General features: G+C 46.3%; 1 protein-coding gene across 1 annotated transcript; it reads left to right on the top strand.

Moving 5' to 3' along the window:
- Window positions 1–58,288: 58,288 nt before the first annotated feature.
- LOC139229287 (transmembrane protein 88-like) lies at window positions 58,289–108,902 on the top strand. Its single transcript, XM_070860961.1, has 2 exons — window positions 58,289–58,564; window positions 108,564–108,902. The coding sequence occupies exons 1-2, from the start codon at window positions 58,289–58,291 to the stop codon at window positions 108,831–108,833; spliced, it is 546 nt and encodes a 181-aa protein (XP_070717062.1). The 3' UTR covers window positions 108,834–108,902.
- The last annotated feature ends 13,428 nt before the right edge of the window (window positions 108,903–122,330 follow it).

Below are 122,330 nucleotides of genomic sequence, written 5' to 3'. Positions count from 1 at the left end.
ATCTCGGTCCTAAATGGCTTACCCCTTATCCTTAGACTGTGTCCCCTGGTTCTGGACTTCCCCAACATCGGGAACATTCTTCCTGCATCTAACCTGTCCAGTCCCGTCAAAATTTTATATGTTTCTATGAGATCCCCTCTCATTCTTCTAAACTCCAGTGAATACAGGCCCAGTCGATTCAACCTCTCCTCATATGTCAGTCCTGCCATCCCGGGAATCAGTCTGTTGAACCTTCGCTGCACTCCCTCAATAGCAAGAACGTCCTTCCTCAGATTAGGAGACCAAAACTGAACATGGGGTTACATTACATGGGATATGCGGCACAGAAACATCCCAACCAGTCCACGCCGGCGTTTATGCTCCACTCGAGCCTCCTCCCTTCTTTCCTCATCCAAATATGTTGCGGGTTCCCATTCCAGGGACTTGAGCACCAAAAAAAATCCAGGCTGACACTCCCAGTGCAGTGCCATCTTTCAGATGAGATGTTAAACCGAGGCGCTGCTCTATCAAGTTGACATAAAAGATCCCATGGCACTATTTTGAAGAAGAGCAGGGGAGTTATTCCTGGTGTCCTGGCCAATATTTATCCCTCAATCAACATTTAAAAAAACATTATCTGGTCATTATCATATTGCTGTTTGTGAGCTTGCTGTGCACAAATTGGCTGTCACGTTTCTTACATTGCAACTGTACCTACACTCCAAAAGTACTTCATTTGCTGTAAATCGCTTTGAGAGGTCCGGTGATCGTGAACGGTGCTATATAAATCCATGTCTTTCTTTAAAATCTATCAGCATGACCCTCTATTCCCTTCTCACTCATATGCTTGTCTAGCCTCCCCTTAAATACAACAACAACTTGTATTTCTATAGCGCCTTTAACCTAGTAAAACATCCCAAGGTGCTTCACACAAGTGTTATAAGACAAATCAAATAAAATTGACACTGAGACACATAAGAAATTATGGCAGCTGACCGTTTTAGTAGGTTTTAGTAGGTTTAGTAGTTAGGTTTTAAGGAGCATCTTAAAGGAGGAAAGAGAGGTAGTGAGGCGGAGAGGTTTAGGGAGGGAGTTCCAGAGCTTAGGGCCCAGGCAACTGAAGGCATGGCCACCGATGGTTGAGCGATTATAATCAGGGATGCTCAAGAGTGCAGAATTTGAGGAGCGCAGACATCTCGTGAGACTGAAGGTCACATGAGGATGTCCCTGGAGATGGAGCAAGGGGTGTCTACCGGTACGCTCGCGGCCTTCTGCGAGAGGTAGGCACCAGAGAGACTGGAGTGCATCATTTCAACAGAAAACAGAATTTTAATTTGATTTGTTATAGTTCACTTTCACGTTTTATTGTTAATGTGTGGGTTGTAGTATCCCTTTAATAAGGGGGGCACTCAGCTTTATCTGTTTATTTTAAAATAGTTGTGAGTCTGAAGGAGATTACAGAGATAGGGAGGGGTGAGGCCATGGAAGGATTTGTAAACAAGGGTGAAAATTTTAAAATTGAGGCGTTGCTTAACCGGGAGCCAATGTAGGTCAGCGAGCACAGGGGTGATGAGTGAGCGGGACTTGGTGTGAGTTAGGACATGGGCTGCCGAGTTTTAGATGGCCTCAAGTTTACGTAGGGTAGAATGTGGGAGGCCAGCCAGGAATGCGTTGGAGTAGTCGAGTCTAGAAGTAACTAAGGCATGGATGAGGGTTTCAGCAGCAGATAAGCTGAGGCTAGGACGGATACGGGCAATGTTACGGAGGTGGAAATAGGCGGTCTTAGTTATGCTGCAGATATGTGGCCGGAAGCTCATTTCAGGGTCAAATATGACACCTAAGTTGCGGACAGGTTCAGCCTCAGACAGTTTCCAGGAAGAGGGATGGAATCAGTGGGTAGGGAATAGAGTTTGTGGCAGGGACCGAAGACAATGGCTTCGGTCTTCCCAATATTTAATTGGAGAAGATTTCTGTTCATCTAGTACTAGATGTCGGACAAATAGTCTGACAATTTAGAGACCATGGAGGGGTCGAGAGAAGTGGTGGTGAGGTAGAGCTGGGTCTTGTCAGCGTACATGTGGAAACTGATGCTGTGTTTTCCGATGATGTTGCTGAGTGGCAGCATGTAGATGGGAAATAGGAAAGGGCCAAGGTAATGGTGCGGGAGCGAGATTCAAATCGATTCAAATTCTAGGGACCTCTGGTAGGGCTCAACTGGCAAGGCCAAACACAATGAATGAATCTTATCTCTAATGTATTAACACATTCGAACCCAAGAAAGAGTTACATACTTTATTCAGTAGGTCATTAACAAGTGTAACTCTAAGAATTTGGTGCTTTAATCACTGGAAGGTTTCTGGTTGTAACCATGAAACAGAATATGCCCTGGAGAATAAACAAAAAATTACATTTTGTTCTCAGTTTACATTTAAAAATAAACAGCCTGCCACAAAAAATGGGCTTTCCAATCAAAAACACATGAACGTTAACCGCAGTGTTATCTCTACATTATTGTCTCACTTCTGATTACTAGATATAGTGTAAATTGTCTGGTCCCACTGCTAATGCTGCGAGTCAGGAGTGTGTCAGGTTTATGCACACTACAAGTGAACGTCACAGGATTTCTGGTAGCAACCAGATTTTGCTTATCGTCATTTATGCAGGCAACTTCCAGACTGGGAGTTGGGGTGGGGGGAGGGAGAATTACATATGACCACCCTTTGAAAAATGTTGTTAGCCTTTAAAAGGCTGCAATTATTTTAAATCGATAGTTCATCCTTTCCAAAGACTGTTTGGTGCAAAAAATGGCTGGCAAAATGCACAATGAATATGGAGTAGGAAATGGAGTCTGAAGGCAAGGGGTGAAGTTACAGCATTTGAGCGCCCCGTTTGATGGCTGGCGAACTGGAGGAGGAGGCAATAAGGACTGCCTTGTTTGCCACTCCAGGCCTCTCCAGGACAGCATGACTGGCAAGATGTGGCTCCAAGCTCAATGCTGTTGAGCACCCACCAGAGCTAAGAAAAGACATGGGAGAAGTTGGCACACCTTAACAAAGTGACTATGGGAGGGCAGCACACTGGACAGTCCAATTTGCGAGTTTCATGGCTCACCTAGCCATGCCACAATGTGCTGCCGGGCAGTCTGTTGAACATTTACTGCAGGCCTATGTCACTGCAAACTTGCAGCTCTTTTATTGTTGACCATGCATATCCATAGGGCACGTATTACAGTACAGGTATAATTTCATTTCAAATCAGAAGCTGTAGCACACTAAACACCTTAAAAGGCTTTCACGTATCAAAACGCTGTAAAACGACCTAGCTTTGTGATGCAGGCTTGCTTACTGACACTCATGATGGACTGCAGCTTCAGCACAGGTCTGTCACTGTGCACATGCTCCTCCAACTTATGACATGTCAAGACCTCATCTCTGCTTGCAAAAATGGCACCTAATACAAAGAAACAGACCTGATTTGGAGGAGGGGCATCCCAAAGCAATTGATTTGCACACACCGAGACCCCACAGAGAAGATGAAACTGCAAGTCTCCCTGAAGCAATGGGTTATAATTATAATCACAGTGATTTTTCTGTCACTGGAGGGCTGGAACTGCAGCTTTCCAACACTACCAGTGAGCAGGGCGAAACACTATCTCATCGCACACTGTAACTCTCTAACCTAGCATCAGCGCAGCTCCATATATCTCAGAGGATGCTGCTAATGTGTTTGAGGAAGTAGCACTGGGCGAGTTGAAGGACACAGCTGAAAAGGAACAAATGCTGAGGGCAGATGAGGTGCAGGAACTTGCAGGTTGCCATCAAGAAAGTTCGGAAATACAGTACAATGGCCACGGGTAGGCAAGGATTGTTCCTGCTGCTATTTAGTGAGAAAGGGTCATTGAGCTATGGAAGTTTACAGGGCAGAAGGAGGCTATTTTGACCATTGTGACTGTGCCAAGTCTCTCCTCATTCAATTAAAAAAGAATCCCACTGCTCTGCTTGACATGAGCTTACCGCCCACTTCCTCTCTGCCAGAATAGTGTCAGGTTGCATTGGAGTGGGATTTCCACTGCCTCTTTCTTTGTGTTTCTGACTCTACACCACATTCTGGGGTTGGAATATTTAGGACGAGGTACGGTGTTGTACAAGGTAAATGTGACAAGGTCCTGTAGTGTACAAGGTCGCCCATTTAAGACAGAGATGAGGAGGAATTTCTTTTCTCAGAGGATCGTGAATCTTTGGAGTTCTCTACCCCAGAGAGCTGTGGAGACTGAGTCATTGAATATATTAAAGACCGAGATGGACAGATTCTTGAACTATAGGGGAGTCAAGGGTTATTGGGAACAGGGAGGAAAGTGGAGTTGAGGCCAAGATCAGATAAGCCATGATCTTATTGAATGGCGGAGCAGGCTCGAAGGCCTACTCCTGCTCTTATTTCTTATGTTCTTGTGTTGCTGTACATGGTATAGTATTATACAAGATATATTGTTATGCAAGATATGCTACTGAGCAATGTACACAGTATGTTGCTACTCAAAGATGGGAGGAAAAGCAATGTGTGAGGAGGTCACAAAAAATCTGCAAAAGGACATAGACAGGCTAAGTGAGTGGGCAAAAATTTGGCAGATGGAGTATGATGTTAGAAAGTGTGAGGTCATGCACCTTGGCAAAAAAAAAATCAAAGAGCAAGTTATTATTTAAATGGAGAAAGATTGCAAAGTGCCACAGTACAGCGGGACCTGGGGGTACTTGTGCATGAAACACAAAGGGATAGTATGCAGATACAGCAAGTGATCAGGAAGGCCAATGGTACCTTGGCCTTTATTGCAAAGGGGATGGATTATAAAAGCGGGGAAGTCTTGCTACAGCTTTATAAGGTATTGGTGAGGCCACACCTGGAATACTGCGTGCAGTTTTGGTTTCCAAATTTACGAAAGGATATACTTGCTTTGGAGGCAGTTCAGAGCAGGTTCACTAGGTTGATTCCGGGGATGAGGGGGTTGACTTATGAGGAAAGGTTGAGTAGGTTGGGCCTCTACTCATTGGAATTCAGAAGAATGAGAGGTGATCTTATCGAAACGTACAAGATTATGAGGAGGCTTGACAAGGTGGATGCAGAGGGGATGTTTCCACTGATGGGGGAGACTAGAACTAGAGGGCATGATCTTAGAATAAGGGGTCGCCCATTTAAATCAGAGATGAGGAGAAATTTCTTCTCTCAGAGGGTTGTAAATCTGGAATTCGCTGCCTCAGAAAACTGTGGAAGCTGGGACATTGAATAAATTTAAGACAGAAATAGACAGTTTCTTAAACGATAAGGGGATAAGAGGTTATGGGGAGTGGGCGGGAGAGTGGAGCTGAGTCGATGATCAGAGCAGCCATGATCTTATTGAATGGCGGAGCAGGCTCGAGGGGCCGTATGGCCTACTCATGTTTTATATTCTTATGTTCAAGATATAGTTTTGTACAAACTACGGTGGTGTATATTTATGGTGCTGTACAGGATACGGTATTGTTTTCGGTTTAAAGACAGAATGTAGAGTCAACTCTGTATTTCAGAAAAGTTTTTTTTAAATAAGCATAAAGCATTTTCAAAGGCTCGTGCCGATGCTATGTCGAGAGGAGTTTCATCCCACTGGCTTGTGGCGTACACATTTGCACCTTTGTTCAGCAGTAAGTGGATGGTCTGCTCATGGCCCTTCTCCATGGCTAGGTGGAGTGGAGTCTTCTTGAGCCAGCCTCTTGCCTCTATGTCAGCTTCATGGTCTAGTAGGTATGTTGCAACTCTTGAGTCTCCTCTCTCTGCTGCTCGATGAAGTGCAGTCATGTTCAAGCTATCTCTGATGTCCACACTGGTCCCTCGTTGTATCAGAAGTTCCATTATTCTGATATGACCCATCATTGCTGCAGCCTGAAGAGCAGATGCTCTGTTACTGTCCGCAGCCCCGTGTGCCAGTAAATTTGTCACTACCTGTACGAAACAAAGAAACAAAATATTAGTTTTACACACTATCTCTGCTGTACTTCATTGAGAACATAAGCACATAAGAAATAGGAGCAGGAGTAGGCCATTTGGCCCCTCAAGCCAGCTCCATAATTTAATAAGATCATGGCTGATCTGATCATGGACTCAGCTCCACTTCCTTGCCCGCTCCCCATAACCCTTTATTCCCTTATCGCTCAAAAACCTGCTATCTCCACCTTAAATATATTAATTGACCCAGCCTCCACAGCTCTCTGCAGCAGAGAATTCCACAGATTTACAACCCTCTGAGAGAAGAAATTCCTCCTCATCTCAGTTTTAAATGGGCGTCCCCTTATTCTGAGACTATGCCCTTAGTTTTCGTGTCTCCTCTGCATCTACCTTGTCGAGCCCCTTCATTATCTTATATGTTTCGATAAGATCACCTATCATTCTTCTGAACTCCAATGAGTATAGGCCCAACCCACTCAACCTATTTTCATGTCAACCCCCTCATCTTCGGAATCAACCTAGTGAACCTTCTCTGAACAACCTCCAATGCAAGTATATCCTTCCTTAAATATGGAGACCAAAACTGTAAGCAGTACTCTAGCTGTGGCCTCACCAATATCCTGTACAGTTGTACCAGGACTTCTCTGCTTTTATACTCCATTCCCCTTGCAATAAAGGCCAACATTCCATTTGCCTTCCTGATTACTTGCTGTACCTGCATACTAACTTTGTGTTTCATGCACAAGGACCTCCAAGTCCCTCTGTACTGTAGCACTTTGCAATTTTTCTGCATTTAAAAGAATAATTGGCTTTTCTATTTTTTCTGCCAAAGTGGATAACCTTACACTTTCCCACATTATACTCCATCTGCCAAATGTTTGCCTACTCACTTAGTGTGTCTATATCCCTTTGCAGATTTCTTGTGTCCTCCTCACAAATTGTTCTCCCACCCATCTTTGTATCATCAGCAAACTTGGCTATGTTACACTCAGTCCTTTCATCAAAGTCATTAATATAGATTGTAAATAGTTGAGGCCCCAGCACCGATCCCTGCGGCACTCCACTAGTCACTGTTTGTCAACCGGAAAATGATCCATTTATCCCGACACTCTGTTTTCTGTTAGTTAGTCAATCCTCTATCCATGCTGATATATTACCCCCAACCCCGTGAACTTTTATCTTGTGCAGTAACCTTTCATGTGGCACCTTATCAAATGCCTCCTGGAAATCCAAATACACCACATCCGCTGGTTCCCCCTCATCCACGCTGCTCGTTACATCCTCAAAGAACTCCAGCAAATTTATCAAACATGATTTTCCTTTCATAAAACCATGTTGACTCTGCTTAATTGAATTATGCTTTTCCAAATGTCCTGCTACTGTTTCCTTAATAATGGACTCCAGCATTTTCCCAATGACAGATGTTAGGCTAACTGGTGTATAGTTTCCTGCTTTCTGTCTGCCTCCTTTTTTAAATAGGGGCATTACATTATGGTTTTCCAATCCGCTGGGACCTCCCCAGAATCCAGGGAAGTTTGGTTGATCACAACCAAAGCATCTATTATCTCTGTAGCTACTTCTTTTAAGACCCTTTGATGCAAGCCACCAGGTCCAGGGGGCTTGTCCACCTTTTGTTCCATTATTTTACCGAGTACTACTTCTTTAGTGACATTGATTGTATTAAGTTCCTCCCTCCCTATAGCCCCTTGATTATCCACTATTGGGATGTTTTTAAGGTCTTCCACCGTGAAGACCAATACAAACTATTTGTTCAAAGTCTCTGCCATTTAAGTTCCCTGTTCCTCATTATTAATTCCCCAGTCTCATCCTCTAGGGGACGAACATTTACTTTAGTCACTCTTTTCCTATTTATGTACCTGCAGAAATTCTTACTATCTGTTTTTATATTTCGTGCTAGTTTGATTTCATAATCTATCTTCCCTCTCTATTATTTTTTTAGTTGTTCTTTGCTGAAAGTTTCCCAATCCTCTGGCCTCCCACTAGTCTTGGCCACTTTGTATGCCCTTGTTTTCAATTTGATATTCTCCCTTATTTCCTTAGTTAGCCATGGATGGTTATCCATTCTCTTAGTCTTTCCTTCTCATTGGAATATATTTTTGTTGAGAATTATGAAATATCTCCTTAAATGTCTGCCATTGCTCATCAACCATCCCACTATTTTCCCAGTCCACTTTAGCCAACTCTGCTTTCATACCTTTTTAATATCCTTTGTTGAAGCTCAGGACACTGATTTCAGATCCAACTTTCTCACCCTCCGACTGAATTTGAAATTCAATCATGCTATGGTCACTAGAGGAATCTTTACTAGGAGATCATGTATTAATTCTGTCTCATTACACAGTACCAGATCTAAGATAGCCTGCTCCCTGGTTGGTTCCGCAATGTACTGTTCAAGGAAACTATCCCAGATACACTCTATGAACTCTTCCTCAAGGCTACCCTGGCCAATTTGCTTTGTCCAATCAATATGAAAATTAAAATTGCCCATGATTATTGCCGTTCCTTTTTTACATACCTCCTTGATCTATACTCCGTCCAACAGTGTAGCTACTGTAAGGGGGTCTATAGACTACGCCCACCAGCGACTTTTTCCCCTTATTATTTGTTATCTCCACCCAAACTGGTTCAACATCTTGATCTTCTGAGCCAATATCGTTTCTCATCCCTTATTAACAGAGCTACCCCACCTCCTTTTTCTTTCTGTCTGTCCTTCCAAATTGTCAAATACCCCTGAATATTTAGTTCCCACCCTTGGTCATCTTGCAACCACGTCTCTGTAATGGCTAACAGATCATACCCATACCCATTTGTATCTATTTGTGCCGTCAACTCATCTATTTTGTTTATTTTGGGCTTTTACCAATATTCTTTATTTGTGCTTCCAGCAACAAAGCAGTTACCATAGGCAGACCTCCAAAAGACTGAAACTTAAACATCTGATGCATGGAGTGAATGGGTTAATGTGCCAGAGGGTTAACAAGTACTTTTTTTCCTAAGTGCCGTATGGGAAAGATGTACGTGATGTCCACCACAGACTCCTGTTCTCTCCAATAGAACATACTGACTGACTATGTATTTATTATATGATCTAAAAGAACACAGAAGATAAATTGGCAGATAATAGAGTACCATTAGTTTCGTAGCTGTTACTGGAGTCAAGCTTTTAAAAAGTGAAATGAAGCGACTTAAAAGATAGTGTAGCTTTTGGAACAGCAGGATTGAAAGGACAGTCTGTCTTTTGTTAAATCAGATGCTCTTCACTGAGGTGAAGTGGTCACAAACATTGGAGGTTCTGCTAAAAGCAATGAGCTGGATTTTCGAACCTTTGTGCTCCGGGTTTTACCCCGGAGCGGTGTGAAATGGGGCGGCGGGTCTCCTGCTGGGAGCTCCGGGTCAGATTTCGCGACTGTGCTGAGCAGCACTGCCGGGAGGAGTCGCGCCCGGTGTACCGCCTCTCGTTGCGACACCGGTACTAGTTCCCGACACACACGCCCCGAAGCGCGTTCCGCGACGACTGCCAGGTAAACCAGAGCGGTCCAGCTCCCGGTCCCCCCTCAAGGCCTCTCTCGGAGCCCTCCCGGCCCGGCACTTTAGTTGGCGAGGTTCCCATTTTTGCGCTGCGAAAGTAGTACAATGTCTCCTTTTGCGCTGCGCCCCCTGGCACAGGGCCTAGATGGCAAAAATTTCTCACTAGAACGCAAATGTATTCCCAGCCGGTAATTTTCCTGCCCCACCTCTGTTTCCTCCCCTCCAAAACGGCAAAACTGAAAATCGAGCCACTTTTGTTTAAATATACAACCTACTGAGATGGGGGTAGTGATCGGTGTTCTTTATTTTGCTTTCTTATGGGAATATAAGTTGTACCAAATGAATGAAGTGACTCTGATCTTATCTATTGCTCTATAAGTTTATAATTTGAACCAAACTTCACTTCTTCTAGTGTTAACTCAACCCACCTTTGGAGAGCTTGAAGAAATACACATACAAATTACACATGTATACGGCCATTCAGCCCCTCAAGCCTGTTCCACCATTCAACATCGTGACTGATCTGCGACCTAACTCCATATCCCTTAATACCCTTGGTTAACAAACAGCTATCAATCTCCGATTTAAAATTAACAATTGATCTAGCTTTAATTGCCATTTGCGGACGAAAGTTCCAAACTTCCACCAACCTTTGTGTGTAGAAGTGTTTCCTAATTTCACTACTGAAAGGTCTGGCTCTAATCTTTAGATAATGTTCCCTCGTCCTAGAATCCCCTAAAATAAAACCTGTATCCAGTATCCAGATTGCAAGGAGATGCTATTGGTGCATCTCTGGGCTATGTTCTCGTAAGGGCAGTGTGAGCAAATTCCCATAAATGCAAGTGCACTGACCATTTACGGGATTGAATGATGTCACTGAAGATATCAATGACAGACCTGAATTTGTAACACATTCCCATTCCTAAAGTTCAAGAGAAATCTTTGTTCATGTGACCCGAGAGGGTCTAGAGATTTATATGTGGCACAGTCTCACTCTTTACTGATGTACAAATTATTGGTGAGCTTGGCTGTGGTATGTTAAACAGACTGTTATGTGTGTTTGAAGTTCTGGCACATCATACAGAGCGAGGCCAAGCTTGTGTGCGGTCTGTCTCTTTCAGTGTATCATGAACATTGCCTTCATGTATCGTTTGAAATGTTATTACTGGAATTCATTGTCTAGACATACCTCTTCATGGCCATTAGCAGCAGCAATTGATAATGCAGTCCTTCCCACGTCATCTTCAGTATTGATGCCGGCTCCGTTTTCCAGTAAGAGTTGAATGACCTCTCTGCTTCCAACCTCCACAGCTAAATGCAAGGCCGTCATGTTGCCACACGTGCTGCAATGAATTGAAGCTCCTTCAGCGAGCAAGAGCTGGATTATATGTGGCTGGTCACCCACAGCTGCCCAGTGCAGTGGGGTCCAGCTTCTTGTATCGGCCATTTCTGTGCTTGCACCAGAGCTCAGGAGCCGTTGCATGGTCAGGGTATGCCCGCGTGCAGCCGCGCAATGCAATGCTGCCATCCCACATCTGGTACACGCGGTGGCCGAAGCTCCACGGCTCAGTAAGAGCTCAGCCGTCTGGCTGTGTCCGTTCCACGCGGCCCGATGGAGAGCAGTCCAGCCGTGTTTGTCTGTGGCATCGATTGGTGCCCCACGGTGAGCAAGCAGTTTCACCAGCACTCGAAAGCCATTAAACGCTGCATGGTGCAGCGGGGTCCAGCCATATTCATCCCTGCAAATAACAGGACAACACTGTAAGACTCCTCCCACACACTGCATTCTGCCCCCTCATGGATTCGACCCAACATTTTCTGAGAACAAGATCGGCAAAATTTCTCTCCGCCATTACCAAAAGTAAATCGTGTAAGATTCGAGAATCTATCTCTTCTATACGAACATACAATAAAGGCCAGGGAAAGACTATCTAGTTATCAAGCCAGGATATACACCATCTGTATGCATGTCAATGATGTACGGTAACACTAGACCTGAATGTACCTTCATCCTGTATATACCATACCTGTACACCAGAGGGTGCTGCTGCTGGAGACCCAAGGGTCACCTGTACACTGCAGGTAACCAAGTATAAAAGGGAGCTCACCTCTTGGTGTCCTCACTCTAGGAGCTGCAATAAAGGACTACAGTCTGTACAGTTCAAGTACCATACCCCTGCCTCGTGGAGTCATTAACAGAGTGCTTGCATACACAATACCATCGATCCACTCCCACGGGTCACATTGGCCCAGAATTTGCAGTCGGAGGCTTCCCGTGGGGAAATGCCTCCCATTCGCAAATAAATTGTCCATGTACCTGGTAGTCCGGGAGGTACCGAGACTCGTGGTCCTGGGGCTCTCCAGGTAGAGGCCCACGTCTCTCAGCGGTGCAGGCGGTTTGCGACGCCCCTGGGATCACATGAACCAGCCCAACAAATGACACAAGGGGATCCCCATTCATACTTTAGGGGGATTCCGTATGTACGGGCCATTGTGCCAGCGCCGGCTGACAAAGAGCCGTACGGTCCTCGATCAGCAGCCCTGAAGGTTACATATAAACCTATGAACAATGGCGGAAAGGTAAAGAGCACCCAGTCCGCCCCACACAACTGCGACACCCCTTGCACCGAAACATTCTACATAGCATGAATTTAAAAAATTTTTTAAAAATCACATATTTAAAATTTATTAAAATGGCATTTAATTAAATATTTAAAACAAAAATTTTACTTTTATAAAAATAAATTTACATGTTTTAAGGGGGCTAAAAATAAACTTACCTTATTTCACAGGTTTTTAAATGTATAAATTATTGATAACATTTTATTTTTCTGTTTTTTTAAAACTCTCATGCTGGTAAAAACAGGCTTTATGCCTGCTTTTACCAGGTGTAAGAATTTCTTGGGCATTCACTGGGCAGTAGCCCAACTCTCCGCCTGCGGATGCTGTTTTCCTGGGGACGCGGACAGATCGCAAGTTCTGGGTTTTCGCGCATGCGTAGTACGTGCCTAAACCTGGATCTTGTGCAGCTCTTCGGGGTGTGCGCACCTCGTACGCACCCATAGAGGCCACAAATTACAGCCCATCATCTCCTGAAGGAGACAAAAAGAACGACGGCAAATTTAGGAAGAAAAACTCCCCTGTGTATCAAGGCTTTCAAGCAAACTACAGGAAGCCATGGTTAACCACTCCCATCTACCCCATAACCAACCTTTTGTAACTTGAAATGCCCTCCTCTCTCAGGAACTTGACCCACTCCCTCTGGACTGTAGGGAATCCATACTCAAAGCATGGTTTGCTAATGTGTTCTGGGAGTAATAGCTTTCTGCAAGAAAATAATTCCTCCTAACATCGAACCTAACTCCTTGATTAAGTTGCTTATACTCACGCCCACTAGTTTTTCCATCCCTGTCTACGTCAAATAACTTATCCAACTGAATGGAATTTAATCCTTTCTTCATTAATCTTATCTCCTCTTACACTGCATTTAAAAACAACGGCTCGAGCTTTTCTTGATTGCTAAGAGCTTCATCCGCAGTATTTTGCTTTTGCATCATTTTGGTTTGTCAGTTCTAATATCTCCTACATGGCTCGCTATCAAATTGTGTTTGATAATCACTCCTGTGAAGCGTTGTGGGATGTTTTACTACATTAAAGGTGCTATATAAATGCAAGCTGTGGTTGTTGCCTTCTCCAAACACTGGGGATCAAAAGTGGACATAATGCTCCAATTGCAAATGTTCTAAAGCCTTGTGTAACCTAATTATAATATTCTCTGTTTTCATCATCAAAGGCAGTCCCTCAAAACGAGGATGACTTGCTTCCACGCCGAAAAGGGATGAGTTCACAGGTGTTTCAATGTTCCAGGTCCCGAACTACATATTGAAGGGTGGAAGATGCCTGTGCGTGGATTTTTTTAACATGTGGTGGCCGTTGCACACTAGCCACCACACGGGCTTGACAGAGCTAGGTCCTGGTCCAGTGGCAAGGTTTAACCAAGACGACTGGAGACCAGCTCTGCTGCACGGACCAAGCGCACACACATATCGCAGTGTGGGCTGGCCTGTGCTGCCCCTGGGCCCTTGCCTCTCCTGGGCCCCGATCATATCACACTGCAATGTCTCGCCGCGACTTCGCCACTCCTGCTGTACCTGTACCTGTACCTGCCCGCACTGCAGTCAGCCGTCGCCCTCCTGCAGCAGCACACGCTGCTCCCTGCAACGGCACACCGCCACACGCTACTCCCTCTAATGGCCCCGGCCTGGTGGCATGCGATGGTCCGGTCCAGAAATCGGCACGGTCCCATCACCGTTTTATATTGCGCTGTGCTAGCAATGTCAAAGTCCTATCTGTTTTCCCAATGTCCTTCCCACATTGTTTGTGATCCTTCAGTATTATCGACTATAACCCCCCCCCCCAGTTCTCTCTCCTGCTCTATAACCTTTAGCAGCTACCCCTGCAATGTACACACATACCTGGAGTTTCCCAAATCCACTGCATTTATCCACATTGAAGGACACCTCTCACACATGTGTCCATTCCCCTATCAAATCCAAATCAGTCTGGATCGTACTAATTCGATCTAAACTCACATGCACATTTTTCTATAATCTATAAACGTGTGAATGATTCTTTTAATGCCCTCATTCAAATAATTTCTGAAGATGATGAACAGCAACGGTGCCAACATTGATCCCTGCGGGACTTCACTCATGACCAGCCACACGCAGATCTGCTCCCATTGGTGGTCACTCACTGTCTCCGAGGTGGCAACTAATTCCCTATCCAGCATCAAATATGACTGTTAGTCCCACACAATGAAAGCTTGCCCAAAGGCTTTCTGGAAGTCAAAGTGTATAACGTGGGAAAATGTGAGGTTATCCACTTTGGTCGGAAAAATAAAAAAGCAAATTAAATGGGGAGAGATTGCAAAAGGGGATCTGCGGGTTCTTGTGCATGAAACACAAAACGTTAGTATGCAGGTACAGCAAGAAATCAGGAAGGCAAATGGAATGTTGGCCTTTATTACAGGACGTTGGTAAGACCACACCTGGAGTACTGTATACAGTTTTAGTTTCCTTATTTGAGGAAGGATATTCTTGCATTAGAGGCCATTCGGAGAAGGTTCACAAGGTGAAGGGGCTGTCATATGAAGAAAGGTTGAGCAGGTTGGGCCTATACTCATTGGAGTTTAAAAGACTGAGAGGTGATCTTATTGAAACATAAGATTCTGAGGGGTCTTGACAGGGTAGATGCAGAGAGGATGTTCCCCCTTATGAGGAAATCTAGAACTAGGCGGCATAATTTCAGAATAAGGGGTCGCCCATTTAAGACAGAAATGAGGAGGAATTTCTTCTCTCAGGGTCGTGAATCTTTGGAACTCTCTGCCCCAGAGAACAGTGGAGGCTGGGTCTTTGAATATATTTAAGGTGGAGTTAAACAGATGTTTGAATGCTAAGGGTGTCAAGGGTTATGGGGAGCGGGTGGGGAAGTGGAGTTGAGGCCAGGATCAGATCAGCCATGATCTTACTGAATGGCGGAACAGGCTTGAGGGACCCATCGGCCTACTCCTGCTCCTATTTCTTATGTTCTTAGCACATTAACAGGAGAGCCATCATCCACTAACCTTGTCACCACTGCAAAGAATCCAATCAGGTTAGTGATGCAAGACCTCCATTTCTTAAAATCACACTGGGATTCTCTAATAACTCTCAATGTGATAATTGAACCCATTCCTTATAATGCCTCGCTGCATCTTTCCCACAACCAATGTCAAACTAACTGGACCTTAATTCTGCAGTGAGAACGGGTGTAAAGTATCCATTTACAGCTCGATCCGAACTGGTTACCTTATTCATCCCTGTCCCATTGACATTTCCAAGAGGTGCACGTGGAAATGGCAGAATCATCAATAGCTGTCACATGAGAAAAAAAAATATATATAGGCAGAGGTTTCGCTCTGAAATTGTTGAACTCAATATGGAGTCCAGAAGGCTACAAAGTGCCTCATCGAAAGAAGAGGTGCTGTTCCTCGAGCTATTAATGATTCTGCCATTCCCATTTACACCTCATCTCGTCTCATCTTTTGCTTCTTAACTTGTCCCATTACCATCTTCTTTCACCTTGCTCCATCATCCTTTTTGTCATTTAATCTCTCCTGCCTTCCACCCTATCACAGACCTTCCCTTTTGTTCTTTCCTCCCCCCCGTTTTCCCTACCCCTAAACTTGCTTAAAAACCTGTTACATCTCTCACTTTTTCCAGTTCTGACGAAGGGTCATCGACCTGGAACATTAACTCTGTTTCTCTCTCTGCACAGATGTTGCCTGATCTGCCGAGTATTTCCAGCATTTTTCTGTTTTTATTTACTAACAGCTTCTTACCTGGTATCTATGAGAGCACCACGCTGCAACAGTGTCTTGACCAGGGTGATGTTGCCGCTACAAGCTGCCTGATGAAGGCCAGTCCATTTGCCCAGCTTTATGTCACCTCCTGCCGTATGATGCTCCACCTCACTGACCTCTTCACCGATATCCACCAGCCTCCGCATCAACTCTGCTGCCATCCCGGGAACTTCTTCATGTGTCCAGAGTCACTGAGCTTAAAAAAGTTTAAAACATGGAAACTGAAAATAAAAATTATGCTTTTTGTGTTTTAAAAAATAAAAGACTACACGTAATCTCATTTCCAGAGCTTTAGGGATGCAAAAGGAGTAGAATTTGGGCAGGTAGAGGCAGAAATTGGGGTGGGATCTGATCTCTGCAGGTCCCCATTGGTAGTGCTTTTGCTTCATGGCTTTTTGCTTAAGAATTCACCGGTACACATTTACTGTAAAGAACCAGCTGGTTTATTAGCAAAGGTTTAACAATCAAACTGAACCTGACCAGTTCATCCACCAGGCTCACAACTGTACACCTCATTGTGGAGAGCCTGAACTCAATTAACTGGGGTTTTATTGAGTCTTATGAACATCACATGACTGGCTAAGCCACTCACAGGGCAACAGCTCCACAACTATTTTAAATAAACAGATAAAGCCACTCCCTTATTAAAGGAGAACTAAAACCCACAAATTATCAAATAAAACTTTAAAGGGAACTTAAAAGATCAAATTAAAATTTAGTTACTGGGAGTGATGATGCACTCCAGTCCCTCCGGTGCCCACCTCTCGCGAAAGGCCGCGAGCTTACCGGTAGACACCGCGTGCTCCATCTCCACCACCCCCCCACCCCACCCAACCTCACCTGGACCCAGCACTTACCTGTTGCTGCACTCCCCACCCAACTGGGAGCAAGTCTGTCAATCAGGCCAACCTCTGGGCCGGAAACCCAGCCATTACATTACACACACACTGTGGAGTTAAAACTCCGAGTTTCCTATTGGGCGGATGGGAAACGGGAAAATCCCAGCCCAGGCATCGTGGACCTCCGCTTTCACCTCCACACTTGCAATGAACTGCCAGTGGAAACCTTGCAATTAGTGTTGTCCCATCGTATTATATCATCCAGTCCTGAACATTGGATTGAAATAAAATGGTCTGTAAAAATGTTTTTAATACTGAAAGTGTTCTATATGCAGACTGTAGTTATCCTCTCTGTGTAGTCACTGTATAGTTGCATAAGATGGAGATTTGTTACCTGATAAGGTTTACACTGTTTATATACTATGCTGGCACCACTAGAGGGTGCAACTGGTGGAGACCGGGGTTTCCTGCCCCTGTGGCAGAGGCTGTCCACCAGAGGGCACTGCAGTGGGAGACCTGAGGGTCACCTGCATAGGTGTGCAGGGCTCAGTATAAAAGGCTGCCCACCATGCTTGTGCCTCACTCTGGAGTTATAAATAAAGGACCAAGGTCACTACAGTTTGAGTACAACACATTGACTCGTGGAGACATTCATAACTACATTACAGACATAATAGAAAGATGCAACAAATAATAAATGATTCATGGAAACATGAGGAAAGCTGCTCGATTCTGTGTGAACGATCAAAAGTAGACCAGTGGCGTTGCTGCGATGCTGAAAGCCCTAGAGTGGGAAACCCTTGAGAGGTTCTGCTTGATGTGTCAAATTATCGGTGGACACACTGGGACAAAAATGGAAAGTGTGGCGTCACCTGCATGGAAAAACAGATCAACAAGGGGGAATAGCCAGGAACCAACGAAACGTACACAGGCTCAGCTTTGTCCCACGAACAATTGCCGACTGTAGCCAGTTAGATAAGGAAATAGTATCTGCAACCTCGCCGGACACAGTTAAACATAAACGGAAGGGTTTGAATTAGTAACCTCACCGTTGCACTTGTCAGTGACCTCACCCCTTACAAAGTTGGCAGAGTACAGCTAGACTGCACATGCCGACTCAATGAAGACAGGACACGGCAATATACTATTAAATCGATCATAAGAAATAGGAGCAGGAGGAGGCCATTTGGCCCCTTGAGCCTGCTCCGCCATTCAATAAGATCATGGCTGATCTAATCTTGGTCTTAACTCCACTTCCCTGCCCGCTCCCCATAACCTTTGACTACCCTATCGTTCAAAAATGTGTCTATCTCCATCTTAAATATCATTGGTTCTAATCTGGTGTGAGGGAAGTGAATCTGACAGTTGCTAAAACAAAGCTTTTCGACAAATGAGTTTCATCTGGTAAATGCAAGGGAGCAGCATAAAAAGTAACTCTTTTCCAAATTGTGACACAAATCTTAAAAGAATGTTATGTAACATTAAAATATTGTTTAAGAATAAAATCATTAAATGCGTTTTAAAATGTTAGAATACCTGGAGAAGGATATAAAAGTGAAGAATTTATTCCGCTTCCATCATCTTCGACCTTGAGATGTGAAGAACTGCCACTGGTGTTTCTGCTGCACAGCCAGGCGAGTGTGTAAATCGTTCACTGTTTGTTTGAAGTGGCCTGATACGGTCTCGGAAACATTGCCTGTGATATACAAAGGGGCCATTGTGTAGTTCCTTTTGTCATGTATTCCCGACAAGTAGAAACTTGCTGAGAGTCTCTGTTAAGTGATACTCTTCACATGTGACTGAGATGGGATCATTTTGAGCTTACTGGACTTTGTTAACCCTTTCCGCATCTATTCAACTTTCAAACTGTGCACCTCCACCCATTCGCATCGTGGCTGCAAAGCCACTAAAAGGGAGCTCGGAAAGTAGAACTGGAAAGTGCACGATAAAGAACATTTAATTTATAATCAGTTGATCTCCCACAGCATGGCAACAACACTCAAGAAGCTCGACACCATCCAGGACAAAGCAGCCCGCTTTATTGGCACCCCATCCACCACCTTCAACATTCACTCCCTCCACCACCGGTGCACCGTGGCTGCAGTGTGTACCATCTACAAGATGCACTGCAGCAACTCGCCAAGGCTTCTTCAACAGCACCTCCCAAACCCACGACCTCGACCCCCTAGAAGGACAAGGGCAGCAGGCGCAGGGGAACACCACAAAGTTCTCCTCCAAGTCACACACCATCTTGACTTGAAAATATATCGCCGTTCCTTCATCATCGGTGGGTCAAAATCTTGGAACTCCCTCCCTAACTTAGATCTGGTCCTGTGTAATGAGACAGGAAAAATAAACGATCTCCTAGTAAAAGATCCTCTCGGAATGAGTGATCACAATATGGTTGAATTTGTAATACAGATTGAGGGTGAGGAAGTTGTGTCAGAAACGAGCGTACTATGCTTAAACAAAGGGGACTACAGTGGGATGAGGGCAGTGTTGGCTAAAGTAGACTGGAAACAAGGACTAAACGGTGGAACAATTGAGGAACAGTGGAGGACTTTTAAGGAGCTCTTTCATAGTGCGCAACAAAAATATATTCCAGTGAAAAAGAAGGACGGCGAGAGAAGGGATAACCAGCCGTGGATAACCAAGGAAATAAAGGAAAGTATCAAATCAAAGACCAATGCATATAAGGTGGCCAAGGTTAGTGGGAAACTAGAGGATTGGGAAAATTTTAAGCAACAGCAAAGAATGACTAAAAAAGCAATAAAGAAAGGGAAGATAGATTACAAAGGTAAACTTGCACAAAACATAAAAACAGATAGTAAAAGCTTTTACAGATATATAAAACGGAAAAGAGTAACTAAAGTAAATGTTGGTCCCTTAGAAGATGAAAAGGGTGATTTAATAATGGGAAATGTGGAAATGGCTGAGACCTTAAACAATTATTTTGCTTCGGTCTTCACAGTGGAAGACACAAAAACCATGCCAAAAATTGCAGGCCACAGGAATGTGGGAAGGGAGGACCTTGAGACAATCACTATCACTAGGGAGGTAGTGCTAGACAAGCTAATGGGACTGAAGGTAGACAAGTCCCCTGGTCCTGATGAAATACATCCCAGAGTATTAAAAGAGATGGCGGAAGTTATAGCAGATGCATTCGTTATAATCTACCAAAATTCTCTGGACTCTGGGGAGGTACCAGCGGATTGGAAAGCAGCTAATGTAACGCCTCTGTTTAAAAAAGGGGGCAGGCAAAAGGCAGGTAACTATAGGCTGGTTAGTTTAACATCTGTAGTGGGGAAAATGCTTGAAACTATCATTAAGGAAGAAATAGCGGGACATCTAGATAGGAATAGTGCAATCAAGCAGACGCAGCATGGATTCATGAAAGGGAAATCATGTTTAACTAACTTACTGGAATTCTTTGAGGATATAACGAGCATGGTGGATAGAGGTGTACCGATGGATGTGGTGTATTTAGATTTCCAAAAGGCATTCGATAAGGTGCCACACAAAAGGTTACTGCAGAAGATAAAGGTACGCGGAGTCAGAGGAAATGTATTAGCATGGATAGAGAATTGGCTGGCGAACAGAAAGCAGAGAGTCGGGATAAATGGGTCCTTTTCCGGTTGGAAATCAGTGGTTAGTGGTGTGCCACAGGGATCAGTGCTGGGACCACAACTGTTTACAATATACATAGATGACCTAGAAGAGGGGACAGAGTGTAGTGCAACAAAATTTGCAGATGACACTAAGATTAGTGGGAAAGCGGGTTGTGTAGAGGACTCAGAGAGGCTGCAAGGAGATTTGGATAGGTTAAGCAAATGGGCTAAGGTTTGGCAGATGGAATACAATGTTGGAAAGTGTGAGGTCATCCACCTTGGGAAAAAAAACAGTAAAAGGGAATATTATTTGAATGGGGAGAAATTACAACATGCTGTGGTGCAGAGGGACCTGGGGGTCCTTGTGCATGAAACTCTTTGGATCCCAAAAGGTTAGTTTGCAGGTGCAGCAGGTAATCAGGAAGGCGAACGGAATGTTGGCCTTCATTGCGAGAGGGATGGCCTACTCCTGTTCCTAATTCTTATGTTCTTATGTTCTAACAGCACTGTGAGAGTACCTTCACCACATGGACTGCATTGGTTCAAGAAGGTGGCTCACCACCACTTTTTCATGGGCAATCAGGGACGGGACAATCAGGGATGGACAATCAGGGATGGACAATCAGGGACGGGACAATCAGGGATGGACAATCAGGGATGGACAATCAGGGACGGGACAATCAGGGATGGACAATCAGGGATGGACAATCAGGGACGGGACAATCAGGGATGGACAATCAGGGACGGGACAATCAGGCATGGACAATCAGAGATGGACAGTCAGGGATGGACAATCAGCGACGGGACAATCAGGGATGGACAATCAGGGATGGACAATCAGCGACGGGACAATCAGGGATGGACAATCAGGGACGGGACAATCAGGGACAGGGCAATCAGGGACGGGACAATCAGGGATGGACAATCAGGCATGGACAATCAGGGACAGGGCAATCAGGGACGGGACAATCAGGGATGGACAATCAGGGATGGACAATCAGGGATGGACAATCAGGGACGGGACAATCAGTGATGGACAATCAGGGATGGACAATCAGGGATGGACAATCAGGGATGGACAATCAGGGACGGGACAATCAGGGATGGGGCAATCAGGGATGGACAATCAGGAACGGGACAATCAGGGACGGAGCAAACAGGGACGGGACAATCAGGGACGGGGACAATCAGGAATGGGACAATCGGGCAGGGACAATCAGGAATGGGACAATCAGGGACGGAGCAATCAGGGACGGAGCAATCAGGGATGGGACAATCAGGAATGGGACAATCAGGGATGGAACAATCAGGGATGGGACAATCAGGGATGGAACAATCAGGGATGGAGCAATCAGGGATGGGACAATCAGAGATGGGACAATCAGGGATGGGACAATCAGGGATGGAACAATCAGGGACGGAGCAATCAGGGATGGGACAATCAGAGATGGGACAATCAGGGATGGGACAATCAGGGATGGAACAATCAGGGATGGAGCAATCAGGAATGGGACAATCAGGGATGGAACAATCAGGGATGGGACAATCAGGGATGGAACAATCAGGGACGGAGCAATCAGGGATGGGACAATCAGAGATGGGACAATCAGGAATGGGACAATCAGGGATGGGACAATCAGGGATGGACAATAGATGCCGGCTTTGCCAGCAACGCCACCTCCCATGAATGAATTAAAAAAACACGGGGAGTGAAGGCCCCTGTGCAGTCTTCAGTTAAAGTGGGATTCGAGAGCGGTGGATAATTATGTGCAGACATAATTCAGTTAAAGTGGGAGTGATGTTGGCCACCTTTACTGGCTACAGGATGAGAAGGACCAGGAGCAGCAGCAGCAACATGTGAGGGAGCTTCAGGGACTCGCACACGGCCCTGGAAGGAATCCAGGATGGGGGAGGGCCACCTGCAGGTGACCTACCTGCACACAGGGTCTCCCGGCCCGGACTGAGCGAATTGAACCGTGGTGAGGAGCAGCATAGAAGGAGGTTGGTCGTCACGGGATGTAGACGTCGCCGGGAAGGTGGTGCCGGTGAGCTGCCTAATGAATAAAACTGAGCGGCTTGGCCATTTCAGAGTCAACCACAGTCTGGAGTCACATATAGGCCAGACTGGGTAAGGCAGGCAGATTTCCTTCCCTAAAGGACACTAGTGAACCAGATGGGTTATTACGACAATCCAGTAATTTCATGGTCACCATTACTGATACTAGCTTTTTATTCCAGTTTTAATTAATTGAATTTAAATTCCCCAGCTGCCATGGTGGGATTTGAACACATGTCTTCAGATCATTAGTCCAGGGCTCTGGATTACTAGTCAAGTGACAGAATCACCATGGTACCGTACCCTGAAGAATGCAGCCCACCATCAGAGATGGCACTCCATTGCCTTTGGCATGTAACGTTGCCACAGCCCTGAATTTTCTTACACTGGGGCCATTTCAGGCTACAGCTGGAGATATAGATACCATCAGTCAGACTGCAATGCATTCCTCCATAAAGCAGATCATTTCATCAGATTCCCCAGGGCGTGTGGCTGCTTTCCAGGCAGCTCTTGCGATGCCTTTGTCCTGCCGTGGTCCAAAATTGCCCCTCTCTTTGAGAAGGAACAGCACACCCCAGGTTGACTGCTAAGAGACAAGGCAGACTTGCCTGAGAAGCTCACTCTGAAACCCAAGGACACCAGTGGAGTCCAGACAAAGCAGCAGACAAAGCTGAAGAAGAGCAGTCATCAAGCAGTCCACCAGTGCGCTGGAAAAAATGGTTCCGTTGACACATCCGAGAGTTTCCTACAACACAGCCCAGAGTGGAGGATATTGATGGTGTGCTGTACCCTGCATATCTTGCCCTGCCACACGGAGAGCTACTGCTGACAGCAGATGAAGAGGCCCACTTGCTGCATGAAGAGCAGAAAGCCAGTGTACCAGAGGATGCAGCAGCTGTGGGAGGTGTTGTAGAGCCACCTAGTGGACTACTGATGTAATAACAATAGAGCCATGTGCTATGCACAGTTCTACCCGGGAGCCATGTTTGTGCAAGTGTGTGTTTGTTTGCTGAACCTCAAGATATCACAGGAGGTCTGCAACATCAACAGACAGAATTGGAGGCCAGCAACTCATTACTGTTGGATCGAAAATCAGGCGAGCTCTACAAAGTGCGGTCATTCTGCTCTGCCAAGGCAGTGAAGACGAAAATCTACTCCCCGTTTGGCCACATATTGAATCCTTTAGAAGCTAAATCGAGAAATAACAATGTGAACTAAGGCTATAAGGGAATCACAGTGTGCAGCTGCAACGGCCCAGAGGTTTCTCCTTGAACAGCTATCTGTGTCATGAGACAAAGATCTCACACTGCTAGGCTGAGATGAAGTAAGGTGCAAGGAGGCTGGTGTAGAGCAACACACCTTGCACAGACCTGTCGAGCCGAATGGCCTGTTGCTGTGCTGTAAATTGGGGCAAAATTGGGTGCCTTTGCGCCTTCCGTTAGCACCCTCAGGGGCAATTGGTTTATATTTCAGCGACTTCCGCCATATTGGGCCGGAGTTTTGCGGCGGCGCTACGACGTTGCACCCCGATTTCCTTCGCCCGGAGATCGTGTCATCATTGCCCCGGTATCGCCCCGGACCCGAAATTGCCTTCTGCTCCCTGCAGCACGCCCGGCGCTGCTGCAGGAGGCGCGGATCGGGCGGGCGGCCGTTTCCGGGGCGATGCTTAAAGGGCGAGGATGGCGGAGGTAAGTAAAAAAAAAACGACCTTCTCTCTTGCAGCTTTTTTCGCGGGTTGCTGCCCGCGAGCGATCAGTCCGGCGCTCTGCTGAACGTGCGGGATCGTGGCTGCCGTCGTTGAGAAAGTAAGTTTGTTTTCCTTGGCAGAGCCTGCCGCGATGGCCTTTCCCTTTAAGGACGGGAAGAAGCATTTCAACGCGGCAGCGCTGCTCCACTCGCTGCCCATTGCGCTCCGGGAAGGAAAGGGAGCGCTTGATTTAGCTCTCTACCTCCTTCTTGGAGTGGAAATGCCAAATTTTATTAAAGTTTGAAATGGTTAGCGCCTGGCTAACCTTTAATAGTTAGAGCCCCACTTGGGCTGATACCCAATTTCACCCCCTATGTAACATGTAATGGGGCATTAAATAGTCGAGCCACTGCAGCAATAAAATAGCGCTGGCCAGCAGCCTGAACCTGCAGCCTTTCCCACAGTGACTGATCCCAGTCTCAGCCCCAGCAGGGGCCTTTGCTTTTAATATAGTACTTTAATAATTGGGCTGTGTGCCCGGCTTCACCAAAATAATATTTCCCACTTAAGCTTGAGCGTCCTGTTTTTATTAAGATTTAAACAAACAAATCAAATCGGAGAACGGAAGCCTAAGATTTCTGTAATGGGCTTTCTGGCATAGCCTCTCATTCACCCCTCTGTGCAGGAAATCAGGAAACCATCCCAGATGAAAGTGGAGTCACTTGAGCACTCCATAACTCAGCAGCCGTTCCTGCAGGAGTCTCTCAATTTAAATAAAATTGTGGAGGAACGCAATTTTAATGTAATTCATAGCATTCAAATCACATATAGTTGCAGTACTGCTAAATGGCAGCAGGTGGCACTGCTTCTGTCCTCAGCTGTGTAAATCCTATAATGATCCATCATTATGTTTCTATGTTGTGTCTGCTACTATATTGGCATGTGTAGAGATAGTGGATTCCTGAAAGTTCTTCTCCAAAGTCCTTGAACGTGTTGTCGCCTCCCAAAACCGTGCCCATCTTTCCCGGAACTCCATGTTTGAATCCCTCCAATCCGGTTTCTGCCCCTGCCACAGTACTGAAACGGCTCTCATCAATGTCACAAATGACATCCTTTGTGACTGTGACAAAGGTAAACTATCCCTCCTCGTCCCTCTCGACTTGTCTGCAGCCTTTAACACGGTTGACCACTGTATCCTCCTCCAACGCCTATCCACCGTCGTCCAGCTGGGTGTGATTGCACTCGCCTGGTTCCATTCTTATCTATCTAATCATAGCCAGAAAATCTCCTGCAATGGCTTCTCTTCCCAGTCCCGCATCATTACCTCTGGTGTCCCCCAAGGATCTATCCTTGATTCCCTCCTATTGCTCATCCACATGTTGCCCATTGGCGACATCATCCGAAAACACGGCGTCAGTTTCCACGTGTACACTGACGACACTCAGCTCTACCTCACCACCACTTCTCTCGACCCCTCCACTGTATCTAAATTGACACACGGCTTGTCCGACGGGATCAGTAGCACTTTCGTCCAACTAAATATTGGGAAGACCGAAACCATTGCTTCGGTCCCCACCACAAACTCCGTTTCCTAGCCACCGGCTCCATCCCTCTCCCTGGCAATTGTCGGAGGTTGAACCAACCTTGGTGTCATATTTGACCCCGAGATGAACTTCTGACCCATTATCTGTGCCATTACTAAGATCGATTATTTCCACCTGTGTAACATTGCCCATCTCCGCCCTTGCCTCGGCTCATCTGCTGCTGTAACCCTCATCCATGCTTTTGTTACCTCTAGATTTGACTATTCCAATGCTCTCCTGGCCAACCTCCTATCTACCACCCTCCATAAACTTAAGGTCATCCAAAACTCTGTTGCCCATGTCTTAACTCACACCAAGTCTCGTTCACCCATCACCCCTGTGCTCGCTGACCTACATCGGCTCCCGGTTAAGCAAAGCCTCGATTTTAAAATTCTCATCCTTGTTTACAAATCCCTCCATGGCCTCGCCCCTCCCTATCTCTGTAATCTCCTCCAGCCCCACAACCCCCGTGATATCTGCGCTCCTCTAATTCTGCCCTGTTGAGCATCACTGATTTTAATTGCTCAACCATTGGTGGCCCTGCCTTCTGATGCCTAGGCCCCAAGCTCTGGAACTCCCTGATTAAACCTCTCTACCTCTCTTTCCTCCTTCAAGAAGCTCCTTTAAACCTATCTCCACCTGCCCTAATATCTCCTTATGGGGCTCGGTGTCAAATTTGTGTGATAACGCTCCTGTGAAGCACCTTGGGAGGATTTAATCCGTTAAAGGCGCTATATAAATGCAAGTTATTGTTGGTGTTACAATTCTACATCCCCACCCCCCGTCTCAATAGTCTGCCTGTGAGACAGAATTGGCCTTGTTTCTGATTGCGAAGACTGCATGCTTGCTGCTGCCACTTGCCCAGACATAGATGCCAGTAAAGGACAGGGAATGACTGCCTGCCTGTTATTGTGCTTCACTGTGCACCACTGACAGACATTGCCCACAGGCTTTGGGCAGCATAGACTGATTTACTTGAGTGAGGTCCCTTAGTCCCTCTCAAAGACCAGGTGACTGTGGCAGGGAGAGCGGACCTCACTGCACACCGGCGCAGAAACACCAAGGTGCATTAATCTAGCACCTTTAACGTCGCAAACCATCCCAAGGTGCTTCACCGGAGCGTTGGCAAACAAAATTCCCACAATCCAACAGTGACTACACTCCAAAAGTACCTCATTGGCTGTAAAGCGCTTTGAGACGTCCGGCGGTCGTGAAAGGCCAGAGTAGTCGGGACAACCCTGAGGAACACGGAGCAGAAGCTGGCTTGTCAATTCCTGCGCCTCAATGCTGTTGAAGCTCTGCTCCCTCTCTAGTTCTGAGGTCCCGCTCTCTGCTATTTTGAAATCACCGCTCCCCTGGCATTTTTTGAATCCCCTATTCCCTGTGCATTTCAGTAGCTCTGGTCCTGCTGACTGGTCCCACCAACTGCTTTTTTCCAACCTGCGCGCTCTTGCTTTATTTTTTTAAACGTCCCACCCCCAATACTACTTTTCAAATCTTGTCCCACCTGGTCTTTTTGAACGGCACTGCTCGGCTGATTGACAGGTTCACCCGGCTCCCTCACCCCCCCCGCCCCAATCCCCAGTCACCCCCTCCCACAGCACTGCACTGGAGTGTCAGCCTAGAATTTTGTGCTCAAGAGTGGAATGAAAACTGACAAAGAAGCAAAAAAGTAGAGCGAGGATAAAAAGATAAAAGACTTGGGGGTCCAGGTACATAGATCATTAAAATGCCGTGAAATGGAACAGAAAATAATCAAAAAGGCTAATGGAATGTTGGCCTTTATATCTAGTGGACTAGAATACAGAGGGGTAGAAGTTATGCTGCAGCTGTACAAAACCCTGGTTAGACCACACCTGGAGCACTGTGAGCAGTTCTGGGCACCACACCTTAGGGAGGATATATTGATTGGCCTTGGAGGTTGTGCAGCATAGGTTTACCAGAATGATACACAGACTTCAAGGGTTAAGTTACAAGGAGAGATTACACAAATTTAGAAGGTTAATTTAGAAGGTTAAGGGGTGATCTGACCAAAGTTTTCAGGATATTAAGGGGAACAGTGAGGGTAGATAGAGAGAAACTATTCCCGCTAGTTGGGGATTCTAGGACCAGGGGGCAATGGTCTAAACATTAGAGGCAGACCTTTCAGGAGTGAGGTGTTGTTTGGGCTGTGTGGCTGGGAGCGGTGGCATTGTGTGGGTTGTACTATGTGTGGGGGTGGTCATGTTCTTGGGCAGAGCCTTGTGTGGTCCTGCCTCCAGGGTCCCCATCATCACTTTATCAATGGTTGGGCCCAGGCCTCAAACTCTGATCTACGTCAGTAAGACTATTTCTGGTCGCTGCTGCACTTACACCTGCACCTTAGTTTCAGAATAAGGGGCCGGCCATTTAAAACAGAGATGAGGAAGAATTTCTTCTCTCAGAGGGTCGTGAATCTTTGGGATTCTCTACCCCAGAGAGCTGTGGAGGCTGGGTCATTGAATATATTTAAGGTGGAGATAGACAGATTTTTGAACAATAAGGGAGTCAAGGGTTATGGGAAGCGGGCGGGGAAGTGGAGCTGAGGCCAAGATCAGATCAGCCATGGTCTTATTGAATAGCGGAGCAGGCTCGAGGGGCCGAATGGCCTACTCTTGCTCCTATTTCTTATATTCTTATATATGTTCTTACGTCGCCAAGTCTCTCCTGCAGATGGTGCCAGTCGTTCAGTGGTGGTTTGCAAAGAAGATAACTTGCGGAGCTGAAGCGACCAGTTGCATGCTACAGTCCTGAACTCTTTCCAGCTCGCACAGAGGCACGAGTCTGGTTCAGCTGCTCTTACTAATGGGATACCCTAGCTTTTATGGGTGACCCCCTTGAGGGCTGAATCAGAAGAGTGACTCAGGACGGTCTAAAAGCCAGACTTAACTTCCCCCTCAGCAAGAATCTGCCACTCTACACCCACCCAGCACTGCGATCAGTGGCCCACCCTGTGTGGCCCCTCCTCATACTGACTAGTCACTGTCGAACCATGTCAGATTCTGGGCCAAGCTTCAACTAACATGAGTGACGCACTCAGCGACGGTTCCGGTTAAACTCCTCAGGGTTCAGCGCCTCGGTCTTCCCGCTCTTCTGCAGTTTGCTCTGCGGGAATTTCGCAACCTTTTTTTGGAATAACACCAGAGGTAATCTCACAATGTTCCACCTGACACAGTATCACAGACAGAGAATCCGCGCAATGTTAATTTATCAATCTCCAACAGCCAGCCCGGGTCTAGTGAGGTTTTACACAAGAGATCATTCAGCTCACTTTAACTTATTCAGGCAATCCCAAAAATTACAGACCCCTTCCCCCCACCCCCCCCCCCCCCACTCCCAAAACCCCCACCTCCAACCATGTAATGTATCTGCTTCATGGGTTCTTTGCTTAAGAATTCATAGCAACACATTGCTATTAAGAACTAGTTGGTTTATTAGCAAAGGTTTACAATCGCACGACACATTACCAGTTCATCCACCAGGCTCACAACCACATTACTCATCGTGAATCCCCTGAACCCAACTGGTTGGGGTTTTATTGAGTCTTGTGAACATCACGTGACTGGCTAAGCCACTTCCAACTCAACAGCTCTACAATTCTTTTGGGGGGGGGGGGGAACAAAATAAACATTAGATCAAGTGCCCCCCCGATCTGGGGGACACTCCAGACACTTTTAACTGCCCTCTTTTTACATTTTTTTCCATTTTTTTTCGTTTTGTTTTGTTTTTTTTGTATTTTTTTTAATTTTTGGGGGCATTAAAATTACATATTTTACAAGTGCCCCCTATAAATGGGGAGGGGGACACTAAAACCCCGGCAATTAAAACAAATGAAACTTTAAAACATGTTAAATCAAATTAAAACTCCAGTCCCTCCGGTGCCCACCTCTCGCGGAAGGCCGCGAGCGTACCGGTGGACACCGTGTGCTCCATCTCTAAGGACACCCTGGCCCGGATGTAAGAGCGGAAGAGAGGCAGGCAGTCAGGCTGAACGACCCCCTCGACCGCCCGCTGCCTGGACCGGCTGATGGCACCCTTGGCCGTGCCCAGGAGCAGTCCTACAAGGAGGCCCTCGGACCTACCTGCTCCCTTCCGCACAGGGTGCCCAAAGGTCAGGAGTGTGGGACTGAAGTGCAACCAGAAATTGAGGAGCAGCCCCTTTAAATAATGAAACAGGGGCTGCAACCTCGTGCATTCGATAAAAACATGGAACACGGACTCTTCCAGACCGCAGAAATTGCAGACGGCCTGGGAGTCCGTGAACCGGTTTAAAAATTTTTGCATGAGACTGCTCCGTGCACCACCCTCCAGGCCAAGTCCCCGATAAATAGTGGGAGGACTCCCGCATAGAGTGCACTCCATCGGGGACCCCCGCCTCCTCCGGACGGCAAGGTGGTACGCCAAGGTGTGTCCGGACGACAGGCGAGGATGGCAAAGTTGAGAGTGTGCAGGAGCAGCCCGTACAGGAAACCCCTCCGCGCGGAACTGAAAGGCACGGAGGGGATTTCCCCGAGGCGGCTCAAGTTGTGAGGTGCCGGCTTCAACAGCTCTACAACTCTTTTAGAGGAGACAAAATAAAACATTTAAATCAAGTACCCCCCAATCTGGGGGGCCACTACAAACATTTTCCAATGCCCTTTTTTTTGTTGTTTTTTTGTGTATTTTTGTAGGTTTTTTTTGTGTTTTTTTTTGGGCATTAAAATCGTATACTTTACAAGTGCCCCATATAAAAAGGGAGGGGGACACTAAAACCCGGCAATTAAAACAAATTAAACTTTAAAACATATAAATTCAAATTCAAATTTGGTTGCCGGGGGTAACGATGCACTCCAGCCCCTCCGGCGCCCACCTCTCGCGGAAGGCCGCGAGCGTACCGGTGGACACCGCGTGCTCCCATCTCCCTGGCCCTGTACGCGCGGAAGAGAGGCAGGCAGTCAGGCTGAACAACCCCCTCGACCGCCCGCTGCCTGGACCGGCTGATGGCACCCTTGGCCGTGCCCAGGAGCAGTCCTACGAGGAGGCCCTCGGACCTACCCGCTCCCCTCCGCACAGGGTGCCCAAAGATCAGGAGTGTGGGACTGAAGTGCAACCAGAAATTGAGGAGCAGCCCCTTTAAATAATGAAACAGGGGCTGCAACCTCGCACACTCCATAAAAACATGGAACACGGACTCTTCCAGACCGCAGAAATTGCAGGCGGCCTGGGAGCCCGTGAACCGGCTTAAAAATTTATTGCACGGGACTGCTCCGTGCACCACCCTCCAGGCCAAGTCCCCGATGAATAGTGGGAGGACTCCCGCGTAGAGTGCCCTCCATCGGGGATCCCCGCCTCCTCCGGACGGCATGATGGCACGCCATGGCGTGTCCGGACGGCAGACGAGGATGGCAAGGTGGAGAGTGTGCAGGAGCAGCCCGTACAGGAAACCCCTCCGCGCGGAACTGAAAGGCACGGAGGGGATTTCCCCGAGGCGGCTCAAGTTGTGAGGTGCCGGCTTCAACAGCTCTACAAACCCGTGAGCATACTGACAGGTGCATACATTACTCTCCATGTCATCTAACCAAATCTGGAATAAACCATAAGGTTTGCGCCTGCACTATCCTACCCAGAAACCATTCCAAATGTTGACCATTCTTAGTCTGAGCCCAACATCACTCCTGAATTGTTTTCTCCTTCTGGTGCTATGACAGTGCTCGTGGTTTACCTTATGTTGTTGTTGTTGTTGTAATATATCCTGTCTATCTCTGTTGGTCCCTCACCTCCTGTCAAAGATGAAGAGTTCGGTTTCTCCAGTTTTCCTTGTAACTCAATCCTTGCACGATGGATCAACCCCGTGGCTCTCTCTGCACCAGCTCCGTGGCCTGAAAGTTTCCCTCGCATATTAGTGACTAAAACTGATTTTCCTCGAGTTAACTCATTTAAATATTGTTGGGTGGGCTCTCGGTGGGATTTGCAGAGCTGGCTGAGTGTTCGCGGGCAACTTAATGTGAAAACCGTGAAACCCCTTCCACCGTCTCCTTAGTAACGGTGACACCCTCCACCGTCTCCTTAGTAACATCGACCTCCTCCATCGTCTCCTTAGTAACGGCGTCACCCTCCACCGTCTCCTTAGTAACACCGACCTCCTCCATCGTCTCCTTAGTAACGGTGACACCCTCCATCGTCTCCTTAGTAACGGTGACACCCTCCACCGTCTCCTTAGTAACGGTGACACCCTCCACCGTCTCCTTAGTAACACCGACCTCCTCCATCGTCTCCTTAGTAACGGCGTCACCCTCCATCGTCTCCTTAGTAATGCGACACTCTCCACCGTCTCCTTAGTAACGGCGACACCCTCCACCGTCTCCTTAGTAACGGCGACACCCTCCACCGCCTCCTTAGTAACACCGACCTCCTCCATCGTCTCCTTAGTAACGGCAACACCCTCCACCGTCTCCTTAGTAACGCGACAACCTCCACTGGCTCCTTAGTAACGGCGACACCCTCCACCGTCTCCTTAGTGACACCGACCCCCTCCACCGTCTCCTTAGTAACACCGACCCCTCCATCATCTCCTTAGTAACGGTGACCCCCACCACCATCTCCTTAGTAACAGTGACCCCCACCACCGTCTCCTTAGTAACGGCAACTCCCACCATTGTCTCCTTAGTAACACCGATCCCCTCCATCGTCTCCTTAGTAACGGTGACCCCACTCCACCGTCACCTTAGTCGCCCCGGACGCCAGAACCCAGCGCTGTTCCGACTGCCCAGTGATGACAAGGCGTAAATGAAGGTAACCTCGTCGGGTAACGAACTTCCTCCATTTACATGGCGTTTCAACCCACCCAAATTTGTGCAGGTGTAAGCATCGCCCCACTCACTTCCGAAGGTAACTCCTGGCAAAGCTGGTGGAACGGCTTCCCTGACAGTTTCACTGCTCAATTCTCCCTTCGATACCCCAAACCCCGCCTTGACTCACAATGATGCAACAATATAATTCAGAATTCTCATATCTTAAGTGGTAAGATTTTAAGTGGAATCAAGGAGCAGGTGGATCTTAGTGTGCAGAGACACAGGCCATGACATGTGTCAGTGTGAATAGATAAGGATGTTAACAAAAGGCAAATAGAATCTTTTGTTTGTATCTAGAGGCGTAGAGCACAAAAGTAAGGAGGTAATTTTGAACCTGTACAAAACTTTAGGCTACAGTTGGAGTACTGGGGAACCTACAATAGAAAGAATTTAAAAAGCATTGCAAAAAGTTGCAGTGTAGATGCACTTGGATGTTACCAAGGAGTTATCTTCTGCACCCTCAAAGCCTCCTTGAAAAAGTGCAACATTCCCACCGGCACCCAGGAATCCCAGGCCCAAGACCATTGAAAGTGGAGGAGAAGCAGCCTGGAAGGCGCAGAACACCTCGAGTCTCTTCGCCGGGAGCACGTGGAGGCCAAGCGCAAACAGCGGAAGGAGCGCACGACAACCCAAGCACCCCACCCACCCGTCCCTTCGACCAACGTCCCCTCAAGCACCGTCTGCCCCACCTGTGACAGAGACTGTAGGTCCCACATCGGACTCATCAGTCACCTGAGAACTCAAGCAAGTCATCCTCGACTCCTGGGGACTGCCTCAGACGAAGAGGATCTTATGAAGAGATACTTGAGAAATGAGAGCTTTCTTCATTAGAACTGAGAAGATTAAAAGGTGACGAGAGAGGGATCTTCAAACTTATGATGAGTAATGAAAGGGTAAACGGCTTCCATTGATCAGCGAGATGGTAACAAAGGGCACACATTTAAGACAATCACTAAAGGAATTAGAAGAATTAGTAAAGATTTCCTTACACAGAGTGCGGTGAGAATGTGGAATTCTCTGCCACAAACCATTGTTGAAGCAAAGTCCATAAATTATTTGAAAAAGATATTAGACAGATGCTTGAAAAGCAGGAATATGAAAGGATATGGGAGTGCGCGTGAGAGTGGGGTTAGACTCGATGGCTCATGTGGGGCCAGCACAGACCCGATGGGCCAAATGGCCTGTTTCTGTGCTGGAACATTCTTTGATTTTATAATTCTATTTGTTTTATTTACTTTTGCTCCTCACCGATTTGACGTTAAGGGCCAACTCTCTATTCTTTTGTCAGTTGTGTATCTAACATGTTACGAAACCCATCACCATGTTAAAGAGTTTCTGAATGAAGTAGCTGAGAATTCCACGCATAAGTGGCAAGCTTCCCACTGCTTGTCCAGGGGGCAGCCACCCCGAGTATTAGGACATTGGCTTCTGTGCTGATCTGGAGCTTAATGGGAAGGATCCTAACCTCGCCGACAGATCTACCCCTCCAGGTTCCATTCGTGAGCCAGTCTGCCCTGGAATACCGCCAACCTGCTTGAATCAAGTTCCGGATTGCCTGGTCTCTCACAACAACAACAACCTGTATCTATATAGCGCCTTCAACGTAGTGAAACATCTCAAGGTGCTTCACAGGAGTATTATTAGATAATAAATTTGACACTGAGCCGCATAAGTAGAAATTAGCGCAGGTGACCAAAAGCTTGGTCAAAGAGGTAGGTTTTAAGGAGCGTCTTAAAGGAGGTAAGAGAGGCAGAGAGGTTCAGACAGGGAGTTCCAGAGCTTGGGGTCGTGGCAACAGGTGGCACGGCCACCAATGGTTGAGCGATTATAATCAGGGATGCACAAGAGGGCAGAATTAGAGGAGCGCAGATATCTCGGGGGGGGTTGCGGGGCTGGAGGAGATTACAGAGATAGGGAGGGACGAGGCCATGGAGGGATTTGAAAACAAGGATGAGAATTTTGAGAATCACAGATGATACCTTTTAATACAAACAAGGAACAGAAACCTTACAGGGGGCAATGAGTCTCTTGTTGCTCCACTCGTGTTCCAGTTCACCTTTCATTGTTTCTCCACCATCCACACCGCACATCTCACACCCACTCTTCCTTCCAACGTGCAGGATCTTGCACTTGTCTGTGATTAATTCTATCTGGCTCAGTTACGGCCATTTACAGATGATATCTAACCCCTTTGACAGCCCCTGACTGCTTCCTCGGACCTAACTGCCCACAGTTCATTATCACCTGCAAATCTAACCAATTTGCATTGGGTTTCTGAACCCAACTCATCCAAGAAAGTAGATTAAAAATAGTAGAGATCCATCCGTATTTCCTTCCCACCTTAACATCATCCTCCAAACAGTTAGCCATAGAGTTTTCTTCTTCAAATAATTTTTTATCCACAATCAAATGTTACTTTGAAGTCCTGGTAATGTTATTGCTTTCCAGTAGATTTGGAATGATTCAACAACAACAACTTGCATTTATATAGCACCTTTAATGTAGTAAAACATCCCAAGGCATCTTGTGATGAGCGTTATCAACAAAATTTGACACTGAGCTACATAAGTAGAAATGAGGGCAGATGATCAAAAGCTTGGTCAAAGAGGTAGGTTTCAAGAAGCATCTTAAAGGAGGAACTAGAGGTAGAGAGGCGGAGAGGTTTAGACAGGGAGTTCCAGAGCTTGGGGCCCAGGCAGCTGAAGGCACGGCCACCAACAGTTGAGTGAGTAAAATTAGGGATGCTCAAGAGGCCAGAATTAGAGGAGCGCAGACATCTCGGCGGGGTTATGGGCTGGAGGAGATTACAGAGATAGGGAGGGATGAGAATTTTGAAATCGAGGTGTTGCTTAACTGGGAGCCAATGTAGGTCAGTGAGCACAGGGGTAATGGGTGAATGGGACTTGGTGCGAGTTAGGACATGGGTTGCCGAGTTTGGATGACCTCAAGTTTACATAGGGTAGAATGTTGTGGCCAGCCAACAGTGCGTTGGAATAGTCAAGTCTAGAGGTACCAAAGTTCAACTGAGAATCATTAAAACAATTAATATCTGTAATTAACACAGGACATGTCAGGATCTGCACAAACCCAGACCATGTAATATCTCCCACCTGATTACCAATATGATGGCACCCATGTTAGGAGTGAGCGGCTTCATGTTTCACAAACCCCAACAGTTGATACCAGGTTTCGCCTGTTCAATGTCACCTTTTTCTGCAAAGAAGCAGATATGTTAGAGAGAAAAACCATGGGCACCACATTGTATACATAACTGGGAACAGGGAGTTATACAGCAATGGCATACCACATTGTAAATATAGCAGGAACAAAGAATTATATAGTGACTGCTACACCACATTGTATATATAACTGGGAACAGGGAATTATACAGCAATGGCTACACCACATTGTATATACAGCTTGAACAAAGAATTATATAGTGACTACTGCACCACATTGTAAATACAGCTAGCTACAGGGAATTGAATTAAGATGCCTTCCTCGTTTGTAATTACCTTGTAAATTATACAGTGAACTATCTCGCCAGTTACAGATTGATTCCTTTCAGATAGATAGAATGAAGCTGTGGCCAACTACTGTAATGTATGCCCCTGTGAGTATGCTCACGGGTTTGTGGAGCTGTTGCATTGTGAGTGGCTTGGCGAGTCACATGATGTTCACAAGGCTCAATAAAACCCCGGCCAGTTGAGTCTAGATCATCCACGATGAGGTATGCAGTTGTGAGCCTAGTGGATGAACTGGTAATGTATAATGCGATTGTTAAACCTTTGTTAATAAACCAACTAGTTCTTAATAGCAATGTGTTGCTATGAATTCTTAAACAAAGAACCCAGGAAGAAAATACATTACAGCTACAACTTGGACTGTTTCTGTGTCGGAACATGTTGTGATTTAATAATTATATTTGCTTTATTTATTGCTGCTGCTGCTCACTGATTTGTCTATTTTTTTGTCAGCTGGATATCTGACGTGTGTGAAGCCCCATTGTCATGTTTAAGAGTCTCTGATTGGAGTTCCAGACAGGTAGAATTTCTGTTTGCCTGATACAGAGTGCACAGTCTCTGTTTCTATAGGGCTACACCCTATTAGAGTGCTGAGGAACACCCACGTGTGCGCAATGTCTACATCACCTGTCTCCAATGTTGCATCGTGTTGGAGGATAAAGTTAGATTATGAATACTGTCAGTACTCAAACTAATCATCCACCACAGATACCTTGGATTGCCATTGATTTCAGTGTGAACAAACAAGTGCAAGAAAGAAAGAAAGATTTGCATTTATATAGCGCCTTTCACAACCACCAGACGTCTCATAGTGTTTTACAGCCAATGAAGTACTTTTGGGGTGTAGTCACTGTTGTAATGTGGGAGTTGCATAAATTGCAATGACCATAAATAGCTATCTAACATTGCAGGTCAGATCAGTGTAAAATTATAGGCAGCCGTCCTCCTTACTTACTTTGCAACTTTTCTTTAAATCAGACACTACTCCCTTGTATCCTCCCAGGCGGTGTGGATGCTTTCATTGCTGGCCTTCCATCCTCCATAAACTTCAGCTCATCCAAAACTCTGCTGCCCACATCTGAACCTGCGCCAATTCCTGCCTGCCCCTCATCCCTGTCCTCGCTGACCTTCATTAGTTCCCGATCAGCCAATGCTATTTTAATGTTTATTTTAAATGGACCATTACCTCAATTAAAATAGCTTAATGATAACTTAGTACAAAACATTGATCAGGCCACAGTTAGAGTAACATATGCAGTTTTAGACACCATACAGAAAGCACATTAAAGCCACAGAGAGCTATGGTGCAGCATGGATTCACCAGGATGATGCCACGGGTGATAAACTATAATTTACCAGGAGACAACTGAGGGACTGGGACTATCGTCACTGAAGCGGAAAAGGATAAGAGAAGATTTAACAGCGGCTTTTAAAATTATGACAGGTTTTGATAGCGAAAGATTATTTCCTCGGGTTGAGGAGTCAGTCACAAGGCTCATCACTTGAAACTGTCACTAAGAGTGGGAGGAGAAAGGTTAAGCAAACATTCTTTATGCGACAGGTTGTTGGAGCATGACATTCTTTGTCACAGGGAGTGGGTGAGGTCTGGACAGCATTGCCTTGTTTGTTAATTTGTTCTTGGGATGTGAGTGATGCCGGCATGGCCGCATTTATTGCCCATTCCTAGTTGTGCTGAGAAGGTGATGGTCAACCTTCTCCTTGAACTGTTGCAATCCTTGCGATAGTGCTCTCACAATTGGGGAGAATGGCGTATGGAACTCCAGGATTCTGGCTCAGCAGTGCTGAAGGAATGGCATTGCATGTCCAAGTCAGGATGGTGTGTGACCTGGAGGGGAACTTGGAGGTGATGGTGTTTCTAAACGTTGCTGCTTGTGTTCATGCTCTATTTGTTTGTTACTGCTCACAAGACGGGCATTAGGACCCTGCGGGAGTTATTCACAAGTGCTGTATTCATGCTGGTTCATGCTGGTTTGGGACTCCATTTTGGGTTGTATAAAAGCGCAATTAAGGTAAATTACATTTTCCCTGGCTCAGTTTGTCAGTTATTTACGCATACACAACGCTGCTCTTGTTCTTCTTGGTGATCGAGATTGCAAGGGAGGAAGATTTTGTCAAAGTAACCCCGGGGCATTGCTGCAGTGCGTCCTGCTGATTGTACGTAATGCAGCCAACGTGCACTGGTGAGGCCGGGGTGGATTTTGAGCCCACTGCTGGGGCACCAATCAAGTGAACGGCTCTGTCCCGGGTGGTGTTGAATTTCTTGATTGTTGCTGCAACTGCACCCACCCAGGTGAGTATTTGAAGCAGAGGAAGATACAAGACAATGGAGAGGAAGTGGGCCAATGGGATCCATGTTGGACAGCTCTAGCAAGAGCCGGCACCAACATGAGGGGCTAAATGGCCTCGTTCAATGCTGTAAACCTCTGTGGTGCTAGGTGCTGGATGCTTCTTTGCTAAGGTTTGAAGTGTTAAATTCCAAGATGATGGTAGCAGTTAAATTAGGATAACAGTTAATAATTACAATAACTGGTTTGATCTTTTGTGATGAATAGTGAGTTAGTTACCTCAAACAATCAGTAATCATTAATAATAATGCTCCCCATTAAAATGATGCATAAAGGAATTTGGAAGGTGCTTATTAATTGTTGTGCAATTTTAACTGATGGCAATTGTTGCGGTAACAAGTGATAATAGTTATGGCAAGTTAGTATTGAGAAAGAGTTGACTTTGCACGTTCCCTGATGCGGGCCAGTGAGCCCATTTACACTGGGATTGCACCCACCCAAAACTTTCCAGGGTCAGATGGAAATTCCCAAATTTGCTTTCACATGGAAGGAAGCCAAACTACTGGAGAAGCATCGGAATGACTGCCATATAAATCACCTCAGAAATCTCAGCATTTGTGGCTGTGTCAGTATCAGGGCACCCCCCCCCTACCCCACCCAGACAGAAATTGCACACATCCCCCATGGCCCCATTAAATATTTTTTTTTAATCGGGCGGAAAATCTTTAGGGGGTTCCGGCCACGATCCTGATCTGAATCCCAGCCAGTCCTCACATCCACCACTGGGTTGGCTGGTCTGCCTGCCTGTACTGACCATGTGTTGGGTGCTGTGGAGAGCTGAGGTGGTATGAATTATTTCTTTTATTATTCGTTCCTGGGATGTGGGCGTCGCTGGCAAGGCCGGCATTTATTGCCCATCCCTAATTGCCCTTGGGAAGGTGGTGGTGAGCTGCCTTCTTGAACCGCTGCAGTCCGTGTAGTGAAGGTGCTCCCATGGTGCTGTTCAAGAGGGAGTTCCAGGATTTTGACCCAACAACGATGAATGAACGGCGATACATTTCCAAGTCAGGATTGTGTGTGATTTGGAAGGGAACTTGCAGGTGGTGATGATCCCATGCGCCTGCTGCCCTTGTCCTTCTAGGTCACAGGTTTGGGAGGTGCTCTCGAAGAAACCTTGGCGAGTTGCTGCAGTGCATCTTGTAGATGGTACACACTGCAGCCACGGTGCGCCAGTGATGGAGGGAGTGAATGTTTAAGGTGGTGGATGGGGTGCCTATCAAGTGGGCTGCTTTGTCCTGGATGGTGTCGAGCTTCTTGAGTGTTGTTGGAGCTGCACTCATCCAGGCAAATGGAGAGTATTCCATCACCCTCCTGACTTGTGCCTTGTAGATGGTGGAACATAAAAACATAAGAACATAAGAATTAGGAACAGGAGTAGGCCATCTAGCCCCTCGAGCCTGCTCCGCCATTCAATAAGATCATGGCTGATCTGGCCGTGGACTCAGCTCCACTTACCCGCCCGCTCCCCATAACCCTTAATTCCCTTATTAGTTAAAAATCTATCTATACTCAGCTCCACTTACCCGCCCGCTCCCCATAACCCTTAATTCCCTTATTAGTTAAAAATCTATCTATCTGTGACTTGAACACATTCAATGAGCTAGCCTCAACTGCTTCCTTGGGCAGAGAATTCCACAGATTCACAACCCTCTGGGAGAAGAAATTCCTTCTCAACTCGGTTTTAAATTGGCTCCTCCGTATTTTGAGGCTGTGCCCCCTAGTTCTAGTCTCCCCTACCAGTGGAAACAACCTCTCTGCCTCTATCCTGTCTATCCCCTTCATGATTTTAAATGTTTCTATAAGATCACCCCTCATCCTTCTGAACTCCAACGAGTAAAGACCCAGTCTACTCAATCTATCATCATAAGGTAACCCCCTCATTTCCGGAATCAGCCTAGTGAATCGTCTTTGTACCCTTTCCAAAGCTAGTATATCCTTCCTTAAGTAAGGTGACCAAAACTGGACGCAGTACTCTAGGTGCGGCCTTACCAATACCCTATACAGTTGCAGCAGGACCTCCCTGCTTTTGTACTCCATCCCTCTCGCAATGAAGGCCAACATTACATTCGCCTTCCTGATTACCTGCTGCACCTGTAAACTAACCTTTTGGGATTCATGCACAAGGACCCCCAGGTCCCTCTGCACCTCAGCATGTTGTAGCAATGTTGTAATTTCTCCCCATTCAAATAATATTCCCTTTTACAGTTTTTTTTCCCAAGGTGGATGACCTCACACTTTCTGACATTGTATTCCATCTGCCAAACCTTAGCCCATTCGCTTAACCTATCCAAACCTCCTTGTAGCCTCTCTGTGTCCTCTACACAACCCGCTTTCCCACTAATCTTAGTGTCATCTGCAAATTTTGTTGCACTACACTCTGTCCCCTCTTCCAGGTCATCTATGTATATTGTAAACAGTTGTGGTCCCAGCACCGATCCCTGTGGCACACCACTAACCACCGATTTCCAACCCGAAAAGGACCCATTTATCCCGACTCTTTGCTTTCTGTTCGCCAGCCAATTCTCTATCCATGCTAATACATTTCCTCTAAAGGCTTTGGGGAGTCAGGAGGTGAGACTCACACTACAGAATACCCAGCCTCTGACCTGCTCTTGTAGCCACAGTATTTATGTGGCTGGTCCAGTTACGTTTCTTTTTTTAAATTTCAAAATATACTTTATTCATATAAAAATTTGTACAGTACATTCAAAAGCAGTTCAGTACATTTAGCTGCGGTCAGCAATCCCACACACAACATTTGGGTGCTGACGGCAGTTCCGTTCGATACATTTCCTTGCTTTTCATTTCAAGTACAATTCGGTACAATACGGGATACATTGTAGTACATTCGACAAATTACATTACATGTGTCACTATACAGTACACGGAATGGGTGATGGTACATTTACATTTTTTCTTTTCAACGTGCATTACGAAACAGACCTTGCATTGTACATGGCACTACATAGGTGTTTACTGATCATGGTGCTCCATGTACACAAAAAAGAAGTAAAATTTTTTTTAAATTTCAAGATATACTTTATTCGTATAAAAATTTGTACAGTACATTCAAAAGCAGTTCAGTACATTTAGCTGCGGTCAGCAATCCCATACATTACATTTGGGTGCAGGCGGCAGTTCCGTTCGATACATTCCCTTGCTTTTCATTTCAAGTACAATTCGGTACGATACGGGATACATTTAGGAAAAGAAGTTACAAGTACGGCCCGAGGGGAGTTTTATACTGATTCCTGCCCCCGGGTTTACCGTGGCAGAAGGGCTTTAAACTGTGGCTCTTCCCCACCGTGCCTTTGCGGCGACTGCACCAATTTTCAGTGCGTCCCTCAGCACGTAATCCTGGATCTTGGATTGCGCCAGTCTGCAACATGCGGACGTGGTCATCTCCTTGCTCTGGAAGACCAGCAAGTTTCGGCAAGACCAAAGTGCGTCTTTGACCGAGTTGATGGCCCTCCAGCAGCAGGTGATGTCTGTCTCGGTGTGTGTCCCTGGGAACAGCCCGTAGAGCACAGAGTCCTGTGTTACGGAGCTGCTTGGGATGAACCTCGACAGCAACCACTGCATCTCCTTCCAGACCTGCCTTGCAAAGGGGCAATCCTGAAGGAGATGGGTGACAGTCTCGTCCGCCCCACAGCCGACTCGGGGGCACTGTGCCGTGTTGCTGAGACGCCGGCTGTGCATGAACGTTCTGACAGGTAAGGCCCTCCTCACCGCCAACCAAGCTACGTCTTGGTGCTTGTGTGACAGCTCTGGTGATGAGACGTTCTGCCAAACGAGTTCTACAGTCTGCTCAGGGAACCACCTGACAGGGTCCACCCTCTCCTTCTTTCGTAGGGTGTCCAGGACGTTACGTGCTGACCACTGTTTTATGGCCTTGTGGTCAAAGGGGTTTTTTGTGAAAAACTTTTCCACGAAGGACAGGTGGGCCGGCATGGTCCAGCTGGTGGGCGCGTTTCACGGCAGCGTGGCCAGGCCCATCCTTCGCAACACCGCGGACAGGTAGAACCTCAGCACGTAGTGACACTTGGTGTTTGTGTACCGGGGGTCTGTGCACAGCTTGATGTAGCCGCACACAAAGGTGGCCATCAGGATGAGGTCCACGTTCGGAACATCCTTTCCTCCACTGTCCAGAGATTTGTACATTGTGTCTGCGGACACGTTCCATTTTGGACCTCCAGACAAAGTGGAAGACGGCCCGGGTGACTGCCGCGGCACAGGAGCGTGAGATGGGCTAGACCTGTGCCACGTGCAGCAAACCCGAGAGCACCTCACTCCTGATGACCAGGTTCTTTCCTGCCATGGAGAGGGAGCGCAGCTTCCACCATCCCAGTTTATGTTTCACTTTGGCGATACGCTCTTCCCAGTTTTTGGCGCACGCCCCGTCCGCTCCAAACCATATTCCCAACACCTTCAGGTAATCTGGCTTAACGGTGAAGGGGATAAAGGATCGGTCGGCCCAGTTGCCAAAGAACATGGCCTCGCTTTTGCTGCGATTTACCTTCGCCCTGAGGCCAGTTCAAACTGGTCGCAGATTGTGAGCAATCTGCGGACTGATTGCAGATCTGAGCAAAAGACGGTGACGTCGTCCATGTACAGGGAGGTCTTGACCTGAGCGCCTCCGCTGCCTGGGATTGTCACCCCTCTAATGCCCGCATCCTTCCTGATGGACCCGGCAAAGAGCTCGATACAACACACAAACAAGACAGACGAGAGAGGACAGCCTTGCCTGACTCCAGATCTGATGGGAAAGCTTTCAGTTTCCCACCCGTTGATTAGAACTGCACTACTGATGTCTGTGTAGAGCAGTTAGATCCAATTGCAGATACCCTCCCCAAACCCCATTTTGGAGAGCACATCCATCAGGTACGTGTGCGATATTCTGTCAAAGGCCTTCTCCTGGTCTAAGCTGATTAAGCAGGTGTCCACCCCCCTGTCCCACACGTAGATGATCGTATCTCTGAGTAGCGCGAGGCTATCAGAGATCTTCCTGCCGGGGACAGCGCAGGTCTGGTCCGGGTGAATCACCAGCTCCAGAGCAGACTTGACCCTGTTGGCGATGACCTTTGACAGGATCTTGTAGTCCACATTGAGCAGCGAAATGGGCCGCCAGTTTTTGATTTCCTCCCTCTCCCCCTTCTGCTTGTAGATGAGGGTGATGATGCCTTTCCTCATTGATTCTGACATACTGCCAACCAGAGGTCCAGTTACGTTTCTTGATATAAGATGCCCCTGTCCCGCTTACAATGGTGCTCTGGAAAATTCGCCTCAAAGTTGGGACCCAGCATTTCTGGGTCCGAGCAAGTTTGTGGCGGTTCCAACGTACTTGCGACATATGCCTATTTCCATTGACATTACAGAGAGAATACATCAGAATGGCCATGGATTTGTAGGGTCAATAAGTATTTAAAGGAGCAACAGACCAATAACTACAATTCCTAAGGCCCAGGGATAAATGTATTGTCTCTTTTGAAATAGAAACCATAGGAACAGCTGGGCTCACTCTGGTTGTTTCAAATGGTACTTGACAAAATGATAGATTACAGTAAAAAAAAAATCAAATTTTCATTCAGTGTGCACAAGCATTCAGCCGAATATTCTTCATAAATGCAGTTTATTACTTCAAATGTCAACACAAATTAAAATGCAAATTGATATTTTACCAGTTTAGTGGCACAATCTTACAGGAGAGTAAGGTAAAACCCCAGAAACTGTACCATAACTAGAACTGCAGCCGGTGGCACTGGCTTCTTGAGGCACTGTTGTTGCAGCCCACGGACTCAATTTGGGCCAGAAATTCGTCTCTGGTGGTGGCGCAAAGCGGGCGGTATCCAATCAGCCGCCCGTTATACGCAGCGCCCGAGATTCAGCTCCATTGCTGTCGTTTTGTGCCACCGCTGGGCTTTGCTGCAATATACACTGCCATTTCTGATGAGTCTTTCTGTCTTATCTTTTCAAACAGAAAAATAATCTGGTACAGATTGAAGTAATCACACTGCAGCAACAGCAACCTATGGTGCTGTGGAGCGAGGGGTGACTGGATACGGAAAGCAGAGAGTAGGGTAAGAGGAAGGTTTTCGGATTGACAGGATGTGGGTATGGTGTGCCCCAGGGATGTGTGCTTTGGGCATGTGTACAAATTGAGTGACACCAAGGTTGGCTGATGATACCAAATTAAGGGGTGTGTGTATATATGCCAACCAGCCACATTTTGTGTGGGCAATCAAATTCTCCAGCCCCTGCGCTCGCTGACCTACATTGGCTTCCGGTTAAGCAACTCCTCGATTTCAGAATTCTCATCCTTGTTTTCAAATCCCTCCATGGCCCTCGCCCCTCCCTATCTCTGTAATCCACTCCAACCTCTGTCGTCGAGCTACAGTATGCGGATGACGCCTGCGTCTGTGCACACACAGAGGCTGAACTCCAGGACATAGTTGACGTATTTACAGAGGCGTATGAAAGCATGGGCCTTACGCTAAACATCAGTAAGACAAAGGTCTTCCACCAGCCTGTCCTCGCCACAAAGCCCCCCAAGTATCAAGATCCATGACGTGGCCCTGGACAACGTGGACCACTTCCCATATCTCGGGAGCCTCCTATCAACAAGAGCAGGCATTGACGACGAGATCCAACACCGCCTCCAACACGCCAGTGCAGCCTTCGGTCGCCTGAGGAAAAGAGTGTTTGAAGATCAGTCCCTCAAAACTGTCACTAAGCTCATGGTCTACAGGGTCGTAGTAATACCCACCCTCCTGTATGGCTCAGAGACATGGACCATGTACAGTAGAACCTCAAGTCGCTTGAGAAATACCACCAGCGATGTCTCCGCAAGATCCTGCGAATCCCCTGGGAGGACAGACGCACAAACATTAGCGTCCTCATCCAGGCCAACATCCCCAGCATTGACGCACTGACCACATTTGATCAGCTCCGCTGGGCAGGCCACATAGTCCGCACGCCAGACACAAGACTCCCAAAGCAAGCGCTCTACTCGGAACTCGTCCATGGCAAATGAGCCAAAGGTGGGCAGAGGAAACGTTACAAGGACACCCTCAAAGCCTCCCTGATAAAGTGCGACATCCCCAATGACACCTGGGAGTCCCTCGCCATAGACCGCCCTAAGTGGAGGAAGTGCATTCGGGAGGGCGCTAAGCTCCTCGAGTATCATCGCTGAGAGCATGCAGAAATCAAGCGCAGGCAGCAGAAGGAGTGTGCAGCAAACCAGGCTCCCTGCCCACCCTTTCCCTCAACAACTATCTATCCCACCTGTGACAGAGACTGGGGTTCTCGTATTGGGCTGTACAGCCACCTAAGAACTCATGCTAAGAGTGGAAGCAAGTCTTCCTCGATCCCGAGGGACTGCCTATGATGATGAATCTGCTCCAATCTCACAACCCACCCGAGATATCTACACTCCTCAAATTCTGCCCTCTTGAGCATCCCAGATTATAATCGCTCAACTATTGGTGGCTGTGCCTTCTGTTGCCTAGGCCCCAAGCTCTGGAACATCCTGCCTAAACCTCTCCGCCTCTACCATCTTTCCTCCTTCAAGACGCTTCTTAAAACCTACCTCTTTGACCAAGCTTTTTGGTCACCTGCGCTAATTTCTCCTTATGCGGCTCAGCGTCAATTTTAAAAATCTCCTAATGTTCCTGTGAAGCACTTTGGGACGTTTCACTACGTTAAAGGTGCTATATAAAGTTGTTGTTGGAAGCTGGACAACCGTTGATCTCAAGCTCCTTGAAGTCACTCTATGAGCCACCATGGCTTAGTTCTTCTGCACATACATGATGCCTGCATCACAGAGGTGAGCCCCATTATCGGGTGACTTCAACCAGCCTGAAATCATCAGCTCTCGAGCTTCAAGTGCCAAGTGGACAAGAAGGGACATATTCTCACAACGGGTGTGATAGAATCGGGTGGATTGATTGATGTTATCGAGGTTTTAGCATCAGCTCTGACGCTGTTGCTGTGCAGTGGCATGATCTTATTCATTTGTAATAGGCAATCGGTGTAACTCCAATTTATATTTGAATTGGTTGAGCTTGGTGCTGATCAGCAAGGTTAGAATTAACAGCGTTGGTACCATTTCTCAGGCCAGCTCCATTGACTTTTCCATTCCAGTAGTAAATGCCCTTTTAAATGTTCTGTTGTGTTCTATTGTAATTCTAGGGCAAAGCATCCAACGATCTAAAACATGCTGGAGATACAAATAAATTTGGTGTTGGATAGGTTTGTAAAGATGCTAGCCTGAGGTTTTTGGTCCCCTCCCAAACGGTACTGCCAGATTTATGTTTGGTTTGCGTGTCTTACCCTGTAACCAGATGACAGAGACAATATTATATTAATGTATTGCTTTTATTTTTGAGCTTATTAATCAGCTTGGAGACTGGGAATTAAATTACATAAGTGGCAACCATCCTCGTTTTACATGGACAAGCAGTGTTTGGGTTCCCGCTTGCAGTGTCAGGGCTTGGAGCTCAAAAAACATTGGAATTCAACCCTCTTGCACCCAACTCCCACCCCATCCACTCCTTCTCAGTCCAGAGGCTAATGCACAGGACAGGCTCCACTCCTCTTCTTTGCAAGCTTCTAGCTTTAATTGTCATGATTGTCGTCTCTGTAAACTGAACGTTGAAACCTTTGCAAGAACATAAGTTCCTATCTCACTGGACCATTAGTACTGAAAATGCTGGAAATGCACCAAAGAGGAGAAAATGGGTCTCTTTTGTGTGTTAGCCGTGAGACTTAGATAGGAGCAGGCGGCAGGGAAATAGATACTAAGGGAAGGGTAAATGTATGGCAAGAGAAGGAAGCAGAATGCAAGGATAGGAGGGGTGAGGACAAAATGCAATGGGGAATGGATGGGGGAGTGGAGAGATGGGGGAATGGATGGCAGTGAAGAAAAGAAGGAAAATGAAGGGGTGAGGGTAAGGGGAATTCACTGGCAATGAAGGGGGAGGTAAACGCATGGCAATAGAGGGGAGGTGCAAATGGATGGTAATGAAGGGGAAAGAGACAGAAAGAACTTGAATTTCTATAGCACCTTTCATGTCTTCAGCTTGTCCCAAAGCACTTTACACCTAACAAAGCCCCTAACACAGGAGGTGCATGAACAGAGACCTGGGATACATGTGCACAAATCGTTGAAGGTGGTAGGGCAGGTTGAGAAAGTGGTTAAAAAACATACGGGATCCTGTGCTGCATAAATAGAGACATAGAGTACAAACACAAGGAAGCTATTACGTCTTGGATAATGAGTCAGACTAGATACTACAAGCTCAAAGTAAGTGTGACCGTAGTCCTTTATTACAGATCTCAGCGTGCCTCTCCAGCCTGTGAGGCCTCCTTATATACAGGTGCTCCCAAGGGATTGTGGGATCCCTTGGGACTCCAGGGAATAAGCCCTCTGGTGGTTAGACATGGTAATTACAGGTTTACATACATAACACAAGCTATGATGAACCTTCATAAAATATTGTTTCGGCCTCAACTGGAGTATTGTGACCAATTCTGGGCACTGCACGTTAGGAAGGATGTGAAGGTATTAGAGAGGGTGCAGAAAAGAGTCACGAGAATTATTCCAGAGATGAGGGACTTCAGTTATGTGGATAGACTGGAGAAGTTGGACTTGTTCTCTTTAGAGCAGAAACGGTTGAGAGGAAATTTGATAGATGTGTAAAAAATCATGAGGGGTCTGGACAGAGTAGATAGAGAGAAGCTGTTCCCATTGGTGAAAGGGGCGAGAACCAGAGGACACAGATTTAAGGTGATTGGCAGAAGAGCCAAAGGTGATATCAGGAAAAACATTTTTACGCAGCGAGTGGTTAGGATCTGGAATGCACTGCCTGAAAGGGTGGTGGAGGCAGATTCAATCATGGTTTTCAAAAGGGAGTTGGATAAGTATCTGAAGGAAAAAGCTTGTCGGACTACGGGGAAAGGGTGGGAGAGTGGGACTAGTTGCAGTGCTCTTGCAGAGAGCCAGCACGGGCTCGATGGGCCGAATGGTCTCCTTCCCTGCTGTAACTATTTGATGATTCTATGAAGTACCTTTGAAGTGTAGTCATCATTGTAATGTGGGCAAACACAGCAGCCAATTTGCACACAGCCAGATTCCACAAACAGCGATGAGATAATTGTCAAAAACATTGTCTGCATGCGTAACACCTTTAGTGGAACCATAATTATAATCAAAATAGTGCCTAACTTTTCGTTACATTGTATTCCCCTTAGTTTAAGTGTGTGACTCCTAAACTTAGCCTGTGCTTCTACTAAGTGTTACTTGAGTAGCAGGAATATCTCTTCTTCTTCTTTGTCAGTCCCTCGGAGTCAAGGATGACTTGTTTCCACCCTAATATGAGTTCGAAGGTGACTGATGAGTCTAATGTGGGACCTACAGTCTCTGTCACAGGTGGGGCAGACACTAGTTGGAGGGACGGATGGGTGGGGTGCTTGGGTTGTCGTGTGCTCCTTCCGCTGTTTGTGCTTGGCTTCTGTGTGCCCCTGGTGAAGAGACTCGAGGTGTTCGGCGCCTGCCCGATGGTTCTCCGCCATTTTGAGCAGTCTTCAGCCAGGGATTCCCAGGTGTTGGTGGGGATGTTGCACTTTTCCTCTTCCTACCTGGGGCTCGCTTGCCGTGTTGGAGTTCTGAGTAGAGTGTTTGCTTAGGGAGTATCGAGCATGCGGGCGATGTGGACCATCCGTCAGATCTGATCGAGCGTGATCAATGCTTCGATGCTGGGGATGTTGGCCTGAGCGAGAACACTGACATTGGTGTGCCTATCCTGTCAATGGATTTGCAGGATCTTGCGGAGGCAGCATTGGTGGTACTTCTCCAGTGCTTTGAGGTGCCTGCTGTACATAGTCCATGTGTCTGAAGCATATAGGAGGGCAGATATCACTACTGCTCTGTAGACCATGAGCTTGGTGCCGGTTTTGAGGTCCTGGGGCTAGATTTTCCACTTTTTTGCATGCTTAACGCCCACTTTACCACTGAAAGGATGTATAACGCCCATATATCGCCCATTTCGCCACAAAATGGAAACTGACGGGCATTTTTCGGAAATTTATCGCCGAGCGTTACTTTCCCCATGTCGTAAAGAGCATATTTACCGAAACTAGTGGCCATGAGATCACTCAGCTTCACTTTCACCACCTCGCACACATATCGCCCACAATATCGTTCGCCCAAAAAACTGCCCAGAAAAAGTGGAACTAACCGGAACTAATCACAGCGTTATGGACGCCATGTTCTACATCACATGTCGCATCTTTTAAAAGGCAGCTGTGCTTCAACCTCGGGGGAGTTCGGATGTACTCTGGAGGTCATTGGAGTTCTTGTGAACATCTGTACAAACATCTTGACCATACTGTGACCGATTGGAATTGAATAGGTGTCTTCGTCGGGACATTCATTGTTTGTGACCAATTGGTGGAAAACAGAGAGCTATTGCCATGGGGGCTGTCCTTTCTCACCCTCTCTTAATGGCCAATTACATGCAGCAGACTTGAGATCGCCGAAGGTACGCTCCACAACATTATGTGCCCAATGTAAGAGCCTTATGTCAGGAGCTCATCAATGATCGCTTTGCCTGAAAGAACGTTGGTGTTATTTACAAAGCTGACACACTGCTGGGTGTGCAGGTCATACATCAATGGTGGGCATCACCTTGGTGACACTTAAAGTTTAAGTTGATTGAAGTTAAGTGTCATTGTACCCTTTGATGTTAAGGAATCACCAGCGTGTAACGGTGCAGCTATCTGAGCCAATTTGCTGCAAGGTTTTGTTAAATAAAAAATATGTAAACCGAACATTAGTCTGAAATCATCAGTATTTCTGTACAAACCAACCCTTTCCACACCACCCCCCCCCCCCCCCCCGTGCCCCCGCTTCTCCTCCCCTCCACTACCCCTTACCCTTACCCTCCTGACTCCAAGCCACCTGGCCAAGGAGGTCCTCAGGCGATGCTTCATTGGGTGGGGGGGGGGGAGGTGACAGCTGAAGTGCTGCTTGGACGGATTCGGGAGAGGACGGTCCCGAGGTGGGAGCATGCTCCAAGCCAGAAGCAAAATGTTGCTGTTGGCTCTTGTGTGGTTGGCAATGGGAATGCGTCACCTTGAGGTGCATTGCGGCGATCCTGGATCACTGGGAGCCCTCTGCCACCAGTGTTCCTGGCTACCAGCTCCAGGGTTTCCACCATCCCTTCCATGTTATATCTTATTTGTTGGGCAAAAACTCGGTGCCAACTATGTCCTTGGTGCTTAGTGGGCTTTTTGCTGCTGGTGAATCTCCCTCGTGCCTCCCACAACAGCCAAACAAGCACACACCACACCCACACCACGCCTTCAGTCCCTCAGCTCCCTCTCTCTCTGACTCCTCTTCTGCGCATGTCATGATGACTCTTGACCTCCTGAATCACGGGAATCGAGCATTACTATGCCGTTGCTAAGGACGGCGACACTTTACGGCTGAAGGTCAGCGAGATTTAATGCTACTGCCCATTTCATAGTGCTCGCGGTAACGGCCATTTAAAAAAATTGAGATAAGGTGCTTTGAGAATGGGCGAGAAGCCAGCAATCTGAAAACCCTTTTTTACCACCCACGCCGGAAATAACGCCCATTTTGGGGCGATAAGCACAAAAGTGGAAAATCTAGCCCCTGTTATTCAAACACTCTCTTCCTCAGGTAACCGAAGGCTGCACTGGCACACTGAAGGCGGTGTTGGACTTCGCCATCGACGTCTGCCCTTGTTGACAGTAGGCTCCCAAGGTACGGGAAATGGTCCACGTAGTCCAAGGCCTCGTCATGATAATACGGATTCCTTTTCTCTCAATCTGTTTCAGCGAATACACTGACACGAACACCTTTGTTGCCTTTTCTGTAAAAGACCTTTATTGAAGATTCTCCGATCGGGACTTGTCAAGATAAAGGAACACACTCTATTAGAGCTTGTTCAACTCCCTCAGGACAAGTCTCGTTACAGCGCGAAACCACAGCAGTTATACATTTTCAAAACAGAACACATTTGATTAGCACTTAGTACATCCAATCACTTTCTGCTTCCCCCAGAATACATCCAATGGCAGGCCGACAGGTCCCCCAGACAGGGCGGGCACTAGGCCTAGCTTGTTTACAGTTTCGGGGCCTCGTATTTCCCTATTTTATGGCTTGTTATAGCAGTCTCTCGTCTGACTCATGCCTGACTTTGCTTTTCGCGTAACTCGTGTTTGACCACACTCTGAGTAACCCGTTTTTGTGTCGACACTGCAAGTATTGCAGATTAACATTTCTTTCAGCTATCTTCCCATGATTCTCTTCACCACTTGACACATTCACAACCCCTCTGTTCACATTCTCAGTCATGGATCTTGATAATCGGGGGTACTGTGTGTCGAGGGCAGGTTGATAGAGAACCTTTGTCTTACGGATGTTTAGTGTAAGGCCCATACTCTCGTACGCTTCGGTGAAGGTGTTGATGATGGTTTGGAGTTTGACCTCCGAGTGTGCGCAAACGCAAGCGTCATCTGCATACTGTAATTCAATGACCGAGGATGGGACAACCTTGGATCTGGACTGGAGGCGATGGAGGTTGAACCGTTTCCCGTTCGTTCTGTAGATTAGCTCCACTCCAGCGAGGAGCTTATTCAGGGTGAGATGAAGCAATGCAGCAAGGAAGATCGAGAAGAGTGTTGGTGCGATGACACAGCCTTGCTTGACCCCGGTCTACACATGTATTGGGTCTGTGGTGGATCCGTTGGTCAGGATCCCAGCTTGCATATCATCGTGAAGTAGTTGGCTGCTGTGTTCCTCTCGCAACCTCTTGAAATAGCCCTTGTCTGAAGGCAGCTAAGTGCTGAAATGGAGCTGCTGGAAGATGCATCTCCTGTGCTGCTGCAAAGGCGGCCTGACCTTGCTTCCTTTCTGCCACACGTGCAGACATCTGAAGGGGCTGATGGGAGGACATGCATGTGCTGCTATCCATGGAGCCAGCAGCATTATGTGACTGCAGTCCTGCCATACAGCTTGTGCTGGGCAGTCGCTCTGTATTGCCGCTGACCTGTGGGAATGTAGGCCGAATGGTACCAATCAGACCATTGAGGCTTTGAAGGATGGTTTCTGTAACCTGTCAAAGCTGGAAAAGACAGTCCTATCCACTCTGGCAGCCAAGTCCACCATGACAGCAGTCTGAGCATCCATGGCAGAAGCCATTATTCTTTGGGGCTCTGTGGCAGATCTCCAGTACAGATAAGCCTGGAGCTGCCACACACCCCAGGGTGAATTGGAGAGTTGCGAAGCCATCCTTCATGCTTGCGCAGATGCAGGTGTGACCTCAGTGCCAATTTAGGGCAATTTTCTGCTGTGTTTTGTATCTACTAGGAACTGGTTGACCTTGTTAAACTCATTTGCCATAGGGTTGATGGCATAATATGTAAAAGAGAATGGAGATAGATTTAAGAACTCACAAATCCTTTGTATAAATAATGATAGAATACATAGGGGTGCGTGTAGTCGCCTAGTGTTTATGTTACTGGATTAGTAATCCAGATCCAGAGACTTGAATTCAAATCCCACCACAGCAGCTGGAGAATTTAAATTCAGTTAATAAATAAATCTGGAATAAAAAGCTAGTATCAGTATTGGTTATTGTGTTCCTAACACAGATGAGGCTGCACACAGGGAGGTTAAAGTAACAGTGACCTCAGTCTTTAATAAGACACTTCAGAGTGAGGAACAGGCCTTAGGGGCCGGCTTATATACAGTGCTCCCAAGGGATGCTGGGATCCCTTGGGACTTCAGGGGATGAGCTCCCTGGTGGCGGAACATGGGAGTGCGTGCTTTACAGATACATAACATCACTCCCCCCCCCCCCCCCCAAAGTCAAAGTGAAAACTATTTACAAGGTGAGGCGGTCGGGAGCCTTTCTTTCCCTGGTGGACCGCCTCGGTACAAATGTTTGTTCTGGTGTGTTGGCTGTGCCCTCGCTGGGCTGGCGTGTTGTTGGCCCTGCAGGGCTGCTAGGTGAGCCTGGCCTTGCTGGGCTGTTGGGCATGATGGGTTCGATTTCCTGGTCTGGCGTGGTGTCGATGATCCTTTGGGTGTGTGTTGTGGGCTCGAAAAAGGTGGTGTCTGCTGTGGGTTGTTCAGGGCAGTCTGTGAACCACAGCCTCGTTTGGTCCAGGTGCTTTCTGCAAATTTGTCCATTGTCTAGTTTGATTACAAACACCCGACTCCCTTCTTTAGCTATCCACTTGGGACCATGTCCATAGTTTAGCACATACACAGGGTCATTCAGATAAATTTCCCGTGACACAGTGGTGCGACCACCGTTTACATTTTGTTGCTGCTCGCTACCTGATCATGCAGGTTGGGCTGGTTTTAAGTGTCCTTTTCATGAGTAGCTCAGCCGGGGGCACTCCTGTGAGCGAGTAGGGTCTCATGTGGTAGCTGAGCAGTAGTCGGGACAGGCGGGTTTGGAGTGAGCCTTCTGTTACTCGTTTAAGGCTCTGTTTGATGGTTTGTACTACCCGCTCTGCCTGCCCATTGGAGGCTCGTTTAAATGGGGCCGAGGTGACATGTTTGATCCGATTGCGGGTCATGAATTCTTTAAATTTGGCACTGGTGAAACATGGCCCGTTGTCACGGACCAGTATGTCAGGCAGGCCGTGGGTGGCGAACATGGCCCTCAGGCTTTCAATGGTGGCGGTGGCGGTGCTTCCCGACATTATTTCACATTCAATCCATTTTGAAAAAGCATCCACCACCACCAGAAACATTCTACCAAGAAATGGGCCCGTATAGTCGACCTGAATCCTCGACCATGGTCTGGAGGGTCAGGACCACAAACTTAGTGGTGCCTCTCTGGGCGCGTTGCTCAACTGAGCACATACGCTGCATTGCCGTACACAGGACTCTAAGTCAGAGTTGATACCGGGCCACCACACGTGAGATCTGGCTATCGCTTTCATCATTACTATACCCGGGTGTGTACCCCGACACACACGCTAATGCCTCTTTCTCAATCATGCTGTAGGCCCTCTCGGCCTTAGACAAGCTCCTGGAAGCATAGGCGACAGGTTGCAACTTCCCCGCAACGTTAGCATGTTGTAATACACACCCGACTCCGTACGACGACGCGTCACATGCTAGCACAAGTCTTTTACACAGGTTATACAATACAAGCAGCTTGTTGGAGCATAAAATGTTTCTGGCTTTCTCAAAAGCAATTACTTGTTTTTTTTTCCCCATACCCAGTTCTCACCTTTGCGCAATAACACATGTAGGAGCTCTAAAAGCGTGCTTAACCCCAGTCGGAAGTTACCAAAATAGTCGAGGAGTCCCAGGAACGACCGCAGCTCCGTGACGTTCTGTGGCCTGGGTGTGTTCCTGATAGCCTCTGTCTTGGCGTCTGTGGGTCGAATGCCGTCCGCCGCGATCTTTCTCCCCAAAAACTCTACTTCTGTTGCCATTAAGACGCATTTCGACCTCTTCAGCCGCAGCCCTACGTGATCCAGTCGCTGGAGGACCTCCTCCGGGTATTGTAGATGCTCAGCGGTGTCCCGACCCGTGACCAATATGTCGTCCTGAAAGACCACCGTGTGTGGTACCGACTTGAGTAGGCGCTCCATGTTTCTCTGGAAGATCGTTGCAGCCGACCAAATTCCAAACGGGCTTCTGTTGTAGATGAACAGTCCCTTGTGCGTGTTGATGCAGGTGAGACCCTTTGAAGACTCCTCCATCTCCTGCGTCATGTAGGCTGAAGTCAGGTCGAGCTTGGTGAACGTCTTGCCTCCTGCCAGTGTCGCAAATAGGTCGTCATGCCTTAGGTAGCAGGTATTGGTCCTGTAGCGAGAAACGATTAATAGTTACTTTATAATCGCCGCAAACCCTGACCGTGCCATCATTTTTGAGTACTGGAACAATTGGGCTGGCCCACTCGCTGAATTCCACCGGGGAGATGATGCCCTCGCGTTGCAGCCTATCCAGCTCGATTTCCACTCTCTCCCTCGTCATGTGAGGTGAATGGGTCGTGCTTCTGGGACCAAGTGGATCCACACCTTCGCCCCGGAAAAGTTTCCAATGCTTAGCTCAAAAAAGGAAAGAAATTTGTTAAGAACCTGGGTACATGAGGCCTCATCGACATGTGATAGCGCTCGGATATTATCCCAGTTCCAGCGGATTTTGCTCAGCCAGCTCCTTCCAAGCAGTGTGGGGCCATCACCCACGACAATCCAGAGTGGCAATTCGTGCACTGTGCCCTCGTAGGTGACCTTGACCATGCCGCTGCACAGGACAGTGATAAGCTCTTTGGTGTACATTCTCAGTTTCGTGTGGATGGGGCTCAGGGCTGGTCTGAATGCCTTGTTGCACCACAGTCTCTCAAACATCTTTTTTCTCATGATGGATTGGTTAGCGACAGTATCCAGTTCCATGGCTACGGGTAAGCCATTCAATTTTACGTTTAGCATTATAGGTGGACATTTCGGCGAAAATGTGTGCTCCCCGTGTACTTCAGCATCTGCCTCCTCTCTCTGAGGCTTGAAATTGCTTTGATCCACCATGGACCGATCTTCCTCTGCCACGTAGTGGTTAGCAGGTTTTGCAGAGTTTGCAGCTCATTTGCAAGCTCATTGGAGGTACCCCATTGTTCCACAGCTCTTACAAACATATCCTTTGAAGCGGCATGAGTAGGCTGAATGGAAGCCTTCACAACGCCAACAAGGTGTGAATTGCCTTGCATTAATCCTTTGTTGGGGACTCTGAGTCATCTGGGTCACCTGAGGCCTGCTGGCAGCTGCAGACTCTTGGGTTCTGCTCTGTACATTTCTGCTCGCAAACACAGTTCCAGTTAATTTATGAACATTGCTAGCACTTGTGTGCTGAGAGATTTGTTTGGCGTTATCACTGGTGGACATAATCGCCTGTGCTATCGCAATGGCCTTACTGAGGGTCGGTGTCTCTACAGTCAAAAGTTTTCATAGGATGGTCTCATGGCCAATGCCCAGTACAAAAAAGTCTCTGAGCATTTGCTCCAGGTAGCCATCAAACTTACATTGTCCTGCAAGTTGCCTTAGCTCGGCGACATAGCTCACCACTTCCTGACCTTTAGATCGTTGGCATATGTAGAACCGATACCTTGCCATCAGCACGCTCTCCCTCAGGTTAAGATGCTCCTGAACCATTGTACACAGCTCCTCATACTTTCACTGGAGCCAGAAGATTCTTCATGAGGCTGGAGGTCGGTGCCCCGCAGACTGTGAGGAGGACCGCTCTCCTTTTTGCAGCGCTTCCTTCTCCGTCCAGCTCGTAGGCTACAAAGTACTGGTCTAGCCATTTGACATAAGCTTCCCAGTCCTCACCCTCCGAGAACTTCTCCAGGATGCCCACAGTTTGCTGCATCGTTGCGTTGGATTCGTATTCTCGTCACCAGTTATTGTGTTCCTAACACAGATGAGGCTGCATACAGGGAGGTTAAAGTAACAGTGACCTCAGTCTTGAATAAGACACTCCAGAGTGAGGAACAGGCCTTAGGGGCCGGCATATATGCAGTGCTCCCAAGGGATGCTGGGATCCCTTGGGACTTCAGGGGATGAGCTCCCTGGTGGCGGAACTTGGGAGTGCATACTTTACAGATACTCAACATTGGTGACCATGAAACTGCCGGATTGTCTTAAAAACCCATCTGGTTCACTAATGTCCTTTAGGGAAGGAAATCTGCCGTCCTTACCCAGTCTGGCCTATATGAGACTTTTGACCCATGGCAATGTGGTTGACTCTTAACTGCCCTCTGAAATGGCCTTGCGAGCCATTCAAAGTACCTTCATCTGCAGCGGGTCAAGAAGACGGCTCACCAACACCTTCTCAAGGGCAATTAGGGATCGGCAATAAATGCCGGCCTTGCCAGCAACACCCACATTCCATGAGCGAATAAGTAAAAAAAAAAATTTAACCCAGCATCAATTAAACTATTTAATTTGATTTATTTTAAGCTCTAGAGCTAATGTATGTTTAAATACATTGTGAATTTTGGGATAGAGTTACCAGAGTTCTGCTTAAATTTTATTCCAGTTACCCATTCTTAATGTATTGTCAGCTGTGGAATAACTACAAAATATGATGTAAATATAATTTATAGGTCTCCAGTTCTGTGTATTTATGGAAACGGAGATGAAGCAGTACCAGACTGCAACGTGAAATTTAAATGCTGTATGCAGCTGTATTGCAAAACATTATTAATGCCACATTAAGGATGCTATTAATGTAGCATTAATGTAACGTTCCGAATACTATTAACATTAGGAATACAAAGACTTACTACTGGCAGGTTTGAAACATGGCACTGTTTAGTCTGCTGCCAGATCAGCAGGACAGAATCCAGGGTCTGGTTTCGGTGCTGCACCTTGTATGTGTTTGCAGCTATTACCTGGTGGCAACAGCTGCAGTTTGTGCCGATTGTCTGACACCCAGGTGCTGATCCGGGTGGTGCAGGCTCAGTGGATGGGGATGCAGCACAAGGGGATTGGTCCGTGGCGGGAAGGACTGCATCTTCAGGCAGCTTGTTAATCTCCACTAACTGGCTTCGAGTCAAAGGCTGATAGAATCAGTCTGCCGTTGTAGAGGCTGCTCATGTAAGGCTGGGCTGCTCGTCGGATCTCAGCACCGAAAGTGATTCGTATCTATTAACAGGACAGGGCAACATTAATGTGGCAATAGCAGGATAATCAGCGAGGAAAACTACTTGTGTGAATCGGAGCCGAGCACAGTAACTCATCGTATCCGGAACACTGAAGCTGGGAACTGCAGCAAAATCAATTAACTGTGGGGAAAACAAATCAAAGGGGAAATATCTTCAGTGGTACGATGGCAGGGCAAGAAAATGAGGACTTTGACATGGACAGTGTGTCGGACACGGCATGCATGCTCAATCATATCCACCCTCCACCGTACTGCATCGATGACCAGCCTTGGCCGCTGGAGGCACGCAGCATATGCGGGTGCTGGGGATGGGCTGTACTGGTCACTGCCTTTAACTTTGTGCTGTTCCTCCTGAACTTTGCCCTCATGGGCACTGTGTTTTGCATTGTGCTACTGCCCACCATTGTGGTGGTGTATTTTGGGTTTCAGTGTCACTCCAGGGTAAGTAGTCTCCGGCTAGGAATGCTAATTAACTGTTTATTTGCTGCTTATAGTAGCTGTGAAATTATAATGGTGGACACGAGTGGCCTGCCTGGGACCCAGGATATTACTGACTAAAAGGTTGTAAAGTCTACACGAGTCTTTTGATAGTTGATTGCGACTTCCATTAAAATAAATGCTGTTTGACTGACCAACATTAAATGATAGAAATGCAGCAACCATAAAGTAATGAGAGGAGATCTGCTTATTTCACGTTAATCCAAATTTAGCTCTTCTCCAACTGTGGCAGAGTGGCAGAGGATTCCTATTAATGATGGCCTGCTCGGTGAAGAGGCAGCATGTTTCAATGCTTGTGTGATGTAAATGAAAACTCCCAAAGGTTTTGAGTGTAAATGGACGGTGGAACAATGGTCCAGTTCTGTCAGCAGTGTCAGTGGGTGAGCCTCAAGTTCTGCTCAGTAGCTGCATGTGGTGCCTGGGCTGTGAATCATGCTGTCGCAACACTGCCAGAGACGTGAGTCAATAGATGCAGTGGGTTACTTTCTGCATCCTTCACATTTTAAAATGAACTTCCGCTAAAGGTAGATTGTGTACATTTCTGTGGCGAAAAAACTAAGCTTTTAATCTTTCACACTTTTAAGAAATATCAGAGAGTTATTGTGAATTTTCCTAACAATGCCTTCTTTCAAAAATATGTCTGTAAATGAAAACAAGAACAACATAAGGACATCCTGACCCACCTTTATGAAACACAAATTCAGCCTATCGTGATATTTAAAAACAGGTGTCGGGGAAGGTGGAGGCACAGGTTTGGTGTCTGTACCTTTAATTAACACGGTGCTAGGATCCCAATCGAGACTAAGTTGGGGGGAGCTGGAGAGTGGTGGGCGCATACGTGTGATTATCAAGGGGCGGGAGATGGGCAGGCAGCTCACCCGCAGAGCCAAGCTCTTGTGTATACCCCAGGAATTGGTGTAGGTGGAGATCTGGGACAAGTTACTTCTCTGTCTGCATTCCCAGACATTGATGTAGGAAAACTTAAACATGAGAGACTAAACAGAAGTTATTAACATTTGTTAAACTGCTCCATGGTCAAGAACTTCAAAATCTATCAAGTCTGTCAGTGTCTCGTTATTTTCAGTTTTTTAATAAGTTACCCTCCATTTCTGAAAAATCAATAAAGTTCATAGTTTAAAACAAATGTATTTTCCTGGTTTGATTGAAGATTAGATGTGAAATGAACTGGAAAATTAACTTCATTTGCAAGCCATACATGAGAATGAAAAAGGATTTTGAGTTTGTGCCTTGTTGAAACTAAAATAGTTTCAGCCCGAATTCTGCCGTAGTGCCGCAGGGGAAGGTCAGGGCAGGATAGGAAACTGCGATTTCACGTTACTATCGCAGAAAAAAAAATGGGCCAGTGTGAGGACAGGGTCTAGTCCCGCTTCTCTGCTGTCGCAGGTTATACCTGATTTGATGATCTGGCACCACTGGGGCATTTGGCGGTGATGGATGGAATTTCGTGTTGGGGGCAGGTGAGCAGGTGGAAGCCAGTTACAGCTTAGCAATTTCAACTTTCAGTTGTGTCACTGGCGCTTGGCCACTCTCCAAACGACCTTGTGCTGCCCACTTGTGACACTTGTATGTCAAGTCATAGTGGCAAGGGTGGCAGGAGGAAGGAAAACCCCATTCCCTGGTTAAAGAGAAAGGACAGATAATCTGGTAGAAACAGGTTCTGCCCCAGATTACTTCCCTCTGCCCAGATATTACAAAGACTTTTGGATTATTTCAGAGTACAGAAGTGCTCCTGAATGTCTTGTATTAACTAGTACCCTGTATAAACTAAAGTTAAGGGGAAAAAAGCAACAAAGAACTTGCATTTTATATAGAACCCGTTTCTACCAGATTATCTGTCCTTTCTCTTTGACCAGGGAGTGGGGTTTTCCTTCCTCCTGCCACCCTTCCCATTATGACTTGACATACAATTGTCACAAGTGGGCAGCACAAGGTCGTTTGGAGAGTGGCCAATCGCCAGTGACACAACTGAAAGTTGAAATTGCTAAGCTGTAACTGGCTTCCACCTGCTCACCTGACCTCAAAGAGTTGCAATGTGCTTCACAGTAAATGAAGTACTTTTAAAAGTGTAGTCCCTGTTGTAATGTCGGAAAATGAGGCAGTTGAGTTATAAGAACATAAGAACATAAGAAATAGGAACAGGAGTAGGCCATACAGCCCCTCGAGCCTGCTCCGCCATTCAATAAGATCATGGCTGATTTGATCAAGGACTCAGCTCCACCTCCCCACCCGCTCCCCATAACCCCTTATCCCCTTATTGTTTAAGAAACTGCCCATTTCTGTCCTAAATTTATTCAATGTCCCAGCTTCTACAGCTCTCTGAGGCAGCGAATTCCACAGAACCCTCTGAGAGAAGAAATTTCTCCTCATCTCAGTTTTAAATGGGTGGCCCCTTATTCTAAGATCATGCCCTCTAGTTCTAGTCTCCCCCATCAGTGGAAACATCCTCTCTGCATCCACATTGTCAAACCCCCTCATAATCTCCAAGTTTGCAGATGACACTAAGCTGGGTGGCAGTGCGAGCTGCGAGGAGGATGCTAGGAGGCTGCAGGGAGACTTAGACCGGTTAGGTGAATGGGCAAATGCATGGCAGATGCAGTATAATGTGGATAAGTGTGGTTGCAAAAACAGGAAGGCAGATTATTATCTGAATGGTGACAGATTAGTAAAAGGGGAGGTGCAACGAGACCTGGGTGTCATGGTACATCAGTCATTGAAGGTGGGCATGCAGGTACAGCAGGCAGTAAAGAAGGCAAATGACATGGTGACCTTCATAGCGAGGGGATTAGAGTATAGGGGCAGGGAGGTCTTACTGCATTTGTACAGGGCCTTGGTGAGACTACACCTTGAGTATTGTGTGCAGTTTTGGTCTCCTAATCTGAGGAAGGACATTCTTGCTATTGAGGGTGTGCAGCAAAGGTTCACCAGACTGATTCCCGGGATAGCAGGACTGACATATGAAGAAAGATTGGATCAACTAGGCTGATATTCACTGGAATTTAGAAGAATGAGAGGGGATCTCATAGAAACATATAAAATTCTGACGGGATTGGACAGGTTAGAGGCAGGAAAAATGTTCCCGATGTTGGGGAAGTCCAGAACCAGGGGTCACAGTCTAAGGATAAGCGGTAAACCATTTAGGACCTAGATGAGGGGAAACTTCTTCACTCAGAGAATTGTGAACCTGTGGAATTCTCTACCACAGAAAGTTGGTGAGGCCAGTTCATTAGATATATTCAAAAGGGAGTTAGATGTGGCCATTATTGCTAAAGGGATCAAGGGGTATGGAGAGAAAGCAGGAATGGGGTACTGAAGTTGCATGATCAGTCATGATCATATTGAATGGTGGTGCAGGCTCGAAGGGCTGAATGGCCTACTCCTGCACCTACTTTCTATGTTTCTATGTTTCGATGTTATATGTTTTGATAAGATCACCTCTCATTCTTCTGAATTCCAATGAGTAGAGGCCCAACCTACTTAACCTTTCCTCATAAGTCAACCCCCTCATCCCCGGAATCAACCTAGTGAACCTTCTCTGAACTGCCTCCAAATCAAGTATATCCTTTTGTAAATATGGAAACCAAAACTGCACACAGTATTCCAGGTGAAGCCTCACCAATACCTTATATAGCTGTAGCAAGACTTCTCCGTTTTTATACTCCATCCCCTTTGCAATAAAGACCAAGATTCCATTGGCCTTCCTAATCGCTTGCTGTACCTGCATACTATTCTTTTGTGTTTCATGCACAAGTAACCCCAGGTCCCGCTGTACTGCAGCACTTTACAATCTTTCTCCATTTAAATAATAACTTGCTCTTTGATTTTTTTCTGCCAAAGTGCATGACCTCACACTTTCCAACATTATACTCCATCTGCTAAATTTTTGCCCACTCACTTAGCCTGTCTATGTCCTTTTGCAGATTTTTTGTGTCCACCTCACACATTGCTTTTCCTCCCATCTTTGTATCATCAGTAAACTTGGCTACGTTACACTCAGTCCCTTCTTCCAAGTCGTTAATATAGATTGTAAATAGTTGGGGTCCCAGCACTGATCCCTGCAGCACCCCACTAGTTACCGGTTGCCAACCAGAGAATTAACCATTTATCCTGACTCTCTGTTCTCTGTTAGTTAGCCAATCCTCTATCCATGTTAATATATTACCCCCAACCCCGTGAATTTTTATCTTGTGCAGTAACCTTTTATGTGGCACCTTGTCAAATGCCTTCTGGAAGTCAAAATACACCACATTCATTGGTTCCTCTTTATCCACCCTGTTCATTACATCCTCAAAGAACTCCAGCAAATTTTTCAAACATGACTTCCCCTTCTTAAATCCATGCTGACTCTGCCTGACCAAATTTTGCTTTTCCAAATGTCCTCTTACTGCTTCTTTAATAATGGACTCCAACATTTTCCCAACCACAGATGTTAGGCTAACTGGTCTATAGTTTCCTGCTTTTTGTCTACCTCCTTTTTTAATTAGGGGCATTACATTTGCAGTTTTCCAATCTGCTGGGACCTTCCCAGAATCTAGGGAATTTTGGTAAATTACAACCAATGCATCCACAATCCCTGCCACTACTTCTTTTAAGACCCTAGGATGCAAGCCATCAGGTCCAGGGGATCTATCTGCCTTTAGTCCGAGTACTATTTCCTTAGTGATTGTGATTGTGTTAAGTTCCTCTGCCCTCCCCCCCATAGACCCTTGACTATCCACTGTTGGAATATTGTTAGTGTCCTCTACCTGCAAGCTCCCACAAACAGCAATGGGATAATTAACCAGATAATTTGTTTTGGGGAGTGTTGGTTGAGAGATAAATCATGGCCAGTACATTGGAAGGACCCTCTCCCGCTCTTCTTCAAGTAGTGCCATAGTGCTTTAATGTCTCTTCTGAAAATGCAGCACTCCTTCAGTACTGTGCTGAAGTGGCAGCCTGCAGTGCTGGTGTACTTGCAGCTGTGGCTCAGTGGGCAGCAGACCTTATTGGTCAGAAGGTTGGGGGGTCCAGTCCCACTCCCAGGACTTACGCACAAAAAAGTCTCGGCTGACACTCCAGTGCGGTGCTGAGGTGCCGTCTTTCAGATGAGACATTAAACCGTGGGCCCACCTGCTCTCTCAGATGGACGTAAAAGATCCCATAGCACTATTTCAAAGAAGAGCTGGAGAGTTTGCCTGGTGTCCTGGCCAATATTTATCCTTCAATCAAGACAACAAAAACAGATTTATCTGGTCATTATCACATTGGTGTTAGTGGGAGCTTGCTGTGTGCAAATTGGCTGCCGCGTTTCCTATGTTACAACAGTGACTACACTTCGAAAGCACTTTATTGGGTTTGAAACGTCCAGTGGTCGTGAAAGGCGCTATATTGACCTTTATTGCAAGGGGGATAGAGTATAAAAGCAGAGAAGTCCTGCTACAACTGTACAGGGTATTGGTGAGGTCACATCTAGAGTACTGTATTTAAGGAAGGATATACTTGCATTGGAGGCTGTGCAGAGAAGGTTCACTAGGTTGATTCCGGAGATGAGGGGGTTGACTTATGAGGATAGGTTGAGTAGGTTGGGCCTATATATATTGGAGTTCAGAAGAATGAGAGGTGATCTTATTGAAACTTATAAGATAATGAGGGGGCTTGACAAGGTGGATGCAGAGAGGATATTTCCACTCATAGGGGAAACTAAAACTAGGTGACATAGTCTCAGAATAAGGGGCCGCCCATTTAAAACTGAGATGAGGAGAAATTTCTTCTCTCAGAGGGTTGTAAATCTGTGGAATTCTCTGCCCCAGAGAGCTGTGGAGGCTGGGTCATTGAATATATTTAAGGCAGAGATAGACACATTTTTGAGCGATAAGGGAGGAAAGGATTATGGGGAGCGGGCAGGGAAGCGGAGCTGAGTCCATGATCAGATCAGCCATGATCTTGTTGAATGGCGGAGCAGGCTCGAGGGGCCAAATGGCCTACTCCTGCTCCTAATTCTTACGTTCTTAAATCCAAGTCTTTTACTTCGCTTTAAACGTATGGTTGGACTTTTTCTGTACCATTTAATATTTTATATACCTCAACTGTTTCCATTGAGACTGCCTCTGGTCGCTTTTACCAGCTTTTGCTCCTCTCTCCTTTTCCATTTACCATTGCGGGGCTTCTGTCAATGCCCTGAGCTGTGCTGTAGTTTACAGAGCAGAAACTGTGCCAGGAGGAGGGAGCAGCACTCCACACTTACACTCCTTGTGCACGCAGCTGTACCCAGTGTAGACCTATAGTTTCAGGGCCCAGAACGGGGTGCTTATACCAAGCAGTGCTGCTGATGGGTGGGGGACTCACCCTCTGTGTCAAGGATGCTATTAGAGCTACTGGTTCAACAAGGAGTTCGGCTGTAACCGGCAAAGTATTGGTATGCAGTTAGGTATTGTCGGCACCTTTACCTGCAATGTGCATTAATCGCAGTGTGAGCCGAGAATTCTCCACGTGTGTTTAATTTCCATTTATGCTAATTGATAGTTTAGATATTTAGAATAATTTCAATAACAACAAAAACGAGGCCGAAGATCTGCTAATAATGGTGGAGCAGGATTCTTTCTCTGCTGGGAACGTCATTCCCACTGGAATTCCCAAAGCCAGGGGGTATGGACAACTGGGCAGCTGACGGCTGGACATAGCGGCTTTGAGCATCTTCCGGGAAGCTGTGCCGCTAAATCCACCTAAAAGAAAATGGGAGCAAAACTGGACCCTTTCCCGGGATATCCCGATTCCTTGTTCCAGTCCACCGGTGCGCTCACGGCCTTCCGCGAGAGGAGGGACTGGAGTGCATCATCACTCCCGGCAACCAAATTTTAATTTGATCCTTTAATGTAAAAAGTTTTATTGATTAATTTGTCAGTTTTAGTGCCCCCTTTAATCAAGAGGCAGTTGATTATTGGTTCGACTAAAATAGTTGCAGGGAAATCGACTTTTCCGAATCTGGTGGGTCCCACCTCCACCGTCCTGAAAGCGCTGCAGATATTTTTCATTGAGGCACGTTGGGGGAACCATAGGCGGGATTGGCAGTGCTTCCTGCAACCAGTGACAACATCTTGTCCAATCACACCTCCTCTCACACCGTCAGGTTGAAAGAGGGCGATGACAGGAGCCCCCAGGGAGCCCCAGCAATGTACCAACAGTGCAGAGACCAAGAGTAACCAGGTCCCACCCCAAATCCTGTTGCTGCCCAACAATGTCCCCAGGATCTCTGAGGAAATCCAAGTTTAGGGCAAACTACTTTTCACAGTTTATTTCCAAAATAAACAGAATTATTTTTTCTAAACTTAATCTTGACAAAGGAGAATCTCATTTGACCATTTTGAATGAAATGGTTTGATGTGTTTTTGCGACTATTTTGAGCATAACTTTAAATCAAGTGCCTCCTTTTGGTAAGGGCACAGTAACTCTCAAAATTTCCAAATAAAACTTTGAAGGAACCGTGACTCAAATTAAAATTTGGTTGCTGGGGACGATGATGCACTCCAGTCCCTCCGGTGCCCACCTCTCGTGGAAGGCCACAAGCATACCGGTGGACACCGCGTGCTCCATCTCCAGGGACACCCGGGCGGGATGTGGGAATCTGGTCACCACTGCAATTTCACTGCCTGACTTCCAGTGCTCGTGCTCAGATTGAAACTAAAGTGTAGGAGTGCTACTTGCATTCTGTCATGTATGTAACCACAATGTAACACCACTGTATTACTGTATACACTCAACACAGATGCACACCTTGACCACAAGGGGTGAACTTGTGGGAGACACTCCTTATCTGATCACACAGGTATAAAAAGGGAGGTCCCACGCAGGGTCATCATCTTTGGAGTCTTGTGAATAACGAGTTAAGATCACAGAGTGACCTTGTCCCCAGAATGTGCCTCGTGTGGTTTCATACTGTAGAGTAAGAACTTTACATTGGCGACGAGAAACGGGAATCCACAGCCCACGAGAATGGCCACCGGTAGCACAGAGGAACGGTACTGTGTTGGGGAAGACTGGGACGATTTTGTCGAGAGGCTTCAGCAAAGCTTCGTTATGAAAGAATGGCTGGGGGATGCAGCGGCCGACAAGCGAAGGGCTCATCTTTTGACCAGCTGCGGACCACAGACTTACGCGCTCATGAAGGACTTACTAGCACCCGAAAAGCCGTCGGACAAAACCTTTGAAGAACTCAGCAAATTGTTCGGGGAGCACCTCAAACCAGCGAGTAGCATACATATGGCCCGACGCAGATTCTACACCTACCGACGTCGTGAAGGACAGAGCATACCGGACTTCGTAGCAGACCTCCGGCGTTTGGCCAGCCTCTGTAAGTTCACAGACGCCTGCAGGGGGGAGATGCTAAGGGACTTCTTTATCGAGGGCATCGGTCATGCGTGAATTTTCCGCAAATTAATTGAGACCAAGGATTTGACCTTGGAAGCGGCGGCGTTGTTAGCTCAAACTTTCGTGGCGGGGAGGAAGAGACGAAAATAATATACGTGCGCAATTCTGCCTCTAACGTGGCGATGGATCAAGGAGTCAACATCATCAATGCGACTCAGAACCCTGCAGGCAGGCAGGGGCAGTCCGACACTCCCCAGGCAGCAATAGACCCCAGAGTAGGACTTCAACAGAGACAATGGCAGGCTGAACGGACGTTCACGCCATCACAGTGAACAATGCGGTCCGGGATGGGGCCGTTGACACCCACTAACAGGGTACTCAAGAGCAGTCAAAGGGACAATCAGTGCGGAATGCCTGGCCATAGTCCCTTTGTTCCCAACAATGGAAACTTTAACTCATGCTGGAGGTGTGGGGGAAAACACTCAGCTAGATCTTGCAGATTTCAACAGTTTGTCTGCAGGAACTGCAATCTCAGTGGCCACTTAGCTCGAATGTGCAGGAAGTCTGCAACCAGACTAATATATGAGGCAGATGGACCAGAAGAGGGTTTTTTGAGGCAGGATGACTTTTGGGGCAAATCGATGGATGCCGAGGTTCAGTGGGTCCATGTGACGAATATTCACAGTTCAAACACCAAAACGCCACCAATGATGATGATGGTTTTATTAAACAGTATCCCAGTACGCATGGAGCTGGACACTGGGGCCTGCCAGTCACTCATGGGCGTTCAGCAATTTGAGAAGCTATGGCCACTTAAAGCCAGTAGACCCAAATTAGCACGTATGGAGACAGAATTACGGACTTACACTAAAGAAATCATTCCGGTGCTAGTCAGTGCAATGTTGGCTGTCACACACAATGGGTTAGTGAATCGGCTGCCGCTCTGGATTGTCCCGGGCAATGGTCCCGCACTGTTGGGGAGGAGCTGGTTAGCCGAGATGAACAGGAAATGGGGGGATGTTCACGCAATGTCATCTGTGGAGTGAAGTTCATGCTCACAAGTCCTACAACAATTCAATTCACTATTCCAACCTGGCGTCAGGACTTTCAAAGGCACTAAAGTAGTGATATACATCACCCCGGACACCAGGCCAGTGCACCACAAAGCGGGATGCGGGAAAAGATCGAGAGTGAATTGGACCGGCTGTTGAGAGAGGTCATCATCTCGCCTGTTGAATTCAGCGACTGGGCGAGCCCCATCGTTCCCGTCCTAAAAGCAGATGGCTCTGTCAGGATCTGTGGCGACTACAAGGCCACCATCAATCAGGTGTCCCTACAAGATCAATACCCGCTCCCGAGAGCAGAGGACCTCTTCGCCACGCTGGCAGGCGGCAAGCTGTTCACCAAGTTGGACCTCACTTCAGCCTATATGACCCAGGAACTGGCCAACGAATCTAAACTACTGACCACCATCACTACACACAAGGGACTGTTCGTTTATAACAGGTGCCCATTTGGCATTCGATCAGCAGCCGTGATTTTTCAACGAAACATGGTAAGCCTGCTTAAATCCATTCCTGGAATGATCGAATTCCAGGACGACATCCTCATCATGGGTCGTGACACCGAGGAACACCTCCACAACCTGGAGGAGGTGCTACGCCGACTGGACCAGGTAGGCCTGCGACTCAAGAAGTCTAAATGTGTGTTCTTAGCTCCTGAGGTTGAGTTTCTGGGCAGGAGGGTTGCTGCAGATGGGATTCGGCCCACCGAATCCAAAACAGAGGCGATTCGACGAGCACCCAGGCCCTGCAACACATCGGAATTGTGTTCATTCCTGGGACTGTTGAACTATTTCGGGAATTTTCTGCCAAACTTGAGCACGTTGTTGGAGCTGCTACATGTGCTCCTGCGTAAGAGTTGCGATTGGTTTTGGGGGGACTGTCAGGAACGGGCTTTTGATCGGGCGCGAAACCTACTTTGTTCAAACAAGTTGTTGACCCTGTATGACCCCTGTAAAAAATTGGTTCTGACATGTGATGCATCGTCCTATGGGGTTGGGTGCGTGTTGCAGCAGGGCAATGCTGAGGGTCAACTACAACCTGTGGCTTATGCCTCCAGGTCGCTCTCTCGAGCAGAACGGGGATATGGGATGGTCGAGAAGGAAGCGCTTGCATGTGTCTATGGTATAAAAAACTGCATCAGTATCTCTTTGGTAGGAAGTTTGAATTAGAGACGGACCACAAGCCATTAATATCCCTGTTGTCAGACAGCAAGGCTATCAAGGCCAACGCATCAGCTCGCATACAGCGATGGGCTGCTTATAACTACTCCATCCGGCAGCAGCCCACCACTGAATATTGCGCTGACGCGCTCAGCAGGCTTCCACTGGCCACCACTGAGGGGGCAGCGGAGCAAAGCGCCGAGATGGTCATGGCTGTCGATGCCTTTGACAGCTCAGGCTCCCCCATCACAGCCTGCCAGATCAAAATCTGGACAAACAGAGATCCCCTCCTATCCCTGATTAAGAAATGTGTCCTGACTGGGGATTAGGCTCCCGCACACGGAGCATGCCCTGAGGAGGTCAGACTGTTCCACAGACGGATGGATGAGCTCTCCATCCAAGCGGACTGCCTACTATGGGGCAGCCAGGTAGTTATGCCCCAGAAGGGCACGGAGGCATTCAAGAGGGAACTCCACAGCGAGCACCCAGGCATTGTGCCAATGAAGGCCATTGCCCGGTCACACGTTTGGTGGCCTGGAATTGATTCAGATCTGGAACACTGTGTTCGCAAGCGCACGACGTGTGCCCAACTGGGTAATGCCCCCAGGGAGGCCCCGCTCAGCCCGTGGCCCAGGCCCACCAGGCCATGGTCACGCATTCATGTTGACTATGCGGGCCCGTTCATGGGTAAGATGTTCCTTATTGTGTTAGATGCCTCCTCGAAATGGATCGAGTGCATCATTCTGAATTCATGCACATCATCCACCACCGTGGAAAGCCTACGTACGATCTTTGCAACCCATGGCTTGCCGGACATCCTGGTTAGTGATAATGGCCCATGTTTCACAAGCTATGAATTCCGAGAGTTTATGTCGGGCAATGGCATCAACCATGTCAGGACTGCGCCGTTCAAGCTGGCCTCCAATGACCAGGCGGAACGTGCGGTCCAAATCATTAAGCAAGGTATGCTCAGGATTCAAGGACCCTCCCTACAATGCCGCCTATCGCGTCTCCTGCTGGCCTATAGATCCCGACCACACTCGCTCACGGGGGTCCCGCCCGCAGAGCTACTAATGAAATGGACACTCAAAACTCGGTTGTCCCTCATTCACCCAGTCCTGCCCGACATAGTTGAGGGCAAACGCCAGTCCCAAAATGAGTACCATGACCGTAATTCGAGGGGGAGATGTATAGAAATAAATGATTCTGTATTCGTCCTCAATCACGCCATGGAGCCCAAATGGCTTGAGGGCACTCTAATTGACAAAGATGAGGAATAGGGTCATCGTGGTAAAACTCAACAATGGTCAGATATGCTATAAGCATCTGGACCAAGTAAAAAAAAGGTTCAGCATCGACACGGAGGAACCTGAAGAAGACCATAAGATGGAGCTCACAAAACCATCAGTGAACGAGCAACAAGAGCAATCAGAAGAATGCGCAGTCCCTGCGGTCAACCCGGACAGGCCGGAATCACCACGGGTGACAGACACTCACGTCAGTGTCCAACAACTAGAGCCCCAACTGCGGCGCTCCACGAGGGAGTGTAGACCACCTGAAAGACTAAACTTATGATCCCAATAAGACTTTGGGTGGGGGGGGGGAGGTAATGTCATGTATGTAACCACAATGTAACACCACTGTATTACTGTATACACTCAACCTAGATGCACACCTTGACCACAAGGGGTGAACTTGTGGGAGACACTCCTTACCTGATCCCACAGATATAAAAAGGGAGGTCCCACGCAGGGTCATTGTCTTTGGAGTCCTGTGAATAAAGAGTTAAGGTCACAGAGTGACCTTGTCCCCAGAATGTGCCTCGTGTGGTTTCATACTGTATAGTAAGGACTTTACACATTCAGCCATTAAGCCTCCCCCTGTCATGTCAGAAGCCAATCAATTAATCTACTCCGCCTGTTTACATTTCTGTATCAATACTTCCTGTTTTTTAAAAATCTAATAATACTCCTATGAAGCACCTTGGGACGCCAAAGGTGCTATATCAATACAAGTTGTTGTTGTTGTCGTTCATCAAAGGATAATATGGCAAAGCTCCAGAAAATTCATCCATCCTCTAACCTCCACCATTCAGTCCTGGCTGACTGCCCCACACACATGACATTTTCTTCTTCCAGCAGCATATTCTGTTCCATGGAGTGTTTGAACATCTTTGTCTCTATTACTGGCATTCTGTTTTTATCAAGTTCCTTCTTCAATGAGCATGAAATGTTTTAGCATGATTCTGCTCCATATAAGTCTTCATATGACATGAAGAATTCATTGGTCTATAATGTCCTTTAGGGAGGGAAATCTGCCGTCTTTACCTGATCTGGCCTATACGTGACTCCAGACCCACAGTAATGTGGTTGACTTTTATCTGCCCTCTGAAATGGCCTCACAAGCCACTCAGTTGTATTTGTGAAGGCGGCTCACCACCATCTTCTTGAGGGGTAATTAGGAGTGGGCAATAAATGCTGGCCTTGCAGGCCCACATCCTGGGAATGAATTTTAAAAATCTGCCCCTTCCTAATATTACTTCCAACCTTATCCGACTAGATACCATAAGACCCTGAATAACCCATTACTTACATAGCTCAGACATTTCGTTAGCGCTCCCATATTCTGCTGCACTATTTACCTCCAACTGATCCCTGACTGCCATTTGCCTCATTATTTTTACCTTTTGTTTTTATCTTCTCGTTCTGCCAATGGTGTTCGTGGTCTTGCTAAATTTCTCTCAGCCTCCTCTCTGCAGCCATTAAACTTTACAAACTGTTGAACTTCAAATGCAATAAATTGAAATCGTTAAGTGAGACATCCTTACAGCTCTTCTGTATACTACTGGATTACTGCCTGGCCTTTGAAGTCAATGCTATAATATAAATGAAGCAGTAATTTCCTCCGAGGAGCTAGAAATGCCACCTCATATGATTACAAAGCACCGGAGGTGAATGATTTCTGCTGCCACCGCTTGCCTTCAGAGTTACTATTCTCTGCTGGGCTGTGGACCACTGGGAGAACTGTAACATTATAAACTCAGAGTTTGGCAGAGTTTGCACATGCAGCATCTTCACATACGGAGCTGAACTGGTCTTCACACTGGTCTCTGCAGTCACCCCACAATGTAAATGGGTCAAAATCATCAAAGCAGCGTCTGAATGGTATTACAGAGCATTTGCGACAGAGACCAAGCCAACAGCTTCAAGCACCCTAGATTTAATTATAGCATTCTTATTGGACGATGGAATGCTTTGCTACAAGTGGATATTGAGGCAGAGACTATAAAATCATATAGAAGGTGTAATTTATGTGTTACACTCATAATAAATGGTCAGACTGAGTACTGTGTGTAGTGAGCAAGTGTGACCTTAGTTCCTTTATAAAGATTCCAGAGTACAGGTACCTCGTGGGTGGCCTGCTTATATACTGTGCTCCCAAGGGATGCTGGGATCCCTTGGGACTCCAACAGGTAGGCCCTCTGGTGGTCAGGTGTGATGCAGGTTACAAGGGGTTAAATACATAACAGTGAGTAAGCTCACAGGTTTGTTGAGCTGTTGAGCTGGGAGTGGCTTAGCCAGTCACGTGATGTTCACAAGACTTAATAAAACCCCAGCCAGTTGGGTTCGGGGGATCCATGATGAGGCATGGGGTTGTGAGCCTGGTGGATGTGTAGTGTGATTGTTAAACCTTTTGCTAATGAACCAACTAGTTCTTAATAGCAATGTGTTGCTATGAATTCTTAAGCAAAGAACCGATGAAGCAAATGCATTACAGAAGAGAATTGGATAATATTGGAAAAGGAAAAAATATAAAACAATATGTGGAAAGGGTGGAGAAATGGGATTAAAGTAGGCAGCTCCAGTTGAAGAGCTAGCTGACACAGCCTGACGGGCCAAATGGCCTCCTTCTTTGCTGTAAATGCTACGATGCATAAACGGATCAGCAGCAAGAAATCTCAATTAAATTCACTCTACAAAATAATTTGATTTGAAACCTTATTGCTGAATACTGATGCATGACTTCAAAATAATGGCTTCTGTCATTTCAGTTCTGTCACACCGATTCCTAGTCATGTAAAAACATGTCTGTTTTCATGTCCCACAAAAGAGCTGAAGCAGAATCTGCAGTTAGATTGCCTGCAAAAATATTTGAGAAAATATAACATAATAAAAATCAAGAAAAGCCCATTTGGTTCACCAACATTCATCTAATGTCTCAACTCCCCCATCAAAGCTTTTTCTTAGAATTCTCTGTCTCTTTTTTTCACGTCTTCAAAATGAATAAACTTTTCTCAGTATAACTGCTATTTGGAGAAGGCAGGGGGTGGAGGGGGAGAGAGAACACAAAGTGAAAACCACTATCGCTAATAATACTGAGACACAGTAAGAGAACATTATATAAACCAGCTGCCTCGCTGCTGGTCAGAGTGTGCTCAGTCTGTGTGGATTATTCAAAGAGCAAACTTCTCTTAACAGCAGGATGAAACTCTTAGTACCCGAGTGAATGACACAGAATGCTTCTAAGTGATGGGCAGATGAGTGGTTCCCATAGAAGGAGACATCAGTCAGCTCCTAAGATAACATCCATCACAACCAATTTTCACAGAACCACTTTTGTTCCTTAAATGGGCACCGTCAAATGCGCTGATTTATTTCAACTGGAAGCAACTGTTTCCTTCGTCCTGGGATTGGAAAATCTGCGCTAATACGTGTTCCCCTGGCAACCTTGCTGCCACCAATCAACTTGCGAAAGACAGGGGACTCAAGAAACTGAAAGTCAATGTTTTGTGCAACCATAATGAGGACAGCATAAGACACCATGTCACTGTGCCTGCAGTGCGTTCCCTTCAGTTCTATCACTGTCTCCTTAGTTTTTCTCAGAAATGAAAACATTCATTCTGTCTGTACTGATTGCACTTAGGGACATGCTGGATAGACTATTCATCCAGTAATTGTATTCATTGATGTCTATCTGCTATCGGAATTGAAAATTAGTCAGCGTCTCCTGTTCAAAATGCAGTCACTGGAAATCTTTTCATGTTAAAAATCAAATAGTTGGTAGAATATAGCAATGGGCAGTAACACAATCCCGCCAAAGTGGATTGGAGAGGTACAGGATTATCCCCTCCCTATCAAAGGGATCAATCCCCTACCCAAGGGATCAGCCCTCATACCCAAATGATCAACCTTCTCCTCAACCAGATTAACACCACCACACAAGGCATGAACCATACCACTCACAGGATAGATTTTCCACCTCTAGAGAGACACAAAATCAATTCCCCCTTTCTCCAGCTGGCCCAGTCCCTGATCTCAGTGGCATTGTTTTGCAGAGGCAATGAGCGGAGGCCAGGAGCCACCCAGCCACATTCCCAGCTTCAAAGACATGCAGAGATCATTGTAACTTACTTGCTGGGGTGTGGGGAGTGGGGGAGCTGGTGGCCGGGGTGTGGCCAGAGTGAGGTGGGGTGGGGCGGGTGAAACTGATGGGATTGAATTGGCTACCCATTTTACACCCTGTCCAACTTTACTCTTTCTTGAAGTCAAAATTGGGCACAATATAAAAATTGGGTGTAAAACAGGCAGCCTTCCCAATCCCATTAATTTCCCGCTCGGCAGGTTAAGTTCAAATTAACCCCCCACTGACCCCCCCCACAGCCCCATATCAGTTCACAGTGTAACTACACTCGCTGGCTGGTAAAATTTATAGCGCTGACCGAGTCTGTTATTTTTGTGCTTGTATAGTATAAATAATTCTCAATCATAATGTTCTTGAAATTTACCAATAACCTTTTCTGACATATTGTTTTTGCTCAGTAAGAGGTGAGGAAGAATTGTCGCTGTGAGTAGTTTAGGATATTGATTTCTGTTTATTGCCATTTGTTTTTGTGTTAGCAGCATTGATTAATGCAGCCGAGCAGTGGCTAACTCTGACTATGAGAGAGTTACAGAAAGCAAATCCATGTTTAATCCCACGGAAATACTGCATCTATCTCAGCTGGAAGCTGGCACTGTTAAATACTGCATTGAATCTGCAATTTGTTGACTGAGAACAACACTGCTGTTAACCTTCACCTTGGTGTAATAAGCAACCCTTCAAACGAGCTGGAACATTTTGGAGCAGAACTTCACATGTTAGACAACCAAGTGCTGAGGTACTGGCTGCTCCCACACACTCCAATGTGCTGCCCATGGTCCACGATCCCGAGTTTTCATTGTGCTATTTCTCATCTACATGCTGTCCTTCGGTGACATCATCGGAAAATGCAACGTCAGGTTCCACGTGTGTGCTGATGACACTCAGCACTATCTCGCCCCCACCTCTCTCGACCCCTCCACTGCCTCTGATTTGTCACACTGCTTGCCCGACATCCAGTACTGGATGCTCAGAAATCTCCTCCAACTAAATATTGGGAAGACCAAAGCCATTGTCTTTTGTTCCCGCCACAAATTCCTTTCCCTAGCCGTCGACTCCATCCTTCTCCCTAGCCACTGTCTGAGGCTGAACCAGACTGTTTACAAGCATGGCGTCTCATTTCACCCTGAGCTGAAATTCCAACCTCCATATCCTTTTCATTACCAAGACCGCCGAGTTCCATCTCCATAACATCGCCCATCTCCAACCCACATCAGCTCATCTGATGCTGAAACCCTCCCGAATGCCTTTGTTGTCTCTAGATTCTAGACTCGTCGATTCCAATACTCTCCTGACTGGCCTTCTATCTTGCATCCTATGTAAACTTGAGCTCATCCAAAACACTGCTGCCCATATCCTAACTTGCACCAATTCCCTTTCACCCATCAACCCTGTGCTCGCTGACCTACATTGGCTCCTGGTCTGACAACGCCTTGATTTTAAAATTCTCAGCCTTGTTTTCAAATCCCTCCATAGCCTCGCCCCTCCCTATATCTGTAATCTCCTCCAGCCCCACAACCCTCAGCTCCTCCAATTCTGGCCTATTGTGTATCCCTGATTTTAATCACTCCACCATTGGTGGCTATGCCTTCAGCTGCCTAGGCCCCAAGCTCTGGAATTTCCTGCATGAACCTCTACACTTCTCTACTCATCTATCCTCCTTTTATATACTCTTTAAAACCCATCACTTTGACCAAGCCTTTGGGCACCTGTCCTAATTTCTCCCTATGTGTCTTGGTGTTAAATTTTGTTTGATAATGCTCCTGTGAAGCGCCTTGTGATGTTTTACTACGCTAATGCCACTATATAGATGCAAGTTGTTGTTGTTGTGCTGCCTGACGTCTGTCATGATGGACAGGGTCAGGACTTGAGAGCTTCTCTCTCAATTCATCATCATAGGTAGTCCCTCGATTCGAGGATGACTTACTTCCACGATTCAATGAAGGACATAATATTCCAGTCCTGAACTAAATCTTGAAGGGTGGAAGATGCCTGCCACGTTAGATTTTTTAACGTGTGGTGGCCGTTGCACACCAGCCACCACACGGGCTTGACAGAGCTAGGTCTTAGTCCAGTGGCAAGGATTGACCAATGTTATATATGCAGACTGTAGATATACTCTCTGTGTAGTCACTGTATAGTTGCATAAGATGGAGACTTGTAACCTGATGTACTATCAATAAGGTTTACACGGTGTATATACTATGCTGGCACCACTAGAGGGTGCAACTGGTGGAGACCGGAGTTTCCTGCCCCTGTGGCAGAGGCTGTCCACCAGAGGGCATTGCGATGGGAGACCTGAGAGTCACCTGCATAGGTGTGCAGGGCCCAGTATAAAAGGCTGCCCACCATGCTTGTGCCTCACTCTGGAGTTACGAATAAAGGAACAAGGTCACTACAGTTTGAGTACAACACATTGCCTCGTGGAGTCATTCACAAGTGCATTACAGACATAACAACCAAGACGACTGGAGACCAGCTCTGCGGCACGGACCTAGTGCGCACACATATCGCAATGTGGGCTGGCCCGTGCTGCCCTGGGCCCTCGTCTCTCCTGGGCTCTGAATTCACGCCTCTCCCGGGCCCCGATCACATCCCTCTACAATCTCTCGTCGCTCCTTTGCCCCGACCTCGCCGCTCCTGCAGTACCTGCACCACGCTCCAATCAGCGACCTGGATCTTGGTGACGTCCAATCCAGTCGTCCTCTTTGCTGCCGTCGCTCTCCTGCTCCAGCACGTGCTGCTCCCTGGAGTAGTATGCCACCACGCTGTGCCTTCCACTCCCCGGCCTGCTCCGATGGTGCTCGCAGGCCAGGGGCCACGGGGATTGGAAGGAGCAGCATGGCGGCCTGGCCCAGCAGTCTCAAGTACCTCCCTACTGACATCTATTTTTGATGGACCAGACTGCCGTTCAGTGGCCAGGGAGAAGGGATTCCTGTCTTAGTCTCAAGTACCACACCAATAAATGGATTAGTTTAAATAATTCATTGTTTATATAGCAAAAGATTTCTCCACATACATAAATCTCACTTCAGGTGACTCAATCCAGCAAAAGGCACGTATATAACAGAACAGTTTACATACATAACAGCCATATAGACAAAAAATATATAAGCTCACCCACAATCAGTCTGTCAAGCAGGCATCAACAGCTAAGGTTCATCTGCTGCTAAGGTTTCATCTGCTCAGGGGTTCATTGGCTCTTAAGAGTTCATTTTCCCGGGGGTTTGGTTTATATCGCCATCTAATTTGCTGCTAAGTCCTCTCAACCTGCAATGCCACCTCATTATTAAATTCGACCCCTCTTTTTTAAGTAAGTTGTCCTTTTTTTTCACTTCCATAGCACCTGGCTCAATCTAAACCGAACCCCCCTTGTGTTTAGAACAATGTTTTCCCTTTCAAGGGGAAATGGTCACATTAAGAAGGAAGGGGCCTACTCTGCAGATCGGGGTTTAGGAGTGGCAGTCGGAAGGGTGGTTAAATGTGAGGTCGGGAGGAGAACCCCTGCTGCTCCTGGCTCCACATTCAGGTAAGTTACCTCCTGTGTAGCAGGCGATCCCGAGGGCTGGTCTCCCTGATCTCAGCCCGCGAGGGCACTGTCTGCCTCACAGCAAACCAAGCTTGGCGAGGGGACCTCAAGTAGGCGTTCGGCCCCTTATTTGCTTATCGTGTCGGGCATGCGGACGATGTGGCCCGCCCAACGGAGCTGGTCGAGTATGGTCAGTGCTTCGATGCTGGGGATGTTGGCCTGAGCGAGAACACTGGTGTTGGTGCGTCTATCCTCCCATGAGACTCCAAAAGCAAACGCTCTACTCGGAACTCCCACACGGCAAATGAGCCAAAGGTGGGCAGTGGAAACATTACAAGGACACCCTCAAAGCCTCCTTGATAAAGTGCGACATCCCCACTGACACCTGGGAATCCCTGGCCCAAGACCGCCCTAAGTGGAGGAAAAGCATCCGGGAGGGCGCTGAGCACCTCGAGTCTCGTCGCTGAGAGCATGCAGAAAACAAGCGCAGGCAGCGGAAGGAGCATGCGGCAAACTAGGCTACCCGCCCACCCTTTCCTTCAACCACGGTCTGTCCCACCTGTGAAAGAGACTGTAATTCCTGTATTGGACTGTTCAGCCACCTGAGAACTCACTTTTAGAGTAGAAGCAGGTCTTCCTGGGTTTTGAGGGACTGCCTATGATGATGATAATGATTTGCTTATGCAAAAAGCCTAAGGCCTGCCCCAGGCGTGGGTACAGGATGCCTCTGGTTTGTCCTTACCCAATATGGTATGTGCGCAATTCCTGCCTGCCATTTTGAGGCTTTAGGTATCCGTGCAATGTCTCACAAAGTGGTCGCTGGGGATGCAATTTCTAGGCCCATATCTCTAACGTAGGCTCCTTATTATACACAAAAAAGCTGTCTGAAGATCAGAAGCTTCATTCTGTGAAGCCTTTATATGTTTGATTGAGATGATTATTTGAGAGAGCCTCAGGGACTTGGGTTGCAATCCAGCCCAGACTGTTGCTCTCTAGGCCTCTCTCTGCTGGTCACAGAGATTCGACGTGAACAGAGTTTGGAAGTTCAGAAACTCAGGGCATGAGATCAGGGCACTAATCTTCCCATAACTGGCAGTCTGACCCAGAGGGACCATTGGTGAACCATGTGGAAATGAGACAATTCTAACGCAGAGGTGCTTCCTGAGATACATCGTTAGGTGGAACTCCATCTTGGTAATTATACATTTTCTGAAAGTTGAGACTCAGGTCACTGACCCAGACAGGTTTCCGTGGTCTGGGAATTAGGATTGTTGGAAAGCTAGAGGAGCTATATGCAAAACGTCAGTGCTTCAGTTTGGGCCGAAGAAACTGTACTCTAGATTATCGATGTGTTCTCAGCAAACTTTCTTACCCATCCCATAGCAGGTGTATAGAACCATAGAACCATAGAAGTTAGGCGTAGGAGTAGGCCATTCGGCCCCTCGAGCCTGCACCGCCATTCAATAAGATCATGGCTGATCATTCAACCTCAGTACCCCTTTCCCGCTTTCTCTCCATACCCCTTGATCCCTTTGGCCGTAAGGGCCACATCTAACCCCCTTTTGAATATATCTAAAGAACTGGCCTCAACAACTTTCTGCGGTAGAGTATTCCACAGGTTAACCACTCTCTGAGTGAAGAAGTTTCTCCTCATCTCGGTCCTAAATGGCTTACCCCTTATCCTTAGACTGTGACCCCTGGTTCTGGAACTCCTCAGCAACGGGAACATTCTTCCTGCCTCTAACCTGTCCAATCCCATCAGAATTTTACATGTTTCTATGAGATCCCCTCTCATTCTTCTAAACTGCAGTGGATACAAGCCCAGTTGAGCCAGTCTCTCCTCATATGTCAGTCCTGCTGTCCTGGGAATCAATCTGGTGAACTTTCGCTGTACTCCCTCAATAGCAAGAACGTCCTTGCTCAGATTAGGAGACCAAAACTGAACACAGTATTCCAGGTGTGGCCTCACCAAGGCTCTGTACAACTGCAGTAAGACCTCCCTGCTCCTATACTCAAATCCTCTAGCTATGTAGGCCAACATGCCATTTGCCTTCTACACTGCCTGCTGTACCTGCATGCCAAACTTTCAATGACTGATGTACCATGACACCCAGGTCCCGTTGCATCTCCCCTTTTCCTAATCTGTCACCATTCAGATAATATTCTGTCTTTCTGTTTTTGCCACCAAAGTGGATAACCTCACATTTATCCACATTATACTGCATCTGACATGCATTTGCCCTCTCACCTAACCTGTCCAAGTCACCTGGCAGCCTCTTGGCATCCTCCCCACAGCTCACACCGCCACCCAGTTTAGTGTCATCTGCAAACTTGGAGATATTACATTCAATTCCTTCATCTAAATCATTAATGTATATTGTAAATAACTGCGGTCCCAGCACTGAACCCTGCGGCACCCCACTGGCACCGAACTAGTCACTGCCTGACATTCTGAAAAGGACCCGTTTATTCCAACTCTCTGCTTCTTGTCTGCCAACCAATTCTCTATCCATGTCAATACATTACCCCCAATACCATGTGCTTTAATTTTGCACACTAATCTCTTGTGTGGGACCTTGTCAAAAGCCTTTTGAAAGTCCAAATACATCACATCCACTGGTTCTCCCTTGTCCACTCTACTAGTTACATCCTCAAAAAATTCTAGAAGATTTGTCAAGCATGATTTCCCTTTTATAAATCCATGCTGACTTAGACCAATCCTGTTACTGCTTTCCAAATGCGCAGCTATTTCATCTTTAATAATTGATTCCAACATTTTCCCCACCACCAATGTCAGGCTAACCGGTCTATAATTCCCTGTTTTCTCTCTCCCTCCTTTTTTTAAAAGTGGTGTTACATTAGCTACCCTCCAGTCCATAGGAACTGATCCAGAGTCAATAGAATGTTGGAAAATGATTACCAATGCATCCATTATTTCTAGGGCCACTTCCTTAAGTACTCTGGGATGCAGACTATCAGGCCCTGGGGATTTATTGGCCTTCAAACCCATCAATTTCCCTAGCACAATTTCCTGACTAATAAGGATTTCCTTCAGTTCCTGCTTTTCGCTTGACCCTCGGACCCCTAGTATTTCCGGAAGGTTATTTCTGTCTTCCTTAGTGAAGACAGATCTAAAGTATTTGTTCAATTGGTCTGCCATTTCTTTGTTCCCCATTATAAATTCACCTGATTCTGACTGCAAGGGACCTACATTGGTCTTCACTAATCTTTTTCTCTTCACATATCTATAGAAGCTTTTGCAGTCAGTTTTCCCCCTCCGAATTAGACCCTTTGTCCTCCTCTGCTGAATTCTAAATTTCTCCCAGTTCTCAGGTTTGCTGCTTTTTCTGGCCAATTAATATGCCTCTTCCTTGGATTTAACACTATCCCTAATTTCCCTTGTTAGCCACGGTTGAGCTACTTCCCCATTTTATTTTTGCTCCAGACAGGGATGTACAATTGTTGAAGTTCATCCATGTAATCTATAAATGTCTGCCACTGCCTATCCACTGTGAACCCTTTAATTATCATTTGCCAGTCTATCCTAGCCAATTCACATCTCATACCATCGAAGTTGCCTTTCCTTAAGTTCAGGACCCGAGTCTCTGAATTAACTGTGTCACTCTGCATCTTAATAAAGAATTACACCATATTATGGTCACTCTTCCCCAGGGGGCCTCGCACAACAAGATTGCTTATTAATCCCCTCTCATTACACAACACCCAGTCTAGGATGGCCAGCTCTCTAGTTGGTTCCTTGACATATTGATCTAGAAAGCCATCCCTAATACACTCCAGGAAATCCTCCTCCACCGCATTGCTACCAGCTTGGTTAGCCCAATCTATATGTAGATTAAAGTCGCCCATGATAACTGCTGTACCTTTATTGCACGCATCCCTAATTTCCTGTTTGATACCATCCCCAATCTCACTACTACTGGGATGAATTTCAGACTGTGATAAAGATAGAGATTTCTATTTAATTATTTGTCTCCATGTCATGTAAAATAATCTGCCTGACAGAATAAAAACACAGAGTGCGATGGAAGAGCAGATTGGAGGTGGACTGATCTACTTTAGATTGTACCCCAGTGAAAGATTTGGCAGAATGAACCTGTTAAATTAGTTGTGGTGTCGAGCGTGACCTGGTTCAGTATTCGCTCTGTGCCGATTGCATTCAATATCATTGTGATGGGTTATTGACAGAGATTTCCCGAGGGACATGATCAATCGGTGCTCAGTCGGCACTGGCCGGATAACCCAATTTGACAGACAGTTTGTAATTTGTAATTTGACTGTCATTTACTGCAAACCTATTACGTCTTTCATAAACTCTAATCCAGCCTTTGAGCCACATCAATAAATTCAGATACACAATGCAGAATTACATCCAATATTCAGAACGGAAAATCTGCTCTTGTGATGTAATGGAAAAGGACAGTCATTGACAGGTAATCAAATGAATGGAAGAGGAAGTGAGTGAGCGACAGGGGTTGGACTGATGGATCAGTTTCATTTCACTGCAAAACATTAGCTTTAAAATCTATTACAATAATAAATCACAACAGCACAATCAATGCGAAGCCATTCAGGGGGCAATATCAGTAATGCTGTTTACTTGATTTATCCAAAATCAGTGTTAATGGTGGGATGAGGGGTTGATTCATGCATCAGCCTGTGCTTGGCTCATGGAGTGCTCTCAGTTTGGGTTCTTCTTCTTCTCCTCGTTAAATATCCAAATGTGCTGCTTGATCTGTTTGAACTTAATGAAATATTCCTTTTCCAGCATCTTCCAGACGTTGCAAATTTTCTTTAGTCCTACTTTCTCCACACCTGAATAACAGACATCTACCCCCAGACTGTTCCTGCCCCATGCCCCCAGACCGTTCCTGCCCCGTCCCCCAGACTGTTACTGCCCTGTGCCCCCAGACCGTTCCTGCCCCGTGCCCCCAGACCGTTCCTGCCCCGTGTCCCCAGACCGTTCCTGCCCCGTGCCCCCAGACCGTTCCTGCCCCGTGCCCCCAGACTGTTCCTGCCCCGTGCCCCCAGACTGTTCCTGCCCCGTGCCCCCAGACTGTTCCTGCCCCGTGCCCCCAGACTGTTCCTGCCCCATGCCCCCAGACTGTTACTGCCCCGTGCCCCCAGACCGTTCCTGCCCCGTGCCCCCAGATTGTTCCTGCCCCGTGTCCCCAGACTGCCCCGTGCCCCCAGACTGCCCCATGCCCTCAGACTGCCCCATACCCCCAGACTGTTACAGCCCCATGCCCCCAGACTGTTCCTGCCCCATGCCCCCAGACCGTTCCTGCCCCGTGCCCCCAGACCGTTCCTGCCCCGTGCCCCCAGACTGTTCCTGCCCTGTGCCCCCAGATTGTTCCTGCCCTGTGTCCCCAGACTGCCCCGTGCCCCCAGACTGCCCCATGCCTCCAGACTGCCCCATGCCCCCAGACTGTTACAGCCCCATGCCCCCAGACTGTTCCTGCCCCGTGCCCCCAGACTGTTCCTGCCCCATGCCCCCAGACTGTTCCTGCCCCGTGCCCCCAGACTTACAGCTCCGTGCCCCAGACTTACAGCTCCGTGCCCCCAGACTGTTCCTGCCCCGTGTCCCCAGACTGCCCCGTGCCCCCAGACTTCCCCATGCCCCCAGACTGCCCCATGCCATCAGTCTGTTACAACCCCATGCCCCCAGACTGTTCCTGCCCATGCCATCAGTCTGTTACAGCCCCATGCTCCCAGACCGTTCCTGCCCCATGCCCCCAGACCACTGACTCTCTGTTACTGCCCCATGCCCCCAGACTGTTACAGCCCTGTGCTCCCAGACCAGTGATTCTCTGTTTCTGCTCCATGCCCCCAGACTGTTCCTGCCCCAAGCCCCAGACCAGTGATTCTCTGTTAGTGCCCCAGACCAGTGACTCTCTGTTCCTGCCCCATGCCCACAGACTGTTACAGTCCCGTGCCCCCAGACCATTGACTCCCTGTTCCTACCCTGTGCCCCGGACCAGTGATTCTCTGTTACTGCCCCATGCCCCCAGACTGTTACTGCCCCGAGTCCCAGACCAGTGATTCTCTGTTACAGCACTGTGCTCCCACTGTTACTGCCCCGAGTCCCAGACCAGTGGTTCTTTGTTAGTGCCCCGAGCTTCCACTCCTGTGGTTCCCTTTTATGTCCCTGCACTCCATGAGGAATAATTCCTTATTAATGCCTTACACGCCCAAGCCAATAATACCTTGTTACTACCTCACACTCCCAGATCACCAATTCACTACTAATGCCTCTCTCTCCCAGGCCGGTGATTTCCTGTTAACAAGGCTATAAAGTAGGTTAATAAGGCCATAAAATGCAAACAAAGCACTGGAGTTATTTCTAGAGGAATAGAATTAAAAAGTAGAGAAGTTATGTTAAACTTGCATTAAACCTTGGTTAGACTACACTTAAAATATTGTGCACAGTTCTGTTCTCCATTTTATAAAAAGTATATTGAGACGCTGGAGAAGGTGCAAAAAGACTTATAAAAATGATACCAGAATTAAGAGGCTATAACTATCAGGAAAGAATGAATAGGCTGGGCCTCTTTTCACTAGAAAAGAAAGGCTGAGGGGTGACCTAATTGAGCTCTTGAAAATAATGAAGGAGTTTAATAGGTTAGATGTAGAGAAGATGTTTCTATTTGTGGGGGAGTCCAGAGCTAAGGGTTATGAGCATAAGATAGTCACTAATAAATCCAATAAGGAAATCAGGACAAACTTCTTTATGCAGAGAGTGGTTACATTATGGAAGACACTACCACAAGGAGTAGTTGAGGCAAATAACATAGATGCATTTAAGGGGAAGCTGGATAATGACGTGAGGTGGAAAGGAATAGAACGATATGCTGATAGGGTTAGACGGAGGAGGCTCATGTGGAGCATAAACACCGGCACAGACCAGTTGGGTTGAATGTTTCTGTGCTGTAAATTCTATATCGAAGATAAAAGAAATACTTGCATTTATATAGCAGGAAATGTAATTTATCTAGATTTTCAAAAAGGCCTTTGATAAGGTACCACACAATAGACTGATGAACAAGATCAGAGAATGCAGAGTCAGGGGACAAGTTACAGAATAGATAGCTAGCTGGCTTCAAGACCGAAAGCAGAGAGTGGGGTAAAGGATAGTTATTCACAGTGGCACAAAGTGGGTAGTGGTATTCCACAATGATCAGTGCTGGGACTACTGTTGTTCACAATTTATATTAACAATTTAGAATCAAAAACACAATTTCTAAATTTGTGGGTGACACCAAATTGGGGGGATAGTCAATACTGAGGAGGACTGCAACAAATTACAGGAGGACATTAATAAACGTGCAGTATGGGGCCTATAATTGGCAAATGAAGTTCAACACAGATAAATGTGAGGTAGTACATTGTGGTAGGAAGGATAGGGAGAGCACTTATTACTTGGAGGTTGCGAGTCTGGGTGGGGATAGAGGAACAAAGGGATCTTGGAGCACAAATACACAAATCACTAAAAGTAGCGACATAGGTTAGCAAGGCCATAAAAAAGCAAACCATAGAATTGAAAAGTAGTGAAGTTATGCAAAACTTGTATCGAACCTTAGTTAGACCACACTTGGAGTACTGCATACAATTCTGGTCGCCATATTATAAAAAGGATATAGAGGCACTGGAGAGGGTGCAGAGAAGATTTACAGAGATGATACCAGAAATGCGAGGGTATACCCATCAGGAAATGATGAACAGGCTTTTCTCTTGAAAAGAGAAGGACAAGGGGTGACCTAATTGAGGTCTTTAAAATTATGAAAAGTTTTGATAGAATAGATACAGAGAGAACATTTCCACTGTGGGGAAGAGCATAACTAGAAGCCACCAATATAAGATAGTCACCATGAAATCCAATAGGGAATTGAAAAGAAACTTCTTTACCCAAAGGGTGGTGAGAATGTGGAACTCGCTACCACAGGGGGTGGTTGAGGCAAATAGTATAGATGCATTTAAGGGGAGGCTGGACAAGCATATGAGGGAGAAGTGAATAGAGGGTTATGCTGATAGATTTAGATGAGGCAAAACAAAATGAGATCCGAGTGGAGCATAAACGCCGGCATGGGCCGGTTGGGCCGAATGGCCTGTTTCTGTGCCGTATATCCCATGTAATAGTGCCTTTCATGACCATGGGATACCCCAAAGCACTTTACAACCACTGAAGTACTTTTGAAGTGCAGTCACTTGTGTTGTGGGAAAACACAACAGTCGATTTGCACGCAGCAAGTTCCCACAAACAGCAATGTGATAAAGACCAGATAATCTGTTTCAGTGATGTTGATTAAGGGATCAATATTGGTCAGGACGTGTTACTGTTCTGTTCTCCCTGACCATCACTTTATTCAGTTAATGCAAGTAAGTTTATACTTTTAAGCTTTTCTGTTTTGCTGCCTGCTCTAGCTATCCATGCTGTCACCCTGGCCAACATATCGAAGCGCAGCCAGCCATGCTGTCTATGCTGCCAGCCTTGCTGTATCTCCTGCCAAGCAGGCTGTCTCCTCTCCTAGTCTTTCTGTCACAGTCCCAACAATTCTGTTGTTACTTCCTTCCATGTTGGGTTGGCCCATGCTGGTGTTGATTGCCACCCCGTTGAGCCAGCTGTGGTGTTGCTAATTGGATCTATCACTGTGCCATAGCTTCCCTTCCCCTTGGGTCATCCATAATGATCCTCGTGCCCTCCTTGTTGCGTTGGCCATGTTTGATGCTGCTCCCCTCAGTGTAGGATTGCTCCTGATGCCATGAAGAATCCTAAAGGCATCAGGCAGAAGGAACTTGCTCTCGTCAATGGATGGAGCGAGGAAGAATAATTGGAAATGTCGCCACTTTCACTCGCAGACTAACTGACTCACACTACTATACCAAAAATAACTACTAGCTATTCCTCATCAGATCTAGCTGGACTACATCGAGTGGTATCAGGCTTCACTCGCTCCACTAAAACCACCCTACTACCCCACCCCCAATTTTACAACATTTTGGGGCAGTATACTCATGTTCACTCTGTTTTACAACCTTGCCTTGCACTCCAAGCCAACCACTGCTCCTCAAACGAGGCCATCAATGAAACAGGCCCCAATTTTTAACATGTTTCTTTTCATCCTTTAAGTAGCTTCCCTCACATGGACCAGTGTTGCTGTGTGTGAGTTGGGCCATCATTTATTGCCCATCCCTAATTGCTCTTGAGGAGGTGGTGAAGTAGCCGCCATTTCAGAGGGCAAGTTAAGAGTAAACCACATACAGGCCAGACCAGCAGGTTTTGTTCCCTAAAGAACATCAGTGAACCAGATGGATTTTTACAACAAACTGATAGTTTCATGGTTACGAGCTTTTTAATTCCAGATTTTATTTAATTAACTGAACTTAAATTCCCTAGCTGCCATGGTGGGATTTGAACTCATGTCCCTGGATCATTAGTCCAGGCCTCTGGATTACAAGTCCAGTAACATAACCACTATGTTACCATTGCTGTTGGTTTGGAGGTTGAAGAAGTCTTCACTTCACAAGAATTCAAAACTGAGCTCAGTGAAAATAAACAAATTCTAATTTACTGAATTGATTCTGATCGCAAATGGATAATGGGAAGAGGGCAAAATAAAATAGCGACAGACAAGCAAAGAAATGAGAATTTAACTGGGAAGGATGGAGAAGCTGGGTTAGGGACATATGCAAAGTGAAGATAAAATAGGCAATTTGAAACAAAGTCAGGAACAAGAAAAGTAGATAAATCATTTAACAGATATTGTCAATGTTGACCTACATCGAATATACAGCACAGAAACAGGCCATTCGGCCCAACTAGTCTGTGCTGGTGTTCATACTCCATACGAGTTTGCTCCCATTCCAGCTGCTTCTCTCAGCTTTTCAGCCTATCTTTCTATTCCCTTTTCTCTCATGTACCCTACTACCCGCCCCCAATTTTACAACATTTTGGGGTGGTATACTCATGTTCATCCCGTTTGGTGGTTTCATGGTCACCATTACTGATACTAGCTTTTTAATTAGATTTTATTTAATTAACTAATCTAAGATATTTGCCTCGACCACTTCCTCTTGTAGCGAGTTCCACATTCCAACCACTCTCTGAGTAAAGAAATGTCTTATTTCCGTATTGGATTTATTAGTAACTATCTTATATTTATGGACCCTAGTTTTGGATTTTTCCACAAGTGCGAACATTCTCTCTGCATCTACTCTCTCCAACCCAATCATAATGTTAACAGCCTCAATCAGGTCTCCTCTGAGTCTTCTCTTTTCTAAAATCTTCCCCAATTGCTGCAATCTCTGTGTTCTAGTACCATCCTTGGAAATCTTTCTTGAACTTCCTCCAGTGCTTTGATATCCTTTTTATAGTATGGAGACCAGAATTGTGGGGCCTAACCAGGGTCCTATACAAGTCGAACATAACTTCACTCCTTTTGAATTCTATGGGGGAGGAATTGGGTGCATTTGTGCCTCCCGTTAGCAGCCCCAGGCGTGGCACCGCTAACGACCTCCGCTAAATTCGGCGGGAGTTTAGCGGCGGCGCTACGGCGTTGGGCTCCGACCTCTGCGCTCGGAGAACGTGACGTCATCGCCGTGTGCATCGCCCCGTTAGCGTCCCAGGCCCTAAAGTGGGTTTCGCCCCCTGAAGTAGCACGGGACGATAACCGCGACAGCTTCAGGGGAGGCGTACCAGGTGGCCGGCTACAACCGGGGCGGAAATTAAAAGCGGGGTGGCCGGCTGCTGTGGAAAAAGAGTGCCCTTTTCATTGTCGATCTGGTCACGGTTTGTTCGCGGGGTCGGTGCCGTGATCGCGCGAGGACGGTAACTCGGATTTAGCGAGCGGGGCGGGACTTCTGCACCTGATGCAAAGTTTCCCGCCTCCCGGATGTTACCGCCCTCAAACGGGGCGATAATGAATTTCTCGGCCAATATCTCTAGAAATAAATCTCGGTGCTTTATTAGCATCTTTAAATACTTTGCTGACCTTCGATGCTGCTTTTACTGATTTGTTCACCCTGCTCTTCTTTGATTAGTGCCATGGGACCTTTTACAGAAACCCGAGCAGACAGTATTATATACACACTTACAGGAGAAGGGAAAGAGTTATTATACAAGTTACATTCAGTCACATTTTGTGGGTTAATCACAAAATAAAGAGAGGAAAAGAAAGATGGGATTAAGAGAAAGAGATCAAAGAGACAGAAGCAGAAAGTAAAAAATATGTTTTTGTTTTAAATCTCCAACAATAATTCAATTCTGATTGACTGACACTCCACACTTGTAAAATTCAATTTTCCAGGTTGTTTGGTAGTAATTAAGACTTACCATGCAGCTAAAAATTGACTTACACCTGAATGCACCAGCCCTAACATTTTCTGGCGAGTTAGTGGGTAACTAGTGGGTAAGTACAGCAACTTCACGCCCTTGCATGGATTTCAATGCCGAGTCCATCGGCACAGTACCAGCGGAGCGCAGCTTGTGGAGGAGCAGGGCCATTCGAACAGCAACTTGCATATTTCCACATTTAGAATCATAGAAACTGTGTATGTGTAGATTCTGGAACTTGCTGTCTGATTTACTCCATTATAACGGTGAGTACTGATAGCCTCACAGTTATTCTTATCGCAAAATCCTGGCCCCTACGTCACATTTTCCTTCATTGCCGATATAGCAATGCTGGGAATAAGGAGCGCCGATATACATCAGGCATCCAGCTTTGCTACATCAATGAAGGCACGCTACGCACACCCACCAACCGGCACCTGTGAGAGGGCAGCCCCATTAAGCATGTGTAGGCAAAAAAGTCTCGAAGTTGACTTTCTGTTCCCGACACACCCACATCCTTCCCAACACCTTGCGCTCTGCAACATTGGGGAGCATGTCACAACAATTCAAGTCAGGCTGAACATTTCCTGGGGTCGACAGTGCATCTGTCAGGTCCCACCACACTTACAGCAATATACCCACAGAGGAAAGTCGAGGCACCCTAGCAGGATTTAATCAGAGAACAGTGAAAATAAAGATGAAAAAAAGAGAATATAGCAGGGAAACAGAAACAGAAACAGCAACATATTCACAATAGAAATTAGTTCACTGTACTCGACTGGTTGGAGGAGAACATAAAAGACCCCTCTCTCCACCTGTCACAGTGCTAATGATTCTGAATGGCTTCTCATTACTTTAACTCTGTTTTTCATTTTGTGCTTTCTCACATTCTAGCCAATGTTCATTAGCACCATCCAATATGTCAGGAGGAAATACCCTGTGGAGAATTTGCAACATGAATGATCTTGAACAGCATATTAATTGCACCAAGAACCACCACCACACACACACACACAGTGTTTTGCGAGATCATCTGAGAAGTTTATAAAGTCTCTGAACTTATCAGTGATGGGGAAACTAGAGAAGTACAGTCACTAAATCAAATGTGGTGAGCGGTGTTGTACCCATCCATCACATTTGTCCAATTTGTATCTTCTATTTTCTTGGTGGCAACAGCAAATAAGTTTGATGTATATTACATGGTTACATAGTTACTCATTGTTATCTCTGCTTTCTTGTCCATTGTTATCTCAGTACTCAAAAATTACAGAAGACTCATACAACCATAAATTCACATACCGAAGCTAATTAGTTACAGAATATTCTTTGCATCATAATGAAGTAGCAATTATTGCTCTTCAAAGTTGATTATTGCTGTGCAGAATATAATTCACATTATATTGTATTCTAAAATCACAGGGAGACCAACAAAGTAGCATCTTGCATGACCAAATTCATCTTCCGGAGGTGTCAGCTCTTTATTAGACTGAGAGTAAGGCTTCTTATAAACCAAAGTCAACACTCTTCATGTTTAAGCATTGATTACACAGCCGCACCCGATCCTGTTCTCATCTGATGACCACACGTGTACACTTTTCATTAGAAATCTCTGGATAGCAATCAGGAATCATAAATCTGCCTGATTTTCCCCTCTGTAGCCCAGAGAGCAAGTGTCAGACGCCTACCGCTACACCAGTTGAGAAAGAAAGAAAGACTTACATTTATATAGCGCCTTTCACGACCTCCTGACATCGCCAAGCGCTTTACATCCAAGGAAGTATTTTTGGGGTGTCATCGTCATAGGCAGTCCCTCAAAGCGAGGATGACTTGCTTCCACGCCAAAAAGGAATGAGTTGACAGGTGTTTCAATGAAGGACCTAATATTCCAGATCCCGAACTACATGTTGAAGGGTGGAAGATGCCTGTGTGTGGATTTTTTTAACGTGTGATGGCCGTTGCACACCAGCCACCACACGGGCTTGACAGAGCTAGGTCTTGGTCCAGTGGCAAGGTTTACCCAAGACGGCTGGAGACGTACACATATCGCAGTGCAGGCTGGCCCGTGCTGCCCCTGGGCCCTCGTCTCTTCTGGGCCCCAGACGCACACCTCTCCTGGGCCCCGGTCACTTCCTTCTACAATCTCTCGCCGCTCCTTTGCCCCTCCTGCTGTGCTTGCCCGCACTGCAATCAGCGACCTGACTTCGCAGCCATCACCCTTCTGCAGTGGTATGCCACCATACGCTGCTCCCTCCAATGGCCCCGGCCTGCTGATGGTCTTGCAGGCCGGGACCGCGCTGATTTCCAGGCAGGGCCAGGCTGCCGCTCGCTGATCCCTCACTGTTGTAATGTGGGAAACGCGGCAGCCAATTTGTGCACAGCAAGCTCCCACAAACAGCAAAGTGATAATGACCAGACAAACTGTTTTTGTTATGTTGATTGAGGGATAAATATTGGCCAGGACACTGGGGATAACTTCCTTGCTCTTCTTCGAAATAGTGCCATGGGGTCTTTTACGTCCACCTGAGGGAGCAGGTGGAGCCTCGGTTTAACATCTCATCTGACAGTGGAGTGGAGTGGAGTGGAGCACTGGAGTGTCAGCCTACATTTATGTACTCAAGTCCCTGGAGTGGGACTTGAACCCATAACCTTCTGACTCAGAGGCACAGCCACAGCTGAGATCAACCAACTCAACATAGTCCAGGAATCTGTACAGCTCAATATCACACCACACAAGCTATTCACCAACTGAACCAGGAGGGAGAAACTCCAGAGTGACTGCGTAGATGGCTGCTAACATCATTTTTTCTGGAGCTGCTGCCAATCGCAGAAATTCAAGGTGAAGATTTGGGGACATCTTACACTGATGTACTCAAGGGACTATCTAAGGCAGTTCCAACACTTGCAACAGCTGCCCTTGAGTTTTCCAACCTCGCCAGTTTGTAATAATCCTAATTAAAATGTGTTATTAATCAAAGCACAACTGTCCCTGAGAGCAGCTTTTTGTTACCTGACGTTCCCTGTTCCAACGCCAGTGAATACAAGGTACCAAAGGTGGCCAACATAGGCTTGTTCAGCATGGCTGCTGCTGATTCACTCAATGTTCATTGGAACAGGTTGAGTTCTGGATGTGGTTTTAAGCAATGTTTACAGGTGGATAACTTATTCTGGAAAACTAAATAAACACGATGGTATCTGGATAGGCTCGGTCAGTGGTTAACAGTGGAGTTTAGGGAGAAGCTGGCGCAGGATATTGTAGCCTCTTTGTGTAATGGGAAAGAGGCAAAAAGGGGAGAAAAGACAAATCTTAAAACAAGTAGGGGAAATGTATCAGGGAGTGGCTGTTTCGACCAAGTGCTGCTCCCACGTAAATCACAGGTTGAGCAAGGGAGTTGGTGCCATGCCACATCCTGCAACAAACCCAATTGCATTTTACAACAATAGATTCAGAATTTCACTTACCGCTCCATACCCGCTGTCACTATGGCTGCCACAATACCCCCTAGGTCCTACCACTGGGTGGCTGGAGCGCCTGCCTGAGTCGGGCGGTAGGCACTTTTAATAAGCAAATCAGGGTCCTGTGAAGTAGGTAGGATCCTGCTTGCCATTTTGGGACAGTAGTGGGTGGAGGGGGCAGGCAGTCCAGCCAAAGGTGAGCCAACAGGAAAGATTGTGTCATTTCCGTGGGGCCGGGAGGAGCAGCAGACCTGGGCCGCTGTTGCTTGAGGCCCCTCTTCATTCCAAAATTGTCCCCCTCCCACAGGCCGACATTTTTCTGGCTCGGAGGCCTGACGGGTTGCCCCATATCGCGGTGGGTGAGAGCTGGCAGGCTGCCCTAGAGCGCTCATTCTCCGCCCACAGTTGAATGCTAATGAGGCCTGGCTCTCAAAATGGACCGTGCCTCCAGCCGGGACTATTGAGCAGTCGGTTGGGGCGAAGGAAAATCTACCCCATTGTGTCCAGTTTTGGATGCCTTGCTTTAAGAATGATGACAAGACCTTGGAGAGGGTATGGAAAAGATTTGTGAGGAAGATATAGAAACATAGAAAATAGGTGCAGGAGTAGGCCATTCGGCCCTTCGAACCTGCACCACTATTCAATATGATCATGGCTGATTATGCAACTTCAGTACCCCACCCCTACCTTCTCTCCATACCCCTTGATCCCTTTAGTCATAAGGGCCACATCTAACTCCCTTTGGAATATACCTAACGAACTGGCCTCAACAACTTTCTGTGGTAGAGAATTCCATAGGTTCACCACTCTCTAGGTGAAGAAGTTTCTCCTCATCTCGGTCCTAAATGGCTTACCCCTTATCCTTAGACTGTGACACCTGGTTCTGGACTTCCCCAACATCGCGAACATTCTTCTTGCATCTAACCTGCCCAATCCCGTCAGAATTTTATATATTTCTATGAGATCCCCTCTCATTCTTCTAAATTCCAGTGAATATAAGCCTCGTCGATCCAGTCTTTCTTCATATGTCAGTCCTGCCATCCCGGGAATCAGTCTGGTGAACCTTCGCTTCACTCCCTCAATAGCAAGAATGTCCTTCCTCAGATTAGGAGACCAAAACTGTACACAATATTCAAGGTGTGACCTGACCAAGGCCCTGTACAACTGCAGTAAGACCTCCATGCTCCTATACTCAAATCCTCTCGCTATGAAGGCCAAAATACCATTTTCCTTCTTCACCGCCTGCTGTACCTGCATGCCAACCTTCAATGACTGATGTACCAATGTTGCACCTCCCCTTTTCCTAATCTGTCACCATTCAGATAATATTCTGCCTTCCTGTTTTTGCCACCAAAGAGGATAACCTCACATTTATCTACATTTTACTGCATCTGCCATGTATTTGCCCACTCACCTAACCTGTTCAAGGTTGTGTAGAGGACACAGAGAGGCTGCAAATAGATTTAGATAGGTTAAGCGAATGGGCTAAGGTTTGGCAGATGGAATACAATGTCGGAAAGTGTGAGGTCATCCACCTTGGGAAAAAAAACAAAAAAAGGGAATACTATTTGAATGGGGAGAAATTACAACATGCTGCGGTGCAGAGGGACCTGGGGGTCCTTGTGCATGAATCCCAAAAAGTTAGTTTGCAGGTGCAGCAGGTAATCAGGAAGGCGAATGGAATGTTGGCCTTCATTGCGAGAGGGATGGAGTACAAAAGCAGGGAGGTCCTTCTGCAACTGTATAGAGTATTGGTGAGGCCGCACCTGGAGTACTGCGTGCAGTTTTGGTCGCCTTACTTAAGGAAGGATATACTGGCTTTGGAGGGGGTACAGAGACGATTCACTAGGCTGATTCCGGAGATGAGGGGGTTACCTTATGATGATAGATTGAGTAGATTGGGTCTTTACTCGTCGGAGTTCAGAAGGATGAGGGGTGATCTTATAGAAACATTTAAAATAATGAAAGGGATAGACAAGATAGAGGCAGAGAGGTTGTTTCCACTGGTCGGGGAGACTAGAACTAGGGGGCACAGCCTCAAAATACAGGGGAGCCAATTTAAAACCGAGTTGAGAAGTAATTTCTTCTCCCAGAGGGTTGTGAATCTGTGGAATTCTCTGCCCAAGGAAGCAGTTGAGGCTAGCTCATTGAATGTATTCAAGTCACAGATAGATAGATTTTTAACCAATAAGGGAATTAAGGGTTATGGGGAGCGGGCGGGTAAGTGGAGCTGAGTCCACGGCCAGATCAGCCATGATCTTGTTGAATGGCGGAGCAGGCTCGAGGGGCTAGATGGCCTACTCCTGTTCCTAATTCTTATGTTCTTATGTTCTTATCCTGCAGCCTCTTAGCATCCTCCTCACAGCTCACACTACCACCCAGCTTAGTGTCATCTGCAGACTTGGAGATATTACATTCAATTCCTTCATCTAAATCATTAATGTATATTATAAATAGTTGGGGTCCCAGCACTGAACCTTGCGGTACCCCACTAGTCACTGCCTGCCATTCTAAAAAGGACCCATTTATTCCTACTCTTTGCTTCCTGTCTGCCAACTAGTTCTCTATCCACGTCAATACATTACCCCAATACCATGTGCCTTAATTTTGCACGCTAATCTCTTGTGTGGGACCCTGTCAAAAGCCTTTTGAAAGTCCAAATACACCACATCCACTGGTTCTCCCTTGTCCACTCTACTAGTTACATCCTCAAAAAATTCTAGATTAGGGATGAGAGGCTTTAGTTATGGGGAGGAAATGGGGGCTCTTTCGATTAAGAGATGTTGAAAATGATGAGGGGTTTTGATAAAGTAAATTGGCGAAAATTATTTCCACTGGTTCGTGAGTCAGTAACTAGTGGGCATAAATTTCAGCACATCGGCTCAAAGAAGAATGGGAGAGGTAAGGAGATAATGCAGAGTTGTGATAGAACAGAATCCATTATTATAGCTTTTAAAAAGGATGTGGATAAAATGTTGAAAAATAGACATTTTAAAAGGAAGGGACGGAGGAATGGAATGAAGTGGATAGCTCTTTTAGAGCACCAGCACATATACGATGGGCCCAATGGCCTCCTTCTGTGCTGTAAAATTCTGTAATTCTGACTTTAAGTTGTTACTGCTTCCCTGCCTCAAAGACTGGATGAATTGTTTAGCACTGTTATTGTCATACGAGCTTACCTGATGCTCAGTGTGAACACCTCAGTGAGTTGCAGACTGAATAAAGCATTTGATCAAGTATCTGGAGGCAGATCACAGGAGCTGACAGGCTACAATACGCTAGACGCTAACCCACTAACTGACTGTGGTATTTGTTATGTTGGGAGCAGCTGCCAAACTCTTCTCCTGCACTAACATCGTGATCGGGTTTGGGGGAGGGTGGGGGGTGGAATACTTTGGAAAATGGATTTCAAATGAATAACCTTAAAAAGAAATTGGATTCAGTATTCGAATGGTTTTTAATTTGCTGCTTGAATGATTCCAAGCAACCCAGGTGCTTTGAGCAGCTTGTTGAAGATGGCTGTTGACTAGACTGACAGAGACAATCAACCAATTCCGACATCCTACTGATCAGTAATTATAATAAAGAGTTCCATGCAGTCGGTCCACAGGAAAGATCATTTTCTTTCATACAGCAATGAGTAATTGGAAAATAAACAGCACATTATTAGAAATCTAGCTGTACACAACTGTCAGTTTAAAGCTTGTTCTCAATATTCCATTGGTAGAAATTCCATTATGTAAATTCCCTGTGATAATATTCACTTCTGCACTGAGATATTAGGCTAGTGAAAGATAGAAAGATTTGCATTTATATAGCACTTTTCGTGACCACCCGATGTCCCAAAGCGCTTTATAGCCAATGAAGTACTTTTTGGAATGTAGTCACTGTTGTAATGTGGGAGAAGTGGCAGCCAATTTGCACACAGCAAGCTCCCACAAACAGTAATGTGATCATGACTAGATAATCTGTTCTAGTGATGTTGATTGAGGAATAAATTGGCCAGGACACCAGAGATAACACCCCTGCTCTTCTTTGAAATAGTGCTATGGGATTGTTTATGTCCACCTGAGAGAGCAGAGGGGACCTTGGTTTAGCGTCTCATCCGAAAGATAGCACCTCCGACAGTGCAGCACTCACTCAGCACTGCCCTTGAGTGTCGGCCTAGAATTTTGTGCTCCAGTCTCTGGAGTGGGACTTAACCCACAACCTTCTGACTCAGAGGCGAGGATGCTACCCACTGAGCAAAGTCTATACATCGAATAAATATATCAAAAGCCAATTTTTCTCGCTTCCCACTCGCATTGGGCGCCAGACAGATGTAGTTTACCCAAAGTGTACTGTGCCTGTGAGGGCCTACGATTGCCTGAATTTCATGTCCTAGGCTATTGGCATGGCCCAGGCACACCCAGCTGCAGGCCCACACCCTGGCAGGGCTTTATGTTGGAGACCAGAGGTGGCAATGGGAGAGCAACTACAGGCCTGTGATCCCTGCAGCCCTGCTCCTGGTTTCTGGCCTCCTGCTCTTCCAAAGATTCTGCTGGAAAGGAAGAACATTCCTTTTGCTCCTGTCCTCTTTGGGGAGAAACCACCCCTACCAGACCCTGCTGCAGGCACAGGCTCAGGTAAGCCCACTTGGAAAAGCCACAAAAATTCCAGAGTAGTCCCATGAGTAGAGGCAGAGATCTGACACAATGGGCCTCCACTCCAATTTTCTCTCCACAATGCTGGGCATTTGAACTTGATAATTGGTGGTTTCACTCCTCCTTGCTACTTGGTGATTGGTATATTTACTACAGAAGAAACATTTACTACATAAGAAACATAAGAAGTAGGAACGAGGGTAGGCCATACGGCCCCTCGAACCTGCTCCGCCATTCAATAAGATTGTGGCTGACCTTCGACCTCAACTCCACTTCTTCTCCCGATTCCCATATCCCTTGATTTCCTGCGTGTCCAAAAATCTATCAATGTCAATCTTGAATACGCTCAATGACTGAGCATCCACAGCCCTGTGGGGTAGAGAATTCCAAAGATTCATAACCCTCTGAGTGAAGAATTTCACCTCATCTCAGTCCTAAATTGTCGGCTCCTTATCCTGAGTTCTAGACTCTGCAGTCGGGGAAAACAACCTCTCAGCATCTACCCTACATGTTCAGTTGTTCATTTGTTGCTGCTTTATGACATGAAATTTGAAAGAAACTTGCACAAGTGCAGGAGTGACACCCTAAATGTGACACTGGGAGTGTGATGGCTTAAATGTGACAGTTGGACAAAACTCATGTTAAATGCACCCTTTTTATATATAATAATAGATATAGAGTGGTCTGTAATAAACAAAGTTATATATAGTTATGAAAGTATCAGGCACAGATTAGTTGCAGACAACACATGATCCTTAGGATTATGATGAAGGTGGAAAGTATCAGCCAGTTAAAAAAATACATTAGATTAAACCACTACTCTATTCAACTTCTCAATATTTTCTCAAATTCATTCTTTTTAAACCTTTAATTCTCTGTTAAGCCTTTCTGTGATGTCCAAAGGTTATTTATTTTTATATATTCATTCATGGGATGTGGGTGTCACTGGCAAGGCCAGCATTTATTGCCCATCCCTAATCGCCCTTGAGAAGGTGGTGGTGAGCCACCTTCTTGAACCGCTGCAGTCCTTGTGGTGAAGGTACTCCCAGAGTGCTGTTGGGGAGGGAGTTCCAGGATTTTGACCCAGTGACGATGAAGGAACAGCGATATATTTCCAAGTCAGGATGGTATATGTCTTGAAGGGGAACTTGGAGGTGATAGTGTTCCCACACGTCTTCTAGGTAGAGGTCACAGGTTTGGGAGGTGCTGTCGAAAAAGCCTTGGCGAGTTGCTGCAGTGCATCTTACAGATGGTACACACTGCAGCCATGGTGCGCTAGACGTGGAGGGAGTGAATGTTTCAGGTGGTGGATGGGGTGCCGATCAAGCGGACTGCTTTGTCCTGGATGATGTTGAGCTTCTTGAGTGTTGTTGGAGCTCCACTCATCCAGGCAAGTGGGAAGTATTCCATCATACTCCTGACTTGTGCCTTGTAGATGGTGGGAAGGCTTTGGGGAGTCAGGAGGTGAGACACTCGCCACAGAATACCCAGCCTCTGACCTGCTCTTGTAGCCACAGTATTTATGTGGCTGGTCCAGATAATTTTCTGGTCAATGATGTCACCCAAGATGTTGATGGTGGGGGATTCGGCAATGGTAATCCTATTGAATGTCAAGCGGAGGTGGTTAGACTCTCTCTTGTTGGAGATGTTCATTGCCTGGCACTTATGTGGCGCGAACGTTACTTGCCACCTATCAGCCCAAGCCTGAATGTTGTCCAGGTCTTGCTGCATGCGGGCATGGACTGCTCCATTATCTGAGGAGTTGCGAATGGAACTGAACACTGTGCAATCATCAGTGAACATCCCACTTCTGACCTTATGATGGAGGGAAGGTCATTGATAAAGCACCTGAAGATGGTTGGGCCCAGGACACTGCCCTGACGAACTCCTGCAGCAATGTCCTGGTGCTGAGATGATTGGCCTCCAACACACACAACCTTCTTCCTTTGTGCTAGGTTTGACTCCAGCTAGAGCAGAGTTTCCCCCCGATTCTCATTGACTTCAGTTTTACAAGTACTCCTTGATGCCACACTTGGTCAAGTGCTGCCTTGATGTCACTCTCACTTCATCTCTGGAATTCAGCTCTTTTGTCCATGTTTGGACCAAGGCTGTAATGAGGTCTGGAGCCAAGTGGGCCTTGCAGAACCCAAACTAAGCATCAGTGAACAGGTTATTCTTGAGTAAGTGCCGCTTGATAGCACTGTTGACGACACCTTCCATCACTTTGCTGATAGTTAAGATCAGACTGATTGGGAGGTAATTGGCCAGATTGGATTTGTCTTGCTTTTTGTGGGCAGGATATATTTGGGCAATTTTCCACATTGTCAGGTAGATAACTATCCAGTACAATCCACATCACCAAATCAGGACATTCCATGGATAGAGCTAAGAAGTATTTTTTTTTCTTTATTCAATCATGGGATGTGGACGTCGCTGGCAAAGCCAGCATTTATTGTCCATTCCTATTTGTCCTTGAGAAGGTGATGGTGAGCTGCCTTCTTGAGAACGGAATGACTTGCTAGGCCATTTCAGAGGGAAGTTAAGAGTCAACGGGCTAGAACGCAGGAGGCCTACTCAATTTTTGGTACTAGGATGCTGGCATCCTAGCACCTAAACTTGAAAAAAAAATCCTGTAGAAAAATTTGGTTGGTTACCGCCACCCGCTAAACAGCCACCGCCCGAGTGCCGCCAGTGCGTGCCGTGAACTTCAGCGAAGGTTTAGCAGTGGTGCTGACAGTTTATACTGCGCTAGCTAGCACCGCCAACTTGGTGACATCACCAAGTGTGCAACGCTCCCATAGCGCCACATTTGCAAAATTCAGTCTTTCCCCTGCCGTAGCGCCTGGCAGGGGAAAGCAGTCGGTCCAGCGATGGTCCCGGGGCGATACCGTCCAGAGTGCAAGGTAAGTGCTGAAATTTCACTTTTACAACTTTTATTTATTTGTTGCAGTAGTGGGGAAGTGTGTGTGAGGTTTATTGAATTTTTATACAGGATTTTGTTTTTCATCTTTAGGCGCTAGGATGCCGGCATCCTAGTGCAAAAAATTAAGTAGGCCTCCTGTGCTATCGCTCCGTTAGTGCCCGAAGAGGCGTGTGGAACGCTTCTCTTAGCACTACATTCTCAACTTGGGGCGAAACCACTGAATGTCCCACCTTGAGGCGGTAGAAATCGCCCGGCATTAAAGATAGTGTCCCAGCAGTGTCACGCCTCAAAGCAGGCGATACTGAATTTCTAGCCCAACCACATTGCTGTGGGTCTGGAGTCACATATAGACCAGACCAGGCAGGCAAAGATGGCAGATTTCCTTCCGTAAAGGACTATAGTGAACCAAATGGGTTTTTATGACAATCTGGTGGTTTCATGGTCATCATTACTGATACTAGCATTTTATTCCAGAATTATTTAATTGAATTTAAATTCCGCATCTGTCAAGGTGGGATTTGAACTCTTGTCTCCAGATTACTAGTCCAGCAACATAACCATCATGCCACTGTTCCCAATCTATGAAGTATCCTACTTCTTGATTCATTCTCGGGATATTGGCAAGGCCCTAGCAAGGCCAGCTTTATTGTCCATCAGGTTACCCTTGAAAAGGTGGTAGTGAGCTGCCATGTGGTGAAGGTACTCCTACAGTGCTGGTAGGGAGGGAATTCCAGGATTTTGAACAGCGACGATGAAGAAACGATGATATATTTCCAAGTCGGGATGGTGTGTGACTTGTAGTGAAACTTGGAGGTGATGGTGTTCCCATGCAATTGCTGCCCTTGTCCTTCTATTTGGTGGAGTTCGTGAGTTTGGGAGATGCTGTCGAAAAAGCCTTGCTGAGTTTCTGCAGTGCATCTTATTGATAGTACAGACTGCAGCCACATTGCGCCGGTGGTGATGGGAGTGAATGTTTAAGGTGGTGGATGGGCTGCAGATCAAGCGGGCTGCTTTGTCCTGGATGGTGTTGAGCTTCTTGAGTGTTGTTGGAGCTGCACTCACCCAGGCAAGTGGAGAGTATTCCATCACACTCCTGACTTGTGCCTTAGAGATTGTGAAAAGGCTTTGGGGAGTCAGGAGGTGAGCCACTCGCTGCAGAATACCCAGCCTCTGACCTGCTCTAAAAGCTACGGTATTTATACGTCTGGTCCAGTTAAGTTTCCGGTTATTGATGACCCCCAAGATGTTAATGGTGGGGAATTCGGCGATGGTAATACCATTGAATGTCAATGGGACGCAGTTAGACTCTCACTTGTTAGAGATGTTCATCGCCTGGCACTTGTATGGCACGAAGGTTACTTGACACTTATCAGCACAAGCCTGAATGTTGTCCAAGTCTTGGTGCATGCGGGCACGAATGCTTCATTATTTAAGGAATTGTAAATGGAGCTGAACACTGTGCAATCATAAGCAAACAGCCCCACTTCTAACCTTATGAAGAGGGACGGTCATTGCTGAAGCAGCTGAAGATGGTTGGGCCTAGGACGTTGTCCTGAGAAACCCCTGAAACGATGTCCTGGGGCTGCGATGATTGGCCTCCAACAACCACAATCATCTCATTTGCGTTAGGTAGGACTCCAGCCCCTGGAAAGTCCTCCCGCACTAATCCCCATTCACCAGTTTTACTAGGGTTCCTTGATGCCACACTCGATTGAAAGCTGCCTTGACATCAAGGGCAGTCACACTCACCTCTCCTTTCCCCTTTACAACAGTGACTACACTCCAAAAAGTACTTCTTTAGTTGTAAAGCGCTTTGAGACATCCGGTGGTCATGAAAGGCTCTATATAAATGCAGGTCTTTCTTTCTTTCTTTTCTCCTCTGGAATTTAGCTCTTTTGTTGATGTTTGGACCATGGCTGCAGTAAAGTGTGGAGCCGAGTGGTCTTGGTGGAGCTTGAGCTGAGTGTCACTGAGCAGCTTCGTGGGGAGTAAGTGTGACTTGGTAGTTCTGTGAGCAACTGAATCAATAATTCACCAAGCTGTCCATTCAAAGAGTTGCTTGTTTTGGTTTTTCTTTCTGCTTCATTTTTCCCGTCACATACCTAGAAGCTTTACAAAGTAATAGAGAACTTCAGTAACCAAAGCCCTTGCCTTCAGCAGTCTGGCTCTGAATTCTAATTAAACAGCACTGGTATCATTTGCCACATTGTGCCTCTTCAGGCTCTCCGAAAGAACTACGCACTTACTCCCATTGCACTACCCTTTCAAATGTTCCTCTTTCAAATATTTATCCACTTCTCTTTGACGTGATTATGGATTCTGCTTCTCTCATTGTTTCTGGTAGGAGATTCCATGTCCGAACAATTTTGAAGAAAAATCATTTTTCCGCCTTTCTCTTCATGCGTTTGGTGATTATTTTACATTTATTCTCTCCAGTTGTTGCCTCCCTGACATCAGATCAAAGCATCAGCCAGATGGATTGGATTGAAGCCTGTCAGCCATCTTACCTATATCAACCTCAATTGCAAAAATACACAGGCCCATGAAAGGAATAGCCTCCCATGGCCTGACACTGGGGGAGGAATTGCTGTGGCCGCTCTATAACAAATGAGTTGTGAAGATTTGCTGCAGTTAATGCAAGTTCTCTGATCAATACTTGTTCTGGAATGACAAACGTAATCATAAAGACACATCATGACCAGTGCCCCGACTGTGCCTATTGGTTTGTGATGGGAGCCCTTCAATGGTGTACTGGGTTTAGAAGGATTCATATTTTACAATTGGTACAATTCTCAGTTATTGAGGGATGTAAGAGTGAAAATTGCAGAGGCTCTGGCCTTTTAAATACAATATTCTGGGACAAAATTAATTGGCATTTGGAAAAGTATAGGCTAATAACTTAGTCATCATGGATTTGTTATAAGCAACTCGTGTTTGACTGACTTGATTAAGTTCTTTGATGATGTAACAGAGAGGGTTTATGAGGGTAATGTGGTTGATGTTGTATATATGGACTTTTAGAAGTTGCTTGACAAAGTACCACACAATAGATTTGTTACCAAAATTAAAGCCCATGGGATTAAAGGGACAGTGGCAGCATGGATACAACATTGGCTATAGGACAGAAAGCAGAGAGTAATGGTGAATGGTTGCTTTTCAGACTGGAGGGAAGTATACCGTGATGTTCCCCAGGAGTCAATATTATGACCACTGCTCTTTTTGATATATAATAATGACCTGGACTTGGGTACACAGGGCATCATTTCAAAGTTTGCAGATGATGCAAAATTCAGAAATGTACTAAACAATGAATTGCTGTGGCCGCTCTATAACAAATGAGTCGCGAAGATTTGTTGCAGTCAATGCAAGTTCTCTGGTCAATACTTGTTCTGGAATGACAAACGTAATCATAAAGACACATTGCGACCAGTGTCCCGACTGTACGTAAGAGCATAACATAAGAAATAGGAGCAGGAGTAGGCCATACGGCCCCTCGAGCCTGCTCCGTCATTCAATAAGATCATGGCTGATCTGATCATGCGCTCAGCTCCACTTCCCCGCCCGCTACCCATAACTCCTTATTTCCCTATCTTTTAAATTGGTATTGGTTTGTGATGGGAGCCCTTTAATGGCATGCCGGGTTTGGAAGGATTCATATTTCACAATTGGTACGATCCGAATTGCAGCATCCCTGTTGTTTTTGAGCCATTTTAGAAAATTAGGCCCATTGCCTTGAGGGTGATTCGTTAGAGCTCTGGGTTGTAAATGCAAATTTACAAGTTGGATTACTTCTTAGCACTTTCGTGCTTCATTCAGGGCACCCAGCCAGTCAGCCATTGGCAGTTCTGAAATGCTCGGGTGACTTTTCACTGTGGGAGTGTGATCTGGCCAACCTTTTCAATTCTTACCAAGACTTTTTTTGGAAGATTCGACATGTGGTTACGAGGGACCATCAACCGGTCCCGGCAGCGGGCAGTCGAGGGGGTCGTTCAGCCGAACTGCCTGCCTCTTTTTTCCGCAGTTACATCCGAGCCAGGGTGTCCCTGGAGATGGAGCACGCGGTGTCCACCGGTACGCTCGCGGCCTTCCGTGAGAGGTGGGCGCCGGAGGGATTGAAGTGCATCATCACCCCCGGCAACCAAATTTTAATTTGATTCAAGTTTACTGTCTAAAGTTTAATTTGTTTAAGTTTGTCGGTTTTAGTGCCCCCCCCCCTTTAATCAGGGGGCACTTGATTATTGTTCTACTTAAAATAGTTGTGGTTAAGAGGGACTCACTGTAACTGGAGTGAATGTGAGTGATACTGGTGCAAGTAATGGATGTGTTTATCCAGACTGCACACTGCCTGTCTTTAAATAACTTTCAATTCTGGGTGAGGAACACAACAGTATTATTCACGAAAAAGCCAGAGGATATTTTTTTTCTCTGAGTGATGTGAAGTAATATGTTGCTGGATGCTGAGGCCCGAGCTTGTTCCCAGTTTTATGAGTGCCAGGCATCTTTTCAGCACAAGACTATGCTGGTTAGCAGCATGATAAAAGTCCCACTGTCACTATGAACCTTACTGCATACCCGGTATAATAACTCTAGTCAGCAGTGTTGAACTACTTCTAAAGCACCAGATCACACAAATGAAAACAGGCAGCAAACTCTACAAAGAAATTATGTTACTTCATCTATAAAAAATGCACTGCCTCATGTTGATGGAAATGTAACCTTTATTCTGATAGAGTGGAGCCCTGCCAAATGCCTATGTCCTTTGTATTGCTGTATTTTTCATTGTTGGAATAATTAGAAAAATGTTTGGCATCATTTAGAGGAGATATCACTGCTGCCACAACACACACTCTGAATACAAACGCTTTATATTGTTGGGCACAACAAGCAAGGCAAAGAAAGTTCAAGTGGCGAGCAAGCAAAATGTAAGACACAAATATGTTAACGCTAACTGGCACTACTATTTAGTCTTTGTCAGAAATGGGATCAAAAATCAAAGCATCAACGTAACACTGACGTTATAAGGCTCCAATTGGTCTATCTGTTATAACATAATTATCAGTTACTGCATAGAATGGGATACTAATTTGGCAGTAAACCTACTTTTGGTGGAATTACTGCAAATTGCAATGTTTTTCCATTGAATTAATCAAGCATATAATAAATTAATACAGAATGAATATGACACCAATTAAACCAATTATTGTACATCAGAGGCAATTAAACTAAGCCAAATACTTATTTACTGTAATAAATCCTAGTACATTATCTTCAGTCCCCGACACAAACACTGTTCCTTAGCCACTGACTCCATCCCTCTCTCTGGCAACCGTCTCAGGCTGAACCAGACTGTTCGCAACCTTGGTGTCATATTTGACCCGGAGATGAGCTTTCGACCACACATCCGCGGCATAACTAAGGCCGCCTATTTCCACCTCCATGACATATCCTAATTCCACCTTTGCCTCTGCTCATCCGCTGCTGAAGCCTTCATCCATGCCTTTGTCTAGAGTTGACTATTCCAACGCACTCCTGGCCGGCCTCCAGTCTTCCATTCTCCATAAACTTGAGCTCATCCAAAACTCTGTTGCCCGTGTCCTAACTCGCAACAAGTCCTGCTCACCTATCATCTCTGTGCTCGCTGACCTACATTGGCTCCCGGAAAAGCAATGGCATGATTTTAAAATTCTCATCCTTGTTTACATCGCGAGGGGGCAGTACCTGAGGAGAGAGAACCATTAACATCAGCTAGCATGGGAGCCAGAAAAGGAAGTTGGGTGGTCAGCAGTTTAGGCCTGATGACCTTTTCTTAGCTTACTTTTTGTATGTTCCTGGTTGAGACAAGAACACTGGAATCATTTAAGCAACAGCTCGGTGCTGTACTGGAAAGATTGTTTGATTTGGGAATCTGGAAGAATGAGATAAAATGGGCCAACGGGCTTTCTTCATCCCAACTCACCTTGTGAACTTTCGGCAAATCATCTGCAGTTTGTCTTCATTCATTGCCTGTGTTAGGAATGCAGTGACTAGAAGAATGAGAGGGGATGTCATAGAAACATATAAAATTCTGACTGGATTGTATAGGTTAGATGCAGGAAGAATGTTCCCAATGTTGGGGAAGTCCAGAACCAGGGGTCACAGTCTAAGGATAAGGGGTAAGCCATTTAGGACCGAGATGAGGAGAAACTTCTTCACTCAGAGAATTGTGAACCTGTGGAATTCTCTACCGCACAAAGTTGTTGAGGCCAGTTCGTTAGATATATTCAAAAGGGAGTTAGATGTGACCCTTACGGCTAAAGGGATCAAGGGGTATGGAGAGAAAGCAGGAATGGGGTACTAAAGTTGCATGATCAGCCATGATCATATTGAATGGTGGTGCAGGCTCGAAGGGCTGAATGGCCTACTCCTGCACCTATTTTCTATATTTCTAAACTTACAACGGTCAGAATGACATCCAAAAATAAATTAGACCTATTATTACAATCAACTGCATCAATGCAACGGTTTCTATACATGGATGAATGCTACTAAATATTGTACGATAGAGTGAAGGTGGAGTAGGGAGTCACGGAGACAGATGGTCATGTTGCCCTTGCTCTATATCTGCTCGTGGTGAGGGAGCTGTGCTGAGATTGATGTTTGAGTGCCAGCGTGGCCACTGAGTCACAATGTCACGGGCTCAAGCCGCACTGCAGGATTTTGAGCAGATAATCTAGGCTGATTCCTCAGCAAAGCTCCCTCTACTCTGCCCAACATACTCGCTTTCATCTGGCCTCAAAACAGCATCCACCACTCCATGAGGGTGGTTGTTTGATTGCAACTATTCATACAGCCTCTCTGAATGAACTAGCAAATTTTTATCCTCTTTTTGCCCTCAACATTTCCCTCCTTACTCCTCTCCTACTGGCGTGACCATACTGACTGGTCTCTGGTGTCCCACTCAATTGGCTGATCTTCATGTGTGAGCATAGACTGTGGGCATCAACAATGGGGAGGGGGGCATCAGTTATGCCTAAATCTGTGCCCTTTGAATGCCCACACATGTTCACTTTCAGCAGAGATAATTGCATTGTGATTGAAAGCAGGAGCTTCAAATTATAATTCTGTTGTCTTTGTCAAGACGCTGAGCTGATAAATGTGTTTCACACTTATTATTAATGTGTGAACTTTTTACTTGTTTGTGCTATTTTGAAGCTGTATTTGTTGCCAGTGCAGCATTCTCCAACCCAAATATATCATCAGCACAGTCCCTTTTCAGACTCGACTAACACATTAGAGCTTGATGTTCTGATGCTCCAAGATTTTCTTTACCTTGTGTACAATTTACATTTGGATAAATCTATACTTAATTTTTTTCGCATGCTCAATTGGATAAGGATGTTGATGCTAACAACTGAGAAGGGTGATTGGAATTTTGCATCTGTTTAGCAAACTGTGTGGAATATGTCAATCACTAATACTGTAAGACCTATTCAGATTAGTGGTTGCGTTCTCTGAAAGGTTTCTTTATTGCTATGCATGAGAAATCTGCAGTCATCAAACAGATGAAACAACTTAGAGACCAGCCTGAGAATCACATGCTGAACTATCACCATCTGTTGAACCATCTCAACCTGTAAAAAGCAGCCACAATCCGTGGGACTGGAAGCTAGCCAAAGTTACTTAAACATGGAGGAAGGGACAAACCCATTAAGTGCAGGCCAGTAAGTTTGATGTCAGAAGTTTGAGTACTTGGAAAGTAAGGGGATTAAAAGAGAGAGAGAGAGAAAAAGATCAGGCAATTGAGGATTAAAATTGTCATAACTAACAAAAAATGGCAGAGCAAAGACTGGCTGACTGGCCGACGTTTTCAGTGTTCCTATCTCTCACTTTGATAAGCACAAAATTCGTTAAAAATATTTAATAAAATGGGATTTGACATTATCCGCAATCTCTGTTGTAATAAAATGCATCAAAGCCACATTTGGAGAACTTGCAATAAGCAAATAAAATATAATAATCATAGTGTGCATGAGTTAGAGTAACCTTTTTTATATTTGACCTGCAGGTTATTCATTCGGATGCGTACTACTGTAAAACTATCCTCGATGATAACAGTTCCTCCGCCCTCATCATTCTCGGCTTTGTCTTAATGTCCCCACTTATTGTGATCGCCATGGTGACCTACTGCAGCGTAGCACGCCGGCTGCGCCTCTTCCTCTGCTGCGTACCCTACTCCAGGGCCGTCTACAAAGGGTTGAAGTGGACCGGGCACAACTCCTCCAGCTGCTACTGCTGTGCAAAAGAATGGGATAGCAGTTTGAAGGCTTGGGTCTGACAGTGCTTTAGATGCTCGGAATGTACGGCAGACTCTCACTGCATTTGTATAATAATCCTGTGTTCCACCTTTTGTCTCCTGCATTGTGAAATTATTGACAGTGACATTTTAAGATTTAAATCAAAACAGCGATTGCTGGAAATACACACCAGGTCCCTCAGCATTTAACATAACAACATAAGAAATAGGAACAGGATTAGGCCATACGGCCCCTTGAGCCTGCTCCGCCATTCAATAAGATCATGGCTGATCTGATCATGGACTCAGCTCCACTTCCCCACCCGCTCCCCATAACGCCTTATTCCCTTATCGATTAAGAAACCATCTATTTCTGTCTTAAATTTATTACATTTATTCACTGTAAAGAGAAGAGACAGATTGATGTCTTTATTCATTCACTGGATGTGGGTGTGGCTGACAAGGCCAGCATTCATTACCCATCCCTTGTTGCCCTTGAGAAGGTGGTGGTGAGCCGCCTTCTTAAATACAACTGAATGGCTTGCTATTAGCTAAGAGTCAACCACATTGCTGTGCTGGGTCTGAAGTCACATATAAGCCAGACCAGATAAGGACCGCAGATTTCCTTCCCTTTTACGACAATCCTGTAGTTTCACGTAGGGCTGGAACAATACTAGCTTTTTATTTCAGATTTATTTAATTAACTGAATTTAAATTCCCCAGCTGCCATGGTGGGATTTGAACTCATGTCTCTGGATCATTAGTCCAAGCCTCTGGATTACTGGTCCAGTAACATAACCATTCTGCTACTGTACCCATGTTTTGGGTTGAGAAGTGCATCAGAGTTAACTCATCATTCTGAGCTATTGTGTATTTCCAGCAGTGACAGTGTTTTTATTTTTAATGTTATTATTTTAAGTAGCAACATATTTATTGCATTCTCTTTGAATGGGACCAGTATCCTCATGTATTTTCAACTATTTTTCATTGCTTTGCCTGTCTTTAAGCTATTGGGTAGTTTCTGTGACTCCACACCTAAATTGTACACATCTACCTCTAATAATAGATTAAAAACCTTACATTGGAGTGCATTAAACTGCCTAAGTAAACTTGTTACGCTGCAATGACACCCTTCCCCCAGCAGAGATACTGCAGCACTCCCACTGGTGGGAAGGTTCATTACAGTGTGACAAATTTACATGAGCAGTTTAATGCAATCAGATGTAAGATTTTTAAGATATTATTATAGATAGATTTGCATCATATAAGTGTGGAGTAACAGAAACTATCCAGCAGCTAAATGTCGATATTGGAATTTATTACAGAAATATAAAAATAAGGAGAGAAAATATATGCCTTTAAAATGGGGACTGAATGATATCCAATTATCCCCCTTGTCTAACCCCTTTTCCCCTGAATGGCCACACTCGAACTTCACTCACCATGGGCAACACCAAGGGAGGTAGATTTCTGTGTGCCGATGCAAAGAAAATAGTTAAAATAAGTGCAGAAATGAGGAAAAAGCAACGATACGAGGAAACAAACATGCAAAATAGGAGAGAAATTAAAATAATTAGTGCCAGATATTTACCACCTGGCGTGTTTGTCTAATTGATCTAATTTCACGAGTGTCTGTAAATATTTTGATGTCAATTACCATCCTTTGAAATGATTCCTGACAGCAGGAACAGAAACCAGATTGTGACAAGGGGCCTAAAGAGAGTGAATCTTGCGCCGAATAAGACCACGGAATGGGGAGCAGTGTGACATACAGCTCAGGGTTTAAACAGAAACAACAGCAAACATTTTTAAAAACACAGAAGGAAGCACAGATATGGAGGGGAGAAAACCAAAAGGAGAGCGGACGTGACAAATGAAAAGTAAGCAAATGGGTTAAGGCCTGAATAAAATGGCCACGGTTCTGTTTGTTTTTGTTTCAAAAATATATACTTTATTCATTACAAAATTGTCACAATACATTTGAATATTGTCACAATTCAGTGCAATACATTTGAATTAGGTCAGAAAAACAGAACGACACATTTGAATACTCTCAAACCTGTCATACAATACATTTCAATACATTCCAAATTCAGTACAATATAATTCACAAATTACATGGCAGCTGGGGTTACAAGAATGTTACAGAATGACTTAGTGAAGAAACAACGACTGCTTAAATGGAAGAAACATCAGCCCCGATAATTTCTGTAGTGCCGCTGACAGCGTGGGTGCTTTTGAAGCCAGCAAACTCCCTGGGGAGCCAGGCCAGCCTGATTGACAGGGCTGTCAGGTGGGTAGAATGAGCGGGTAAGTTCGTGCTGTTGGGGTAGTGATTGCAGGGGTGAGGGGTGAGTTCAGCGTGGCATGTAGAGTCAGGGGTGATTATGGGGGGGTGGAGACAGATGGCGGATGGGATTGGAGATCGTGGGGGGCGGGGGGGGGGGTGAGTCGGATCGTGAGGGGGGGCTCGCTGATCTCAGGGGGGGGGGGGTTCTGATCATGGGTGGTGGTCCTATTGCGGGGAGGAAAGCAGGTTTGCTTGGGGGGGCTGGGAGAAAGCAATCTCTCTCCTCCTGGCCCACAAGCAGTGCTGGACAGGCACTGTTTCCCACAGCAGTCCTCGCCTCCCTTTATCTGCCCTGTTAGCTTTACACTGGAGATAAAATCTGAGGCACACACCCTTATAGTTGTTAAACTACAGTATTTAAATGAGCAACTCGCCTCCTGGGAGCGGGTTACACCCACCCCTCACAGCCCCAGCCTAAAACCAAGGCTGATTGGGTTCAGATTGCAGACGTTTAACATTTTTACATCTCACCCGACCCGAACACCCCATTTTGGGGAATTAAAATTCCCCCTCATCAGGAGCAGCATGACTTTTATCGGAATGACCAAGCAAACTCAAATCTTCTGAGTAAGCCTCCTGGCTAATCTCCCTGCTGCCGTGTGTTCAGTAATCTCCTGAGTTCTGCTGCCATCTTTGCAAGAGCGTGTGCCGAAAACCACTCATCATCATCATCATGGGCAGTCCCTCGGAATTGAGGAAGACTTGCTTCCACTCCTGAAGTGAGTTCTTTGGTGGCTGAACAGTCCAATAGGAGAGCCACAGACTCTGTCACAGGTGGGACAGATAGTCGCTATCACCAACCTGGATGTAGCGTGCCCAGTGCTCCATTAACCGCTGCCGTGGGAACATTTGTTACTATTAATAGGCCCTCACAACACCACGCATTGTTCTATTCTGTGGCAGGGCATTGAGTGTTTGCAAAATAGCCAGAAGGAAAAATCCATAGAATTCAATGTTCTTTGTAAGTATTTATTGCATTTCTTTTGGAATAAATTATCAGATTTGGAGAAAATAAACCAGCCCATCACAATGCACTAAATCTGGGCTGTTTATCCCAGCACCATCACTGCATCACAAAACTCAGAGTGGTCTGGCCACCTTTTAAGGACTGATACAAGCAACAGAACTGCACCTGCTGTTCAGATTAATATGTTCCAATTACAGGATGGCTACTAAAGGGAGAAAGATACACATGTTTTTGTCAAATTAAAAAACATAAAAAGGGGAGGCTCGACAAGCATCCGGGGGAGAAGGGAATAGAGGGTGTTGCTGATAGATTTAGATGAGGAAAGACGGGAGGAGACTCGAGTGGAGCATAAACGCCGGCATGGACTGGTTGGGCCGAATGGTCTGTTTCTGTGCCGTATATCCGATGTAATCCTGTGAAAAGATTTTCTGGTATAAAGTTAACAACTACCCCAAATCCTTTTGGTGCAGGCTGTTTTGAGAAATATTCTTCTATAAATCCAAACGATCCCAGTACCTAAATGCTGCTCTATATTCATGACCCTTATGTGTGTGTGTGTGTGTGTGTGTGAACCCCAGTGAGGAGAAGCATTACAGGAGGAGAGGTGAATCTACGCCTCAGAGGTTTTGCTTAGCTTTGTGCTCCAATTAACACAGGTATAGAAAGGCATGGAGCATGCTTCAGACGAGGGTTAATCATAGATTCATTTTCTGTGCCGCTGAAATCCTGGTGATGTTTGCCTGTAGTGTCCTTAAATATCAGTATCTGGTTTGTATATTTGTTGATGCTCTGACAGAATTGTGACACCCACTCTCCCCATCCTCAGCTAATTCTGAAGTTCAAATCACGGTTAATGTATACTGCTCGTTTGTTAAAATCATGTTCAAATTGCTAGATGTAATGTTCAGCTGGTATAATTTTGTTAGCAATATCTATTCACAGGATAACCCTTTGTTCACACTTAGCTGATCTGCTTCCAGTTTTGCAACATGTTTGTGCAATATAACAAAATGCAAACTGTTAAAAATAATCAACTTGTAAAAATTGCAAATCAAATAAATGTGGTTGTATGCAGAAACCTGGAGAATGACACATCTTTACTTGAAATTTCATAAAGATCAAAACAGAATATTTTTAGTGAAGCCCCACACACAAGGGCAGGGAGCAGCTCAGGACCTGCCCTTGCCATAGCTTGTTATAAAGCAACTGCGAGACTACCGTCTTCAGGAAGTTCTTGCATCTGTTCCATTATTAGTGCTGGTAGAATATAGGGCTAGACTTTCCCTCAAGGCCCTTCGTTCGGTGAGTAACACCGGCGAGAATTTCCATTTTTATGTTTAAAGTAATTAAAACGAATCGCCCGGCAAGAAAATTGGGCGTTGCACACTCATTGTCGACGGTTTTATCGGCGGTTAAGTGGAAAGTTAGCAACATGGGCGGTGGTTACCAGAATGGACGGTAAGTACTAAAATTTAGTCGAAGGCTGCGTTTGGGCCTAGGGAGGGGGGAAAACTTAAAAAAAAATTTCAATAAAACAAAATAAAAACATACAAAGCATTCCCAAGATAGTTTTATACCTAATTGCCATTTTAAAATTTAAAAAAAAGAACCTTTAACTTACTTTTCTTTACAGAATACCCACCTACCGCCCTGTTTAAGCAGCTTTTACAGGGCGGGTCTCTCGGCAATCTGCACGTCGGCGGTTGAGGCCAAACTTATGCCCTGGCGTTGCGCGTGGGCGGTTTGGTCCTGGCGGGCGCCTTCAGATGTGGGCGATACCATGAAAAAACTTAAGGGGAAACTTTCGCTGGGTGGAAAAACAGCTGTACTGCCGAGAAAATTGCCACATGAAGGCGAGAGTCTGGCACATAATTTCAATATCAATGCTGGTATTATCTTCTTAGCTGGTCCCTTGTATCGAGGATGACTTGTTTCCACACCAAAAAGGGATGTGTTCACAGGTGTTTCAATGAAGGACCTAATATTCCAGGTCGAGAACTACATGTTGAAGGGTGGAAGATGCCTGTGCTTGGATTTTTTTAACGTGTGGTGACCGTTGCACACCAGCCACCACACGGGCTTGACAGAGCTAGGTCTTGGTCCAGTGGCAAGGTTTAACCAAGAGGACTGAAGACCTGCTCTGCTGCACGGACCTAGTGCGCACACATATCGCAGTGTGGGCTGGTCCGTGCTGCCCCTGGGCCCTCACCTCAGCTGGGCCCCGAACAGAAGCCTCTCCTGGACCCTGATCACGTCGCTCTGCAATCTCTCGCAATCAATACAATAGTAACATTTATCAATGTTGGAGCTATATCATTACAATAACAACTTGTATTTATATAGCCCCTTAAAAATAGTAAAACGTCCCAAGGTGCTTCGCAGGAGCATTATAAAACAAAATTTGGCACTGAGCGACATATCAGGGCAGATGACCAAAAGCTTGGTCAAAGAGGTAGGTTTTCAGGAGAGGTAGAGGTTTAGGGAGGGAATTCCAGACCTTAGGGCCTTAGCAGCTGAAAGCCTATCCACCAAGTCCATGGGCTAGAACCTCCACTTTTTTGCATGCTTAATGCTGACTTAACGCCCATTTTACCGCTGAAATGATGTATAACACCCATATATCACCCATTTTGGCACAAAATGGAAACGGATGAGCTTTTTTAGGAGACTTATCACCGAGTGTTATTTTCCCAATGGGCTTAACACCGGGAAAAAAATTCCCGCCCGCCCACGTTTTTTGGGCGGAATCAGCAGAATGGGCGAAATCAACGCCCATTAAATCGGCCAGCGTTACTTTCCACACGGAATTAGCACCGAGATTCAATATGAATGCCTGCCTACTGTTTTTTGTCGCGAAGAGCATATTTACCCAAACTAGCGGCCACGGAGAATGCCCATCGTCAATTTCACCACCTCGCGCACATATCGCCCACAATATCGCTCGCTCAAAAAACCGCCCACAAAAAGTGGAACTAACCGGAACGAACGGCAGCGGTTTGGCAGACATTTGTTAAATCCCACTCTTAAGTGAGGAGCGGATATCGGAAAGATCTGCCTGAAAGAACGCTGATGTGAGTGACAACGCTGACATACTGCTGTGTGTGTGCAGCTCAGACATCAATGGTGCCCATCACCTTGGTGCCAGTTAAAGTTTAAGTCGATTGATGTTAAGTTGTATTTAACCCTTTCATGGTAAGGAATCACCAGTGTGTAACGGTCCAGCTATATGAGACAATGCGCAACAACAAAAGTTTAATACCAACATTGGTCTGAAATCATAAGTATCACAGCCAATAACACCCAACTCCCGCCCACACCTCACTTTTTCCACCACTGACATAAATCACATGTCCAACACAGAATACAAAGGCAAAGCAGGAGCGTGGTCCCTAGCTCCCATACATTACAACAAATTGCATACATCCAGATGGAGATATAACACAACCATCACCTGCGGACATGCATCTCACTTTCCTTCCCCCACCTCTACCCCTTCCCTTCCTCGGTCCACAGCGCCTGGCCGAGAAGCTCCTCAGGCAGTGCCTCATTGGGGAGGATGAAGACTGATGCGGTGGTTGTACGGTAGGGTAGCGGGGGGGTACCGAGGGGGCAACATTCTCTGATGCAGAAGCAGGATGTTGGTCCTTGCTCTCATCTGTCATTCGCAGTGGTGGTGCGAAACCTAGGGGTGGAGTGCCGCACTCGGGGACCACTGGGAGGCCTGTGGCAGCAGTGTTCCTAGCTATCGCATCCAGGGACTCCGCCATGTGTGGAATGTACTCGGTCATGGTGGCTAGCTGTCGGGATGTGCTCCTCAATGCTTCGATGAGCTGGTCACCAATGTCTACAGTTCTCCTGGACAACTGTACCATCTCTCCGCTCTCATGTCGCGCTCGTGGAACAGACCTGCCGCGTCCATGAGGCCTCCGCGAGGTCGGCGCCATCCTGGAGACCCGTGTGGAGAGGTGCTTGGGGCTGGCACCTCCAGAGTGCAGGCGGGAATGACCGGAGGACCACTAGATGGCCTTGGGGTGGAATGGCTTCTGGAGCGTGGCGATGCAGGTTCTTCGAGGTCTGCGCTCTCATCCGTCAATAACAGACCCAGCGGATTGACGGGTGACAATTGGAGCTCCTCAGCACCATATATAGTAGGATATCCGCCGACTCCTGTCCCGCGCCCCCATCTTCTGGCCTCTGTGGCCTTGCCTGGGGCCGCGCTGCTGGCTGAGCTGCGAGATACAAATGAGGTTATTAGAGGAGAAGGGGGTGCTAGAATGACAAGGTGAGTCCAGCATATGCACGACAAAAGCACCACTGCTCTCAAAATCATCGCAGACATCACATTTCATGACCATCAACACATTGTGCATTGCAATGATTTTCATTAGGCCAGCATTATTTCTATGAAATCATCTTTCATATATGATTATTCAGATACGAGTTGGTGTGGCATTTATTGACTTTACATCACGCAATGGTGTAAGCTTTACTCACGTGGCATCACTTCAAGGTCTGCAGATGTGTCCGTGGCTGTCCGGGGGTGCTTCCCAATGAGTGCGAGCACCCACTCCTCCATCTCAGTGATGTCGCTGGGGACTGGTGGCCCCCTACCCATTCGTCTCTGCATGGACCTCATCATCGATAGCTTCTTCTGTAAAAGGTGACAGGATGACATGGCATGAGATCATTGCATGATATCATTGCTAGGTACTGTCATAGACACTGATACAACACATAGCCAACAGATATAATCATGATTATTATCATTCTTTACCATGACCGCAGGCTTTGAGTAAAACATTCCCAGTAAAAGTGCACGACCTCATATCTGCTGATAGTCACTCATGACTGTTACAAATCAAATTATATAAATACATAAGTACATGTAAATCAATGTAATACTTACTCTTGCAGATCCCACAAGGTCGTTCCATCGTTTGCGGCATTGGTTGCCCTCACGCACCTCGTTGGTTGCCAACGAGACCATCTCTGCTATCTCGGTCCATATCCTCTGGTAGGACTTTGGGGTAGGCTTCCCACACCCTCCCTGTGTCAAATCACCCCAGCATAACTCGACCTACTATAGGAGGGAGGCATTTGCCTCATCTGAGAACCTCCTGGTTCTTTTGTGGCCTCCAATGTGCTCCTCTCCCACCTCACTGCTCTCTCCAGCATCAGTCTCCACAGTGTGCTGTGATGCCTCCTCCTTCCCCTCCATTATAGGACAAATTCGGTCAAGTATGTGGCTGGCAACAGCTACTTTTTGTTTGCCTACTTGCTGTGAAGCTCCAAAGTCTCCCTCCTTCCTCCCAGCCTTCAGTCCCTCTGAGTCCCTCTCTGTCTCCTCTTCTGCACATGTCATGGTGACCCTTGACCTCCAGAATTGCGGGAATCGAGCGTTGCCATGCCATTGCTAAGGATGGCCACATTTTACGGCAGAAGGTCAAAAATATTTAACGCTACCGCCCATTTGATATCGCTCGCGGTAACACCCATTCTCAAAAATGCAAACTAGGTACTTTTTTACCTCAAATGCCGGAAATAACGCCAATTTTTGGGCGATAAGCACAAAAGTGGAGGCTCTAGCCCCATGTATTTGGATAAGTACACAGCGCTTCCCTCCCGACCACCACGCGGATACTAAAATGAATCACAAGTAGGTTTATGGGGTAAATTCCCCAATGCCATGCTCCCAGCAAGAAGCCACATTTGAAAGGAGAAGATGTTGGATCATCAAGTCTGCAGCGGTGAACCTATGCTGCAATCCTCACACCCTTCCAGTGCAGCTCCCAGTTAGAAGCATGGGATCGATAAGTTTATTTTAGCAAGTCCCCAGGAGGTCCAATGCGGATTTCAGACTTTTACTGTCCTAAATATTGGTTTGACTGCTCGCAGATTCTATAGATAACGGAGAGGCAATTGCCGTCATAAAAAAAGATAAAACATCAAAGAGGCTGCAGACTGAAAATTCATACTGCGAGTCCCATTTGCAGGCAGTGTACAGGAGTGTACTGTGCTGGCTAAAGTGTCTCCCAGCAGGTTTGTGCCAGAGCATTGGAGTTGGGTGGCATAACAAGCACGTGTTCCTCTTGCTGCACAATTTCCTGCCAATGTATCAACAGGGCGGAAACCCAGCAGAACCAGGTCGCTCCCCAAATTGCAGTACCCTCCTCCTGCCAGGATTCAGGTGGAAATGCACATTTTGGTTTCATGTAATTTATACCCTATAATTCTTTGAAAGTGTGAGTACAGGTAGATAAAGACAGCAAAAATGGCCAATAACATTTTGGGTTTATAAATAGCGGCATAGAATAAAAAAGAAAGACTTGGATTTCTATAGCGCGTTTCACGACCACCGGACGTCTCATTGGTGCTTTACAGCCAATGCAGTAATTTTTTTGAAGTGTAGTCACTGATGTCATGTAGGAAATGCGGCAGCCAATTTGTATACAAGCAAGTTTCCACAATGTGATAATGACCAGGTAATCTGTTTTTTTGTAATGTTGATTGAGGGATAAATATTGGCCAGTACACCGGGGATAACTTCCCTGCTCTTCTTCGAAATAGTGCCATGGGATCTTTTACGTCCCCCTGAGAGAGCAGGTGGGGCCTCAGTTTAACATCTCATCTGAAAGACGGCACCTTCAACAGTGAGACACTCCCTCAGTACTGCACTGGAGTGTCAGCCTAGATTTTTTTTGTGCTCAAGTCCCTGGAATAGCCCCAGGAGTTCATTTGCTGACTCAGAGATGTGAGTGCTACCCACTGAGCCACAGCTGACACCCAGTACAAGAACAAAGTGATAATGATAAATGTGTACAAAGCAATGATTAGACAAGAGTCAGAGCACTGTGCGCAGTTCTCTGCACCCCATTATAGAAAGGACTTTTAAACTATGGACAGCATACAGCGTAGGTTCACCAGAATGATACAAGGGATGGGAAAATATAGTTATGAGGAGATACTGTGGAAGATTTCAGTTGGAGAAAAGAAAACTAAGAGGAGATCTACTAATGTTTTTCAAAATGATGGAGCATTTTGATAGAGTGATTAGGAAAAGAATATGTCTTTTAGCTGGGGAGTCAGTGATGAGGATCCATCAATTTAAAATTACGATTAAAAGAGTGAGGAGAGATGTTTGGGGAAATTCCTTTTGTAGAGTTTTCTGAACATGGAACTGTATAAGGCAGAGACCATTGCATCTTCTAAGAGAAATTTGGATAAATATGAATCCAAATGAAAGGAATAATCTCAATGGGTCCATTGGAAGGAACCAGTTCAATGGCCTTAATGTACCTAATGTAAAATGTAGGATTACTAGTTCAATGGAAGGTAGAGCCTTGATGGGATCACTGAAAGATCAGGCTTTTTTGTCCAACGGAAGTAAACATGTTGGTGTATCCAATATAAGAACTAGATTCAACACAGAGGACAGAGGTCTGAAAAACAGGCGCAACACATACCCAATTTCAATGGATGTAACATGCTCTATAGATCTAGAGAATGGAACACACTGAATGGGACCAATAGAAGGAATACACTGATTGGGGCTGATTTTGCTCTCCCCCATCACCTCAGTACGAGTTGGCTGGTGCATTGTACAGAAACGCCCGACTAGACCTTGGCTGCATCTGGGTGTTTATCCAGGTTCAGCTGTTTTAAATATTTTGGGTTAGCACCAGGCAGGACTACTGCCTGTGAATCAGCATCCACACCAAATTGGGGCAGAAGTGATGTGCAGTGCTGCAGCCATTAAAGGCCTGTTAGCAGTATTAACTCACAGGTGTGTTGGCTGCAGTCTTAAACAGTTGCCAAACCGCCTCCAACCCCACAGTGCAGCACTGGTGCAATGAAGAATTTGCCAATTTACCTTTCTAGAGTCTCCAGGAGTTCACTAGCTGTCCCTTTACAGATGCTCTGATTGGAAGGGGCAGATTATTTCCAAAAGAATATTCAGTGCCCTTGTCATTATAAAGTCATTCTTGCAATATTTACATAAAATGTAAATGGCCCCACTTATTTCAGGTAGCAGCCTACTGCCCAACCCAGGGTGTCCCAGGCAATATGCATCAAGCACCAAGAAGCACAGGCCCAACTTTACTGGTCTGTGCCCTTCTTTCCTCATCCTATCATGCCAGAAACTGATTTGCATTGATCATAAGGATGAGGAAAATTGCCCCATTGTGTCCAGTGGAAGAAATAGGTGCAATGGATCTAGGTGAAGGAACATGTTCAGTGTGTCACTGGAAGGAGCAGGTTTGATGTGTTCAGTGCATGGAACAGACTTGAATGGACGAATTTGAAGGAATTGGATCTACTTATCCAAACTAAGGTTTGATGGCCTAGAAATCTGTTGCGCCCAGGTAGGCAGAGCGTGCTCTTCACCTGCTGCCCATCCCTTCTCTTCCAGTAGTTAAAATTGCCCCATTTGTGTCAATGTAGGAGGTACACGGTGATGGGTGAGTTTGTTGGGCTGAATCATGTTATACACAAGACAGTATAAAAACTCAGGGCTAGAAATTCATCTACTTATCGTCGCTCCATAGCGCCATGAATTGGCGAGTAAATGGCGAGCACCACTCTGTCGCCAGCTGGTGGCGGGTACTGCGGTGGCTGCCATTTTCCTCATCCCTTTGCGCCGCCGGGAATTGGCAGCGCCCTGAAAATAACATTGCAACATGGTGATAACGTCGTCACTCCGAACTTCGACCTAGCGCTGAATTCACCCCTGGGGCCTAAGCACGCCAGGTAAATCATTCAGGTAAGTTTAGATTTAAGTTTTTGGACTGGGTTTTTTTGGCTGGATTTTGTGGGGGTCAGCGGCTGCGATTGTTGGCGGGTCGGGTGGGAAACTGTTTTTTTTCCCCAGCTAGCCGGGACCTCACTGTGAACCCACCGCCATGCGCCTTTACTAAATGTCGGGTCTGTCGGCGCTGAGTTTACCTGACAGGCAGCAGCAGGGGAGGCGATTAAAATCATTAGTGGCTTGTTTACAGCCACTTATCAATGTGTTTTTTCCCAGCTTTTTGTATTTGACAGGTCGCCCACCGGTTTCCCACTGTGCCCAGACTTCGTCTGTGAAGCTGAGGCGGGAGATCAGTGGCCATTGAATCAGCTGATGAGTTGACAGCTTCAAATATCAAGCCAAAGCTCCCAGTTGATTGAGATATGTTCCCTTAACACTAGCTTCTCTAAACTGCATTTCCACTAAGAGTCCGGATGCTGCAAGTCTTTACACAAGTCACCATCCAGTCTGACCTCATTACCTCTCTCACCATTGACAGATCGCTTCTGTCATCTCAACTTCACCTGCCATCTATTCTATCTACATTGAGGCCCTTGAAACTCTCTCACATTGTGTTGGAGGGCGTTTCCTAAGGCAAAAGCACCTGCAAGCTACACATAAAATGGCTGTCAGAGATTCCGCAAAGCATTAGGGGAACTTAGCTAGCTGACTTGACTACATTCCTAGTTAACTGACATAACTGCATTTTCTCACACAGGAACACACAAAAAGGCACGTTCAGCAGATGTCTCTAATCAACAACCTCCAGACCCCCAGACAAGATGTCCTGGTAAAATGCTAAACAATGGTACTCCTGTAACAGTGTTAAGATGAAGAGGCTATGTGCACACAGAACCCAAGGACAGTAGAATAAGGGGGGCCTGGAAAACAAGACCATGAGTAACCCCCTAGCTGAACATGAAGTGATCATGCAGTCCCCTGGTGCTTAGGGGCCAATTCCATTGGCCCAAATAAACCTATATGTAATCTATACTCATTATGATTGGATTGTGTCCAGCCGAAATGGGCTGAGTAACTGTTGGAAACTGTTGTAAAACATAAGTATCGATGAATTTCTTTGTTCGGCGGAGAGGAGTGCCTGGTGTTACCCAGAGGCTTTCTCCCCGCCGGCGTAAATAAAACTGTTTTGATGTTTGGAACCAACCCGAGTGACGAGTGATTCTTCCAGGATTCATTCGCGATAACAGTGGCGTAGTCGGCAGGATATTTTGGAGGTCGCTTGATACCCTTGAAAACACTGGGTGAGTATATTTAAACTTATCCCGGGGCCGGGTGGTGCCCAACGATCGACGAATATCTGCACTGGCAGCAATTAATGAATATGATATCATTGGCATCACAAAGTCATGGCTCCAGGGTGACCAAGGCTGGGTACTCAACATCCAAGGGTATTCAACATTCAGGAAGGATAGACAG

Source organism: Pristiophorus japonicus, chromosome 18, assembly GCF_044704955.1.
Source record: "Pristiophorus japonicus isolate sPriJap1 chromosome 18, sPriJap1.hap1, whole genome shotgun sequence".
Classification (NCBI taxonomy): Eukaryota; Metazoa; Chordata; class Chondrichthyes; family Pristiophoridae; genus Pristiophorus; species Pristiophorus japonicus.
This window is presented reverse-complemented; position numbering and strand designations above follow the sequence as displayed.

Excerpts from the sequence above, each read along its gene's own strand:
- LOC139229287 (XM_070860961.1), top strand. The coding sequence starts at position 58,289 with ATGGCAGGGCAAGAAAATGAGGACTTTGACATGGACAGTGTGTCGGAC. Across the intron at positions 58,565-108,563 it reads GGTTTCAGTGTCACTCCAGG|GTTATTCATTCGGATGCGTA; the intron begins GTAAGTAGTCTC and ends TTTGACCTGCAG.